Consider the following 121,896-nt stretch of genomic DNA (forward strand, 5'->3'; position numbering starts at 1 on the left):
AGCTCATGCCTCCAAAGCTTCCAGGGATTTGTATCCCAAAGCCCAGGGAGCAGCTCCTGCTTTTTGTACTGGCTCTTTTGGCCTAAATGCAAACTGAAGGTCCAGCAAGAACTGTGCTGTCTCTGACTGAACCAAAATGAAATCTCAGCCCAACTCAGAACCCACAAAGCAGAGGCAAAGGACCCTAATTGCTGAGTTACCTTCTCATCTTCTCTCTCCTCGTGCCCTGAACAGGATGGTCAAAAAGGAACATGGTGATTTATTAGTGTAGCTCTTGTTCTGAAAAGAGGCCCCGGGTGCAGAACTGCTGAGCTCAGCTGAAACTGGGCATCTCCCACAAGCAGCAGGACAGGGAAATTTGTGTCAGCTGAGGAGTGACCCTGCTTCACGGCATCCAGCTGTTTCCCTTCCCGCCCGAGACAGTGCAAGCCAGCCTACCCACTTCCCTCCCCCAAACCGACTGTCACATTTGTCACAGACTACATTGGCCTAAATAGTTAGGTGTCACGTAGCCAGCAACCCATACGGGAAGATCTTACATAACTCAGATAAATGGGACAAGGTCAACGCCAAGCCCAAGTTCCTCTTGCAGAAGACCCCATACCAAAGGTTCTCACAGCCCTCCTGCAGCATGGGGGTACGAGGGGAAGCAGGGGCTGCTGGAGAGCCCTGGCCACTGTCCACAGGCAGATCAAAGGGCACTGATGACATGTGCAGGAAGGGATTCCTGGTAGGATTTTCAGGACTGGAATCCTCAGTCACTAACCAGCAGTGCCAGATCAGGTGAGATGGTTTAGTGAAACCACAAGTGTGACCCTTTGTCTGTGCCCAGCGTCTGGCAACGTGGAGTTTTACCTGTGTTACCTCACATCCCCTGTGCCTGTTCATTCAGGTTCCTCTCTCTATTTTTAAACAAGGTGTTTAGTGTCACCCAGTCAGGAAAATTACTCTGTGCCTTCAGGAATAGAAGCTGTACTTTATATCTGCTTTGCTCCATCCCAGAGGAGTCCCTCAAGAGTGATACCATTTAGCAGCCATCAGTGCTGCTCCTTCGTGCACAAGCATTTCTGTTGCATCTGTTCTGAGTCTGCAAAACCTGCGTTTATGGGAAACTCACTGAAAGAAAGACAAAGGGAGCTGAGTTGTAGGAGAGGAAAGCACGGGAGAAGAGGGAGCAGGATTGTGTGGTTTACATTTTCATGGAAAAGGAGAGAGGATAAAAGACACAGTCTGGGGAGATGGGCCAGGGAGACTGGGTGCTGTGGGCAGCACTAGGCGAGGTCAACAGCCGGACAATGCTGGGCCAGGATTTGGGAGCACTGGCCTCTGGAGCAGGGACAGATACCAGCTGGGAAGGATAGATTTGAAGAGGGGCGTGCCCCATGCAGCAGGGAGAAGAGAGTGGTCAGGGGGCAGAGGCACACAGATTAGGATAGGTTTTGTGATAATGTGTGTTTTCCCTGCTTTTACTAAAGGAAGACAATTTTCAGGACTTGCCTAGAAAAGAAAGGCAGTCTTGGTGGTTTCAGAGAAAAGCTTAGAGTTGTGTCCCAAGAGGAATTTTAAGGGTAAGTGGTTGGAAGTGGGGAAGGAGAGGAAGGGCTGTTAAATACAAATAGTTTTTGATATTTTTGCTTAATCAATTTGTTGTGCACTTCAAGCTGGCAATTTTTAGAGCCAGTAGGCAGGGTGGCTACTCTCTGGTCACCTCCGCCTTGCTGGAAAATGCAGTGAGGCTGCAGCACTGCTCGAGCAGCTCTATGGCCCATGCTGCTTGGGAAGGGTCCAGCCCCACAACAAGCCTAGTACCTCCATCCCACTTCCCTCTCCTGCATCCCCAATGTCCCTCTCTGCTTCAGGGAGCATTGGCTGCTTTATGCAGACCCCTTTCACACCACCACACATTGTCATGTTGTGTTCTGAAGAGTCCAGAAAGCAAGTCTCCAGAGTGGTGATGACTTAGTGTCCCGGTGCCACTAACCCTGACCCACATGGGGACAGGAGGCCAGCTACAGGTGTCCATCACCTGGAGGAAGCAATCTGTGAGGAGTGTTTTTATCACGTGTGGAGAAGGAAAACCGCAGTATCAGCTGGAGGCCAAAAACAACAGCCGGTAGAGGAGGAATTCATTAAGAGAAAAGTCAAGAGAAGCAAAGTGTGTTTATGTAAAGGCAGAGCCAGCGGCAAGCCATCCTGCAACCCGCAGCCACAGAGGGTCAGAGCTGGAGCCATGCCCACCCAGCTGCTCCCACACCAGCCATCTCCTCAGCTGGGCAGTCCTGGCACTTGGTGACCCTCCTGCCCCTCTCAGTTGGTCTGCAGGGCTCCAGCAGAGGGGCTCCACCAATCTTGATGTTTTCACACCCCCCAGCATCATCATTTGTTGCTGGGTTTGGGGCGCTCAGGCAGCAGTGGACCCTGGAGCACGTGGGTGTTTTTCGGACCCCAAGCCTCCACAGGGGACACACACTCCTGGTCCTCATGGCTTCCTGGCTTAGCATCCCCTCTGGCATGCAGGCCAGCAAGTTCCCAGCAAAACAGCTGGAACAGACTTCAAAAGGATTTACAGTGAGCAACCTTTCTATCTCTTGATCCTCTCAGCTGTACGCTGGATTAGGGGCTGGCTGAAGCCTGGAGCCCCCAGTCTGAGGCTCATTCCCCTCGTTCTCTGGGGATGCACCAAGGACCTGTTTACCCCAGGTCCCAGATGCTCTATTTCCCATGCTGGCCTGAGGCAAGTTCTGTCCTGTGTCAATGGCCTTTTCTGGACTCTGGCTATTGGGGTACAGGGGACCCCACAAAGACATAGGATGGGTTTGCCCACTATGACACAACCTGGTAAGGCTCAGTAAAGCAACAGTATCTTCTCCACCTTGGGACTGCCATGAGGGCTGCCCCAGGCAGAAGCCTTTATGCAGGAGAAGGGAATTAGCCAAGACCTTGTATTCCTTGACTGTTTTTGCTGAGAGTTTTTCCAATAGGTGGGGATGGGATCCGAAGTGGAGTCATTTCATGAGGACAGGAAACTGCTCAAGCAAAGTTCACACTGCAAAAGTGGAGATATTTAGCAATCACAAAAAAAAAAAAAAAAAAAAAAAAAAAAAAAAAAAAAAGTAGCCAGCATAGAGCATAGTGGACAGGGTTACTGCAGGCCAGAACACTAGGGCTTCACTCCAAAGTGGAGGAGAAGGGCTGAGAGGCAGCGTAGAAGCAGCAGAGCAAGGGTCGAGGAAACAGGGTGTGGAAGCAACATTGCTGCACTTAAAGCCCACTTTTACCACTGCCTCTCTGCAGGGATTTCTGTAAACCTCCTTTGTGCCTCAGCCTGCTCCTCCAAAACACAGAGAGAAAAAAGGGCTGTGACTTCCAAGGGGAGGTGAAGGTTTCATGTGTTTAGAGAGCTGCTGAAAAAGGGAGAGGGCTCCAATCTGCCACTGCAAGTGATGGATCCATTAGGCTCTACTGAGACAAGCTTGTTTGCTGAGCCTTGGGCTCCTACCACACTCTCCCCACAGCTGGCCTACCCAGTGCTGTGGGGGGACTGCACTGGGAGGTGCCAGGTAATCACTGGACAGAGTCACCGCTGCTGCCAGTGTCGCTTGAGCCTGTTTGTTTTCCTTAATCCCAAGAGGCAGCATCTCTGACATGGCAGCAGCGTGATTAACAAGATCCAGCATTGCTGTCACAAGCATGTAATTATAGGTTTCCTGTGTCACTCCTGCTGGGAGGTCAGTGACTTGCCCTCCCTCACTCCGGCACAGTGAAGCCGCCAACTCCCATCTGCCTCTTAACCCCCTGCCCAGCTCCAGCCTCCAGAGCCCTGGCGAGGGAAGGGACAGCAGGCTGTGAGGCATCAGGGAAACCCAGAGCAGAGAGGAGGGAAACCAGGAAGAGTGGAGAAATGGGGGCTTAATAGAGGATCCTCTCCCTCGCAGGTACTGAGTACCCTTAAGTTTGCTCACAGGACTCTGTAGCACAGTGGCACATGTGGAGGCAGCTCAGCAGCTGCCAAGAAGGGGCCTGCCTTTCAAGAGAGTGTCTGGTGCATTTTGAGAGGCTGTCCTTTGTGTCCTTTGGACCCTACAGCAGTGGGAACTGCCTGTTCAAGGGAGACCTTGGTGCCAGGGAGATGGGAAACATTCTCCTCATGAGCACTGGGGCCTGCTGGAAGTCAATAAGGACTGCACTGCCCATGGATGCAGAAAAGTGGAAAATGTGGCCTGTTGCCCCTCCCACGATCCTTTTAAGACGTCACCATAAATCTGAGGCCATCCTGAGAGGCCTGGGCAATCTTTCCCATCCCCTACATTCTCTGCCTACAAGTATATAATGTATGGGAGCTTTGCCACAGTTTGCCCATGTTCTCCCAAAGGAACTGCAAAATTATTTAGGAGGCCCCAAAGGAATCATCCTGCTCTTCAACATGTATGTTTCCCTTACAACTAGCAGGCTTGTGAGGGAAGCAGAGAGGAGCTGCTCTCACCAGATCAGTTTCTGAAGCTGTTGTATATGGGATTATCTGCAAATCGCAGTGGAGAAGGACCTGCTGCTGGCCTGTCAGAACAAGAAGAGTTTTTGTGCTGCATTTGCTCCTGGAGAAGGCCAGGTTTCCTCAAGCTCTGTTCGTATAGTAACCCCTACAGAAGGGAATCTATCACATAGCCTCCTTTATTAATGTTGGCAATCATCTGCAACCAGCTGTTGCCCAGCTGTCAGAGCTGGTATTGTATGGGAATCCCTCCACAGAGAGCCACATCTCCTTATAGACCTGGGCTCCAAAAGAGACTTAAGGAAGAGCCTGGGAGGATATGGCAGCAGCCTGTTTATTGGGGTTACTGGTACAGGCAGATGCAGCCAACCTCAGCTCTTAGCCACACAACAAACTGCAGCTCAGCTGTACTCCAGGCTGGCTGTGTCCCCACAGCAGCCAGTGCTCACCCTTGACAGGAGCAAATCACTTCTGTCTGAGGAGCTGCTGCATGGTCACCCGTTCTGAGGCCGAGCAAAGAGTAGCTCTCTCCAAAGCACTGCATGCTGTTGTATTTAGAGGGAGGCCAAATCCCAGACTTGTGTGATCAGGCCAAAACAGATTGGCCTGATGTAGTGCTAGCTTTGAAACTGAATCTCAGTTCTTCCCTTACTGATCCCAAGTATTTGCATCTAGCGAGGCATCCCTTCCAGAAGGTCATCCAGTTTCAATCCAAAGACATCAAGAAACAAAGAAGCCGCTGTCACCTACAACAGAGTGCCCCAGCAAAGAGTTGAAGAATTCTTCCTTCGTCCTAGTTTGGATTTAGCTAGCATGAGCTAAGAAGCAGGCAAACCCTACGTAAGTTGTGTTTTCACCTAGCACAGTTACTAAGACCTTCAGTCTTGAAGTAACTGCTGTATAAACCTGCATGGAGCAGACAGTGGGGATTTTTTTGCATTAAAAGGTAAACAAGCCCCATCCATAAAATGTGCTGTGAGCAGGGGCACGATCTAGAACCTCACAGATAGACGGGGAGGGTTTTCTAATTCATACCAGCAGCCATCCCAGCCACAAGCCATTGCTCAAATAATCAAGGTTTCTGTGACACAGAAGGAGCACGAGGTCCTTCAAGTGAAGGATCCCAGAAGTGGCCTCACATCACAAAAACCTGCAACTAATGCACAAGCTTAGGGGTCCCTGGGTGACTTAGCTACAAAGATACTTCTTCAAGGGGCGGCACAAAGCTAGCAGTGGGGTGTAGAGACAAATTGAAGGAGGCATGAGGCAGCTGTGTGGATCCTGCCAACCATCCTTCCCACTTCCTCCACGAGGAGCAGAGGGGAATGCTGCAGCATGCTGGCCTGTGGTGAGGATTACTGCTGAAATCCTTAGTGCATGCCCCATGTAGCTGGTCCACTCACTGATACAGACCTCTACACAGACAAGGCCTCCATAAGTAGCTATCTTGCTCCTGACCACTTGCACAGCCAGTCCCTGAAACTACCCTGGTTTCTTTCTTGCATCCCTCAATTCACATGACACACCACCTTGGTGTTTCTGAGTGTGCTTGGGGTGATTCATAGGCACACGGACAATGGCTTGTTTTAGCGAGATGCCAGGGAGGAGCTCTGCCTGCCATGACAGAGACACTGCTGCTTTCTGAAACATTTCCCAGAAGGGAAACCCTTCACCTTGCAGAGGGCAACATCTGGCTGTGCTGCTGCAGGGTTAGCAGTGACTGACACGTGCAGAGTCCCTTCCCAGAATGTGGTAGCTAATCACTTCCCCTGACCTGTCACAGACCCAGGGGTGGGAACGTGTCCTGTAGTGGATGAGACACGAAGCCCAGAGGTGTTGCTTCTGGCGGGAACCGAGATGCTGCTCTATACTGAACTTCTATTATATTTGAATTTCTGTATAGTGGAGGGATCAATATCTTTGCACACAATGCAGATAACTTTGAAAGCAAAGCACAAGGCATCTTTTAAACACCAGACAGGGAAGAGGCAGGCAGTTATTTGTCATCTACAGTACTATTGGATTGGTTAGGACCACCACGGCCATCAGTCCCAGTTCAGGCAACTACAAGCTGATCCGGAGAGATCAAGGACATTCACCTCCATCTTCTCCATCACTCATATAATTAAATCTGTAATTTTTCTCTTCTGCAGTTCACAGGAACTTCTCATGCTGGCTAAGGGAAGCAGACTATGCCAAGCATTACAGAAGGTTAAAAAATTGTTCAGGACAAGTTAAAAAATTGTTCAGGACAATCTGATTTGGATGGAAATACTTTCCTGACCGCCAATCTTGCATTTCCTTAAAGCTTGAACACATTCATTAGACATGGCAGGCAGGCCTTGGAGGTGTTTCTGTGTGCCACTAAAACCATCATGATACCCCACACCATCTTACATCTAACAGAAGCCAGTAACTTGTGCATCACAGGGGAAAAAACCAAACAAAAACATTTTGAATGTCTTTTCAGCATTCTTTCTAAGTAAATCAAAAGGGGAAAAGAAGTTTGTTAGTGGGTTTATATGGGCAACTTGAGATAGGGATTAATTTAGCAGAATTGTGTATATTCCCTGGAATTAGTTAGTGTGCTGCATCAAACTGAAATGAGATCACTTTTCATGTCTCTTTTGGCAATATCACCAACTGGAACATCCAAAACTCAATATTGTGAGCTTAATCCCTCCAGTCCAGAACCTCGTTATTCTGATATCTGATCCCCTACATAAATTCAGCAATCCTGCCAATGAATTATGCAGCTGTCCTAAGTCTTAAGCATCAGCTGCCATCCCCATGTAAGATCAAGATCATGAAGAATGGGAAGAGGGACAAAAAGTAAGACAGTTTGCTTTTTCCATAGATAGAGAATGCCCTATAGCACATCCCAGAGAAAGGGCCAGATCTCCCCAAAGTGCCTGTGGTTTTCTGGTTAAGATGCAGAAGAGCCATGGAGAAGGGTGAGAGGTTCATGCATTTGATGTGTGCATTGTATTAAGGCTATTTGTTGAACTTGTATTATTTTAAGATCTTGATCCTTGAGAATTCTATGAGACTCCATTTTTCATTGCTTGCCTTTTTTTTTTCTTTCTATTTATCTAACCCACAGATGTAACTGGTGTGGGAAGTACCGACAGGACATGACTCAGAAATACATACAGGTGTATCACGGTACATTTATGCAAGTAAATTCCCATGGATTTGCTGGCAAGGATGGCTGCATTGCACTGGATGTAACAGGTACTTGTACCAAAGTCCTCAGGGCCTTCTGAGCTTGTGTCCTCCTTGGACACCCTGGGGCCTTCTCCCATGGGAGTGAACAGCTATGCTTACTCAGGTCCATGACCCACCACCACAAGTCACAGAATCACAGAACCACTCAGGCTGAAAAAGACTTTAAAGGTCACCAAGTCCAACCATTAACCCAGCACTGTCCTACTGTTTTCTTCTAACAAAAGCAAGGAAGCTGATGGAGAGTGGTGTGTTTTGGAGTGTGAGGTGAGATCATACACTAGCTGACCCTTCACCAGGAAGTCAAGCCCAGCCTCATCTGTGACGCCTCTGCTGATCTTTATCTGATAGAAGTGTGATTAATCTATCCACAACTGGGTCTGATAGGGAACTTGCAAAAGGTGAAAGCTCAGTGAGGTGAGAAGCAGATGAAGGATTGGTTGGCCCTGGTGGATAAAAGCTTTCCTTCAGGTCAGACCAATGGGAGCAAGACTGTGAGCTCTGCAGGAGGACAGGGGAAAACTGAAATTCAGCGAGAAAAAGCAAAGCTCCAGTATGCTCCTTTGGGATACTTTTTGAAGGTCATTACCATCATACTATGGCCAGCTGCTGAAAGAGACAGATCCCAAATTACAACAAAAGACAGAGGATCTGGGAGTTCTGAAACAATGACATAAAGCAGGACAAACGTTGCCACAAAGACATAGGAACAGCACTGGAGAAGCTGACCCTGCTACCAAGCTCTGCAGAGGAGCACCAAGTCATTAGGACTTTTCTATATGTCCTGCTTGAAAGACATATATAATCATTCCGTCTTGAATTCTGACTGCCAAGGTACTCCAAAGGAAAGCAAAACTTCAAAATAAACCAATACACAAGTATGGCAGAATAAGCATGAAGTAAATATTCAGCTGCAACACATAACACCTCCACTGGGAATTCCAGAGAACTCCAATGTCCTTCATGACAAGAACCAGTTATATGTTACATCCTTGCAAAAAAAGACATTTCTACTTTACCAATCAGGAAACTGAAGCACTGGGAGATTCCAACCAGTGTTTCTAAATATAGAAGCCTTAAATCAGATGTCTATGTTAAAAATGGTCTGTCTTTCAATGTTTTTTCATGTCTCCATGGTTGCTACCTGAATAATTGCCAGCTGATCTACTTCAGCATCCATAACCACAAATATTTCCATAAAGCTGACAATTATTATTTTTTATAAGAGGGCCCTATTCAACCACTCCATTTTTCTAATTAATTTCAAGGCTCCCAATACCATTTCCACCTGATAAAACAGAGAAGAAGGTCATCAAAAAATTTGCTTAAAATTTCTCTGAGTTTTCAGTTACCTCTTGCACAGATTTTTTTTTTCCCCCAATCTGAAGGCAGCAGACTCATGCATGACTATATGGGGCCATTTGATCCTATCATTTTTCAAACAAACACCCCCCCAGGAAATCAGGTGCTAGCAAGTCCCAGCAAGAAAAATCTGTGTTCCAAGACCATGGATGACTGTAGTTCAGATCTGTATTAACATGTTCTTTCCAGGCTGAAAGAGGATTCATATCTTTTTATTGTAAGTTCACTTTATCCAGACTTCTGGTTTGGATCACTGAATCGGATGTTTGAACAAATCTTTCCATTGCTCCTCTTATGGCAGGACAGCAAGGAGCTTATGTGACAGGGCTGATACTATTTTGCAAGATAAAAGCACACAACTTTTTGAACATCAAAAAAGTGACCCTTCATCACTTACAATGCAAGTAGGAATTCCTGTCCATGAAAATAGTAATCTTAACACTTTCCCAGTCTGTGTTAAATTAGTAGCATTCGTATGCAGCACTTCAGGCCATTTATGAGGCGCATTTCCTGCAATCAAAAACATATGTCCCATAAATGGCCCATTTCTAAGTTTGCTTTCCTGGAGCAGCTGGCCATTCCTGAGAATACAAAGGAGAATATATAAGCAAGTGTAGTGTTTGCTGATACCCGGAGTTGGCTGGGAAATAGAAATCTGTTCCAGCAAGAAAGAAAACAAGAGTAGATGAGTTTATTTTTAAGGAAAATACTGAACTGAAAAATCAAAAATCCTGTCTTCAACAGCATTCCACAAAAACTAAGCTTTGCAGAAGCAGAATGAAAACTTCTGGCCTCCTGGCTGTACAATTGGTAGGGATCTATTTGCTTTCTGGGGCAGGTGAGCAGTCAAAAACTTAGGGGGGTGACTTCCCATCTCCCAGCCTTCTTGAATCTCTGACTGCTCAGCTGCATCTCTGATTTCTGGACCTGAGGGGAAGGCTGAGTGTCTGAGAGCTGCACAGAAAAACAATTTCTGTTAGTCCACCTACAATGCTCCTGGCAATTTTATTTTCTTCTTGCAAAAAAAAGAGCCAAGGATACTTCAGTTTGATTTTCCCAATGGAAATTTGCAATTTTGTTACAGAAACAGCTGAGTTAGTGAAAACGGCATTTTCCATTGGAGAATTATTCTGATGGAAAATTTCCCAACTAGCTTTATTAATACCCTTGACATTGTTTTGCCATTCCTCCTATTTGTATATCAGTGTCTGGCCACTGAACCAAATTTCCAGCCAAGGCTTTCTTAGCTATCATTCCCAGAGGGCCATCATGTAATTCTTGGAGTACAGTAGACCTGAGATTTATTACAGTAAGTGCTCTGGTGCCACACGTTAGGCAACCTGGACGTGTATTTCAGTACTCTCTTTCCAGCCAAGAAGGCTCAAAGAGGCTGTGTGCTAAGCCCATCTCCTCATCCTTTCATCAGATATCTCCGTCAACTTGGCTTTTCTCTCTTTCACATTGCGTTAAGATACCTGTCACTCTCCAGGTACTTGTGGTACCAGTCACTAGGTATTCCTGCCACACCACCCAAGCAGGAAATACCCCAGAAAACTTTCCTCCTTCTTAACCAGGCTGCTCCTGCTAACACTGAAGCCAGTATGTGGCATTTGCAGAGTAAATTGTTTCCTCTTGAGATAAGCTGTGGTTAAACCGCTGACCTCCCAAGATGACCCGTGGGTCTTCTCTCTGGGTGTGAGCACAGCATTGCAGACAGATGCCAGCAAGCCCCAAGTGTGGCTCTTTTGAGTATTTTACCCTGATGTCTGGCTTTCAGCATCAGCGTTTCAGGCACATGGCGATGTGCTGCAAGCAAATTTTACAGGCGGTTTCATTTTCTGTTAATGCAAAGTTGTTTGCTTCATCTGGAGCCTTGGCACATCATGTGGATCAACATTACTTCTGTCCTTTGTGCACTGGTCTATTTAGGGAGTGTAATAGTGTTGATGTGTTGGGCAAGACCCATTGGTAATAACTGCCTGTCCCCAGAAAGGAAGATAATTGTGACATATCTTGTAGTTGAGGTGCCTTGAGGATAGTCTCATGCATTACTGTGATTTATGAACATCATCTATAAGACCCACAGAATATGGATGAGACTCTGGAAAAATCACTTTTCCCTCATTTGTTCTGCAGCCATTCTTGAAAGCCTCACCAGTACCTCTGCAGACACCCCTTGTCATTTCCAATAATCCCTGCCTGCATCGCTCTGAAAGTTAAAAATGTTCTGCAATAGCAGGGCCAAGACCCTCCATCAGAACATGGGTGTGGAAACTATCCTAGTGTTGGCCTAGTATGCTGGAATAAAACCTCGTGTGTATTATTCAGAGTTATTTTGCCATCAGCCAGCACTCTCATGGGTTTGATAAGTTTTGCTTAGTCGAACCTAGGCAAAGAATATCTATATTTGTTCACAGCAACTAGAACCACCACAAAATGGGAAACCCCATTTGTCCTCCTCACTGACATCCTCCCTCTGTAGAGGGAGAGGATCCCTGGTCCTGCCCATGTTGTCATTTTGCCTCTACACAGGTTGTCCTGTGGATGCATTCTCAGAAGCACAGTGGAATTATAATCATGTTTTTCTTTCAACAAAGCTTTCTCTCATTATTTTTTTTCAATATGGATACTCTCCTGAAGGACTTTCACCTCAAAGGGAAGACTGTCCCCCAAACAGGGAACAATAAAAGTTTTGTTTCAGGCTGTTTGATGCTGTTGCAACTCCCTGTCTTCTGGAGTAGCTGTATCCTTTGACACAGCAGTTCCTAGAGCACATTTTAAGGCCAAATCAGCCTCAGTTAATAACCGTTTTTGTATTGCTTCATTTTACATACCACACACTAACTGCTCCCTTGACACAGTATTTAAACTCTCTCCAAACTGGCAATACACTAGTAATTTCCTTAAACATCCCCCTTTCCCCCCGCCCCCATATTTAGAAATTGTTTAATTTTTATTTTTTTTTTTTTTATAATTGCATTTTTCAGGAGCTTAAACACAATGCCATCACAAGTGCCTTTATGGATAGAGGATTTGGGACAACTTCCATCATCTAGGCAACCATTTCACCCACTGGTTTAACAGAAGCCACTATTCTGTGGTTTCCTCTTTAGCTTTTTAGCAGCCACTGAATTCCTGGATTATAATCCCACTCTGGTCACCATTTCTTGTTTTTCTTTCCTTCTTAGACATAACACAAAGAGCCACACAGTCACGGATCAGCGCTTACTGAGTATACACAGCAGTCTCTCCCACTACAACTTGGCCATGAGTATGGAGTAAATGTTGCTTTCTCCTTTAGCATTTTGGCCTGTCTTCTTAACCCTTTATTTGCTTCCTGGAGGCTGTTTAGTTTAGGGATGTAAAGAACAGGTTTGATTACATATCCTCCCTGAATATCTGTGAACTGATCTTGGGCACCTGGTGATCTCCATGTCAGGTGCTGCACTCATACCAGTGAATCCTCATAGGGTGGAGTTCAAACACCCAGGTTGTTGTATGTACGTGGTCAGTGGTGTCAAGGCATCCACGCAGCACACAAATAGCTCACACCATTGCCAACACACGTCTCTGCTCACAGCTTCAGGCCTTTGACCTCTTTTCTTTTCTCTTCTCCTTAAGGGACAATGTTCTGCCTTTTTTTTCCAGTCCATGGTACCCACTTTGCTGTTAGGAAACCTGAGGCAAAGAGACCAGCACCATGCAGCAGTTGTGGGGACTCAGCCTTCCTGTAAGCCACTGCAAATGCAGCAGTTAGCACCAGGATGGCTATGAGTGAATGCCCTGTAATTCTTCCCTATGCCATGGGGGATCTCTTCTGGCACTACAGGTGCCAGGCAGAGGTGCCTCATGATGCTTGTTTATTCTGCAAGAACTCTCTGCTCATGGCCAGGCAAAAAAATGTCTGATGTGTATCAGCTGTGGAGGGCACAATTTGGAGCAGAGAAAGGGGGCCCATGTATCTTAGGGGAAAGAGAAAACTGGAGGGATAGTGCATCAGTACACCAGGCACTCGGGAGGGGAAAGGCATTTTTCACACCTTCCTTCTGGCACCACAGCATATTCTGGCAGGGCTGTGGCAATTCACCTATGGTGTTACATCATTGGGGCCTGGCAAAAAAACGCTGAAAAGAAAGAAGTTTCGCCAGGCACCCAAGCGAACAACTACTGGCTACAGGCATAACAGCATGGCTGGAAAGGTACTGAGATGTCAGTGAGTCACAGGTGCAGAGTCACATCAGAAAGGGGATACCAGCTTGTCCCCTCCCAGTCTGGTTTCAGAAGGAGTTGCTGGTCCTGCTAGTGGTATTTTCCATGTAAACTTGGCAGAGCTGGTGATGCCCAGGATTAACTTCCCTTGAGGGGGGGGAAGGGAAAGCTAGGTGATACTTGGAGTTGTGTTAGCCTGATCCCCACAGAAAAAGCCTGGGCTCTTCCTAGGTTCTGCTTCTTTCTCTTGCCTGCATGGGTACCACATCCCCCAGGGGGACTGGCTGGGAGGGCAGAGGGAGAGACAGAAAAAACCAAGGAAGCTAATGCAGTTATCCTACCTAGGCTGGTCTGATGCTACAGCAGTAAGGGGCATTCCAGGATTCCCATTTCAGAGAGGAAAGTAAATACCATGACTGCTTATTGGTGGGGCTTGTCCTTCCTCTCTGACATGTTCCCACTGCCCCTGCCTTGCTCACACACCATGCACACGACAGACCTCAGAACAGCTGCAAACTCTCATTGCTGTACAGAAAACAACAGGCCAGCAACTCCTCTCTGTTTTCTTTTTAGCTTAAATATGATAAATGTCAAAGAAAAGATGAGAAATTACTTTGGCCTGAAGCTCATTATGGACAATAGTAAAAGTCAGGTTTAAAGCAATTTTCTTTAAGGTAATTATCTTACATTATCTTACATGTCTTGTAGAGCATTGGTGTCCTGCCTCAGGAGAGAAATATTGCCACCTTTCTAAAAGCACTAGGCTCTGCATAGTCCAAGGCAGCCCGTCTAACACAGCATGGAGCTCAAAGCCGTGATTTCTTCAGGAACATCTGGGGGAGAGGGCCTGCAAAGGAGGACTGCACTATCACAGCCACTGGGAGGCTGCAGCATTCAGGCAGAGCTGGGGTCCAGGGCTGGACCAGCAAAGGCTGAAGGGCAGGAGTGTGGAAAGATGCTTTGGGCTGGATGAGTCACAGATAGGAATGGAGGGCACAAGCTGAGATCCATGGACGTTTCTACGGTTGCTGTCTGAAATAAATGTGGATCTTGCCTCTGCCCTTGGTCTAGTCATCCTCAATGGGCCATGGTTGGTTGGTTGGTTGGTTGGTAGGTTAAAGCAATTTCAAACCCAAGGGTAAGTAAAGCTGGAGCTGCCTGGAGCAGTGCTACTGTCCACACACTGGGTGATCTCATGCATGTATGCACCAGGGAGGTACATCCACCATACAGTAATGACACAGGACCTGCAGCTTTAAACTCCAGCTCTAAGTGTTGCGTCAGGTTATGCAAAGTTCAGTTGCATCATGCACTGTTGCACAATGTAGCCTGATGGCAGCATGCCATCTTCATTCATCGATCAGGTCTCATCAGCCACAGCACGCTGGTCAGGAGAGAGGTGTCTGCTCCTCAGGGTACCCCAGTGTGGGAAAGCCTCTCCCAGATCACCACACCCTCCCAAAATGTGCAGGGGGAGTTGCCACCCAGTTCTCCGTGGTATTTGGCACTACAGCAGTACAAGAGCCCAGTAGGTGAGCAAGGCATGACCTACCCAGGTGGCCTCCGCTTGACCAAAGCTGAGACCATGTCTTTTTGGTGACACCCTCTGCAGGCACTGCTCCACGGGAAGCTCTGCCAGGCAAAATCTGTCATTTCAGAGCTAGGACCCACCTCACCATGGTGTGTATCAGTGTGGCACCTCTTCAGGTGGTCTTGGTCAGCCCAGGCCACACTGAACCCAGCAAATGTAGCTGCTGCTCTAGGCATCACCGCCAGGGTCTGCAGAAAGCATCTGCAGATCAGTCAAGAATAGGGCACTGAACCAGCACTGCCCCGCTCTAGCAATTCAAGCCATGGACTAATGGGAAAGACAGTGAGTGGCTCTTCAAGAGCCAAAGGTGACAAGAAATCAGTTGGAAATCACAGACCACCAGGAGCATGCTTGAAGTTCAAAGGAAGTTTGCATTTATCTCCAGAGAGCCCCTGGTCAACACTCCTCCCTGGATGTGCTGGGCCACCCATGGTGGCAGGCTCGGCAGTGTTCAGTGGATTCACTGCTATTGTGTGAAATGCTGTCTTCTTGCCAAACGGCGCCCCTCCTCTGCTAAAAGCGCAATCCCGCGATGACCCACTCCAGGGCGCGGCATTGCAAGCAGTGGCCCATCCACCAGGATGAACTGGATGAAAGCCCTACAGCATGGGAGGATCTCTTCTGGGAGGGGTGTAGGGGCACCTACCTCTGCAGCGAGGTGCTCTGTCCCCCTCCAGTGGCAGAGACCTACAGGAATCAGCTACCAGGCTTCGCTTGCCCAGCTCACCCAGCCACAGCCATCTCACGCTTTCCATGGCAGAACGTGGGCATTTGTGACCATCGGGCAATGCCACACATCGTAGCCATGGTGGGTTCTGAAGCCACCAAGGCATTGTACCAAGAAAGTCTTTGGCAAGAAAAGTGCCCTGGCATGTGGTCCGGTAGCCTGTGGGAGACCTCAGCCAACGAGCCCCTGATCCTGTGCAGATCTTGACATCAGCAAATGCATACAGACCTTTATGGCTCCTATATTCACTTTTTAAAAAATAGGTTTTGACTTCTGCTTCTTCTCTGCCCAAGATACTGTTGCTAGAAATGGGGGAAGGAAATCCCCAGTGTCTCTGTATACAGAACTATACATTTGCATTTGCCATGCCTGCAATTTCCTTGTGGGGCTGTAATTGAGCAGAGACATGGACTGGTTGTCTGCAAACCTACCTGCCCCTCCAGCACATGTATCTCCAAGAGGATCATCCTGGCTCTTGTGGAAGACCACAGGAAAGCCCAGTGCAACAGGGATCCACCCAGATTGTGGCATGGAGATGCTCAGGAGATTTTCCTAAAGCAGTTGCTGGTACGGTGGTAAGACAGCACAAGAAGACATCCAACTTCCCTGCAGACCAGATCACCTTCATGCAGCTTGAACATCCTCCAGCCTGGGCATGAATTTGGCACAGGGAGGATGAAGGTGAGAGGTCTGAGAAGATAAAGGAGCCTGACGGGCTGGCACGTCTAGTGATTTTCCTCTGTGCAATGACAGGGGGAAAACACATCCACACCCTCATGACTTATTTTAACACCAAGATATTGTACACTAGCTGCAACAGGAGCACACGTTGGGGAAGAGAGTTACAACCAAGCCGCAGCCCAAGTCTCCAGCAGCTGTTTGCTCTTTCCAGGAAGGTACTCTGCAGCTGAAACCTGGCTTTGTCAAGTTTGCTCAGGCTGTTGAGTAGGACAAAGGTTTAATACCAGTCAGTCAATAGTGAACTCTGAGGGCAGACTGAGCTGGACGAGGGCATCGAGAATTTGTTGGACCTACTGTGACCTCTGCTGGCTTGGTCTGAAATTGGTGTGCTGGTTGGCCTTGTCTCACCAGTGTAGTGGGAGCTGGTCCCCCCTGTGGCAAGGCTCTCCAGAGCTTCCACACTGCAGACCCTGGGAATCGCTTCCTCCAGCGATGTCTTTGCTCTCGCTCCTGATGTAAACATAATGCAACACCCTTGACACCTCTGGATAGAAAAGTGGCCCCTAATCCTTATGACAACATCCTTCTGTGGTCCCTGGGCATGCCAAGTTTAAGCTGTGATCTCCCCAGAAAACGATGTGGGGTCAGGGAGGGCCACATTGAGACAGCAGGCTCTGTGAGGCTGTGGTGTCCTGCTCCAAGTGGACATGGGTTCCCACCGCAGGCCTCCCCCCCCCCACTACTAGTGTGGCCATCAGTAGGCTTGTGCTACGGAAGGGACCCTCTTGTGGAGGATGTAAATGATGCCCTGAGTGACTGTGACCATGAGAGGCCATGAAAAGTGCCTGCTTGGGTCTGCTAGAGATGACCCTTGGAAAGGACCTCCCAATGAGATGAGCAGAACAGCTCACTCTCTTAAGAGCTTCTATCTCAGGGTCTGGGTCTTGATCCATTTTTCTCCAAAACCAAAGCTGATTTAAAAGTTTATGGCCTTTCCTAAGCCTGGCTGCTTGTTCCTGAATCCATGCTGCAATGTTCTGCCTTCTCAGAAGCACATTGATGACAAATTCTCTTCAGCAGCAAAGCTGCTTAGGAAGCTCTTGTCCTAGCCTTGTGCTCCTGACCCTGCACAGCAACTTGTCCTTCCTCTTGTCCCTCACCCCTGTGGTGCCACTACACCAATGTACATGACCACAGAGACAGTTCATTCATTGAAATGGTTTGGGCTAAAAAAAAAAAAAAAAAAAGAAGCTTCTAAAATTAAAGCAAGTTTTGTACCCCTTTGTAACCCTCTCTGTGATCCAGCTTGCAGATGACAGCAGTAGCAAAGCTGAAGGCACAGTCAGCCTCAGCGCAGGAGACAGAAACCTCTGCACATTTCTGCTGCCAGGCAAACTGCAGCTCTAAACTGCACCCTTGGGGTTTGGGACCCCAGAAGGAGGTGTTGCTTTGCTTCTCTTTAAATCAGGGGTTTGATCTTGCCTATGCAGGCAGAGAGCAGGAAGCTTTCTGTTTTAAAGGAAATCTGAGCTTTCAATTTAATCCTGTCTTTTTAGGAATGCCTGGATCTTAATCCAAGCCTGCAGTTTGGACTGTTTTAAATGGAAGTTGTGTGACATTTCAGAGCTAGATGCATTTAATTGGTGACTTAGAGTCTGTTCCCACTGCTTTGTATGAAGTTTTAGACCACACTTTGATGAGAAATGCTGAAACACATTCACTCACAAACCTCTCTCCAACCTTTACATATAAAAATAAATATGGAGGGAGAGACAGAGGCAAAATCATTAACAAAACAGTAGGGTGCTGAAAGTCACTCTGGAAACAAAAACCAGAAACTTATTGGTAGTGACACATTAAAGTGTCACAAGTTATTCAAGTTAAAGTATATTAAGTATAAAAGATACTGCAGAGCTAGTTTGGTTTGTGCTTTTTCCTATGCAAGTTACCTTACCATAAACATACACAAATGTTTATTGTATCAGAACATTTTCAGTAATTAAACATTTCCAAATCAATTTCTCCTGCAGCACCAAACAAGATTTAATGGTCATACAGATTCAGAGTTTTGCAGTCATCTGACCTCTCTTGTAATCCAAATACTCTTCATCATAGCGAGCACACCTTCCTCTAGGCTGTTTGTTCCTGATAAACACAGGACAGATTCTTACCAATGCTGCAATATGTGCTGAACAAACATTGTATCGTGATCTAAAAATAAAGCCTGGTGAAATGAAAACTGAGACATTTGAAACCCCCATAAGACATTCCTGGGCTATGGGGATGTCTTTCGAAAAGCCAACACACGCAGACAAATGACACAACACATCCTTATCAGACAACCTTTGTCCCAACCCATCAGACTTCTTCTCTCCCATATGATGTATAGTATGGATTTGTGGACTTGACCTAATGGTGATGCTTTAGTAAGAGCCTAGCCTTTCTTTAGCAAAGGGGATTGTCCACATAGACAAGGGCAAGTGATTGGTACACCTCCAGATAACTAACAGTGTCAATGAAGAAAATATTGACAGCACTGAATAAATGATGGTGAAAACCACTAAGCAGAAGGTTTTGTTATTACCCTTACCCTTACTTATCGCATTTGGGTTGCACAACCACCTAGAAGATTCCAAATCCATCTTTAAGCCCAGTGTGCAAGGCTGACATACATTTGCCAAAAGCTAAGATCTGCTCCAAGCAATACATGAACTGAGACAGACAAACGAATGAAGAGCATAGAGAGGCACAAGGCAATGACAGAGGGAGTTCCCAAATATGTGCGGTGCCCCACCACATGGGGAGCTGAATTTTCCATGTCTGAAACAAAATTTGTACCACCAAGAGAGTTATGATGATTGTGACTGCAAGAAAAACTATCCTGCAATATCAGCTTTGACCTCACTGAAGCAAAACTCTCTTAGTCCCTGAGGCAGGGTGGAGTGAAGCAAGATAACTTAAGGAAAAAGAGACTCAAACACTCCCAAAACAAGAGGCTCAATAACAAGTGAAGAGCGACTGAGCAGGAAGGCAGTTGTGGGATCTGCCGTGGGCTGCAGGCTGAATCTCCAAAGCTGGAAAGTTCCTTTCAGTGTCCATATAAATATTTCTGTAAGTTATTTTTAAATGTGTGTGTGTGTGTTTTGAAACCGAAGTATATTTAGACTAGTTAAATGAAGATGTGGTTTAAAGGAAGCTGCTTCTTTAGACATTTCCCACACTGGGGAAGTCTTGCTCAGTCCATGCCAGGGCTGCCCAGTCCCTGTGCAATGTGGCAGCAGTGGCACTGCGGGGCAGAAGCAAGGCCACCTCTCTCACTGGGGACAAGACAGCTGTGCACCAGCCCCCTTGCTGGAACAGGAATGCTGGCAGCCCACACAACGTTTCCATACTGCTTTTTGATCCTGGCATGCCAGGAGTAGGGTAAGATGTGGTGCAGCACATGAGACAAAGGGGAAGGGGGAAGGAGGAAATCCTGGATCTAGAGAAAGCCAGCTTTCTCCTTCTTGTGAGCCATGGCTGAGTGACTTTCCCAGCATAGTCTCTTTGCCTGGTCACTGTTGTACCTCTCCGTTTCCCTGAGGGAGTTTTAATGGGCTGCAAATTTATTTTTCCTTGCACATCCCAAGCCATTCTGCAGTACACATGGACAGCTTTCTGTCCCACCCCAGAGAGACCTGCTCTGCAATGTGTGATAAAGTCCTCCTACCTGCGCTTAAGGCAGAAGGAGAAGCATATTTATGACTAGTTCACATTAAATTATGCTGGGAGTGACATCACGTAAAAAAATGCTTTTTCTTCCATTTTTTTGCTTGCATTATCTGTCATCTTATGAGCAGAATTCTCACAAGCTTTCCTGTGGATTTCAGCTGGCTGGGTTGATTTAGGAAAAACCTTTTGAAGCTTTTGCACTCCTGCCTGCACAGTTGGATGACTTTTAGGGGGAGTTCTGGGAAGTGCACATCCAAGAAAACCTTTCCAGGACTCTGATTTTCTTTTCCAGCTTTTATAGATAGTCCAGCTGGAACAGCAGCATCGTGATTGCTATAGTTTAGAAATCTGACCTAGTTCCTTTAATCTGCACTAGCCATGGGAGCTCTCAGAGGGCTCAGAAACTGCTCAGCCTCACCAGGTCACTTGCAACACAGGCTTTAAAGAAAAACTTTCATCCAAAAGTAAAAACATTCTTTGATGGATATGAAATTAACCTAAGATAGGGGGCAGGGGAGGCTTTAAGCTTAAGCAGCGGCAAAAGTATTATAAGTCTTGTTTCTTCTGCAGATAAATGAAAGTTAAACTCTGTGAGATGCAGGCTCCATCACCCATGAGAGCTTTCTCCAGGGGAATTCCAGAAAACAGAGCAAGAGGTGCATCTGCTAAATACAAATACAGGTTTAACAGCAATTGGCCCAATGGCAAGACCCCAGTCAAGCTACTGAAATGAAATATAAAGCTTGCAGTAAGTCCCAGGTTCCCTCTTTGCTGTGCTGTGTATCCCCAGTGCTGGAGAGGCAGGGATCCCCAGCTGATGGGCTGCTGTCTGCAGAAAGGCTGCTAGGGGTGGGGAGGGCGAGACCACCAAAGTGTTATTTAATCACAAATAAAAGCAATGTTGCTTCTTTCTGCCTCTCTCCCAGTGCTATCCTTAGAGGGCCAGAAGTCACCTCTCTGAACACCATTTCTCTTCCCAAAATCATCAGTCAAGCATTTTGATGTTCCTTTTATTTTTCCCTCACACACAAGGGCTTTTTTTTTCTCTTTTTCCCAAGTACGGGCTTACCCCTTTGCAATAGGAAAAGGCTGAGAAACCCATTTCTAGGTGCTCTTTTCTCCATAAGCAGAGGTTTTTATAAACAATATTCATGGTCTGTTTGGAGTCTATTTTCCTCTTACAATCATAGCTGCCACTTAAAAGGAGGAGCAGACCTGCTCTCCCTCTAGTCAAAGCCAACGACAATATTTCTTATCCTAAATCACCCTCATCTTTTCCTTCTCTCATAGAAGTGCTTTTCCCAGGCTCCCAGCCTTTCTCAGTAGCAGTGCCCCAACCCCCTCTGTTTCTTTTTTACCAGAGCTGGAGACTATATTCCCTTCCCATGAGAAAATGCCACTATAATATTTGCTGTTTTTTCTTTTTTTTTCCCTCTTCCACCCTTCTCCTGTTTTTGTTTCCTTTTGACCCCAGTGACACACTGGGAAGAGCTTTCCACCCTGCCATGCCCACTGATACTAAGCGTCCCAGCCAAGCAACTACAGCTGATTTAAAACAAAGTCCTCTGAATGAATGGTTTCACCAGTCCCTTGTCACACATCTTCCCCCAGATTGGTTTGCTTCTCTGGGCCTCAGGGTCCAGATGTTCCCACCGCCCTCCTCATGCCTCCTCCGGAGCAGAGATAACACTCCCAGAGAGGAAGCCTCTGAGCCTCATCAGCAATGTTGAAAATGCATTTTGAATGCAGTCTTCATCACAAAGTATCCCAACAGCAGTGACATACTCATCTCATTGCTTTGATCAGGCCACTCAAGAATATCAAGTATACAAACAAGACATTTGCTGAGATCAGCTATGAAAATTTAAGAGGTGGTCACTGCCTGCTCTGTAACAAAATTCCTATTCTTAATCTGCACAGGGAAACATTTACAGGATCACTGGAGTTTTGTTTTGCTTCTTTTTAGGCAATGGGAATTTTGGTTTTGTTTCTCAGGTTTCACATGTAGCCAAAGGACTTTTCTGAAACAAAACCATTACAACCTGCAAAAAGATGGACCCACAGGACATTCTGACTGCACAAAAGCAGAAATATTATACTAACAGTAATAATTTGAATCATGAGAGCATTCAGGGTGAGATGGCTGAACAGAAAGAAACAAAGGTGGGTTTTGGAAAGATGTATAGCTCCTGCTGCTGCTGCAGAGCTGATGCTTCTTTTGGATCCCTGGTGTCAGGAGAAAACCACCCTGGATACAGGTCACAGCATCACTGTAAGTGCTGGTGCACAGGTACCTGTGCAACGTCACCATTTGGCTGCAGTGAGGAGGAACCCCAATATTCCCATGGATGGCTGCACTCTGCAGAGGCGGCAAGCCTGTGGGGCCAGCCAGGCATGCATTTTCCCCCACCTCCCTCTTTTTCAAAGGGTCCTTTCTTATCATCCCCCCCTCCCCACTCAACCTCCCCATTTCCACATGTTACCGGCATTCAAGGCAAATATTTCTCCCAGACTCTTTGGTCTGGTGTGTCCCCCCCGGCTTTTAGGAGGCCCCTTTATCAGGCAAGATCACGGCGAGCCGGGCAAACATTACCTCAGGGGCACCGTGAATCGGGGCTGGGGGTGTGAATAGGCCCCACACATTCTCTCCAGCCTCTTCCCTTTCCTATAGCAACCAAGTTGGGAGCAGGCAGGTCACACAGCCCCTGCGTTGTGTGGAGAGCCCTGCCGGGGCCGGGGGGGCAGCCATGTGGTGGGAGCGGGTCACAGGGGGACGGGATTGGGAACAGGGGGCACGGGGGCAGCCCTCGGCCCTGTGCAAATATGGCAGGGGGTGTCCCGGCTTCCTGCTCGGGGCCTGGCCCATGGCTGTGCCTCACCCGCTGGTGCCCCGCTCTCTTCCCTCTTATCCCAGCCATCTTTTCTGCTGTGAAAGAGGAGCTGCTCGTCTCCATCCTGGCCTTTTCCGCCCTTCAGAGAGGAAGAAGGAAAACAGCATAACAAAAAATCCTCTGTGTCAGCCAGAGATCCCGAAGGACAGCACCAGGCAAAAGGGAGGGAAGGAGCAGGAGGAGCATGGCTTTCTCACAAGCAGAGGTTCCTCCAGGAGTCCTGGACAGGGAACCTCTGCCAGCAGACCCCACACAGCATGTGCAGGGCACGAGCCACTGCTCAGGAGCATCCCAGACCAAGGGATTGTGCCTGTCTCTCCACACCAAGCCCCACATCTCCCTGACAGTCTTCTCTGGGAAGCTCCTCAGCCTTGGCACATACAGCAGCAGCAAGGTAAGAGACAGCTTCCTGTGCTGCCTGGATTTTGCACGGCAGTGCCCAGGGGCTGGCATCAGCCATGCCTCTCACCAAATCTCAAAGCAGTGAGGACCTCACTTCAGCAGTGAGGTCCCTCACAAAGTGTGAGCACCAGCTCCCTCACAGCACCCCAAAGGTTTCCCATAGCCCAGTGTATGCACTCTCCCGCTCCTTTCCCTGCCGCAGAGTTCTGTGCAGTTTCTTCCCAGGGGAATTTGCGGGGCACAGATCATGCAGTGTTTAGCTAAAGATAAGCCAAAGGACCATCTGACCTCTCAGAGGTCACCCCTCTTGGCACACTTCCCACCGTGAGTGTGGAGATAGGGTCTAAACACAGTTGCATAAAAGGACGAGATCTCACTCAGCCCCATGAAACTCCATGTCTGGGTGCCCTCAGGGACAGCAGGCAAGGCACGTACCCTGGCATCAGTGACCAGAGACAGCACTGATCAACAGCCTGGGAATGTGAGGCAATAAGCTTTTTCACAGGGAAAAGGGAAGAGGGTGACATTTTGGCTCTGTAAAGCTTTCCCTTGCAAAATATTTATGATCTGATGTGACAGGGAGAGTCATGGGCAAAACTCTATGTGCAACAGCAGCTTCCCTGTGGCTCCACACATAAGGAACAAGCACAGCTGTGCTGAGTCAAAGCGAGCATCAATCTAGCCAAGTGCTCTGTCTCCAATGCTGACTGATAGATGCCTGAGGGAGAAGAAGAGAAGAGCAGGCCAACAGTGATATTGCCTCTGCATGCTCTTCCAGGCTGATTGTAGCTAAGGACTTCTTGAGACAGAGACTGCTTTCATAACTAAGAATCCTTGATAGACTGTTATTCCTTGTGTCTGATTAATCATCGTCACAGGAATCACAGATTTTAGCACTTACTACATCCTGATGCTTACCCAGGGGTTCTATGAAGGACTAACCCTCTTTGCTTTTGTACTGTACATGATACTGCCTTCCCCTGGCATCTTAAATTAACAAAAAAACCAACAAACATTAAGTAGGTAATTTTTCTTTTGGAAGAATGGTGGTGTCTGGGATGCCAGAACAGATTCTTTGACCCCTGACTCCTGGTAAGATGTTGGATACACCCACCCAAGTAATGGGATGCACAGGCATGTGAGCTCAGTCCAGTGTCTTTTCCATCATAACCAGGTGTAATGGGGCTTGTTGCCTTTCCATGCCAGAGACATGGCTCCTGGGGTTGATATTGTCCTTAGCTACTTGGGACAGCTCCTGCCTCTGCCAGGGAGCTCTTTCAAGAACTCCTGGAGCATCCAATGGCACCACAAATTCAGCAATATTTTTCTCACTTTTACCTTGCTCTGCTATTTTACATTCTGCAGCCCTCCTCCAGGAGCCCTTTCAGTCACTGACATGGTACACCTCTCACAGGGGATGGGTAGATGCAATCCCTTCCTCAGATTCTGCTTAACCCATCAGAGAGCTCCAAAGCCACCACAGAGCTCCCAAGTCTAAAACCAGAGATGCTGAACAGGACTTTGTCTTCCAGGAGAGAAAGGGGGATAGATTGTAGAGATGTAGGCATGAAAGGAACCCTGCTCAGATATCACTAGCACTATCTGAGAGATACTAGTCTAAGTCCCTCTGAAAACATCACAGGAAGGATCTCCTATTGTACCCTTAGATTGTTTGTCCCTTCGTTAACCAGCCTGACAGTAGGAAAGTTTTTCCCTGTATCATACCTCAAATATTCCTGGACACTTCTGCGTGCTAAGCCTCATCCCAGCTGGAGCTTTTCCAGGACTTGTGGTTTTACTCCTAAGTATAGAGGGAAACTGTCAATTTGAATTCTCGTATGTTTCCAAAATGAGTGTGTTGTGGTTATTTTACTAACATTTTTTTATGTCACGGTAGCAGCCATGAGGCACTATGAATTGTACAGATGGTGAGGAAAGAACGGTCTTCCCAAAATCCTACATGATTCATGGAGAATTAGGATGCTAACAAAAGGTGGGTAGCAGGGAGCAGTAGGCCAGGAAAGTGATAGTGATGGTGACTAACATCCTGAAATCCAGGAGCCATTTAGGCTCTCCTACGCACGCCTGAGACCCTCCGACACTCTTGTGGTTTCACAGTCATATATTCCACTTTCTAAAAAAGCTTTTGCTCTCCCCCAAAGCTTGTGCAAGGCCCACCCAAACAACGGAAGAAACTCACTGACCAAAGGAAAACTGATTGCACCCAAAGTGCTGACACACACCACACAACCCAGGCAGGAGCAAGGGTAAGCGTTTTCCTCCACTCTTGGGAACTTCACAGCTCAACAAGGGGATGGAAATAACGATGTGAGAGAAGTGCTTTTTTAAGTGGATAGTGGCCCTTCAACAAGTTGCTATGTCCTCTGCTGAGAGACTGGGTCTGTCTCAGGGTGTTTTGGGTCGTAGGTAAAACATCTGACACCTTCTATTACAACAAGGGTAGGGAAATTCCTCCTTGCAGGGCTGTTCTCTTGATCTGCGGAAAGAAGTCCACCTCCATCTCGATATCCATAACCATTCCCACCATGTGGCAAGGATTGCCCTTTCAGGCAATGGAGAAAACCAGGCTTCTGATCATGCACTGAAGACGCTGCTAGTCATATCACAAGGAAAAGGCTTGGGGATAGCAAAGAGCAGGAACAGTTTACAGAGTCCATGACCTGCTCCTCAAAGGCCTCTGAGGGCTTTAGGATAGAGGGGATATAAGAAGGAGCAGGTCCTGTGCCAGACTTTGGGCTGTGGCCTAAAATCCCAGCTCCACAGGGTGACACGATGGGGCAAGGCAGCACCATGCGTATGGTGAGCTGCCAGATGTTATACCAAGTATGAGACACAAAAAGGCATAGTAATACCCGCCAACATCACCCTGACCCACTCCAGAGCTGGACACTGCCTCCATGTAGGATTATTGCCCCGTGCATCCAAGCTCAAGCCACAGGGGACCATGGAAAAGGCTTCCTGCTGGTTCCAAACCTCCAGGGAGGCTGGAAATCAATTGAGAAGGGCTAACCATGGCATAGATAGCCTCAGCATGCAGAGCCACCCACATTCCTTCTCCCTTACTCCAGGGCAGAAAACCAGGCATTGCCTGGAAATCAACTGTGTTATCTGGGTTTAGGATATTGGCCAAGTTGGTGGATTTGGTGCACTGGCCATGCTGCAAGCAGGGCTGGCTGTTCACAGTGCAGCAGGGAGAATGCACTGCTAAAAGGGCACCAGCCTCAGCCACACTCTTTCCACCAAAAAACCCTTGAAAAAGGATCCTGGTGGAGAAGGCAACTCCCAGCACTGGCCAAGAAGATCCGCTGGCAGCTCTTTGTCTCCGCAAAGCTCAAAGACTCAGCAAGGGAAAATATCAGGAGACCTGAATTGTCAGATGATGCTCCTCCTAACACAAAGGTAGTACCAATCACAACTTTTGCCCTGAGCCGCACAGAATCTTTGCACATCCCTGTTGTTCTCAGCTTTTGTCTCTTTACCAGGTATTTACACAGAAGAGAAAACATGAATCTGGGATTAAAGGACTGGGCTCAGGTCTCCGTCCTCTGCATGCAGCAGGCAAATCCCTCCTTGCCTCAGTCTCCCCTCCAGGACCCAAGGCTCATAGGTGCCTGCCCCCTTTTCCTGGAATGATGGGAAAAAAAATCCCATCTGCTGAGGACTGTGTAGGCATCAGCCCCCATGCTTCCTGGTGGGGAGCAGGTTAACACGTAGCTTGTGCGTCATGTTTGCAGTTTATTTAAAATCAAAGACAGATAGGAGAATTGCAGGGATGCGTTGGCTAAGGGCACTTATCCTGCCACCCCCATGTGCGTAAAGTCTCCATTTGAGGCATCTGTGCCTCCCCAAGGACACATCCTCTGCTCCCGGACTGTGGGCAGAGCATCTCTTTCCAGCTGCCTCCTGCCCCCCAGCCCTGCAATTGCCTGTGAATGAAACAGAGCTATTATTGCTACTTCCTTAAAAAACAAAACAAAACAAAAAAAAAACCCGTGTTAACAGGAGCCTTCGACAAGGCACCCACCTTTGTCTTCCTGCCTCACTGCCACCCACCCAAATCAGCAAGAGCAGTGGGTGGCATTTACAGAATATCTCCCTGCTGAGAAGCAAAAGCACTAGGAAGGTGGCCCAGCTACCAGAATGGGAAATGCAGTGGTCTGAGAGCACTTGGCCCCAAATTGAAGTGGTTTATTTCTGGTAACTCAGCCACAGCAGCTTCCAGTAATGCTCATAAAGTTCCTTTCCGCTCTGGAGACAGTGACTTCCAAGGGCCATCTCAGCTACTGCTCTAGTCTGGCTTCCCTTAAAGCATGCTGGTGGTAGGCTGAACTCCATAAGGGAGCTGAAGTTGACCAAGATTCCACGTGGGGGACACGAGAGGTCTCTTAACAGAGCCCACAAGGCACTTTTACACCATGAGTATTGACGAGCCAACCTCATATGGTCTGGCTAGCATCTATGTGTTAGAGAAAAGGGGAGCACAATGACTTATGAAGATTGCCAGTTCCTGTCATTCCCAAGATCTGCCTTATCCAGGTAGGAACTCCCAAAGACCTGCTCTGGACAGGTTGCTCACATCACCTAACTCCCACCAAGCCCACGACAGGGCAGTGTTAGCTGGGAGCAGCTGTGGCTTCTCCTTACATCTACTCTAGTCCTAATGATGTCTGGCATTTGCACTGTCCCATGGGGAAGCTGGGATGTTGCCTGAAAGACGTCTCTTGAGGAAGCTGCAAGAACAAAGCCACAGCACATCAAAGCCCTGCCTTGCCCAGAGCTGTTGTGCATCCAGATCCAATGACTACATGCCATAAGAATGCCACCAGAGCTGCACCAAGTGAAGTGAAGCTGAAGAAGGCATGATCCAGCCAGCACAAACCACTCTTTTGCCATGCCAGACGCCGTCACTGATTGTCGTCCTGCTTGTTGCCAAACAGAAACAGGAGCTCTCATCTATCATGGTGTCCTGCCTCCTGGCCCAAGTGGAAAACAGTAGCAGGGTGATAGAGCATCAGCTTCAGCAAAACATTACCTCTGCTCCCCACAGCATCCCTTGCTCTCTCTGGGGTTTCTCCTGACTGCATGTGTCCAGATACCTACCATTGCCACAGCTGGGCACTCAACCCTAAGAACCTGACCCTGGCCAAAACCTCTCCAGATCAAGGCTCCAGTGGCTAAACAGCACCACCTGGGGCACTTTATAAAGCAATTGGCTAATGCTCTTCTTGGTCATTAAAAATATTTCTTGTGTTCTGCACTTAATTATTCGCTGTTTTCAAGGGTTGCACAATCACCCCTTTTATCTGCCTGGAGTTTGGCCCCTTTGAATTCCAGCCTGTGCTCCATTCACCTGAAACTGAAAGCTGTTACACACCAGAGCCTCTCTACTTCTCCCCTCAATATTTATTCCACTATTGCACTGCCCTTATTTCCTTTTCAAGCTACTAGGAAGGCCACAGTGCTCCCTTGTTTGAGGCCATGCACTTGCTACAGCCAATTGCTCCCTGGTTTGCCTCCTGTCCTGTCATTTTGGAGGTCAGAGGTGGCCATGCAGCAAAGAGATGGAGAATGATGGAGCAGTAAGGAAAGACAAAACCTCTGTGCATGGAAAGCACACCCGATGAGTACACACAGTTTGGCTCAGCAGCATCCCACTGTGTGAACAGGCACGCACAAACACAGCAGCAATGCACACACAGACCCAAGCACCGCCGTCAACACCAGTGCTGGCTCCAGAGCACAGCTCAAGGGATCTGCCCCTGAACTCCCAGATGTGAATTCCTTTTTATCCCCTCTCCCAGACACTGCCCAAAGCACTTGTTCATCTTCCAACCCTAAAGTCAGGGCAAGAAGCATCAAGGAAGTTGTCCCAACAGATTCCACTTCCCACTCAGGTAGGCGAGCATTGCCAGTTCCCTGGGGTCAGCCAGGGGCTGTTGCTAGCACAGGGAGAAGGGAGCTCATTCCCAGCTGATGTGGAAATGCTGAGGATCAGCTAAGAGCCCATTTCCACTCCCTCTGCTGCTTCAGGCTGTGATCTGGCCTTTCTTTAGTCACTTTAATGACCGAGCATATCTGAATTTCCTGCCAAGTTTCAATCACAGGGATGGAGAAAGAGAGAAACACACGTAGTAAAGGGGAAAGGCGAGTGAGGCTGTCCTGGCAAAGGGAAGGAGGGAGGGAGGGAGGGAGAGATATATTATCTTTAGCACGTCAGCTTGGGAGAGAAGGTCCTGAGGAAATGAAAGCAAGCAAAGCAGTATATGCTAGCAATGGATGGCCTTACCATCAGGCCAGCTAAAGACCAAAGCTGAGCAGGGAGGTGAGGTGCTGCAGTAAGGGAGAAACACAGCCAAAGAGCAAAGGGTCCCAGTAGGGAAGGAAGAGGAAGAGAAGCAAAAGGTGAATGAAGATGCAAGCATCTCCATCCTTCACACAGACTCCCAATAATCAGGAGTATGTTTGAGCCTTCAGGCTCTAGACAAGTGAACTAGTAATAATTAACAACCGTAGAGAACAGGTGGCCAGAGCAGCTTGGATGCAGTGCAGGCTTGCAAAGAGCTTGCTGATCACTAAAGTTCATAAACACAAGAGCCCCCTGGTGCCTCCAAGTACCAGTGGCCTTCTCTCTGGGAAACCCAGTCACTACAGCACTCGACCCTAACCCTTTCTGTCTGTGCCTCTGCCTCACCACTCTGCAAAGAAAAATGCCAGCAGGGATGTTAGCCATGCTCTACTTGCCCCAAAAGGGCAATGAGTCCAGGGGCATGCCTGTCCTTTTGGTTCCTTGTCTGTTGCTCACCCTAAACCAGGATGTCCTCTCTGTCTACCAGTGGCTATGGGTGAGGTTGGCTCAGACTTCTCAGTAAGGAACCCAAAATTTCTCCTCATGCCTCTCCACTTCTCTGATCCATTCACATCACTGCTTCCACTGCACTCAGTTTGCACTCTGGGGAAATGAGCCTTGAACTTGTCCTGTCCTTCTGCAGTGACCAAATTGTCCCAGGGATATGCTGGAAGTGCTCTCCAGGTCAGCTTTGTTTGTCACTGTGGTGTTTGCCAAGTCAGGACTCAAGTGCAACACAGCCTGGGCTTCCACAATCCATCTGCCTTCCCTGTGGGGCCCCACACCTCTGGCCTTCTGCAGCCCCACTATCTAAAGGAGAGCAGGAAAAGCTTTTGCTTGGCTTTGGAGAGGGGAAAAAGACAGAGAAGGTGGTAAAAAGAGAAAAGTTGATGGTACTTGCAGTGTCTTCTCTCTATGCAGACTTGGTTCCTTCTGTCCTCAGTTCTGCAAATAGCAACAAACACTGTGCATTGGTATTACTGCTGATGTTTTAATTATTGTTACTAAGAACACAGTTGATATTAATAAACAGTGCTTTCTGAGGAGTGGAGAAAAGCCCTACAGCAGATGCAGAAGAGAATGAAGTCAAGGAGATGAACTTGGGTGGATATCCCACACCAGTACTCCCCACACCACACTCCACTCCTGCGCTGTGGCTCTCCCTCACCCCATGGCCCCTCTGGTACCTCCCAAAGAGCCCTGTGGCATCAGAATAGAGTCAGTGTCCCAGGCTTTCTCTCAGCCTGCTGGGAGTCACCAGTGAGCTTAGTCTCACTTCTCAGCAGTGCTGAGCTGGCTTGGAAACCACTGTGAGTAGCCAAGGAGAGGAAATTAATTCTGAGGCCACTTTACCACGAAGCCTCAGAAGCTAATCAGAGAACTTTATTAAAAAATAATAATGGCGATAAAGAGAGAAAAAAGCAAGCCGCTTGGAAGCCGTTCAACTGTGAGCTGCTGGGAGCATGGGAGGCCTTTCCAAATGCAAACACAAGCGAGCCTCCTCAGGGCCAAGCTGTGCTCAGGACAGCAGGTTGTGGTTATCAGTCGTGCCGAGGTCCAGCGCCAGATCATTCCTGATCAAAACCAGCCCCTGCTGGGAATGAAACACATCCCCTCGCCACTTTTTGCCAGGATCAATTCCCGCCTGGACAGTAATGAATGAAAGCATTTCACAGAAGCTGGTGGTGCTTCTTCCCAGAAATTTTCCCCTCTGAAGCCAGGGAATCCCCAATGGCATGCCTGAGGCTTACCCAAGTCCTGCTCTGTGGGCAGCCAGAGCTCTTCCACCACCTGGTGATGTGGCAAGACCAAGATAATCTCAAAAGTCTTTCATTTTCAAATGGTTTTTTTTAAAGAAGTGTTTACAAACAAAGTATTGCTCAGAGGTTCAGTCTGCACATCTGGGGTGCACTCCCCTTGATATCACAGAAATCAGAGGGGACAGGGATGGCTGTCCTCAGAGGTATTTGCACCTTGTAATTGTATTTCCTAAATTCCCTCTTTGGTACTCCTTCACCACCACTGCTAATAAGAGTGAGAAGACGGGAAAGTACCACTGATTTCCCTCTAGTGTATTCTCCAGCTGGGAGCCAAAGCATGACTGAAACCCATTCAAACAGGGAGCAGCAAGGCCCTTCCTGGGTAGAAGGTTCCATGGACTCAGAATCTACTGTCCCAACTATCTCTGGATAGGATCAATAGGAAACCAAACATCCTGTACACACACAGCATATGGTACAGCAGTGACATGAGCTTATTGCCCATTTCCTCTTGAGCATGTCTGCACCTGCCCTCAGTCCCGCTCCCTGCATGTAACAAGAGATGCAAACAAACTGCCAGCTCATGCCAACCTCTTTGTTCCCCAGGCAGCCTCCAGGGAGCAGATCCCCTCCCTTTTCCGTCCTTGGGGCACAGTGGAAGCAGGAGAGGATTAAGCAGGAACAGTGCTGCTTCTCTGCTCCAGAGAGAAAGGAAAACCTGCAGCCCATACTGCTGCAAATCCAGGTGCCTTTCCAGGAGCTTTCCCCCCCTCCAGGCAGCATCCACCAGGCTCAACCCCCAGCACCTTGCCACTGTGGCAAGGAATTGCTCCAGCAACTGGGTTCACCCTTCTCCCCTGGCCCAGGGTCCTGGAGAAACTCACGGAGTACACAAGAAGGAGAGAGCAAGGCACTTAGGGCAAGGGAATTAAAATGCACTGAAAACCTGAGACAAACCCCTCAGCTAAGGGAAACAGGTACTAGGGTCCCTTCAGTATGCCTTGACCACTATCTATGAGGCTTTCCCCTGCAGTCTCTGTTTTCCTTTGGGCTGACCCCAGCAGGAGTCCCTTTCTACGTCTGTTATTTCCACCGTGTGGTCCATTACGCAGCTGGATGTCTTGGACATAAAAAGCAGCTCTCGTGGCTAAATTGACTGTACTGCCTAATCCTTCATCACGGCTGGGAGTTTTCATCTTGAGGGAGAAGTAACAGAGATCACTTCACTGCCTCTCTTAGGTTAAATGAGAATCTCTCTGGGGCTCTCCTTGAAAATCAGTCATCTGGGAGCTGTGAAGTGCCCCCAGGGAGGCAAGGAAGGGGAGAGCTGAGAAGGGAGCAGAAAGCTCACCCACAGACCTGGAGTGCATCTCAAGCACTGATACTGAATAAACCCCAGGAGCAAATTCTCCCTTTGCCCAAGGACACCCTCACAAGGGAAAACACATGCATATAAGTCCTGGAGGAGATGCTGCACCAAAAGCCACAGGCTATTCCTTTACCTGCAGCCAGAGGAGATATTTACACCTTCACTGAAAGCCCACCAGGATTTTCCTTTCCTCTGCAGCCCACTGCCTGGCAGAAGGGGCCAAAGTAGGGAGACTGAAGTGGCTGTCACAGCCCCTCAGGCTCTTTGTGCCCTCCACCCAAGCCCCAGGCTTCAGGAGATCATTATCAGTCGCAGGTGACTCCCGGATTATCTCTCACCACCCTTCAGGCTCCTGACACAGTGCATTCATTACAAGCCTCCTCCCTTCTTAGGGGCAACCTGGCTTTCCGGACCCCCCTGCAAGTTTGTCAGGGATGTCGGGACACAGAAGGGGTGGTGGAAGACATAACCAATAGCCCATGACGTGCTAATCCTGGGATTAGCCAGAGTTCAGAGGTTAATTGCAAAGGTGTGGAGAGGAAGAGGGGAGAACAGGGACCACGGGTAGACCCAAAATGACTCCTCTTCCTAAGCAGCAAGCCTGGCCCCAGGTGGGCTGCAGTTTCTGAAAGACAGTATGAGGGAGGCAGTATTCTAGGAGGACGTGATCTCCCACCTGTGGTTAGAAGGGTTCGTCCCCCACAGTTCCTGACCCATCTCCAAGCCACTGAGCATCTCCTAAGCCCCAGGCCATCAAAGTAGCACTGTCTCCCCCACAGGGGGATGAGGAAACTAAACCCACTGGAGACTGTGCACAGCTCTAATATAATCCAGGCTGTGCATGAATAAAATGGGAATGTGCAGGGCAGCTATTTCAGAGGGAGGCAGCAGGATTTACAAATCTTCCCACCCAGACTGATTTCTCAGACATCTCTGTGGCAGGCAGAGGCATCCCGCAGGGAGATCTGAATGGGCTCGCAAGCAGGAAGAAGCATAAACGCTTCAACCTCAATTCATTATCAGAAAACATCGCTAATTTGCTCCAGCACAACCCTACCGAGTGTGGGTTTTTTTTGCTTCCAGGCCATAAAGTGGCTATCTCTGCTGGATACAGCTCTTGGGTTATGTGGATTTACCCACCTGTGGAGAGCTGCCTGGGTGCTCAAGCACGGCAGAGGCAGCCCTGCGCTACCCATTGAGCCCTGCGGATCTCAAGGGGAAGAGGGGGAGAGCAGAGGGCCCCTCCCCAGGGTTTCCAGGCAGCAGCTCCTGGGGAGTCAGTACTGCTGGCCCACCAACAGGTTCCTGGCATGCCCCTCACCCGCCCCATTGCTACAGCATCCCCAGGGCTTTCCTCTGGGATGTCATTAGTCGGAAACTGCAGCATATGACACACATCTGGAAGAAATTAGATTACAAGAACCTCGGCCAGCTGTCTTCATTTAGGTTTGTTCATACTTGGAAGAGCTCTGCAGCGTGATCTGTAAAATAAAAAGTTGTGCTGATTGACACGAGCCAAGGGTTTCCTCTGAGGCGCCCTGCCCCCATTGCCTCTGCCCAGGACGACATTAGTACTTATTACATCCTGGAGGCTGGCTGCGTACTACGGAGGAGGTTGTGTAAGAATAATGATGGCACAGCTGTTAACCATTGCCTTTCTCCATGTCAGAGCATGGCCAATTCCAGCATGGACAGGGAGCCCATGGGAATGTCAACCCTAGCTGACAGTTGGACAGACCCAATGGCACCGCCAAGCATCACCACCTAAGGGGTATCCAATGGATCTTTGAGACAGTCCTGCTGGGAAGCCAGGGCCTGTCCCTCAAGACTTCACCCAATGCTGAGTGCTGCAGTATGGCCATCCCATGGGCTATGGGGCAGCTGGTTCCTTCCCTATCCCTATTTCAGTATGTTGGGCTTCTCCAGTCTCCTTTCCAGACCCCAGTGACCCCTGAGCTCATGTGTTTTGTTCTGATGTGAGAGGGAGGAGAGCCCCCTGCTGCAGTAGTCTAGGGGGCTGGCTTCCCTCCAGCAGTTCTCACAGATATCCATATGCCAAACTGGGACAGCTGGGCAGGTTGTGCTGCCTCTGCTGTAAAGAAGGCCATGGAGAGGACACCAGTGCTGTGGGACACATGAAGGACTGGGTAACACCATCCTGGCAGTGGTCTATCAGTAGGGTTGGGCATGTGCCCATGACCACAGTGCAGGCATTCCTCATCTGTGAGTTCAGTCTAAATATCCCAGATACCTGCTACACCACTGAGCTCAGGAATGGCTGCAGAGCTCACTGGAGAAGCAGATGAGAAGCTTGGAAATCTCCCTTTTTCATTCCACACACCGATTTCCCATTTAGAATCTTTTTGCAGGCTTGCCTTTGGGAGATTAACAAGGTTTGAGGTCAACCAAAGGAGGCTATCAGGAGAGTAGTGTCTAAGCTTCACTGACTCTTCATGGATTTGTCAACAGACTTTGGATCAGCTGTTCCCAATCTAAAAATCCAAGTCCCACACACGAAGCGAGGGGCTGCTGGGAAAACAGCTGATCTTTTTTTAGGATCTCCCAGGGCTGGATCCTTCCCTCAAATGATGAAGCAAAACAGGAGCAGCTAGCCCCTGACATTGAGTCCTTCCCAAGAAACAGGATGCTGCTGTGGGGAGGGCAATGAGGAGGCGTGATGCTGGCAGAGTATGTACTCCTGCAAGAGAGCCATGTGTTCACACAGCCAGGTACAGCTTCTCTCAGCTTCTATAGGGTGCCCAAAAGCAGCACAAGAGGCTCACAACAGAGCCAGAGTGATTGTCTTGGCTGTGTGACATGTGATCTCCCAGTGGGGCTGCCATTGCTGGGCCCCTGCCAAGGGATTGCATTCCTAAGGACATGGCTTCAATTAATGTATTTTCTTCCCCATTTTGTTTAAAATTGGGGTTGAGCTGCTTCTAAACAGATGTGTTGGGGTAGCCAAATATTTGTGCTTTTGCTGGCTGCTTGTTTGGCATCCATGCCTGGCTAATGCTAAAATATTCTTTCCTCCCCCAGGCAGTGAGTGAGAAGCAGTTCAGGGGATGTGGTGGGCACCTTCCACTCAAATGAGAGAATCACATCCAGATTCTCAAGTCCCCACTGCCACGATGTCTTATCTCCAACCCAGTATCTCCCATGTCATCTACATGCTATGGAAGCACAGGAAATTTGAAAGCAGTTTCTCCCCTGGGAAACTCAGGAAAAGAGTGCCTAGCACTGGAAGGAGTGGACAGGAGGCCGGGGAAGGATCATCCTTGTGCAGGAACAGCAAGCAAAGCTGTCCTGCAATCACTCTGTTACCCTGCAGCCCATTTTGAGAGCAACCAGACAAGCAAACGCTCATCAGAAGGGTTCCACTGGCCCCTGTCAGAGTGTCACAGCCCCACACAGCCCCAGTAAGCCAGGGCTTTTTCATGCCCCCACTGAGCCAGGTAACTTTGTCAGGACTTGCCCGTTCTGTGGAGGGAGTTGGCTTTGGAAATACCCTGAACTGCAGGAAATGTAAGGATGCACTGGAGAAAAAGACACCACATCACGGGGTGCAGCAAGGCCATTGCCTTCTGTCCCTGCGCTCGCTGCAGGGACAGAACCGACAAAACACAGCAAAATCCTCAGGGAGTTCCACCCACTCAGCGACATTCTCCACCCTGGCTTGTCCAGGAATGTGTCTTTGGAGACGATTTCCAGCTGCCTGGAAGGAGGCTTCTCCGCACGCAAACCCAGAGCCGGGCGCTGGGAACTCCCCCTGCTCTCTCTCCCTCTCTCTCGGGGCAGGAACCGAGCGCTGTGATTCAGAGGCAGGTGGCCGCAGGGACAGCTGACGTGGAGCGCTGATGGAGGCTGAGTGTACTGCGTGCCTCGGGAGCAGCGTGCAGACACCCCGCGACCCGGAGCAGCCTCGCCAGCCCGGCGTCAGCCCCGGGCTGCGGAACGAGCCAGCGTCACAGACGCGAGGGAAACCTCTGCCTGTCTCGTCCTTCACTTAGGAAGCAAAAGGAATAGCATCGCGCAGCTCCCTCCTCCTTCCTCCTCGTGCAGACACAGACCTATTCGTGCTGGCAGAAAACCGCAGTCAATTTCGGAGTTGGAAATGGGGCTGTCTCCACAGACTTCAGCCTCCTAGCACGCTTGGCCACGTGCAGGGTTAAACACAGCCCCCTGCCCTCGCAAGTGGTCTCACCAAAGCTGCCAGAGCCCGACACGCCACCTTGACTCTGCAATGACCAGTGGAGAGAGCATTAAACCAACTGCTCTGGCACAGCAACCTGATCCAACCCTACCCAGTCACGCACCTGGACACTCATCCATGATGCAGGCAACCGAGCTAGAAACAGTCCTAGCACATCCTCTGTCTCTGAGCCTGAGGCACCATGGTGGGAGGAAGATATTTCAGCATTGCAAGCTTCTGTTGCCTTTCTCTAAGGGATAACCTTTCTCTAAGGTTCACCCCAATGCCAGGCTAACTAAGCCCTCCCTGTCTCCTGCCACCTTTTTCCCCCTCTCCCCCATTTCCCAGGTTCCTCTTTTTTCACGACTGTCAGAGTCCAGGTGCTCAGGACACACCTGGACATCAAAGGACAAAGCACACCAGTCACGTCGGTCCCTGGATACCCATCAGCAGCTATTTGGGCTTCACTCAGGAGCTTATTCTTGCTGGTGGCTTACACAGCCACCAAACTCTCAAATCTGTGACTGTAGCCCCACAAGATGTGGTGTCATGATCTTGGGGAAGAGAGATATTTTACACCAGTCACTTGACAAATTATTTGAGACTACTGTAAAATTCACCACTGAGCCAGTGCTCAGCACCTCAGCAGCATGTCAAGCCGTAGAAAGCCCTTACCCAAAACTGCGGGGTCAGGAGCTGACCCTGGAGCATGTCTCTTGCTATGCCTTCATGTAGGGTTTTTGAGTTTGATGCAAACTCTTTGGACCCAGGTCCTTCTAAGCATCCTCTGATCTCTGTGTCAGCTTCAGTGTCTTTCCTATATTATTTTATTTTCCATCATTTCCCTGAAACAGGACCCAGTCTTGTCCTTCAGCAGCAGACCTGAGCAGATGAGATACCACAGAGCTTCACCTCAGAGACAAGTGAGTTATTTTTAACAACAGTTTAGATGCCAAACTGACTGTGTGGGTCTGGCTTGCCGTGCTTTGCAGCTGGAGGTCTGCCCTAGACCTAATATTGAGGTGCTCACTCACATTGGATTTTAATGCTGCTCACACAGATTCAGCATCCTATCCCTGGAAGTGTCCAAGGCCAGGTCGGATGGAGCTCTGAGCAAGGTGTCCATGCCCCCATGGCAGGGGGGCTGGAACCAGATGATCTTTATGGTTCCTTCCAACTCGAACCATTTCATTAATCTATAATGTTATTATTCCATGACCTGCTTTTGGCAGTGGATGGATCTAAATAATAAGAGATGGGAATCAGTGGTAAGGAAAAAGCAGTGGCTGGTAGGATATGCTGATTGAAGGCAAACAGTTGGCACTTGTCGTCAAGCTGGTCAGAGGGTTAGAATGGTCCATCTCAATGGCACACAGAGCAGCACCAAACTCCTCCTTGCTGCTCCAACTGCATGGCAGCTCAGTGCCACCAAGGGTTTGTCAGTATGTCCACCTAGCTCCCTTCCCTTTCTGTTCACTAAAGTCTTATCTTGTCTCATCTGCCTGGGAAGACCAAGGGGAGAGAACACTGACAGCACTATACCCCAGCAACACCCTGCAGTCTCCTAACTACTCCATACACATGCCACAGACTATAGAATGGGTTCCCACCCACTGATCATGGCTGGGATCCATCCCTTCATCACGTAGAGGCTCTGCCTCTCTAGCCCTCCAAGTTCAACATGTCAGGAGACCAGACCATCTTCCCCTTGCTGTCCAACTCTTAAGCCCTTAAATATGCAAGTGCAAAGGAGTGACATGTAAAGTCTTAAAGAACACTCCTGCTGATCCCACATCTGGGTCAGCACTGGCTCCTGCCACAGATGGGCCTTTGAAGGAAAGGTCACAGAGCCCAGGAATATTCAGTTTCTTGCCTGCACTTCAGATCACTGTGGGCTCTCTCCCAATCCCGCCAGAAAAGACATGGGCATATTGTGGGTGTGCCCCACAGCAGCACATCTGTAACCCAGCTGTGCACAACTGGCAGCACTGGCAGCATCCAGGGCCACTTGAAGGGAGAGGAATCACTAGCCTATGTGTGCTGTATGGGCTGTTCCTCCAACTCTGAGCAAGGAGCTGGTGACCCCTCTCAGCCTGTGAGACAGGAGCTGGCTGGTCCTCTGTGGAGAATCCCACTTCCATGGCAGGACTTTGTGTCTGTATGCCACTACATAGGAGAATCCAGTGAGGAGGGGGGACGATGGAGGGACATTGCGTTTTCCCTGATCACCAGCTCATTCATGAGCTCATCATGGTGCCCCAGACAGGTCAAACTCCAGAAAGTGCTTTTCCCCAAACACGCACCAGGATGAATTCCTTCCCTCTTAGCAGAAATGTCTCATGATAAAACAGGACTTCCCTTGTTTCCTCAATACCTGTGATTTAGGGCTTTGATTGCCCAACGCTTGTGTGATCGGCTTGAAGGGAAGGGGAGGGAGGTCAAGCCAGTATCCTCAGAACTTGATGACCATCATCCCCAAAAAGCCTCAAGCATGTCTTGGAGGTCTGCCCTGAGTCATTCCCTGTTGAACTCAACAGAGCTGTAGAGTAAACATCCCACTCTTCAAACCAGCAACGTCAGATGCTGACTGTCCTGACTGGCTGCTCACATACACTACTCACATATTACTAGAGAGCACTCACAGATCTGTCACAGCATCAGAGTGGGATTGTATTTTTCCAGTCTGTCGTGACTCACTGGTGAGCAACTGGGGACGTGCAGATTGTGTCTGGTGAAGTTGTGACATGCGTACACACATCTGGGGGAGTAATTAGATCTGTGGCCAAACTCTAACCTCAGCCTTCCTCTGTGGTCCCACACTCAACCTGGAAGCCAGAGATTGAGGGCATAATATGGCCTTGCTGACCCCAGGCTGGGGAGACCTCCAGTTCAAGGACAAAAGATAATACTCTGATGCTCATTTTAGCCCTTACCAACTAGTGCCTTAGAGGCAGCGTGAATGTTGGTGAGATGATGAGAGAGGGGAGGATGCCGGTGAGGCTCAGCTCCTAAGGCCCAGCAGCACACCCAGTGGTGGGTGTCTCCAGGTTGCATCATTCCCAGCCCCAAATGCCCCCATCGTTCTCCCCAGATCCTCAGCTCAGTGGTATGTCACGCAGGGCATTTTCCAGTGGGTGCAGCCAGCTCATGCTCAGCTACAGGAAATGAGGCCTCATTCCTCAGAAGTTCTATGCTGGACAGGCAGAGATGAAATCCTCCAAAATTTGCTCATAAAAGACATTTTCTCTTTCCTCTGCCTTTCCATACCCTCCGTCTCTCTCTCCCCACCTCTGACAGCCCTCCTGTACTCCCAAGGAGGAGGCAATGATAATAGCAGAGCTGGATAATATCACCTTTCTGATGCCCAGAAAGCCTTTGGTATGTTTGCTAAGTGCTGTCTCAGGGTAGCTGCAGTCCATGTTCAGGCAGGCTGACACATGGGGGAGGGTTTCTGCTGCCCAGAGCTCTGGTGGGGAGGATTGGGATTCTCCAGATTGGGCAAGGTGTGAGCAGACTGGGCCCCTGCAGATAAATTCCAGGGGTGAGATGGGGTGCAGCTGCTAAGGAGCAGGGAGGGGGTGACCGCCCAGCTTGGCGGGGGAACCCTTCTAGATGAAGAATGGCTGTAGTTTAAAAAATGCAAAGTTTTCCCATATTTCCCTACCAGTGCCTCGTCTACTCCACCTCAGTTAATGTCAGACCTTGGGGAGCACACAAGGCACAGGACAGGCAGCAGCAGGCAAACCCACACACCTTGTAGCAGTATCACCATCACCCACCAGCTTGCACCATGAGATGATCCTCCCTGGCTGCCAAAACACCACGGTTTTTTGGGTGGGGAGGGCTCCTGCAGAGCCATGGGATAGATGCTGCCTCCTCCCACTTTTGCCAACAGTAAGGTCAGAGGAACTCAAATCTGTAAATAGACCACATCCTTTTTGAAAAATCCTTTTATCCTTCCTAACAGGATATATTGAGGATATCTGTGCTCCTGTACTGAGCATCAAAGCTAAAACAAGGCAAAATCAGGCTGGGCTGGCAAAACTTGCCCTGGCTATTATGGCTTGGCACAGCTAGGGCCCTTTGGTTTGAAGGTTTCACATGATTGTCTTTCAGCAGCTCTTGAATACACAAAACATGAAAGTAGAGAGCTGCTCAACCTCTGCTCTCCACAGAGGAAGCAGAAGTGAGCGTTTGCAGGCTGCCTTTAGAGAAGTGAAGCCCACCCCAGCCCCCCCCAGCCCAGCCTTCCCCAGCCCAGCCCTCAGCCTTCCCCTTCACTCCTCCCAGCGAAAGGGCTCCCAGCTGTCTCTCCACCCCAGCTACCTCGCCAGATGTTGGTAATTAAAACAGGGACCAGTGTGAAGCAGGGCTGGCCTGCGGGAGCAGCCTCCCTGTGCTGTTAGTGGTAGTGTGTGTGAGCGAGAGCACACGTGCTCAAGCCAGCTTGTGTGTGTGTACAAGCGTGTCTCCAAGGGCTGCAGTGACCGCTCCTTTGGCCTGCTGCCAGAGGTGAAACGTCTTCCTTGCACACTCATGCTCCTGCCTTTTTGCTCACCCTTGCCCCCTCGCTGTTTTGTAAAGCCCCAGACTCATCTGACTCAACAGCTGAACTATCCGGAGGCCAGGAGCTGGAAGTGTCCCTCCTCCTCCTCAGCTGTGTTCACATCCAGCATACAGTGCTTTCCCAGTGCACAGAGGTGCCACCTTCTGATGCCATTTCTGCCTTACCCATTTGGTTCTTGTTCTTGTCAGCCCACTCAGACACACACACGAAAAGCCCAGCCTTCTGATTCATCTGCCGTGGGTCCTGAGGAAAATAAATCTTCAGCTTTTGTTTTCAGAGGATGGAGTGGGAACTGTTTATTCAGTGAGATGATTGAGTCATTTTTTTCTCCTTTACACCAGTAAAGGAAAACCATTTCAAAGGAAAAGGAGTGGGACCGGATCTGGCATCAGACAAAAGTTGAATGAACCCAGACAAGAATCAAAGGCAAACAAAGCTTTTGGGTGGCTTGTCCATGATACTGATCAGTCCCGACCCAAGTTCTCTTCCACCACAATCAGAAAAAATCTCCATTAAGGATAAATCTACAACCTCAGAATCCTGGCTCCTCATCCCCTCTCCTGGCCACCTAACCTCAACCCCTCCCACTGCTAGGACATGATTTCAGCAGTCCTGCCTTCCAGGGGCCTGTTTCATCTATTAGGTCAATTTATCTCCTAATTCTGGAAGGGAAGCTCTGGAGTCCTGCTCTGGTTGTTTGACATTATTATTTGGAAGAGCTTTTGTTCCACCCACTGAATGCAGCAGGGGCTGTGGAGTTACCTAGGGATAAAGCAAAAGGTGGCACTAACTTTGTCCATACACATGATCCCTTCAAAACATGGACACAGGGTCCTCAGCTCATGCCCAGCGTCATGCCAGCAGGATTTGAGGTCGAGCACCTCCATCCTAGAAGGATGAAGAGTCTTTGACTCAAACTGAAAGTACAGTAACATTGCTTCTAACATGAAGGTTTTTCTCCTCAAATATTTGTCTGATCTTAAAGTCTCTTTCATTTGGCATTTACACACTGCAGCAGATGCAGCCAGAGTGCAGCAGACACTGGGTGGCTGCTCAGGAAGATGAGCAGAGACTTGTTATCCTTCTTACTGCAGGACCCATGGCAATCACTACTGTTCAGTCATGAGGAGCAGCACCTGGGAGATGGCTGCTAGTGCTCAGTGGCTGACAGATTTAGCATTTCCAAAACTTTCTTGGCCACAGTGGGTCAGTGTTCCTAGGGGTGGCCTCAGCTCCCACATGGGCTTCTTCTTGCAGCAAAAAAACAAGCAGAGGTTGCAAAGCTACGGACAATGTATTTACAAAAACCTGTGTTGCTAAGCAGAGATGCAGCTGGGATTGACACCAGTTGAAGTCTCCCTCATTCCTCCTTGGCTCTGTTCCCAGATGTTAACGAGTTGTATTCAAGGAGCTGAGGGGTCCTGCTGCCAGATCTGCATCCAACAGAACAGGCACAGGGGCAACCCATGGTCGTGTAACCCTCAGGACTGGAAATGTCATCATTGACTTCACTGGGTGCATTTCACTGCTCTCCAGAACCCCACAGAGCGACTCACTGACATCATTGCTATGGGCGGGCTTGGCAGAGGCAATGGGGATGAGGCCCAGACCAGCCAGCAGCCTGGGGATGGTCAGCATGATTTCCACGTGTTATTTCTTCCTCAGGAGTCCCTCTTTGCTGCTCAAAAGCCTCAAGTGCCCTCTTTAGCTCACCAGTGCAACAACCGTGACTGCTGCTACGTATGAAATTTCAACACACTTACAGCAAGACACCTTGGCTAAAGGAGAAACCAACTGGAAATTCTTCAGCTGATTCTGCTATAGGCAAAGGGAAATGAAATGAGTTATCCATGCAGAGCTCATCCTTTTTGTTGAGTTGGCTATGAAATATAAGGTTTTCACCAGTCCTGGAATACTACCAACAACTCACAGTGGGATTTTGGATGTACACACATCTGTGCTTCCCCAAAGGTACATGGACAGTGGGCAAGTGGGATGGGCAGAGAAGAAAAGGAAAGGAGGAGAAGGAGAAAGAGACAAGAGGAGAGACAGCTGGATAAGCACAGTAGCAGAGCACTGCTCAAAAAATGAACAGCAGAGAAAGAATAAGGGTTGCCATTATAAATTAACATTGTCACATCTCACATTGGTCCACAGAATCCACTAAGCAGACAAGAGGCCACAAACATCTTTCTCCCAGTAATGTTGCTTTCTAAAAGCAAGTTAAAATGAGTGCAGATTTGACATTATCTGGAGCAAAATGCACACACCAAACAATGGTGTTTCATACAAATAGCTAATGAGAGTGGCTCTGCATCTCAACACTCCAAAACCAGAGAAAAATGAAAGTTCTAAGTAACAAAATAAAGAGGATAAACATAATTTGTCCTAATGATGCAAAATAGCAAAATAAGTAGCTCCTCCAATAAACTAAAAAATTGATTTATGTGCACATTATCACAGAGCAAGATATGCTTGAAATGAGGAGAGTTTTCATGACATTTTGGAAAGTAAGATGATGAAGATTTACACACACAATCTCAGTCAGGATACGATGAGCATTTTTCTTATGAAAAATACCACTGGACTCATTATTGATTAAGAGGAAGATTACAGGTCTGTTATCTCAGCCAAAGATTACACTTCCTACACCCTAGTTTTTCCTAGTACTAGGATGTGCCATTCGGTTCAGCAAGAGAAAGTGCCAAATCTTGAATCACAGAACTTTCTGTTCACTCTGCAGTGACTCAGAAGAAGAAGACATATTTCTAAATTCTACGCACTTCTTGTTTCCCTTTTCATGATGCTATTCATATTAGATAAGGGTAGTCAGGCAGAAAATATTACACAGCCTGATTTCTGTTACCTGGTGTGTCAAAATAAAGATCCATCTTGTTGGGTTTTTTATTTCACTTGCATGTACTAGTAGGCAAAAGGCTTACTAAGTAACTTTGCAGTGCATTTTTTCCTCTATGAGATTCATCTGGTGCAAGATGATTTCTGGTACAGATTCTTTTCTGTGTGGGAGACCGACATGTCTGGACTGGATCTTACCTGATATTTCTCAGCAAGTTTTCTTGCCAGTTTTTTAATTGAAAAAAATCTCAATTTATTGGAAATTAACAGCTTTGTGGAAATGCATCAAGGCTGACAGATCACATGGGTCAAGGTTAGGTCTGCAAGAAGGATGCAGGAGATCCAGATTCACAGTCTGCATCAAATGGACCAGAGACTGATTCATTACACTGCTGTGGTTCCTCTGCCAGGATGAGGCCTGAACTCAAATTCCTCACCTAATGAATAGTGAATCCCTTACATAACATGAAACAGCTCCTTTGGAAAAGAGAGACCACTTCCACACAGAAATTTGCAGGTGGGGAAAATGTCTGTGACACTAAAGACTGAGATCTCAGTCCCTGTTTCAATCCAAGCAAATATTTAAGCAGCACTCACACAGCATCTTCAAAATACTTTGTGCCACGTTGCCCTCAGTGCTCTATGTGGCCACTGCAGTGACCCGTGCCTGGCAGGTCTGACCTGAAGCCCAGCTCATGCATCTTTTCACTCAGGGGACTAGTAAGGACAGCTGAGCTGCTCCCAAAGCACATAACCAGTCGTTAAAGAGTTGAAGAAAGTGCTGAACCCCTACAGGATAGCGAATGGTGACCACAGATACTAAAAACTGTTGGGAAGCCAGTTTATGAGCCACTTCATTGCTGAGAAAACCATAGGGCCTAAATCTTCTAAAAGGCTTCCACTGGCACCCCAAAAAGCAGATGGGATTTCAGGTGCTTCAGGCTTCCCACTGGAGGCCCTTCTCCTCACAGGCCATGGACAGTCCGTGTAGGCAGCACTCAGTGGCCCCAAGCAACTCTTTTACTTCATCATCCACCAGACCCCATTGCCTAAGCAGGTTCCTAAGCTGGTAGTCAGCTCTCATCTCCACAAAAAGTGAAGAACAAGATAAACTGGAGCAAATAAAAGCCACACTGCACACCCACTCCTCTCCATCAGAAAGCACATGGTTCACAAGCCACATTCCGGTTGTTCAGCCCTTGGTGTCTCAACACGAGTGCAGTGAGTGCAGTCCCAGCACCAACCGTGCCCTGACACCACCAACAGACAATTACCCTGACTCCCATAGCCACCACAGCCCCACGGGCCAAGACATGAACAATAATCCCCCAGCATCTACCAAACCACCAGCAGGATGCACTGACTACAAAGCTCAGACCTCATGTCCTTTTTCTCTACAAACCTATACCTGGTGGTTTAAGTGGCCACTTCTGGAGCTGGACATCAGCTGGAGGTTTATTTTTCGTGAAGGGACCTCTCTGCTCACTGCAGGGCCACAGAGCCTCGGCCTGCCTGCAGGAGCCCTGTGGTTGGGCACGTGTTTGCCATCGTGTGGGAAGCTTGGCTACCAGGAGAGCTTCAAAAGCTGCTCCCAGCTGCACCTTGGCAAAGCTGCTTTCTGGCAGAAGGAATTCCTCATTGCTAGCTGCTTGCCATGGGCTAATGAGGGTTGTTCCTCCTGCTCTTCCTCCCCACTTCTGGGTGCTAGTCCTTGCCTGCTGCTTTGCTTCAGGGGCAGTAGCTCCTGGGCTGCAGAACCAGCCCTCCTGTGTGCAGTACAGCTCTGTGCAAGGCAGGTACCCCTGGCTCTGCCCTCCCCAGCCAGCCCCATGCCGTTCCAAAAGCCCTATTGGCAGAGTGCCTCTTGGCTCCTAGGAAAACATCCCCTCGGGAGCTGTTCCTAATTGGTGGTTTCCTCCTCTTTCTCTTACAGCACTGAGTTTTGCTTCCTAGCTCATATTTTATAAGGCTGGTTTTTAATAGGCTGTGCAGGCTGCCAGACCTGAGTCTACCTTCAAACTACTGGGAAAAAAACATCCTGTCTGCAAACCAGAGGATAGATGTGGCTTTGTGTCTGGATGTGGGCTGGGCCAGTGAGCCCATCCAGAAGCCAGTAAGAGCTCTAAACTTTGAGGTTTCAGGCCTTCAACAATTTGAGTAGTGCCCAAGTATCATTGCAGCCCAAAGAACACAACCCAGGGTGGTTTCCAGTGTGCATTCCTGAGATTGGCTAACCCATGGCATAGTGTACGTGATGGATGTGAAGGGCGGGAAAGATCTTCATAGACTGTAAACAGTCTGAATATTTATTACCCTCCCGTCATTACTATATTCTTCTTCTCCAGGGATCACCAGCTGGGACAGGGAACAGATGAACCTGAAAACAGCACTGTCTGAAACGCAGACAGATTTTATTGCTGTGCACCCCAGCTGCTAAGGAAGGAGTGACTACACACAGGGAATTTGCCAGGATATAGCATACACACAAGAGGAGCTTTCTACTGCCTTCAGTAGGCCAGGCATAGAAGACAGTGGCTGGCAGAAACAGCACAGTCCCCTTTGGCTGCCTTGGACATTTTTGTCTCTGTCCTACCCCTACAAACCATCCCAGTCTCCCTTAAGAACCAGGACACTGATGTCTCCAAGGCTACTTTGGTCCTTTCCTCCTGCATGGGGACTTATGGAGTTGTCTGGGCAGCAGAGTTGATATACTGAAGCTGAACACCCATTGCACATGAGAGGAAATTGGGCTGGCCAACATGTTTCTCTTTGCCCTGAGAGCAAGTGCTGGCTCTGGCAGGGCTGTCACAGCAGCAGGGCCCATGTCCCTCTCCAGCCAAGCTGCTGCTTGTCTGAACAGCTGAATTCCACACTCAGGGAGCAGGGAGGGATGGAGGTACATGGCTATGGTTGATCAAAGCCACAAGATTTTCTCCAAGAAGAAGCCCAGGCTGAAATCTGTGGTGGCAGTTGCAGTTCCAGATCCTGGAGGCAGGCTGCAGTGAAAGGGAAGACAAAAAAGCCCACATAAGCACAGACAAAATCTTCACTCCTCCTTCCATCAGATTGTCTCCTTTGTTTGCTGCTCAGCTCCTCACTTCCAAAGCCTCACCAGCTCCTGGGCCTGAGTAAATCTGAAAGTTATCAGCCCTCACCTGCCTTTTTGCTCAGATACAAACTGGGGAGTCATCACCCCTCTCACCTATCATCTCATCACAGTCCACTGGTGCTTGGAAAGGTTTCTCCTCTCTGAGGAGCCCACACACTGTTTCACTGCTGAATTTCACACGTGGCTGGCAAGTCATGAGGGGATGTTTGTGCTCCCAGTCCAATTTGCAGAACCAACCAACATACCATGAATTACAAGTATCAGATATCACAGGCACATCTCCAGCTGGATTTTCCATTCACAGGGGAGGTATTGGTTCCAGAAACGGCAGCAAGTGCCTCCCAAGTGTAAGAAAGAAGGGTGACTGTCAGAGAAGGGTCATGGATTGATCCCCTGCCTCCATCCTTCCTCTTCACTCACTTGAATATTCAGTCTGGATCACGTCTCTGAGCCTTTGACCCTATTTGCATACAAATCTCGGAGATAAGGGGCAAAGAAGGGAGACCAGAGGAAGGATAGTTTCTAGAGAGAATAGCATGCCTTCTGTTTTCCCAAGAAGAATCAGGAGCATCCTGCATCCCTTCCAAGACACTGGCCTCCTTGTACTCCATCCCACCACCAAGCCTGGACACCAGGTAATGAAGAAGGAACTCCCAGCTTAACGCTGTGAACAACAGAGCAGGGTTTATTCAGGTGTGAATTGTTACTAATTGCTGTTGCACTGCAGCAGAACAGAGGGGCTCCTCTCTGCCAGAGGAGTGGAAAGCATGGTTTGCAGGCAGTGACATACACAGAAGCTCATCCCTGCCTCAGCTTACAGACTAAGGAGGAGCAGATGTTGATGCAAAAGGTGACAGCAGGAAACATCAGAGGCTGTCTCACTCCAACGTGAGTGCTCAGCTACAGGGTAATACATGTAGGGAGAGAAAAACACTGAAGGGAAGCAGGATCTGTAATAGAAAGCAGGAAAAATACATGGGAGACTTGAGCAAAGAGATTCTCTGTCACAAATCCCTAGCACCATTTATTCTTGCAACCAGAAGGCATCCTGATGAAAGTGTACAATATACTCACAGAGAGAAAGGCAACTGGGTGTTGCTGCTGTCCTTGGACACACAAGGGCAAACAGATATTCAATTAGATGAAGAAGTGGCCAGTCCAAACTTCATCAAAGTAACTAATTTCCTTCACTCATTGGATTAAGTTATCCTGAACACAAGAAGACACGGAAGACAAGAATTTAGCAAAACTTACAAAAAGATTGGACAATGATGTGAACGAGAAGAAACAAAAAAAGCACACTAATGATAGCTAACAACACTTTTGTAAAATGTGATAAAATTTATCCTCCTGGTCCAAACCCATTTCTAACAGAGAGTAACCAGAAAGTGATGTTAAGTGTTGAACAGATTATGTTGCCTACTGCAATGTTCTTGCACTTTCCCCTGAAGCATCTGGAAAAGGCATCAGAGAAAGCATCAGATAATCAGTGACAGGATCTGGGAATAAATGGATTTTGGGGCTCACTCAGTTCCACCATCTCAAGGTTCCAGTGTTTCCAGAGTCAAGATTGCAATCTCCGTATTTGTGTATACAAAGTCCTTGCAGACACCAGGGAAGTGAAGCCATTTGAAGTAGCATTGCCAGTGTTTGTGATGGATTGTGGATGTCATTATACTGTTCCGGTTTTTCCTTAAAGCTCCAGAACCTGATGATAGATGATTAGGTGAGAAACACATTATCTGCATAATCTGCAAGTTTCTAGTCTGCTTGTGTATGAGGAAAACCAAAAATTGTGATACTAATACAACATGTTTTCTACACAAGAGAAGTTTCTCATAGTCTTCACTGTGGGTAAAAAGAAAAAAATCTTATTTAAAGGCAACTCTAAGGCTCAGGAACTGAGGCAAAGAGATAACATGTTGCATTTATTCTTTTATGAAAGCTCATGATTTTACAGCTATCACAAATTTTTGTGGTGCAGCTTAAAACATCTCCCTTGGGGCTTAGAATACTGAACTTAAGGCAATGTAAACTGCTGTAAGCTCCTTCATATCCTCATTCTTTCTTAGCTTTTCTCAGTTGCAGGGCAGCTCAGCAGCTCTTCAGAAGCCCTCCTCTGCAGGGTCTGCCTCCCCCCATGCTGCTGACTTTCTAGATTTCATCAGACATCTCGTTGAAGTCACTGTTTTTCTTAAAGCTCCAGCTCTCAGATTCGCTCAATTATATGAAAACTTACATTATATAAGGAAAAGTTCCTACTCCTCATAGCTGCCAGGAAAAGCTAGCAACGGATCCCTACTGTAACTCAAAAGCCCAGTACTGAAGGCCTGAGAAAAACACCGGTATCTCCTTACACTACTGAGACATTTATGATATGAGAGATTCAGGTCTTGGATCGTGTATCTGAACTTCTGCTGGCAACATTGTTCTCCCCAGCCCTAGATTTTGAATGGGTCTCTCTTGCCTCCAGCCTGCTGCTATGCTGTTTGCCATTCTAAATTTACACTGCTGCTTCCTAAAAAGGCTAAAAAGTGCTCCACAGCAGTATGGATTCTGGATGAAAGAAGGAGACTGATGTTCCCTTGAACACCAACACTCAGTCCAGCTCAGGCACTAGTAGTATGTCCTTATTATGGCCCTGGGCTTTGTTCCAGCAAAAGTCACTGTTGCTTCTGCCTCCAACTGAGCTCTGTGTCCCTCTCCCTCGTCTCAGGGCACAGCATCCCCTGGCCAGGCAGCAAAAGCAGCTCTCCTGTTCCTCCTCCCCTCCATTGCTGGCTCCCCTGTGAGGTTAGCAGTGGTAGCCACGAGCTGGTAAAGGTTATGACCAGTTCTCCACTGCTGTTGTAATTTGGCTCTTGTTTCTACAGCACAGCACACTTTTGGGGATAGGCTTTTGCAACCCCAAAAGTTTTCTGACTGAAGATGGAGTTAGACCTGAGGGTTAGGTCATTCACAATTTCCATAGGAAGCAAGTTAATGCTCAAGCTCAGGCTCTGACCCAGATTTGGCATACAGTGTGAACACGCCCACATGTCTGGTCCTGGGGCCAACATCTTACAGTAGCATCTTGAAGATGAATATACACATCTCCTAACTTTGTGTAACCTGCTCAGCAAGGGGTTTCCAGTGCCTCCCTCACCCCAGCGTGCAGGTGTGTGAGATTTGCATCTGTGGCTGCTGCACACAGGCACAGCTTTCTAGGAAAGGTGTGTTTTCCAGCTCTTTTCTGTGCCAGTATTGCCGCCACCTGGAGATGAGAGGAATGAAGGGCTCCCAGCCATTTCCTTACCTTCATCCCTCTCCCTTTTCTCAGCCACAAAGCATCCTCCTCTATTTCAGCTGGAGGGAGAGCTGGCAGCCTCCCAGCTTCTGTGGTTATGATATCCCATGAGTGCAGCCTGTTGTGAGCTTGCTCTGAGAAGGACGGGGCCCTTACGCTCTTGGTAAAAACACAGGTCCTGGGCACTGGGGGAGGCTTTGGCAAAAGGAAGCAACCCCCACTCAGCTTACTTGCAGTCCTTCACCTTTGGGAGGAGGCAACTTGCCCTGGGCTTTCCTGTCCTTGTTAGTTTAGAATTTAAGCTGCAGATCTGCATGAATGAATCCAGGCTTGTGTGTTCGGCAGAGCTGTGCACATAAAGGAGAAGGGGTTCTGTCCATGTATTTTATAGCACTGCCCGTGTAGGGAGATGGGAGGGAGCTTCTATGCTGCATGTGCACGTGCACATTTTCATGTTGTCTGCACATGTGTGCATGTGTATGTGCATTTCCATATTGTGTCTAATAGGCTCTTTGTTTCTCCAGAGAAGAAGGAAAAGGAAATCCGCATGTAATGAATCCATTTATTTTATGGAGCTCCCCTGGAGAGGGGCCGGGGAGCATGATTTATGCAAAAAACCAGGCAGCTGCTGTTGGGAGGAGGGCATCAATCTGGTTTTGATTTTAATTCATAAGTGGAGGTGGCCACACAAGCCAAGGCCTCGTAAACTCCCCATAGAAGAGAGTGGCTCATTGGTGTGAGGCTGTCAGAGTCTATTTGGCCATTAGTACCGAGCCGCTCTCCACAGCATCTGACTAATTCCTGCTCTGTTGTTCTGCTTTCTTAGGATGTGTTTCCCCGTGTTGAGGCCTCCCATTAAAAGAGAGAGGCAGTGCTGTGCTGAAGCACAGACTGAAATCTTTGTATTGAAGGGCAAAAAAGCCCTTTACAGAGCATTTGCAGTTTATGTCAGAATTCAGTGTACAATATATACTAATTAAAAAAACAACAAAAAGTAACATGACTTGTATGCTACAGTTCAGTTCCTCCCTGCCATTTATAAAAATATAGGGAGTGAGGTGGGATGGAAAGACTTCTGGTTTGGGATAAATGGCCTGGAAACAAGATACAACTCATCAGTCTTTTTTCCATCCCTGCCATTCTGCATAACTCAATGCATATTTACACTCTGAGTGTAAAGGGACAATGAAGAGATGCTTTAACAGGGAAGAAGTCTTCACAGATTCTGTTTTACTACATGATTCTTCATCAGAATAAGAGTCCATGGAGTTTAACCACCGGTAGTATAAGAGAGAACTGCCCATAGCATACTCACTCACTGTGATTGTCCCATATGACAAGAAAGCTGCATTTGGCTTCCTGATCTCCCCCAGCTGTCTGTGCATGGCATAGATGATATGCAAAGAATCTAACTCAGGTCTATTTTCTTCACCATAATCTCATGCATGTCCAGCAGAGGTAGGCAGGTAAGCAGACAGATAGTTCCACTGTATCATTTAAGGAAACCAAGAATGAAAACTGGTCCTTCCTGAAAACTGTCCTCACATGCTACCAGCAATTAATTATTGGGCCAAATTAATAATTTTTTGTATTTCACTTGCTCTGTGTAACTTGGGTCCCTATAAAGAACACAGATTTTCTTGTTCTCAACACTGAATGATATTTTTAGATCACTCAGATACATGTTGTCCCTACAGAGAACAGACAAGGCTTGTCTGTTGACATTGAACTTTAAAAGACTTTTGCTTGGCAGGATTAAGACCTAATAGTGGGTCAGTGAGAAGAATTTGGAAGAAAAGGTGTGGTTCACTTACCACTCTCTAAAATGCCCAAACCACCTTGCAGAAGAAGGATTTGTTTTCAGAGCTACAAAAAGGAAGGTGGCTCATTTGCATGTTACACTTTCCTTGATTTTCCAGATAGTCTTTATGTGGCTTTCTAAGAAATTAATTTGGCAGCAGCTTATACATCAAAGATGTTTATGCTGACAGCAATACAGCCTGGCATCATCCTGTTCTTGCCTCACCAAACGTTCTGAACCTCATGTTCTCAAGTATCTGGTGGGAAAAAAAAAGAAAAAAAAAATTGAAAATATAAAGGCCAAGTATGCACTGATGTGAAATGCTGACTTTAGGAAGTAGCCACAAGGAATGGTTGTTTTTTCTAAAACCAGTGGGATCAGGGCCTTTCCCTGAAGCCGAAAGTGGTAGGCCAATTGGACCATCAGTTTTCAGGCCAAGAGAAAGAGCTGCTTTTACAGGCCATGCTGGAAAAAGCTCCTATAACAGAGTCTAGTCCGTGGAGGGATGGATCAGGTCACAGAACTTCCCCCAGCAGTAGCTTTCAAGCATAAAGCTGGATCCATTTCACAATTTTATTTTGGAAGAAACTTACTTGCTTACTAAGTCTCAGAACTACTAGCCCTGCAGCAGAGACTAAGAAAGATTAGATGAAATGCCTCAAATTTGCAGTAAAATGGCATAATCCACACTTGCCCCTTGATAATCCCCAATTCAATGATTTTACTGTTTGAGAGACAAGATTAAGCACCAACAACACTGTGTAAGCTAGATGAGTAGCTAGAAATAAACAGATCACCTTCATGCTCCTCTGTTTTACATTTTCCTTTCTTGTATATAAACAGAAATGTCTTAGTAGCATTGCAAAGGATATTTATAATTAGGGAAATGTTTGAACTGATCTACCTTTCTACCTTCTGCCTGTTTTCACTTCCACTTATCATGTTTCATCTTATGAATTGTACATTTTAGGAAGTATTGGTTGAATGATACTACACCTATCAGGTTTTCAATGGTCCCTTCAGCTTCAGCTTGTGCAACTCTTAATTTTAATGTGTTCATCTCCATACAGACCCACAGGAGAGAGAGGCACAATTACATCCCAATTATGGTTAAGTCCCCGAGGAGCTCAAAAGATTAAGGCTTGTCCCACACTGCAAAGCTCATTTGCCAAAGAGGGCTGCTGAAGTAACTGTGCCAGCAAAACCTCTCATGTAGATTTCTTCAAACTGATGCAACCCTATACTGTCCTCATTTTTGTCATTGAATAAACAAGGAAATGGCCCAAGGCTGGGAAAAGAAGGCAGTAAATAATGCCCAGTCCAGCTTCTAGACATGCAGACAATATTCCCCCTAGGTGGCTCCGCCAATGTTGTTATGCTCCTGATCACAGAGTAATTAACTTATTATTCCTCCACTAAAAACACACTTCTGAAGATACTCTCTATTTTATGAATGGCCAGCATGCAAAAATTTATTCTTGCTATTCTGTTGGAGTTTGACTTGGGCTTCTAAAAATGTGTCCCTTAATTAAGGGACACAAGAAAAACATGTTGGAAAAATCACCTCTTGACTTTTCAAGGTCACACAGAAAGTCTGTAGCAAAGCAGAGAACTGAGGCCAGGTGGTCTGTATCTCCAGCTAGTCACCAAAGAACATGGACCAGATGAGGCATGAGAAGCAGACAGCCTAGAAGCACCCAGAGAAAATTTGTGTCATCATCAGAATGTAACAACCCAGAAAACAGAACACAAACTAATCCTGGGAGAAAGGATGAGCTACCTCCACCAACAGAGCTTAGGGCATGCTCACACATGGTGCTGCAAGGCTAGAGACATGGCTTGCTGAATATTCCCCAGGATAGCACTAGCTACATTGGCAGGTCACGCTAGGCTATGACACCTCCTCTCCAAATGGACAGCTCTGAGGACAGTGAGAGCAAATAGTTTCCTGCAGTATCTCTGAAGATAAGAGAAACCTCCACATAACGGGAGTGAGGACCACACAGTGGGATTTAGACAACAGCTGGGAGCAGAGAAGGTTCCAGCATTGCCTCTGGGCACCCACAAAGGGCATAGTAATTTCTGATGCTCTTTACACAACAGTTGTAGTGCCATTGCCACGTGTTTGGAAAGGGTCTTAGTATACAGTGAGGAAAGATGAAAAAAAAACTTGAAGAGACTAGTCTAGCTCAGCTGGTCGAGAACAAAGACCCTCTTAGCAGCAAATAACTCAGCATGGCCCCGACTCCTTCATCTAGGAGGTGATTTTCATCCAAGAGCTCCTCATCAGGAATTACACCTTTTCAGCCAGCTCTCTGCAATTCCTACTGATTTGGTCTAATGAAAGTGACTCCTAACCAATACTGGTTTAGTAAAGTTCCCACCAGATCAAAACTGACCTCAGTTGGCTCCTGTCATTTCCAAAAAGCTCCTGCTGATTTGGCTAACTGACTGAGCTCCAGGAAAACTGTGTGTAAGCCTTGCATTTGAAGAGGGTAAATTCTCCCTTTCTGGAACACAGAGGAGACAGGAACAAAGCCAACAGGAACAAACAGAATCAATTTGTCTGGATGAAAATGTTTGCAGCAACCCCTGCTTTAAGGCTACTGCCTCTGAGCTGGACACCAAGACATGCTGGGCAGGCCAGCATCCCATGCCACAGAGACACAAACCTTCCTGCCCCTGGCCACTTTCTTTCTAGCTTTATTTGATTGCCCCAGGCCTGGACGCCAGCACAACTGCATGCTGAAGCCACTTGCAGCAAAAACTATCACTACTAAGAGTTCTTTCATCTAGTAAGGGGCCAAAAGATTAGGCCCGAAACAGACCCTCAAAAGCACCCTGTACTTTGGAGATGAGCCCAACAGGACTTCCAGGCACTTTCCTCACCCCTCTCAAACTCTTGGCAGAACCGCGATTCAAAATTATTGCTTTAATTAGAGGCTACAGCTACTTAAGCATCTGACTTCCATGCATGGCCCACCTGGCAAAGCAGGCACACCTCCCCCAAACCCACGTTGGGCCCATAATGTTTGCAGGCTGTGTGGGCTGCTCTGTTTCAGGGCTGTGGAGCCTGTCGCGTTCCCCTCCAGCTGCAGTGTCGGCAGCGTCACGCTGACAGGTTCAAGCCATGCAGAGACGGTTGTTTTTATAACCCACTCTCTTCTAACAAAACTTTCTCAAGCTTATTCCTCTACATTATAGTTAAGATCACCTGCTGCTCAAGGGGAGATTCTTAAAGGAAAATTGAAAAAAAGAAAAAAAGAAAAAAAGAAAAAGAAACTGAAAAAACTAACACTTAATGGCATCCAAGGAAGAAGAAAGCACCTCAGCACTAACCCGTTAGTCCAAATACTGAGCTCTGTTAACATCTCTCATTCCTGACTGGCAACTCCCCTCCTATTTCTGTTGTTCCTTGGTATCACCACAAGAAGCTCTGCTGACCTGCAGCTCTCCTTACTGTTCCAGCCCTGGGACCATGACATATTTCCCAGTAGTTGTCTTTGAGACTTGATCAACAGCCAATGTGACAGTGACATGGTGGTCTACTCAGAAATTAATCACAGCTCAGCTCTGGGATCCCACAACCCATCTCTGTTGCATGCCTTGGCCTTCGCTCATGACATCCCAACTGTTCTCGTCCCTCATTCACAGTACAGCTCCTTCCATGCTCTTCAGTCCCAATCCACCACCTTCTTTAGCCCATACAGATGGAAATCAGCAGATGTGGAACATGTGAGTTGCTCCGCAGTATGTTCCAAGTTCTCCATAGTTCAGTATTTTACCTCCTGAAAAAGCTACCAGACTAGAGAGGGGAGGGTTTAAAATCCACTTAGTAGCCTGTCTGCCATCTAAATTTGAACTGACATTAGCTTAAAAGCCTAAAACATTATGTTTATTCTGGCTTTCAATTATATTGTTAATAACTACAGTGATTCTCCACATACTTGCCATTCACACACTGCCCAAACAAGTAAACAGTAGTACTATAAGTGCACTGAGTAGTGCTACTCAGGTCTTTTCCTAAACTAATAGAATTAAATTAGAGCAATTCAAGATGTTTGAACAAATGAGTTTTCTCTCAAATCATGCGCTGTCTCCTGGCATTCTACAGGGAACTTCATTTGCCATGGAGCCTCCTCTTCAGTAAATTTAGCTGGGTCTCTCTGAACTCCCCTCTAGTCTTGATCAACCTAAATTTGGCTAGTGCTCACATAGTAATATTTAAAGCTCACGCAGTGCAAATGAAAAAAACATGCTATAAAAGGATTCAAAACAATACCATTTGTTTTTTGTTTTAAAATTTTGGTATTGAATTTCATGCTATTGAATCCACAGCCCTGGAGACCAAAGTCCCTTTCTTAACTCAAAAGGAGCTGCACAGGCAGACAAGATTCTTCACAGTGTGCTGGAGAATTGACTCTATCCTCCCTAGTGAGTTGGGACTCTGAGTAACATTTAGTCCACAACTTTTTCAATTAAACAGTCAATGAGTGCAATGAAAGTCCAAGGCCTTTTAGAGGAAGGGATATTCTTGCTCACTAGGACTTTGGACTACAAAAACCCAACTTATTTCACACATGTACTGCCAAAGAGCTGTCAAATGAAAACAGCTTATTGTGAAATGTTTTTGTCATGAGAATGAATATTCAGTCAAGAACAAAACAAAACCTACCAACCTCTCTGACTTTAAAAACAAAAATCCCTCTGGCCAAGAGTTTCAAAGCTGTTCACCACCCTCAGCTGGCCTGAGGTCCAGGATCCAACAAAGTTCAAGAGCTGCTGCCCAGTAGGACAGAGAATGAGATCCCAAACAGGTGTTGACCAGGTGTGAAAAAGTAGAAGGTTAACACACTCCATCCATCACTGGACAGCACATCTGTAAAAACGGAAATAAATACTAACTCAAATCACTATCTTGTCTGGAGATGAGCAGAATTTCCCCCAGTGGAAGCTACAGAATATCACGTGGTAAGGACTGCAGCTGAGCTGATTTACGGCTAAACTGTGCCTGTATGTTTGCAGGAGGCTCTTGTTCCCTTGCTGCTGAACTACTTCTTGAGACAAAAAGTCCTAGTGCTCTTCTGAATATCTCTCTGGTTCATTTTTCCAGTTGCAAAGCAAATGGTTTGAAGTTTGATTGTCTTGCCAGACCCATAAAAAGAAACTATCAAGCGCTAGCCAAATTGTGAAGAACAGCATGTTTCATGAAAACCCAATTAAACTATGGCAATCAGTGTCTCACTTTCATCTTTGCCGAGTACTGCCTCAGCCTTCTTCTTGCATGCCAAACTCATATTCCTCTCTGATGCACTCAGTGAGATTACAGTTAATAGTTTTATTTTGTTGTTTGGGGAATACACACACACACACACACACACACACAAGCACACACACAAACAGAGCCCTTGTTTATATACCAGATCTGTAGAGTACCAGAAACAAGTATCTTTGGGGCCAGAAGGAGATTTTATTTCCATGTATTGGATGTCAAAATGGGAATTGGTTGTCATTATCACTTACACAAACAGGCACAGAACATCCTTCCCAAAAACAAACTGACAGACATTAAATGAAAAGCACCACACTGCAATACACTTTGGGAATCCTCATCAGTGGAACAGCTCTTTGAGCTGCACAACACGATCCATGTAGGTCCTACAGTCCAATGTACCAGGAGATTTGGAAAGTGTCATAGAAGTACTCTTTTGGAAATTCTCTTTTCACTTGTCTGTCTGTAAACAAGTCAGGCATCCAGTCATCCACCCTGGAGGACAAAGGGAAATGCAAGATCATATCGTGTTTTCATCTGGTGGCAAGGAGGACATCACTACAGTTTTCCAGCAGCCTCCAGGTCTCTTCCAGGTTCATGAATAATAAAAGCAAAGAATTCACTAAAAATTCAACGCAATAGATTGCAAAGCAGAAAGCACATACAGTTAGGGATGAGGTAAAACTGATTTTAATGGACCATTAATAATCAGCTCATCTAACCCTTTTTCCAATGTGCTAGTCCAGGAAGTAAGCTTGATGATGACTGAAACAAAACAGAGATGTCCTACTGTCTTGCACTGTTATCACTCTTCCATTGTCTTTTCTTTAGAAGACTGTCTAATAAGATGGTCTCCTATTGTTTACTACTCAGTGCAATTTTGATGATAAGTGATAAAAGTGCATTGAGAAGAGCATTCCCTGCTTTTATTTGTTGAGGCTTTTCATGCTGAACAAACAAACAAAAAACAACAACAACAACAACAAAAAAAAAAACCACAAAAAACAAAACAAAACAACAACAACAACAACAACAAAAAAAAAAAAAACCAACAAAAAAAACCCCAACCAACCAACCAAAACAAAACAAACAAAAACCCCCCCAAAAATTAAAAAAAAAACCTAGAAAGCAAATGCATTCTTTTTCGATTTGCAGAATGCAAAGATAAATCAATATTCAGATAACAATTCTCTGTGGATTAGACAAATCTGCTGAGACTCAGAGTGATAGCACATCTAGGTGTGTACAAGAAGTACCATGTTTTAAAATTTCTATTCAGCCAGAACGCAGCAGCATCAGAAAGAAATACCACTCTGAGAACTATATCAACAGCACAGTTGGCTAAGTGAGCACGCTTCTCATAAATACTTGGAGGAGTTAGATGACTGAAAGTCTCCAAAAGTAAAGGACTTTGAGGCGAATCCAGCTGATATATTTGTAATATGGTGCCAGCATAATTTCCCCGAATGGCTAAAGAAAAAGGGAAGCATGAAAGGGGTCAGTTGGGAATATATGTGCATGTGGGGGAGGGGGGCAAAGAAAAGGCAAAACTAGCTGAGAACAGGCTCCATTTAAATTGCATACAGACCTCACACAAAGCACAGAGAATTGGTCAGTAGATTGAAGCCATCTGGCTGGAGGAGCCATAAGAGTAAAACCCTGCTGGAGATCTCCCCATCACGTCCCATCATGGTCCAACATCAGAGCACAGCACGGGCTTCCCCCACTCCAATCTCATGGAGTGAAATATGGGAAGATGAGCAAAAAGAGGATTGAAAAGTTCATCCTTATGACATAGCCCCTACTCTTTTCACAAAGTATGCTGTCCCAAGGCCTCTCCAATAAATCTCAAGCTTTGGTGGCAACAAGGGAGAAACTGAGTCAAGGCTCTACGTGCTGCAGCCAACAGCACAGCACACTGATACCAACAGCTGGCTTCAAGCTTCCATGACTCCCCAGTGAAAGACCACCCCAGGGCTCTCCTAATGTGAATGAACCAGAGGACTCCAGTCTCTTCCTGCTCACCCTGGCCATTTACAAGCATGTCTGTTGTAGAAGGCAGATGCAGCATTTGTTACAGTGCACCCTGGAAACATCTGAAGAAGCAATATTTTTATTATAAAAACATACAAATGTATTTTAAAACTTATAAAACATATCTTGATTAATGTCTCAGATAAAGCCTGTGATTTCATTTAATGCAAATTAAGACCGCTCACGTTTCAGAACACTGTATCTGAACACTCAGCAATGCTGTGGTCTTTATGCCAGCCAACCCTTACAAATTTAATGGTTTTTTATTGCCTATTTTTCTGAAGTCCCTCCTTCACCTGGGTTGGAAAATCAAGGAACTTAACATCTGGAAAAATTAAAGCTTTGGAAGTTTGCCGGTCTGATTGCCATGGTGTTGTTACTGAGTTTTTGTTCCTTACGATTCTCCCATGCAGCCCAAATATTAACTGCCAGAGATCAAATCCAGTGCAAGTGGTTCAGTTGTTTTCCATCATTTTGACTTGCCCATATGGAACATTTCCAAAGCATCAAAAGTCATCACTATTTTTTAAACACTGAGAAGCTCAAAACTTGTAATTTCTCTATCAGAAGTGATTTTGAGTGATCCTAAAGACTTCTCCCTCTAATAAATGCCATCACGGAGGTATGTCCGTGACAGAAATGTCACAGATACTGGGTACAAGAACAGTAGCAGCAAAAATGTATAAGGAGTATTGTAGGGGGAGAAACAGAACTGAAAGGCTCTCACAAAAGGAAGTTGGATTAATTTTCCCACTGGATTTTTCTTGTTTACACTTAGCATAACATCTTGGATGGAAACGTAATGAAATTATTCCTTGGTTATTTTACTTTGAAAAATAGCCATATCCACTGGGAAAATAAGAAAACCTTAAAAATATAAACAAGTTATATTCAAGTGAGTCACTCGTTCTTCTATCCCAGTGCCATCTCTCTCTGCTCTCTTTGCAGCATTTTCCTTCTTACCATCTCCAGCCACCTTTTAATCTCCCTTCACACTTCCAGCTATTAATTTTTGTCCCAGTGTCATTCTCCTCCACCTTCCAAAGTCAGTTTGAGAAGCTAGCTGTCACTTCTTCATGAACACTGGCATTTGGGGTACACTATTATGGTGTGGAATGGGCTGGCCTTTCCTACTGAGGAGATGTGGCCACTCTTGACCAAACAGCTGATGCACATGTGATGAACCCTGCAGGAACCTCCATGCCCTACAGGACTCATCACACTGGATAATCTTCAAGGACATTTCTGTATCTCAGTGGTTGTGTAAGATGAACTGTATTGTGGTGCAGGATGATTATTATTCTCTTCCCTTTTGAAGACTTATGGAAGTTTTTCTTACATTTGTCTTTTACAATCAGAATTTTGAATTATCCAGATTTTTTTGTTTATGCAACTATAAAATATTATAGTAATATGTGCTAAGTATGGATGACCCAACAGGGTAAACCTGTAAATCTGTGTCCCTGTCATTACAGCCAAGCACCCCCAGAACAGTTCTTAGGGTCCATAACATCTAATGTATGTACATATCTAACAAGTAATTTTGAAGAGTTTACTAAGTTTCCTCATTTAAAATCATGGATGATCAACAGTTGGATTTGAACACATTCCTTCTGCTTCTGATCACCCAACATCAAATTACAGAGTTTAATACAAATTCTAGACGTTTTGCAACCTACTTGTAACCAGATTCAGGTTTCCTAATTTTTCTAGAAAGGGGAAGGGCTGTTGGATGCAAAGTGAGCGCTGACCTGCACTGACCCCTTCTGGAAAGCACCAAGAATGTACCATTGGAAACAAACCTGCACTGGTCCTGGGGGTGCGTGTGGGAACTACTTGACCTAATAGCTTTTTCCATCTTGATTCCTGTGACTTTTAATCATGTTTGGTTGGAACAGCCTCAGCGTTCAGAAGCTATTTGCATGGGTAAAGCTCTGGAGCAAATATACAATTCATCCATTAACATCCAGCAGACCAGAAAAGGCTCAGAGGACCAGAAAAGTTTCTTTATAGATGGAAGCAGATACACTAATACATTACAAGAAAAATAACAAAACATAGTCCATTTTCAAATGAGAACGTAACACAAATTAGTATGTAAAGAAAAATTGAGCCTTGCAGAACATCTACAATGTGTAATCCCAAAGCAGTTCAAACAAGAGAATACAATTTCTTTGAGAACAGTCCCATAAAACCTCTGGAGGCCATGAGCAGTTAGGCCATACGTTTTTCAACTAAAATACAGTACTTCCTTGGTCCTGACCAGACCCAGATTTGGGAGCACAGGTTTAATTTTTACTAAAATGAAAAGTACTAATTCTTCAATGGCCAGTGACATCCTGTTCTGCTCCTTGGAGACGTCCAGTTCTATTTAAACTGGATGACCCACCACAGTGCTGACAAATCACAGACCATGGCTTACAGAAAGAAAATCACTTTCTTTTCTCTCATGTACAGGGACATAGTATTCAGGGCTATATTTCTTCTTCCCTGAACACAAGGGCTTGATGAAATAAACACATTCAAAAATTATCTGCAAGAAATCAGAAATATGTCAAATTTCCAAATTTGGAAATAGATTATGGGCTTCAACTCAAATTGGCACATGCTTTGTTTTTCTCCTTGGGACTTGATGGTCTGCACTGCTAACAGTTGTAGAAATATTCACAAGACAAAAAAAAATCTCAGGAGAAGAGACAGATCGCTTAACCCAAGCATTTAAGAATGTAACGATCTTTATTCTTTGCATTAAATTATTTGTCACTTAAACTCCTTTAGAGACAGCATTTGTTTGATGGTGAGGCAAGCAAGTGGAGTACTTACTGCATTTGAACTATCACCGTGTTGCTGGTCTCTGTCTGACCAAAAGCCACACCACTGTTTAAGTATCTGCTTCAAAAGTCCCATGACATGGAGAAATTTTTGAAGAGCCACTAATCCTCTGTCTATACAACTTTACCATGGTGAGCGAGCACCACACTTATCAACTATTGATTTCCATCCCATAAAGAGAGCCATCCCTTAAGTTTTCCCAATCACAAGAGGCAACAAAGCCAGCAGAAGAAATTGCATTTATTTTAAGCCATTGAATAAACTCTTCTGTTAGGTTGTTTCTTCCCCTAGGATAGAACTCACTTTATAAAGAAAAAAAAAACAACAACCAACTCATAAAATTGTGACTTCACCACTGTGCCCAGCAATGTTCCTTCTCCTCATAAGGAAATAATTCCCAGACTGGATGGCAGTAAATATTTTGTTTGGCTCTTATGTTTAAGCTTTTGGACAAGTTGAAAATCACCCTGCTTCTAGAAATCATTCTATAGCATAAAGCAGCAAGAGAGGAAGAGGTCTCTTCCGGCAAGCATTCTTAGTCAATTTGTTCTCTGAATAAATGGGATGGCCCTGCTTTCACTGCTTGGCATAAAGCACAAGAGTCTGGACAGAAGCCCTGCCTTCATTCCCACTTCTTTGGAAAGTCCCAGAGTTGAGAGCTTAGACCTGCAACAGAAAGAGATTTGCAAAGTAGACTGCAACAAGAACACAAGAGGAACCATCAAATTATATTTTACAATAAGTTTTACATTTATTGCAGTTTACATTTTGCACCACATTTTAGATACAAACTCAGAAAAACATACAGAATATCTTGGATGAGCACTGTTGACCACTGATGAAACAGAACGGCACGAATGCCCATCAGTGTGCATGACTCACAAGTGATTTTAATTTACTCTGTTAGTTTTCACTTTCTGAATTTTTTTAAGAGTTGAAATGACAGAAAACAAACAAGCACTTGGAGAAACTCCATGGATGACCTTTGCTCTCAAGTACAGTTCAACTCAAGTACGCTCTTCACAAAGATGCAGCATTACCATCTAAGACAAATTGTTGGTATCTGAAATCCCAGTGGGCTATGTAGGTCTGAGCAAGCACCTCAAGGCTACCTTCCACTAAAGGCAGGTGTAAGAAGTCAAGCAATGAGATATGCTAAGAAAGATGATGGGAAAAGTGATCTCTCAGCAGCCTTCGAACTGTCAAAGGCAAGTGATATTAAAAGAAAAATGGAAAGTGTTTAAACTAGACCGACTGTGTACAAGAGTTACAGCCTGGCAACACACTGCTTCAAATTGTCACCTGCTGAAAGGCACAAAGCACTGCAGGAACCTCAGGATCCCTGGAACATACAGATGTGATAATGGTGATTGGAAACAAACCCCTTCCCCAAATTCCATAGCTGGCCTGAAACCTTCCTTGATGTGGGAGGCACTCCAGAGCCCATCGAAACAGAGGAGCCACATAGTTGAAGTAAAAGCACATCTCAGCTTTTGCTCACTGGAGACCTAGGAGATTCAGGAGCTGTGGCAGAAGTGTAGCTCAGGCTTCCACAACACCAAGGCATCACTAGATTTACCTCCATCCTCCTAAAAAAGAGCCAGCACGTGCCCAGGTGGCCAAGGAGGCTGATGGCATCCTGGCCTGTATCAGCAACACTGTGGCCAGCAGGATCAGGGCAGGGATTGTCCCCCTGTACTCAGCGCTGGTGAGGCCACAGCTCGAGTGCTGTGTCAATGTCCCCTCACTGCAAGGAGACCATTGAGGAGCTGGAGAGTGTCTGGAGAAGGCACATGGAGCTGGGGAAGGGTCCGGAGCACAAGTCCTACAAGGCATGGCTGAGGGAGCTGGCAGTGTTTAGGCTGGAGAACAGGAGGCTCCGGGGTGACCTTACCGCTCTCCACAACTCCCGAAAGGAGCAGGCCAGGATCAGCCTCTTCTCCACCGCAGCCAGTGCCAGGACAAGGGGACACAGCCTCAGGCTGTGGTTCAGGTTGGACAGCTGGAGGAATTCCTCTACAAAAGGGGTGATTCGACATTGGAATGTGCTACCCGGGGAGTGGTGGAGTCACCATCCCTGGAGGTGTTCAAGGAAAGACTGGACGTGGCACTCGGTGCCATTGTCTTGTTCCCATGGTGGTATTCAGTCACGAGATGGACTCTATGACCTGTGAGGTCTTTTCCAGCAGAGCTGAATCTGTGATGCTGTGATCCCAAGCTGATACAACCGCCAAAAACCCCAAGCCCCCAAACAAACCAACCAACAAAAAAACCCTAGGAAAACCCAAGCCCAGTACCAACCACAATAAACTTAAAACAAACAAACGAAAACAATGAGGAGGAGCACCCCGCGGTGAAAAGACACATCCCCCCCACTCCCCGCTCTGCCCCTCGGGCGCCAGCCGGGGGGGGACGCTCCCCGAAATGGCGGCGGCAGCACCGCCCCCCCTCCCTCCCCGCCGGCGGAAGCGGCGTGACGGCAGCGCCGGCCCCGGCAAGATGGCGGCGCCCAGCCTGCTGCGCGGGGGGCTGCGGCGGATCTTCTCCGGCCTCCTGGGGAACAGCTGGGCCGCGCCGCCGGCCCGAGCCCTCCGCCAGGGTGAGTCCAGAGGGGGCTCCGCACGGCCCCGCGCCCCGTGGCCTCGCCGCTGTCTCGGGGAGATGGTTGCGGTCACTGTAATTCGCCCTCTCCCCCCCACCCCCCCCCAAGGCTACTTCTTTCGGGCTGCTTTGGTCTCATTCTGGCTTCCCGTCTCTTTTTCTTTTGCAGTCGTGGAGGTGACTGAAGGCAACACGACCACAGTAAGTCCTTGCACCCCTTTTCCTTGGTAGTTGCCTTTGCCGTGGCTTGTCCCTCTTTCAGCCATGTGTCTGTGCCCTACCCCACAACAAGTAAAGGGAAAAAGGGGACGCTTTTCTACATGAAAGGCCCTCAGTGTGTGAAGGCAGAGCCAAGGTAGGAGTTTGTTTCGAGTGCAGGTAACAATGGAGGGTTTGGCTGGTGAAGGACAGGATCGTCACCTGTTGCTGGTGACAGGTGCCTCCAGTCAGAGCCACTCGGGAGCACCAAACCTCTCGCTGCAGCCCCGGCGAAGTCGGAATCCCTGACCAGAGGCATTCAGGATCTAAAACACCAGAGGCCATTCTTCAGACGCGTTCTTTTCCTAAACTGGTGCCATTTGGCATCGTCTTGAGTGTGGACAGGCTCAAGGGGGGGTTGCCAGTGGCTTTGTCACTGGCAGTGCCACGCAGCCTTGCAGGACGTGTCCGTACACACACATCCGCTGCCTTTGATCTGTGTTGTGTTTGTTAACCGCAGTGTGTGTCCTACTGACTTCAGGTGATACAAAGCTTCCATCTTACAACACACGTGGTTAAAAACAATTTTAAGTGAAAGGGGTGCTTTCAAAGGAAGACCATAGATACTAAAGTGAAACTGCTCCTGAAAAAGAAACAGAAGGTCTGAAGTAACTGATAAAGAAGAGCATCTTCTTAGTTTAAGACAGGAAGAAAAGACTAAAGCAGTGGAATTAGAATTTTGCCTAATTAGCACCATCTAATCTGTTATACTTTTATCAAGACAATTGTCATTTTTTAGAAGCACTGAAATTACTGAAGGAGAAAAGAGATTGCATTATTCTGCTCACGTTGCATATGGAAATAGCACTATATGCCTTGGCTGGAGAGAGATAACACAAATATTTTGATGTACAGAAGATGAGAAGAGTGAAGAGGAATTTGGGAATAGCTAGAAGAGAGTGCACTTTAATGTTAATCTGTATAGACATAAATAATAAGAAGGGGATGGACTATTTTGCTTTCTAATGAAACAGAAAAAAAACTTGCTTGCTCATACCTTTGAAATTCTTAAGTATTTTTGTCAGAAATATATTTTGTTGAAAGTTTTGTTGTATTTGTGTTAGTGGACATTGTGATGTCTGAAACCTGCATGGAACAGATAACTTACTCTATTTGATATTACCTATCTAAAATATATGACAGTTAGCAAGATGTCATAGGACTGACAACAAAAAATAAGTTTAAGATGTGACAGTAGGTATGATGGAAAATATCTATTTCTTGCCTTCAAGTGCCAAACTACTAATCTTTGTTCAAAAACCTGAAGAGAAGAGCTTTTGCAAGTATGACCTGAAGTTGTTTTAACCAAGACAAGAGGGGAAAGTGCACACCAACAAAACACACTCAGTGGATTGCACTCAGTTTCAAAGGGGATGTAAATTATATTCTCAAAAGTCCAAAACATTAACCGAGGCTTGAAGTAGAAAAAGTAAGCATTGTATTAGCAGAGCCCTTTATGAAAATAACTCTTCCTGGACATCTGGATATATTTGCTGTGTAATATCTTAGCATCAGTCTGGAATCCATCAGTGCCCCTAGAAGAGGAAAATGTTGTGAAAAATGGTGTAAATTGACAAACCAAATGGCTGATATGTTACTCAGTGTATCCATTGGTCACTGTGTTTATCCTGTCAATTCTGCAAAAGTCTTCTCTGAATCCATCTTTCCCTGCTCATCTTTCTGTGTCCTCATTTTTAATCTGTATTGAAGGACGTGTATAATATGAACCAGTTAATAAATCCCAGAGAAATACAGATTTCGTCAGCATACTGAGAATGTAGAGCCCCTACACTCCCTCGTAGTTGTTCAACAGAAAAATAGCAACCGAGTGGATTTACAGTAGAGAAGTCTTCAGCAGTTGGGAAATAATTGCCTAAACTTGTGCACCGAAATGTATCTTAAGAAAAATTGATGTTGACGTAGCATTCTGAATCTGTGCTTGTTTCCAAGATGGAATTACAGTCATAGTACAATTTGAAGCCAGACTGGCAAGAATCAAAACTAAATATACCAGCTTCCCTGAAAATTGCTTTACTGATTAATAGAGAATGTACTGACCTACATCTTATATTCAAAGTTAAGTATTTGTTTTTGTTGAACTGGCAGTTGTACCTGTGGGGGGAGGAATCTTACTTAAAAATTGACAATTCTGTCTGAGATACTGAGATGCTTAAACTGCAAGAAACTGTTTCCATTTTATCATCAGAAAGGCAGAAATCTGGCATTTGAAATTGTTCTGTGAGTTCAACTGGATGCCAGCTTCCCGTGCATGCTTACAGGAAAGGTCATGCTTTTCTCTATCCAGGTTTTCAGGCACAGAACCTAATGGTTTCTTAAAAGTAACCTTTCATTCCACCTAGGTTTTCTTTTCAAACTCTGGTGTTTGCACTCTTTGAGACTGACAGTTGGTGTTCAGAATCTGCTTTTAATTTTAATTTGAGCAAAGGAAACTCCCAAAATGTCTTGGAGGAAAAAATAGCTTAGTTTTATTGTCTCTTCTGTTCATTTGGGTACAATTTGAGATAGCTCTTGCTTCCATTAGTAAGTCCTCAAAAAAAAAAAAAAAGACAAGTGCACATGTAGATAGACTTTGTATTTCTGACACCTCTATGATTGGGAAACAAATTTGTCAGGTTCTTCCTTTACACACCTCATACATTTCTTTTCATGTTACTTGTGAGAAAATTTTAGTATTAGATGCCACCATTTTACAGTGGTATAGAAAAAATAATTTTATAATCATAAAATAATTGTTCAGATAATTAAACTGTATAAAATATCACTATTATAAAATAAATCCCACAGGCATTTCCTAACTATCCTTTCTTAAATTTAAATTTTGCTCAGAGTTTTCCCTGCTGATGATTTGTAATCCAGCAAGTCCCTGCATGTTTTTCACTACAACATGCATCTGCTATTCTGTGACATTCTCATATTCCCAGGAAAAAAAAGTTATTTTAAAGCTTTTGGCTAAAGGGCCTCTACACTTTCAAGGTGTGTTGTTTCAAAGGAGTACTGCAATAAACGGAATTCAGGTGAATATAAGAACGTAATTCTGACCGTCAACAAGTTTACATTTAGAAAAATATATACAATAATTTGCCAAAGGGTTTTCTATGCCTTTTGAATTTGTTCTTCTCCCCATAGTCTGTGGCATAAGCACACCAAAGGGCTTGTATCTATATAAAAGGGAGTTGAATGATGCAGATACTGTTCCCTTTACATCCACACAGAACTGGTCAATGTACTGTGGATGTAAGTTGTTCCTGATCATTACCTGCTTTGAACTGTTTCCTAGATTGAAGGGAGAATTATAGAGGATGCTGAAGCACCACCTCCTCCAAACCCCTCTGGCCAGTGTCCCATCTGTCGCTGGAACCTGAAGCATAAGTATGATTATGTGGTAAGTTTAATGAAGGAGTTCCCCCAGTCCTCATCCCTAGACAAGAATTGCTTTCAGATCTACATACCCCACAACCTGCCCCCCTCGTCTTTTCCTGGGTGTAGTAAAGATACTTAACTCCAGCTCTGCTTCTGTTGGGTGCAGCAAGAGCCTCCTACACAGTAATTGTTTGCCTTGGCTGATGGTGTTCCTGGGAAAAAGGACGAGCTTGTATCAAATGGGAGATTTGGAATTACTCACGTGGCCACCTGGTCTGGAAAGGCCGTATAGCTCTTCTGTGCCCAACTGCCTTTCACCATTGTGCTTCCCAGAGAATCAAACTGGAATGTAGCATTTAGTCAGTTGATACAGGCCTAACTCCAGAGAGTCCAGAAGACTTGACTAGGTCAATTATATGACTTCAAACACTATGATTTCTCATTTGTCATTGTCCACTAAGTTAATAACTGTTTCATACAGCTTTTGAAACTCTTTATGAGTATGAAGGAGAGCATACATTTTTACTTACTTTGCAAGAGAAAAAACAGGTTTTATTCATGCATTTTGCAGGAAATGCTAATGAGACATTTATTAACTAATGAGGGGATAACTAACATTAAACCTAGAGTATGGGAAGGAAATCCTGTAGTGCTTTAAAACAAAAGCACGACAGTCACGAACACTTCAGAATAAGCATGATATAACAGATGCAGAATGTAACTTTACAAGAGGTCATTCAAACACAGAGTTTACAAAAGGCTGAGTTCCCCCCTTGCATGCTCAAAACCCAGCCCTGGAATTAGAAAAGAAGAAAACCAGACAGGAACATGCTGTTACTAAGATAAGGCAACAGAAAACTCAGAATAAGCTAATGTCAATAGGATTAGAGAGGGGGATACAAATACATTGGAGAAAAAGAAATGTTTGTGAGAAAGTCCATTAATGAGAGGAGAAGGGGACTGGAAGCCACATTGGTTGCAAAATGACCGAGCTGCTTGTGTGTAGTCCTAGTGCACACATTCCAAGGAAAAATTATGTTTTGTTATCTGTATATTGATGGCAATCTGCAAACGTAAAACAAGAGGAAAAAAAATATAGAAATAACTTAAGCATTGAATTAGGTACAGACTAGCAGGCCTGGATTGCATGTTGTCTCAAGGTCTTGAAGGAATTAACTAACAAATACATTACTTCACTCACAGGATTTTTTTAAAGCATGAAAAAACATCCTAGGAAATCACCAAATGGTTTGAAAACTGCAAGTGACATACTAAGTAGATAAGACAAGAATAATGCTGGTGATTACCAACTGGTAAATCAGTAATTGGTAAAAAACCTTGCAAATTCCAAATAAAAGGTGTCAGCTAGGAGTAAAAGCAAATAACCTGTTGGATAGGAGTAATTAAGACTCATAAATTATGGAGAATATGAATATGGCTATAGTATCAGACAAAATACTTGCAACTACTCCAGACAGGTGAAACAACGGATGTGAGGTGTAAATGAAATAACATTTAGTGTCTTTCAAAGCCTGTATTGTAGAAATGGAGGCATTTAGAATCTAGTCTTGTCAGTGACTTACTCAGGCTGGGTGCAATATTAAGCAATGAAATAAGTTGGGAGCAGGGGAGTATTTAGTGTTTTCTGGCCTGGTTTCTCAACAACATTGGAAACCTGGAAATACAATGAATTTGAAGATTATAATAAATTAGGTGAAATGACACTTACCATTAAGGTTTGTAAAGCACTACAAACGCAGATCATGTCTGTTTTGTGTTGCCTCTGTGCAATTCTTTTTCATGATTGCTGAATTGTGTAGTGATCAAAACCAGCTAGTTACTTGATCTGGAAAATGGTTTTTTAAGGTTCATATCATTTTATGTGACTTCTAAATGCAAGAAGTAAACAGCATCATTAAACTCAGTCATTCTAGAGATTTACAGAAAGCATTCCATGAGTCACACATTAACAACCCTTGAGAAACTATAAACGGATGTTCAGGGATGAAATAAGTTATGGCAGTGGATTGCATCTTGGAAATTTATATAGAGACTTACATAGACACAGTTCCTGCTGCTGTGTGTGGCACAAGGCTCCACTGGGTATCTGTAGAGATAATCCATCAAGAACCAAAAAAGTTTTAGTGTGATTTGTAGAGTCTTAGTTCTAGGATTAGAAACTGGTCACAACAGACAGTGTGAAACATGAGAGTAGAATGAACTGTTACGAGTTTTCATCTACACTTTACTTTGATTCTTAAATCCTGATTTCTGCTGTTCAGTAAGGAGGCAAGAGAAAACGAAATGTGAAGAGAGATTCTGAAGCCAGTCTTGAGAATCATTGCTGAGATCATTTCTAAGAAATTGTGGTGCTGAGAGACAATCTAGGAACATGTCCATCTCAGCTGTCCCGTAGATTTTGAATGCACATGCATCTGATGTGGGTATATCCAATACTCCTTCTGGACAAAAAGCTAAAGAGAGCAGTGTGAACTGGTATTTTGGAATTTAGAAGTTTCTTACCTCATATTAAGAAGCTTTCCTCTATGGGGCCAGTGAGAACTAGGAGAAGTTCAAGTTCTGGAGTAGACCACTTCTCTGGTTGTGTAAGTCCCTTTTGTTTTTGAATGCTTTGTACCAGCTACAAATTTGCAGGATTTTAAACGTTAAGGTGAATAAAAATCTCCCTTTTCTACACTAAAGTGCTCTCTGCTATTTAATTCTTTGCTGTAGCCATGATGAGCAGCAGAATCTTGAGATGCTTAAGTACCAAAGTGCAGCCATTTAACTCTGTGGGCAATTACACAGTGGGACAGTTTTCTTACTGATTGTTAATTGTCCTAAATTCTGAAAATTGGGAGCACCTATTTTTGTTAAAGATATAGCCTAGTTCATACAGCATAACCTATAAGCTGAGCTTGGTGAGTGATTGGAATAGATGGTGGTTCCTTTGAGATTGATAAGCTGAGATCAGTCGGTTGCACAGAAGGGAAAGTGTGAGCTTTTTTGCTTGGGACGCTTGTAATTGGGCTGAATGAGGCACTATGAAAAGGGAAGTGTTGAATTAGCCCCTGAGGGAGTTGAGTAATATGACCTCACAGGACTTTCCTTTTGTCATGTGCAACTAGCACAGTCTAAAGTAGTGGCATAATGAGTTACTCTGGCTGTCAGAGAACTGGGGGACCAGTGTCTCCAAAGTCATTAATCAACTGAACAGGCATTGTGAGCACTAGCAGGTCATGATTCCAACCTGCCTCAGCTGTGGTATAGAGGGCTGCAGTTGTCTTTGCCAGTTCAATCCTGATCCTCTGCTTTGGCTTAGGATAACAGAGCTTAAGATGTAAATTCCCACAGTTTGTGGTCTCTGTGTGTCTGTCTGTCCAGTGAAACTGAGATCTCATTTGGTTTTTTTCATATCCATTGAAAATAAAAAAATTATTTTGGTCATTGTACGGATGCAACTGGATTGAAACCTGCAATTATGTTACAAGATGCGTGGAGAATGGTGTACAGCTCCCAGGAGTAAGGGAGAAAAGAAAAACTAGACTCTTGTATAACTGGAAATAATGACTGGCAGACTTGTCTGATACAGCCCAGTAGTAATTTGGCTGCACAGAGAGAACTGTTCCTGCAGTAAATGGAAGTTTTAATGAATCACGTGTCAGTCAAGAATCCTGCTTTTCAAAGTGTCTGCAGACATTAAAATGCAGGTGCCTCTGCATTTTGGTTACCATCTATTCACAGGAATGTGTGGTATATAGTGCTCCATCTAGCAAGTTTGTCCAGCCCTTTTAGAAGTGGAGGCTAAACTTGTTTTTCGTTTCCCCCCCTTATCCACTTCAAACATCATTAGTTTGAGTAGGCAGTAAATATGTCATCTTGCTTTGGCAACAGTTAGGGGAAACCGAGCTGCAAGCTTTGCCTATTAGCCCTAGATTAATTCAGTCCAAGTTGTTTTCATGAAATGCTGCGGATTACAGGGGTGGGAATCTGGGTTCAGCCTCATGGGAGCTGTCCAGTGATTAAAGTAAATCTGCAGTTACAGGCTTGGCTGTCCACTAGCACAAAATGTGAATTTCATGGAACATGACGGCACCATAAGAACTTGCCAGACATATTTTGTAATTTGACCGCTCCACGTACTTGTTCACTTGCCTCCACAGCTGCCCCATGAAGTTGGCTGTACCTGTCTGCTTTCTCCCAGTGGTAAGACACATCTGTGTGAATACTCTGGGAGAGGCACCTGACCTGTTAACTGTGGGGAATCTTCAGAAATGGACAAATCTTTGGTCAAATGCAGCATTTTAAGCCAAGCAGCGTAATTTGGAGCTGTAGCAGCTGGGACATGACTGATGATTTCAGTCAAAAAATGACTGCCACACCAGGGTGTTGGTCAGTTGGTGACATTGTTGGTCAGAGATGATAACAGAGGACAGATTTTGTTGATTTTTTTTTTCCCACTGGGAGAAAGAAAAAGATTGTCTCCATTTGCTTCCCACCACCCCCCTTTGCATGGAAACACTTGATAACAAGCCTGTAACTCCATGAGGTGTGGTGGTAATATGAGAAATCGCTTGGACCACACACACACCCTTCACAAGAGTGTGTGGCCTACTTAGGCTTTCATGGCTGCAAAGACTGAAACTGCCTCAAACTTGCCATCAGCTCTCTTTGTCCTCCACAGAGTAATGCAACAGGCTTGCACGTTTTTCTCTTTCTAGTCACTTGGAACTGAACAGCCCTTTTTCACTTAGGGAAGTGGTATGTGCTAAATGGCAAATTGAGCTGTTGGTTATTTGAAGATCCAGGAAACTAAAGAAGAGGAAAAAGAGGGATGGAGCCTTACTCTAGTTTCCTGAATCCAATCCAGTGTATTTCAGGAGTGGTCAAAAGTCGGTGCCCTTGGACCGTTTGGCTGGCCTCCATCCAGTTTCTACCCAGTGCAGCTGGCACCATCTGGTGCCCTGGTTACTATTCTCCTTGGCAGGGCCATGTTTTAGTTGGGCTGAGGGACACTGATTCCCTTTTAACCATCGATGGCCTCCCAGGAATGTGCTGCTAGTTGCTCAGCTGGCATTTCCTCCTTCTTTGGATACAGCATAATTCTGTAGGGTGCCTGATAAGTCATTTTGTATCAGTGAGACTTTAAAGTCAGTGTCTAAATGTCAGTGGGCCTACATGACACGTCATGTTTTCGAAGGAGCTGGATCTGAAAATCAGTCTAAATGTGTTCACTACAGACAAATGTATGTAGAAAGAAAGCCAGTTATGGGAAGAGGGAAATTTCATGTCGTGATGATATTAGTGAGGATGGTATTGATTGAGGGTGGGGTTGGGGAGTGGGAAGGACAGAAACAAGCCACAAAACCCCCCAAAAAATAAAAACCCTCAACATTTTGTCAACAAGTGTCTATAACACTTGTAACCAAAAGTTTTTAAAATTGAATCCATTTTTAAAAAGGGTAGAAAGGAGGAACCTGAGAACTGCTGACCTATCAGCAGGAACACTTAGGAAGATCACAGAACATCCTACTAGAAGCTGTGCTAAGGCACATGGATGTCAGGAGAAGATTTGATACAGTCAACAAGGCTTCACCAAGGGCAAGTCCTGCCTGACCAACCCAGTGGCCTTTGGTGATGGAGTGATTCCATAAGTGGACAAGGGAAGGGCTTCAGGTGTCATTTATCTGGAATTCTGTAAAGCCTTTGACAAGGTTCCCACAATATCTTTCTTTCTAAATTGGAGAGAGATAGACTTAATGACTGGACTGCTAGATGCATGAGGAGTTGATTGAATAGTCACATCCAGAGAATAGTGGTCAACTGCTCAGAGTTTGATAGACATCAGTGATAAGTTGTGTACCTCAGGGGTCCTTATTGGGCACCAGTTCTATTTAGTACCTTCGTTAATGACATAGGCAAAGGGATTTAGTGCACCTTCATCAGGTTTGCAGATGACACATCTTAAGGGCGGGATGCCATCCAGAGGAACCTGAACAAATTCAAGAAGTAGGGCTGTGGGAATTCCATGCAGTTTAACAAGAACAAGTGCAAGGCGTTGCACCTGGGTCAGTGCAGGCCCCGTTATCAAGACAGGCTGGGGATGGACAGATGGAAAGCAGCCCTGGGGAGAAGGACTTGGGGTTGCTGGTGGATGAGAGGCTGGACATGACCCAGCCATGGGCACTCCCAGGCCAGGAACCCAATTCTATCCTGAGCTACATCAAACGGAGGGTGGCCAGCAGGGCAAGGGAAGGGATGAACTTAATGATCTTTAAGGTCCCTTCCAACCCAAACCATTCTACAGTTCTATGATAACATCTGTCAGAATCCATCATTACCAGAAGGGCATCCTAAATTCTAGCAGCTCCCTTGACAGCTGAACTGGTCTTGTGCAGTGGGGGTGGGTGAATAATTCCTAGTTAGCTAGATTTCTGAATACTCACTTTATATTCACTCATGATTATTTGCTTTTGCAAGGCCAGTAAATGAAGGTAGGAATTCTCCAGGGAGTGTTTTGTAAAATAGCAAGGTTGGGAGGTAGGAGCAGGTCTGTGAATCTGTGAACAGGCAGTCAGGGTCACCCAACATGAAAAGCAACAAATACTCTTTGTTCTTGCTGTTTCCCTGGCCGGGGGTTGCAAAGTTCTGCATGCCTCGTTTGAACTCGCTCTGTCCGGATGCTCGTGGCAGGTCCCTGCAGCCTGCAGGCAGCCTCTGCGTGGTCCTGCTGCCTCAACGAGGAACATACTTACAAGAGCCATGGAGAAGTAAACTCTCAACCAGCAACAAGTCTTTCAACAGAAAGGGAAAAGACAAGTGCAAAGTCTCTAGAGGCCCTTTGGGCCAACTTATGCTGATGTCAGGATGTCAAGGATGCCTGCTTATATTGGTCTGAGGGGTATCTTTGCACTGGTGTCATGTATGGAAATGGAGAGCATGGATCTGAGTCCTGGGCTGTTGTACTGTGTACAGTTAATGGGACACTTGTGCAACAGCTGTTGTTGCTGTGTTTAAAAATTTGTCATTCCAGCCCTGTGATACTATCTGATCTTAGAGATCCCTTTAATTTTGTTTTTGTTAAGAGAGCTGCTTTACATTTCTAGAGTTTTTAATAGTAAAGGTCAACAGCAGTGTAGTCTAAATGGTTCTTGAATCACAGACAAGTCCCCAGCATGCTTCAAGTGCTCCTTTCATCCACCATGACTGTCACAGCCCTATCTAATGCACACACGGTTGAAGGACTGAATGCAGCAATTTATCCTATTAGTCCTTACTCATCAGCACATATTCTTTTCTTACATAAAGCTTCCTCATGCAAGATCTTGGACCATTTCCCTGCTCTCCACCCTTCCAGAGAGACCTGAGGGAAGCTCCACCATGGGAAACCAGATAAAAGTTTGAGGAGTAGAGAGCAGAGAATAGTCCTCCTCTGAGGGGACAAGGAGGGGATCAGAGGTGATCTAACATATCTGTGAACTTTAGGATAGCAGCTGTGATGGCATTTCAAGTTGTGTAAACAATATCCATCTGTAAGTCTTGTGTAACTCTGCCTGAGTACCTAGGACACATTATCTTAGCAAGAATCTTGGAGCAAGTAGTGAAACAGGGAAGGAGCAGGGATTGCAGCTGACATCATGTATTTACACTAGTGAAGTCAGGGGAAGACTCAAACCATTTGAGTGACCTTACTAAGCTAAACTGGCAGGCACTGACAGCAAGCAAAAGCCACTTGTTGTCAAGCTGCAGACAAAATGCGTAGGAAGGAGTCATTGTTTTGTTTTATGTTGTTTTGAGGTCTGTACACAAAGCAAGACAGCACAATACCTGCAGTTACAGCAGTGAAGGTAGCTGGGGCACTGATGGTTTTGCCCTTCTCTCTTCCTCAGGATGTCTTGCTGCTGAGCCAGTTTATCCGTTCAGATGGAGGGATGCTGCCACGAAGGGTCACAGGCCTCTGCTTGGAGGAGCACAAGAAGGTTGCTGTCTGTGTACAGATGGCTCACCGTGCAGGTACATAGCTCTGCTGAGCAACCTCTGACCTATAGGGTACCTATTGAGCCCCTTGAGAGGGGTCTCCTGCCCAGTTGGTGTAGCTCAGCGAGGTGGCATTGTCCAGTCACCCAGCAAATTCATTACCGTCCAAGTGCTGGGACAGAGTGATGGAACAGAGACTACTTGTTCTGCTTTCTCTGTGTCCTGACTCCTGCCTTGACAGCAGACATTTATTCCCGTAGATGAGACTAGCGTTGCAGAAAGATCTGGGAAGTGGCTTAGTCTCCAGTAAATAATGATTAAACACCTGCTTCTGAAATTACATGGTTTATCTAAGCTTGACCTAACTCATTAGTAACATGCAACTCTACCATCTGCCATGTGACGACTTTTTTACTTTTCACTGGGAATGGGACCCAGGTTGACGCAGTCAAGAATATTGTGCTGATCTTTATGCCTGGTACCTGAGTTGTATCCCAAGTTAAATGGACTGAGAATTTTAATAAGCAGATTTTCCATCCTGGAAATGGAATCTGATTGGACACCAGTGCCCTGTGTCCTCTGTAAAAGTCTCTGCGATGAGCCCAAGTGACAGTGTCATTGGTGTATATTTCCTCCCTATATCCAGCACAACTTCCTAGCTTCTCTGGCTGGGGTGCAGATGCAGCAGTGACTGAAGATAAAATACCCTTTCTATTGTACTTGAGCTTTTGTTGTGCTGTCCCAGTAATGACCTGTTTGCCTGTTTGGCTTATGAGGTATAATGTGACTTGTGAATGCAATAGAAGCAAAGAGACACTGCAAAATACCTCACATCTTTTTCTGTTTCAGGTTTGTTGCCAAACCACAGGCCTCCACTTCCTGAAGGGCATATTCCCAAGAAACCCAAGCTGAACAGGTGAATAGACTTGTCTTTCAACATTTCTCTTTTTCAGGAATAAATTGGAAAGTGAAAAGCAGCTAAGTACAACTGGTGAGAAATGCCTTAGGCAGCAGGATTCATAAAGAGTACTCAGCGTTTCGGAGAAGATCTGTCACGATATTCTCTTGGCAGTCTTTAAGGACAAGTCGTATCTCATATAAACCGTTTATTCACACAAGATTAAAACTGCCACACATGTTAGAGTCTGCCTGCCCTTCCTCAGATATGCTCACTTCCTCACCACTTACAATCAGTAAGGCAGTCACAGGAGAATGCCACAGATGGAGTCACAGCACCACAGAGTAACTGAGGTCGGAAGAGGCCTCTGAAGATTATCTAGTCCAAGCTCCCCACTTAAGCAGAGTCACCTAGAGCAGCTTATTCAGAACTATGTCCAGCCAGGTTTGGGTGTATCCAAGGATAGACCTTCCCCAGATTCTTCTGAGGGCAGCTTGTTCCAGAGAACCAGCCTTATAGAAGACAGCGTTCTCTTACATTCAGACAGAATTTCTTTTTTAATTTGAGCCCATTGCCTCTTGTCCTGTCACTGGGCACCAGTGATGGGGGAGAGCCCACCCCTCTCTGACCTTCAGGTATTTAGGCACATTGGTAAGACCTCAGTGAGCCTTCTTTTCTCTAGGCTGAGCAGTCCCTTCTCTCTTAGCCTTTTTAGCCCCCAACAGCAGGAGGGTGCCAAGGCAGTGATACCAGCAGTGAGGGTGGGGTACTGAGCAGCCAGCAGGGGCCCATCACAGGCCTGCTGCCTTCTGCCCCATCCCAGTTTCCTCCAGTCGGCAATTTGCCCTCTGCCTGCCCTTCCTATCCAGCTGAGTCTCTTCCCCCTCCCCAACCTTTGGTGGGCGAAGGGAAAGCCTGCAGCTGCCTCCTGCTCTGTGCTGGGCACTTGGAGGTGCTAATCCCCTGTTTATAACCTCACACTTTGTTTCCATGGGGATGTCAGAGCGTGTGCGAACCTCGCATTAGCAAACCATGGGGTTACCAGAGGCCATGGGGCTGTCGCTGGGAGAGCTTAGGCTGCAAGGCTGAGGATGGCTGGAGACTCCTGCATTTCAGTCTGACTCTACAGTCACATTTGAAACTCGATTTGGAGATTTGAGAGAGGCTCTTGGAAATGATGGCAGGCTGCATAATGGGTATCAGTGAGGGCCAAATTAGACGACTCTACGTTTCATGCAGCCCTGTAGCCATCAGATACTTCAACTGTAATAACTTCTTCCTTGTGTCTTACAAGTCTTGGGGATTCTTTAGTATCTGTATCTTATCTGGCAGCTGTGGGGTGGAGCACTTTATCTTGTTAGCATTCACATTGCAGCCCTGAGTAGCAGGTTGAGACTGGAAATGGTAAATGCAGTATCTTGCTGGAGTCACACCAGGACTCCAGATCTGATGCCCTGACTCTTACAAATTGTTCTATAGACCTTTAGTAAGAACAAAGAATGACTACCTCCGGATACATTCTACATGCAAGTATGGTGTGCTACACCTCTAAATTAATTAAATTGAAGGTTACTGCATTGCTTGCCCCTCCCTACACTACCCTTGTTTTTCTCTTCCCAAAGAGGGAATGTAGCAGGCCCAGTGGAAGCAATTTAGAAAAAGAGAGCAGAGCTGTTTGCTGAGGATATGGAGTAGCACTGAAGTAGGCAGGCTTTGGGTTCTGGGTGTAGACAAGAGAATAGGATCAAGAAAGGGATTTCAAGTTTTGGTGGTGGGACTGACACTATACAAATGAGTCCCAAGAGCTAGGATAAAGTGTAGGAGTAGTTCAGGAGTGTTCTCCTGGTCCCTCATGATACTGTCTTCTCAGCCTGCTGGAAAGGGCAAAGTCTGTGTGTTGGAATGTTGCAAAATATTGGCCATTCCATATGAATTTTGACTGTGTGACCCCCCCCACCTGTACTTCCCTCATTGCTCTCTAGAGCAGTAGCTGGCATGGCATAAGGCAGGAGTTACAAATTGCTTCCTTCCTGTAGCCTGAAGTGCACCTACATGCTGAATGACTGGAGTCATTTAGCTGGTACTTATTTTGGGAATGAAGCCAGAGCTCTTATCAGAAGTTTCTCACATAAATGACTTTTCCAAGCTTGCCTTGACTTCGCCTCTGTACTTGTTTTCCAAAGCTTCCTGTAAGTCTGCAGTAACTTGGGAAGCACTCAACCTTTGGTGCTGCCAAATGCAAGTGAACTGACAGGGGAGAAAAGGGGCAGAAGTGGGCTTGAACGTAGGAGTGGAACAAAATGCCTTGTTCAGTGCCATCAGAATATGTCTGGGTCATCCTCTAAACTTGTAATATCAGGGCTATTCACCTGACTTAGCTTGCTCCTTCACTGTGCTTATGTCTACTGGATTTTTAAGTGCCAGTTCAAGAAGGGATCAACAGGATCTAAAGAGAGCCTATTATAGCAGGCAGTACATTACACAGTTAAGTGATGTATTTTCCAAATCTTCGAGTTTCATCTCTTTTTGAGATCACTGTAATGGCTGTTCTAGCCATGTTTACCACTCTTCTTAGATGAGAGGTAGCTGTGCCTTTCTTCACTGCTGTTATATCCCTGGCAATGTCAACAGGGAGAAACTGAGATGCCTCATAATATGCTTGGGCCCCTTGTTAAAGCTTTTCCAAGACAAACACAGTTAAGGTAAGCAATCTGTTGTATGTCTCTATACTCTGAATGGAGAAAGTTTTCAGTTTTGTAAAGGAAGGGCTTCTGAGAAGTCACTGTCTACTCCAGATGTTACCTCACACACGTCTGTGGGAATTTGTAGTGTCTGGGAACTGCCTGCCATCTTACACTGAGCTGACGAATGTTTTGCTCATGGTAGAGCTCTTGACATACTGCACCATCAGCTGTAGAATGACAGAACAAAAGCCTAAGATAGCCTTAGGGACTGATTCCAGTCCCACCACCTGAGACTGAAGGGGACACATCACCTCGTTGTGAAGTGGGAGTCAGAGCCCAGTGCCTCTGCTATGATACCGACCTGAGCATTGAATTACTACATGTAGACTCAGAGCAGCAACCCTGACCTGGCTGAAATCTGGCAGATAACTTCATTTGGATGAGCAATCCCTTTCATTTTTTTCCTGTCTGACAGAGTTCTGGTTGGTGCTCCCTGTGGCCAGGCTTCCTCCAAGGCTGTGAAAATATTTTTGAGAGCAGCTTCATTTGTTGCCGAAAGAGGGACAAATGAGCCTGATGAAAAACTGATTGTCCCTTAGACAATGTACAGGCAGCTGCATGGGAGGAACACTACGGTTCCTGGGCAAAGGTACTAAGGAAGTATATAAAGGAGCTGCATTAATGTATACTTTTGAAAGCACTAAAAAAAAGCTGTTTGTCAGATATTTTTTTACTGCAGTTGTGGCTGTCTTGGCCAGAATGTTTGGCCCATGTCAGTGTCACCCTGATTAAAGTGAGCCTGCTTCAAATCCAAGGAGTCTGGCATGCACTGGCTAGCACCTAGCTGGGATTAAAAGGTATCATGCTACCATATGGAACTATCAGCAAACTGCCTTGTTTTAACAAGGGTCAGGGGTGCTGACATGCCATTGATTTAGTGTTATGAAGTGTGGATTTATCATGCAGAACCCCTCTGCCTCTCAAGAAGGTGCTCTTCTGGTACTTATTCAATGATGTTTTCCAAAAAGCAGAATTCCTGCTCTGTTTTCTGAACTGGTCGTACTATCTCAATTGTATGAACTTTGGACATTCCCTTCTATGTGCCCCAGATTTCTCTGCAGAGAGATAAGGATTTCTCTGCTTTGCACTGGGTCATTTGGCAGCTGGCCTTCCTCTACCTACTGCATCTCCTTATCCTGTTTCCAGTACTGGATTTCAAGAAGAGCAGAATGCTTCAAGAACATCTGACCTGCAAATCCTGCCTCGTACATGATGATACAGCTCTCTAGCATAGTGTGGAACATTCATCTGTGATGTAATGTAACACAGAGGAGGAGATTGGGAACTGCAGAAGAAGGCATAACATGGAAGTGAAATGCTAAGCTTTGTGGTTCTGAGGATGGTAGGAGATGTATAAGAACACATTGTGGTCAGAATTCAACTGGGGAGCATTCCACATCTCCCTCTGCTATCCCCTGCAGTTGGGACACTCTCCAGGTGACACTTCCATGGTATTTCTCATTACTTGGACTAGAGTTCTTTGCCTTTTTGCTTTGTCTTGATTTATTTTGACAGTGATGGCTCATTAATGTTACCACTTAACTACTTTACTAGCTATGGTTCTTTTGAAGAAATGGCCATGGGAAAAACCCACATAATTCATGAACTCTTGAGTCTCATGTCCTCACCTTCTCTTACATATCATTTGTCTGCAGAAGCTGGACATTGAAAACAAATGAAATTTGCCCTGTCAATGCAGAATTACTCCCTACAGTTAATTTTCCTCGTGTTTGGCCCAGTCTGGGGCTTTCACTCTTTACAGGGGATCATTTCACAAGCAAATTTGTCTTGCAGCCAAGGATTGTTCCCTCATCCTTAGCCTGTATTCTTCCTTTCAAAACTTCCTGCTGTTATTTCTGCATTTGTTCATGCTCAAGCCTGGCATGTTCCAGTTAAGTGCTGCAGCAACAAAATGTTTTCACTAGCCTGTGAGGCTGAGGAAGTTCTAAGGGATTTCACCAGCATTGTGTAGGGTGACATACTGTTCCCATACTCCAGAGTCATGTGTGTGCAGGCCACCACACACCAGAACCATTTGGGAAACAGTCAAGCTCAGCTGTAGGTCAAACTTCTTCTTTTCAGTAATGGAAACCTGAATAGCTCAGCAGTTTTCTTTTCAGCATGGAGGTTTTTGCATGGAAAATGTGGACTAACAGTCTATCCAGAACAGTTGCTGAATTCAAGCCAGCATCTAGATGCTCTTTTAATATGAATATAGCACTCATGTTCTTCTGGCAGGTCCAAAGTATTGGTTAAAACGCAACACTGTGAAGTTGTTCCTTATCCAAAAGGACTAGGGGATATCAGAGCTTCCCTGACTCTGGGGTCTGTCAGCAAGAGGTGCTGTAAGATTATGGAGTACTTGATTTTGAGTCCTCAGCTGCCACTCCATTTCCAGCTTCCTACTGGAAGGGCGTAACTTGGAACAGATAGTACCGAAGTCAGTCCCTCCTCCATCACCTGAACTGGAGGAGTTGCTCTGTGTTAAGCAAGAGGCAGGCTCCCTACAAATTCCTCATGAATTAAAAAGTTCTCAGGCTCTGTGGACACCTCTTGTCCCTGGGAGCAGAATTTGGTTTCCCTGCTATCAACGTTTCTCTCCAGCAGCATGTGGTTCTTCTCATCTGCGTGGAAACTGTGTTGTGCATAGCATGTGTATTCAAAAGTCAAGAGCCAGAGCGGCTGCAGGTGAGCAAAGCCAAGAGGTGTCATGGGAAGGGATGTGGCAGGGAGGAGGCAGCCTTGCCAGCACTTTGATCGAGTGCTTCCTGCAGTCTGTAGTCCTCTGCCTTCTGCTCTTAATCCAAACAAAAGCCATATTGAAAAAATTCAGTGAGGGTTCAGAAGTTCAGGCTTGGACTGTACCAACATGGTCTTTGCTTGAGCTGTGTATGTGGCTTTCCCATTTCCCTTACCCTGCACATGGAAACCTTGTGCCTACTCCTAGGTCTAAAGTGGCAACCTCCAAGTGGGAAGGCCTGCCCACTGAATAGAATCTATGAAAACCGACTTCCACATGCTACAGACATTTTAGGCTATGACAATGGCTGCAGGTATATTCACAGTTGTTTCCATCCTGATTTTATCTTGCCTTTTCCCATCAGGGAAATCCCACCAGGGTTCCCATCGCATTTTATCCAAACTAGTCATTTGTGCACTTGGAGTCTAGGAATTCTTGTTCTTGCTCAGGACCCTACCATATTGAAGGGGGCAAGCAGAACCCTGAGGTGAGTCACAGTTCCCAAGACTGGCAGTTCTGCCCCCCTTGCCAAGAGTGGGAGCTCTGAAGTGTCAGGTTAGGACACTGAGGACCAGCTGCATTTGGCATCCACCTGAAGACTCTGTCTTGACAACCTTCAGCTACTTGAGAAAATTCAAACACTCTGTTTGTAGGTGATTATAAAAACTCTCCAAGACAAACCTTGTTGGATACAATGAAAAGTAGGGAGACTTGGCTAGAAAAGAGTGTACCCTACCTTACATGGATAGCAGAGTTTGCAGGAAAGTCCTGTATTTTGAAGCTCTCCTGTGTGTGTTTTGTGGATTGCTTTTTGCTCACAGAAAAAAAACCCAGACCTGTGAAATCTGTAGGAAAATGAGTTAGTCAGAGAGGAGAAGGAACTTTGTAGACTGACTGCTCCCAGGCATCAGGCTTTTGCACTGCTGAATCAAGGTAAAAAAAAAAAAGAGGAGGCAGCAAACAAAATAGGACAAGTTTGAGTTTGGGACAAAGCAAGTATTAAAAGCCCTAAATGTGCTCCAGGAAGGGAAAGCGTCCAAATGTCTGTTTCAGCTAACAATGAAAAGCCCCAGCCTGCAGTCCCCAAAGGAAGCCAAAAGCCTGGACCAGAGGGCTGGATTAGACCTGCTCAAAAGAGAAATAACAAAAGCTTTAAAATCAGGCCATTACTAAATCCTCCTTCCTATGCAGAATTGGGGTGTGCACTTCCAGCCCCCACACAGAAACAGAGGGATTTCTTAAAAAGCCACTGTCTGTCTAAACCTGCATACAGCATTGATGTGTATCTCACATTCACACATTCACTTCTCTCCCAGTGAGATCATTTATTATCACAGGAGCACTTTCCCGTAATCGTGTGGACACGTGATCAGAATTGCACTTGGCACATTGATGCATTAAAACAATTTGGGATTTTTTTTTCCCTTCCTTTTCTGTAAGTGTAGTCTTGCAATACCAAACTTTTTGCTATGGCACCCCCCTTGCAGCAAGGGGAATATGAAAAGGAGGACCTAGCTCCATGTGCTCATCTAATACCCTTACAGCTTCTCCCAGAGGTGCTGCCTTGCAATGGTCCTTTGCCACATTCCAAACTGGGGACCTGCATTTGGTCTCTCTGAACTCCCCTTGCATGTGAAATTAGAGACAGGAAAATCTCTCCTACTTCCTATCCCGCTGCTATTATGTAAGGGATTCCACTAATGCACTAGCATAGCATTACAGGTCACGAGGGATGAGTTTAATGCACGTATAGGAAAACAAGTGGCTGAATCTTGCTATGTTGCCACCCAGACCCCTCCTTCTGGTGCTTCTAGGTGTTTTAACTGTCATAAACTCCTCAGTGCAAAGCATTTTGAAAGTGGCTTGGTTTCAGAGGCAGAAAGCTCCACATGTGATTCATTTTTCAGTTTGTGCTATTAGGGTGTACTGAGGAAGAAAAGTGCTAAACAGGCTGCTGTTATGCAGTCTGTAGCTTCATGGCATAGCAGGCTTTCTTTGTAGTTCTCAGGAATGTGCCAAATGCCTTCAAACAAATGTATTACATGGTCTCTGTCCAAAGTTCTTAATATCTCAAATTTGCACGATGCAAATAAAAGGTAACAAAGCTTTTTGTGGGGAGGATGAGTGATTGAGGTTACATTAAGATCATGGGATTACTCAACAGAGGCATGCAAACATCGTTGGACAAAGTTTATCAGTCTGTTCCAAATTCTAATTTGTTGGAGCATTGTTTGTGCAGATTATGCTAAGGTTTTACTTTGGATCTTTATTGTCTGAAAAGACTCCTCTTTCTCTAAGGACCTCTATTCCCCTCTCTACTGGTAGCAAAAGATTTAAAGCCTAACAAAACTCCAGGCCACCCAGCCACAGGGTAAGATTTCCAGTAACTGATTCTGGATCTGAAATCCCCTGCCTGTTTGCAAAGCCAAGTCTAAAACTTCAAATGGTAAAAAGCAGAGGATATTTGCCAGACACTACTCTTCACAGAGATTTGTAGTTGTGATGATAATTCCGTTTTAATACCTCTTACACTGTAGGTGCTGACTTCCTGCACTAGCAAGCTGCAATAATATTGTACAGAGAACACTAGAGCAAATTTGGACATATAGAACAACAAGACTAGGTCAGAAACCCATTGCATGCAGAAGTAATAATTAATTATCCCCCCAAAAGTAAATGTATTCGTTTTTAGAAGCTTTCTCACAGAATTTAGCCTTTGTAATTAGTTCACCTTATTGAGACCAGCTGTTGAAATAACACTTCCCCTAGAGGCTGGATGCATTCATTCTTGGACTTAGTTGCAATGAAGGGATTTGGCACTCCAGTTTAGCTGCAGGTGGACAACTTGCCAGCAGCCTGGAGACTACACCTGATTTGTTTTGTGAAACTGGAAGTCAAGCAGGTGCCAGTGGGTTCAGCAGAAAGATGAGCTTAGAAATTCCAAAATAAACAAAAATTCCTTTCCAGTGGTCTCTTCTGAATTGAGGGAGCTCTGCTCATGGTTATTCCTTTTACAAAGAGGCGTGTTAGGGAGGCAAAGGCTATAGTGCCTTGCTTCTGCTTCAGTTGGAACATTTTCTCAGTGATCAGTCTCAAACTGAAATGTGTTTGTGTTTTTTTGACAGGTACCTGACCCGCTGGCCCATCAGATCTGCAAAGCCCATTTGGAAGAGGGGCCCTAAGTGGTGCAAAAAGCCCTATGCAGTAGGACACCCTTTGCTGAAGGATAATGTCAAATATACACAAAAGCCTCTCTGTTTAAACCACTAGTGGCTAGAACTAGCATAGTCAGTAAGCATCTGTTTTCCACTGTTCTGCTGGGGGTTTTTTCAAGTTTGTCAATATCTCCAATTTTCTTACTCCAAGATTGTCTTTAGTACTCTACATTGTGTCCAGCTGTGATCTTTTCCTCTAGGAAAATACAAGAGCCATCAAAGCAAAGTTCAGTGTGCTGGATGATATGACAAAAGCAAGGGGCAATGACTTCTACCTCAAAGCCAGAAAGGATTTATAGGCTTTTATTTCTTTATGTTCCACAAATGGGTTTGGAAAAGGATGTTTCCTTCTTTTCCCAGCAGTGAGTGGTGTTTCCCCATTAACATGTTTCAACTCAGATTTGCTTCATTTGGGCTTTTGTACCTGTGACACAGATGGAAGAAAAATTTCTCTGCAGCACTGTATTTTCTCAGCAGTAACAGAAATTGTTAATGAATACTGAAATTATTTTTTTTTATTATCGTCTGTACTACCCATATTTTCAGCAGAACACCTGTGGCAGTGGCAAACAAGTGTGTGTCTTACATGTCCCCTTAAGAATTCCTGGCTTATGCTTCACTCCTGAGTCTGGCAAATACACAGTGTTGACATCCTTGATGACCGCCTGGTTTTTTTTTCCCCTAGCAAGTAAATTTTTCATAAATCTTCCATGTCAGTGACATGGTTGCTTACTGGGATAGTTTGGAACTGATTATCTATCTTGTAACTAAAGATCTCACCCTTTCTCTCCCTGTGTAGTACACTTACAGATCTTCCACCTACTGACCATTGCTAATTATGGGCCTGGTATGAAAGGCTCAGTAAATTTATCATGGTCATTATTGTTTTGGCTTCATTTCTTTGGTATTTATCTGGGGGCTGCAATCAATACAGAATTTTTAGGTAATACCATGCCACTTAACCTTGTATTGCTTTTATTGGAATCATCTGCTAATACCATCAGCATGGTCAGGAACAAAAGGTAAGGATAAACCTGTATTATCCAGGAAATCAAATTAGATTTAAATGGTTTTTTTTAGCGTTATATTGTGAAATGAAAGCCCTAGATTCAGCCCCTTGAGCTGGCCAAGACCTTTTGCTTTGGGAGACAGAGCCAAGACTTCATTACCATACTGAGATAAAATCTCTGGCTGACTGTTTTATAAAGCTTTGAAAGCTACAGCCCTTCAGAAAGGAAAATATTTTTCTTTATTCTTATACTTACAGAAGTTACTCTGTCTTCTAGCCCAGGTAGCTCTGCTCAGTGAGCTTTGTTAATGGGAAAGTCACTGGATTAAACCATTGTCTTGAGATGAGCCTAAATAAGCACACTTTTCAAGACCAGGTGATGCCCACAGCTATTTTTTTCTTACAGTTTAGTGACATGAGCTGGAAAGACCCCTCTAATTTCGGTGAAATCTTAACATCTGAAAAGCAAAATACTCTCTTCAATATGCCTTTCTAGAGTTCAGGGTTTAGTACAGATCTCTTACAGTACACATCAGCGTTTTACTCTGACTCCCTCTGTTTTTGTCATTCATAGGTGACAGCAGGTATTCATTCATGTTTCCGAATTAGTTCTTGTGTAAGCAAGGTGCTTTTGTAATCAGACAGATGGCTTAGGTTTGATTTCTGACCTAGAGCTTGCCTGTCAGGGAAGAAAATGCCATTTATTACTATCTGAAGGATCCACAGTGACACATTACAGAGAGAACTTGGTGCTAATAACGCCAAGGTTGTGTTCAATCCCAAATCACTTAAGAGCTGAACTCAACAAGCCTTGTGGGTCCCTTCCAACTCAGAATATTCTGTGATTCTCTGAATTCAGTCTGGAGCTGGGGAGGATTGCATACAATGAAGTCCTAGGAGAAGAATCAAGGCCAGCATCCAGACACAAAAGAATCCTGCTCAAAGTGCAGAGGTTTCACATTTTTATTAGAACAAGCAGTAAACAAAATTTCCTAAGTATAAAATCTAGATCTTTTCTAGTTCTTGAAAAGAACAGACAGAAGAGTCACAGCATGAAGGGCAGATCAAGATTCTTCTCACCAGTGCCAAAGTAGACGTAGCCAAATTGCTTGGTCATTGGGACATGGTAGAATGTCAGTCCCAGCCACAGCAGGCTCCGCAGCACCACCACAGTGCCTCCCTTCTCCAGCTGGATACTCCAGGAGCCTGTGTGAAAAGATGTGCAAGTGAATCACTGGAAAAGAGAAAGAGCAAGCAAGTTCCTGCACCAAGTTATCCTAAGCTGAGAGAAGGGCTGCCATGGGTTCTGCGTGACCGGTTAACAGGGTGCAAGGCTGCACTGGAGTTTGTGACCCCTGAAAGGAGGGAAGTCGGGGAGAACATAAACCTCGATGTTTTCCTTTTGTCAGTTCAGCACTGCAGGCTGCCCTCATTTCCAGATGTCTGTCTGGGTTCACATAGTAGCATATTCCCATGGCTATGGTGGTAATGTCATATGCGTCACAGGAAGGGACCCTCAAGCTCCAGACTGGTATAGCTGATCCCCAGGAGAGACTGCAGCTATTCTTGGCTGTTTCTGAGTGGGCAGTAGTTACTCCAACAAGCTCTGCCACCTACTTGATGTAGCTAATAGCTACAGGGAGCCAAGATGAGCTACAGCAATTCTGCATAGGTATGAAATTTGTCCTTAAAATAAACTGGCATTAGTAGTGGGAATAGAAAGAAGGTGCTTTCCTCCTTCAGGGAAGACTGGTTTCTCTGATGCAGCAACTGGAAAAAAAAAAGAGAAAATTAAAAGTAGGGTATTTCCTAGCTGAGAAATTTATGGAAAAGGTTAATTCTCTTCAGTCTTTCTTGGCTCCACTGTTGAAGAGGATATGCGTGGTAGGGGCAAAGGGATTAGTTTCCACATTAATTTTGTTTTGGCTCCACAGAAGAGGTTCAGAGCCAGTGTGAAAATGCAGTTTCTTCTGGATGCAAGGAGCTCAGAGCCTCTGAGTATTTATTTTGCATCTGACATGACAGCTTGGGAATTGTGCCAGAGGGAGGGGGCTGAAGCATCAGCTTGGATTCAGTGCTGGAGGGCAAGGAGCTGCCAGAAGAAGAAAATACCAGCTTCAGCACCAAATCAGTAATGCCTAGAAGCTACAATGTAGGGAAGAAGGTTCCTGCTGAATCTCCATCTACAAAAAAAAGTAGCAGGCCCAAATTAAAAAAATTTTGTTGGAACTGTCAGGCTACCACTGGCCTAGAGTCAAGCAGTCAGCCTATCTGTATCCAAAGCCAAAATCTGCCAATTCCAGAATAAGCAGAAAGCACATAATGTGTTGGACCATTTAGGCAGTATTCATCTTTGTAGATAATTTTAGGCTCATTAATTTTAAGCTCATCAATTTATGCTATGATTCATGCTTACTCATGTCACGGTTAGACTGGGGAAGGGCTTCTGTGATTGCTGTCAGCTGCCTGTCCTCCTGCTCCCACTCACTTGTGACTCTTGGCCAATTTTAGTCACATCCGACAAAGGGCTGAAGGGCTTTAACACCCCAGGTTCCTACAGCAGGTCTCCCTGGGATGTGGCCCAAGGGCTGACTTCAGCTCCTGGAGCTTTGGTCTGCCAGCAGCTGCAAGGAAGCACAGGCTGTCAGGCCTGCCTGGCAGCCACGAGGCAGCAGCTAGCTGGGCAATCCGTGTTTCTGCAGCCTTGAGCTCTTGTGTGCTCCCTCACAGTATATGTTCTCTCATTGTGCAGTTCATGGCAAACTACAGTAGCTGAGGAAAGGAGGGAAATTGAGGGGAAATGTGGTGGCTGCAGAATCAGAAAGGAACAATACAATTCAAAACCCTGTAAAACCAGATGTTCTGAGTTGTGCTGCTCACCTGTTACCTAACTCTTCACTTTGTATTTCTGTACTTTTCAAAAGTTTCTTGGACACCACTGTTTCCTGTGTCTCCTTCAGTAGCAAGTTCCACGTTTGTTATACTATAATATGCAAGTCTTGTGTCATCTCTGATCTGTTATCTTTCAAAGTACCCTCTTCAGTCATGTGCAAATGTGGAACTCAGTGAAGAGCAAGAATACCTACCTCCTTTCTGACAGGCTGACGAGCTGCTGGACAGAAGTACAAAACAGATATGCACAGTCTTTTTGGGGAGATTTCTGCTTTGGAGAACTTCCTTCTGACTCACTCTCCTCCACATTTCCACTAAAAACAAGCAACTGGGGTTGCAGTAAAGCAGAGCACTACTTAACATTGGACGGTCAGTACAGGTATGTGCCATCTTTTCCCCTTCCTTGCACTGTGACATTTTTTACACAAGTCCTAGGTACAACATGAGCTAGTATCTTCACAAGCAGTAGTTTTACATACAAACAACTCCAGTCTCCCATCCAGTCTGTCCAGTGCCACTCATGGATACAAACTGGAATGGATCTTTTTCATAACTGAAGTAAAAATGCCTAAATTATGGTTCAGCCACTGGGACTACAAATCATGACTGAGGGGATCTGCGTGTTCTTAAGAAATTTCATCACTTGGATAGCATGGAAACCCAGATGAGGAATACTTCACTACAAGGCAGATCATCCTCTGACTGAAGCACTACAGCCATTTGCTGTCAAAGAACAAGCTTTCGGTTTCTTGAACTTTGTCTCTAAAAGTTTTCAGCATTTGCTAGTGACAGTAGCATGACCATGCATAGGAGTGTTGATCAACAAGTATCAGGCAAATAGATCTGAATGTAACAGTGACAAGTAACTCTCAATTTCTCCTTTGAATGACTGCTCCCAGCACATGGTTCTTCAGCTTGAATTTGTAGAAATGATCTACAAGTCTTTCCTCCAAATACTGGTGATACTTGCTGCAGCTTTACACACTGGTTTGTGGGGAAGGGGATGGCTACACGCCATAAACTTTTTGAAAAGTTTCTCTGACAGATAATGAGGACCTCTCATTGTCTTTGATTTAGGACCAGTCCTCTGAGAATCAAATCTGTCAAGAATAAGACTATGCCTTGCCTTGCTGGGTGGGATTATCTAATTAGTTAATGCCTCCCAACATACTGGAAGCATCTAACAATCTGGGTACATGTGATAGCTTGTTTATATATGTTTACCTACACAGATGAACCCTCTGCCTCAAACCATTTACACAGAACAAAAAGAAATGCCTGGAGCATGACAACTGGGAAAGGTAAGAGGGAAAACAGGGTTTTTAATGCTCTTAGGAACTATATCTGGATTTAGACATCTATTTGTTGGATAAATTCACAGAGGAGGTAGAGTAAATCAAGTTCAACATAATTAAATCCCCATATCTGTGCTCTGGGGCAATAGAGTACATGGATCCCTGATCTCCTCAGAACATTTTCCCAGCGACACACAGGCTTATCAATATCAGCAGAGTATTCACCAGCAGTTAACTCCACTGATCAAAAGAACTTCCCATGCACCTTCACACCTGGCAGAAGTGGACAGATACAACTGAAGATGGCTCCAATCACTTTCACATTACATCACTGAAGGCTGTGATGTGCAGTTTCTACATTTCCCTATCATCTGTCCAAGCTGCCAACTCTCAAAGGGCTTGAATTTGTCATTTCATAAATGTGAGACCTTTGGTGAATATTAATGATTGTTATAATTTCCAGCTCTTCTCTGGCCCTTCATTTTGCATGTAGTTCTAGACAAATATGAACAGTAAAGTTTTGCTGATGCTGCATAAGCCTTCGTGTGAAATGAGGGCCTGAACAAAAACAAGCAGGTTATGTAAGGGCAAACACATCTGGACCAGCACAACATAGGTTGAGAACAGGAAAAAATTACAAGAAGCTGTCTGGAACTGTAATGTCATTTTCACTGGCATCCTGTTTTCAGCCAGAATGATGATTAATCCTAGAGTTGCTCTTTATTTTGCAGAGCCAAAGAGTAGCAGCACTGCCACCTTCCACCTTCTACTAAATGTATCACTAGAGACATTTTTCTAACCTAATTATCAAAGGTGATTTTTTCAATATACTTTTCCAGACTGGACTTTTGCAACACACAAAGCCCATTCAGAAACTGCATTTGATACACAATGCTGGTGTCTCTCTTCGAAGAAGAGATTACATTAAAGTTCTGGAACCTCTCTGGGTTCTCTGGACTTTTTCATAAAGGGAAAAATTAGAACCCATTATCGCATTTTTTTTTTTCCATACCTCACCACATCAGTAGTATTTGAGGAAATGGTACATAAAACAAAATTTGAACTTGTGAGACGTGGAGAAAGTTATTCTCTCTGAAAGATACAGGACACTTGTGTTCTATCACAGATCAAATCTCACAATATTCAAACAAGATGCTTTTTTTTGGGGGGGAAGCCCACCTTTCTTGTAGGAGTTTGAAATACTGATGTCGTAAATCACACTAGAAGTACCTTAAACAGTAACTAATGAACAGTATGCAGTAATAGCTTAAAATGAATATGCCACCTTTTCTTTCTTAAGAGAAAGTCTTAGAAATGCATTTAATAATGCAATATAAAAAGAAATGAGAACTATGAAAATGAAATGCTACTTTCATTTTTTTTCTTTTTCTCTCTTTTGTTTTTTAAACTTCTGTGCTATTACAGATGGTTTTTGCGGTAAAACCGTTGCATAGATAGCTTCAGGTCTGTATTACTATCAAAATGCAGAAGTGGGCTACTGGGTCCAAATCCTTTCCATCACTGGCTGAGACTATTCCGTGGCAGTCCCTGTGTCAGACAGTATGTCTCTTTACTAAGAGACTGGGAAGCTCAAAGCATCAGTCTGTAAGGTACACCAAGATTCCTAGATAAAAGTTGTCAAGAACACAATATTTTAAAATACTATTATTTGCATTGGAGGGAATACAACTAGAACCAGGAGACAGCAAGTTAAGATTGGATTTCCTACCCTTAAGTACTGATTTTAACGTGCATCTTTGTGTGTGCTGTCTCTACATCAGGCAGCAGAGTTAACTTCACTCATCACACAAAGCTCACTGAGGTGCTGGTCATTGCTCTCACACAAGAGATTCCTACCAGTAACACTGTTCTGATGAGGTTCCCAAAGTTCAAAATACATTTCTTAAAAGACCAAGTTAATATTTAAGCTGCACCCAGCAAACTTAAGAAAGCCAAGCACTGTCTGTGCTGAAACTATTGCCTGTTTCTGCTCCAGAAGGGAAGGGAGGGAGCTGCTGTGTGGGAGGAAAGAGCATGGGAAAAGTATCCGCTGGATGAAGATCTGGAGCTTCCTATTCCCTCTTTGGATCAGGCTGCAGCCTCCACCCCTCCAAACACAGGCAGGAATTCTGAGGAGTTCCTTACATCTTTCCCAAACAAGAAAGTGCTTTGAAGATCCTGATGCTCACTCAGTGTTAAACCACTGCCTTTTTTATGGCCCTTCAACAGCTGCCAGAACACCAGGGCTGAATTTCAAAAGTCAACCTCCTTCTCAGCTTCTTCTTCCTTTGCAGTCGCCAATAGAAATCCCTGTCTCATCCCCCATGTCTGCCTCAGCTATGGGCTGAATCTGGTAATCCACAGAACCAATAGGGTGCGTGAGACATGAGCTTTTAAACAAAACCCTTTTAAGAGGGCTGTTTGCAGAAGAACTTTCCTGCTGTAACTGGTCCACTTGCAGTATGACCTCTCATAACACTGCTGCTTTGGAGGTGATTCAGCAATGCCTCATTTCAGTGCAAGCTTGAGAAGAAACAGCTTTAAGAGCTAGACAGCCTGATAGAGAGGCTCCACGTTGCAAAAGCTCACAGAGGGTCATAAAAGTGACATTATCAATTCCTCTTCAAAGGAGAAAACGTCTCAAGGGAAAAGCAGCCACAGTGTGGTTGCACTTACCATTAACACATTATGCTGCCACAAGAGCAGGTTATAGCATCTATTGCTGCAGTTAGTCTTGAGTGAGAGTCAAGTATGGAGTTACAGGACAAATATTAACACCCAGAGAGGGGCAACATAACCATTTTCCTCTGCAAAAGCAGCCGCTGCTTGGCTGCATGACCCCAAGCACTTAGAGCTGACAAAGCTTCACTACACCCATGGGATTTGGCTTCCATTTCCCTCCAGCAGAAAATCCTACACTGGGAAGAGCTTCCTACTTCTAATTTGTTGTCTGTAGGGAGCAAAGACAAATTACAAACCAGAGCAGCTGTAAGGAAAGGTCACTGTGCTTTGGCTCTCAATAAATTGTGCCACACGGACATTTCACACACAGCCTACCAGCCATAAGGACACATCCAAACAGTCCTATGTGGGGCCCAAACTCCTTCATGCCACTTACTGGCTGCAAACTAAATCTCTTCCATTTGCTTGACACACCACCTGCACCCCATATGTTAACACTGCTGTCAATATTTCCAATTCCCCATATAACTATTTAATAATAATTAAATAAAAACACAGACTGGTTGCAGGTTGAGTACTATTTTTAAAAGTCTCCAGAGCCAGGAAAGCACAGCTTACAGTCAGATGCTGCCAAGCAGCTCTTGCATGGTCCTAATGCCTGCCATGTCCTTGATGCACAAATACCACCCAAATGCCCAAACCCCAAAGTAAAATGGTCATACTTCAGAGGCTTTCCATTATCCTCTCCCACTGGGGATGCCTCTGCTGTAGAAATGATTTTGACAGGCCCAGCTCTTTTATTTACATGTGAAGAACCTGTTCCTGCTGACAAGGAAGACTCAGGGATTGCAGTGCTGTCCCAGATACACGGTATTCAGGTACCTCCAAGTTAAAATGAAATTTAGGTCATACTTAGACATCCGACAACAGTACTGCTTAATCCAACTGAAGCAGCCTCTGCCCTCAAACCCTTATTCCCGCCCTCATCGTTCTTCCATCATAGAGACCACAAAAGTGTTTATTTACTGCTTAGTGAGTCAGGTTGGGTTTGAACTGAAAAATATGCTAGACAGAAATAACATTATTTTTCCAGCTGGAATCTGCACAGCCAGCAGTGCCAACACAAAAGAAGGGACAATACACAGAAATAAATGAGCACCAGAAGATGGGAAGAACTGAAAAAGCTAGCACTGAAGTAATACACATCAAATTAGAGCCTCCCTTATAGCTCTGTTAGTTTGCCCTTTAGTCCTAAATCCACCTGATAAAACAAAACAAAACAAAAATATCCTAATTAAGAGAAAGATGCAGACTGCACAAAAAGCATTGGAATAAAGACTTGGAATAGGGCTGTGCTCTGGAGGAAACAGCAAGACCATATGCAATCAAAACTTAAAAGGAGTAGGAAAAACTGATTAAAATCCATGCTATTTGTATTCTGACAACTACAGTACAGATCACTGGATGTTGGGTTTTCTGTAGTAAATTCAGAAATCTCTCAGAGTGGCAAATCACCTCCTTCCAAAGCACAAGTTTATGCTGGATCTCATCACACTCCATATTTCTTGTTCAGCTGGTCGCTGTGGAAACGTTTTTGGAGCGTGCCAGGAGTCACGTAGCATCTACCTGGGGAGCCCCTGCATTAATCCGTCACCTTCGTGGGTTTCTCTGAGCCCATTGGTTGGTAGGAAGAAAAAGGAGTCTCTCGCCCCTCCCTGCTCTGAATGAAAGACGCTTCCTCTAAATCTTGCTACAGGATTTCAGGCTCAATTCAGCTTCTTTGAGGCTTTTGTCACCAAACAAATGTGATGTCTTTGAAAGAAAGATTAACAGTTTGATGAAAGGATGCAATGGGCAGCTTTGTTCTAGCCTGCTTCCCCTAGAGCTTTTGGTCACTGTCATTTTCTTACCCACGGGAGAATATCTGTCTGACTCTCAGAGGAGATTATGGCCACCTTGTAAGATTTTTCCTCTCCTGGTAACAAAGCACTGGCCACTTTTAGGAGGTGATAATGATGAACAGGGGCTGGATTAGGGGCAAAGAACCTCACATTGATCTCTGAATTCTGAGAAAACACAAAGGAGTCGATGCTGGGATTCAAAACCCACCAAATGCTTAGAGCACATCCAGTTCGCTCTCCTGCAGGACAGGCAAGTCCACAAGCCCTGTCAGTCCCCCAGCTGTAGTTCTTACCTCATCATCAAATTAGCAAGGCTAGTTAAAAGAGCTTGGGATAAGGAACAGATGGCACAGATTATAAACTGTTGATGTTTTTGTACTAAACTAGATACGAATTCTGGACCAAATTACCCAAAGAGTTTACCAGTTCCTGAGAATAGTGTCACACTGAGCATTTCCACACAGCACAGTGCAATGCTAATTCTGAACACTAAAGGCTAAGCGTCTTTTAATGCCTGTGATAGCCTAGCTACTTCTGCTCAGCGTAACTGCTGTACCAATATACCCGAAGATTAACTGTCCCTTGTCCTTTTCCCTTTACACACTGCCACGCACCCCTTCAGCGTGCAGAATTTCAATCCATACAATATTTGTGTACAGTAAAACAAGATAATGTCATTCGCTTCCTCCTTTCAAAAGCTCTGTGGCCAAATGGGCAGCAAACAGCAAAGCAAAGCTATATGCAGAGCCGGCACCAATGTCTATGACCGCACAGGCAGGAGCTGCCACTCCTTGGAGCCCCTTCAGAAATAGATCACTCCTAGCAAAAGCTGACCTCATTCTGACTTCAGTGACATAGAAACTGTCTTAGGATTTCCCCCACAAGTAATTTTTCATCATTCCCTAGAGAAAAAGTTGGGCCAAGGCTGACTGATGCAGTGATAAACCTGCAGCTTCTGGTTCTATAAGGCTTTACCAGCATTTCCCATTATTTTAGCAAGAAGTCCATCTCCTTTTTATGTCTAAGGAACCAGGAGTTTAAATGGAGACCGGGTGGGTCATGATTTCTTTCACTGTGGAGAAAAAAACCCTTTAAATTAAAACCCTTTTCAACCCTGGAAAGTTGCTATGAAGACTCTGTTTCTGTCCTCATTCTTTCCCTACAGCAGTCTGGAGGATGAAGGACTCCACCACAGCTCTCAGTTGATGAGCAGCCCTGTTCCAGTACAAACTCATCCAAGGTCTGACTAAACAATACCCTGAGGTGATGTAGACCCAGGACCCCAAAGCACTGAATACGCTGCTTTATTACCCATAGACACAAAGCCCAAGGAAAACAGGCTCCTTTCCAGTAATCAGACTATGATCAGCCAGTCAGAAGGCCTAACACTAGCTGGCTCAGGAGTCCTACCGTGCTGCCACATGAGAGGTTCCGGTCTGATCTTGAACTCCTGAGCTGGCAGCACCCCATCTTGTAGGAGAGACAGCATATTGTATTGCTCCCAAGCAAGACTTTCTTGGAATGTGCAGGAATGCCTCTCAGTGAGAATTCCTCTCACTGAAGGAATGGCCTTAACAGCCTCTACACATCACTGGCAAAAATTAGGAGTGACCCTTCTTTTGAAGAATGTAGGGGACATGCTTATATATCGTGTATGTCCATTTGCATGCATGTGATCTCTATGGATGCTGAGAAAGCCATTGAAAAGCCTAGTGACCATTCCAGAACCTGGCTAAGCTTGAAAGGGAGAGAATATCTTCTCTATACCTACAGTTCAGGAGGCCGGTTCCAGACACAGTCTGGAAACTCAGGACATACCTTTTCCTTGACTTGATGCTGTTCTTGGGATTTTCTTTCTTATTTTACTTTTCCATGGTTTCTTTTTCTGTGCTCAGCACTGACAATGCTGGCACCATAGTGCACCCTGCTGGAAGACGGCAGCTAAAGTAATCCTGGGATTATTTCTGGGTATTGCTGACTTGAGTTTGAACAGAGAAATTCAGGTACCAGTGTTTTACTAACAACCCACTAAGCCAGCTACTGGGTTCGATTTTCAGGTCAGAAATCCTACCGTTCTGAAGCACACTCATCTGGTTTTCTCATTTGCTAACACTGTATTCTAAAACTTGTTTGTCAAAACTACTTGTATTAATGTCAGGTAACTCCATGGGATTCTGTAGCTCAGTTTCATGCATTCACCAAGCCTAGAGATCAATCTCCTAACGAGGAATGAGGATAGCTGTGAGCCATGCTAGGTATTTCAGTCCACATTTTCGCTACCTCTTTTTATCCTTGCGAACATGAAGTACTGCCCTCTCATTTATTATGAGTCTTTTAGTTTGGATTTCAGTGAGACAGCTTGAAAAGCCTTGTCCCCGTGTGGCTCTTGGCAGGCTAAGGAGTAAAGTGCTCTTGCTCTCAATTTCACAGAGCTGGGGAGGTGCTGCTTATTGTTAAGCAATGAAAGGGGAGGGCTCAGGTCACATCTGTGAAATGTTAGTGGAGAAGGGAGGCTGGGTGAAAGTAGGTGGCCAGCACAGCATAGCACTTCGCTGGATTTTGCGAGGCCACTAGGGAGATAGGCAGCCATTTGTCTTAGAGCCCTGATAAAGGGCCCTCGCCTCTGGTGGCTGGCTGGGGGCTGTAAATACCTCTGCAGACACAGACTCTTCAAATGGCTGGAGACCGAGGCTGATAGGGGATTAATCGCCTTGAAGGGAGGAGGGAGGGGGGAGGGAGATGGAAAGCAAGTTAATTAGCTGTGTTAATGTATGGAGATAAAGCAGGGTCGTGCCTCCTGGACTTCTTCCTTCCTGCACCCTGACTTTTGGGACAGCCATGATGGGGCTACCAAAATGGCCCTTGAGAGCAACCACGGAAACTATCTCCCACTTAGAAATGCGGCCCCTCCATCTTCAAGGACCCATTAGGCAACAGCTTTTGCTAAACCGATAAAGACCGTGCTAATGAACCTCAGATGACAGGAGGTTAGTGTTCTAACCGAGGCTACTGTTCAGCAAGCTTACAGAAAAGCTCGTGCTCAAAGTTTTCAGCCAAAGAAATGGCAACAAATCCCTTTATCTGTAATGCTGTGTAAGGAGTGCTCCAAAACCACTGCACTTTCCGGTGAAGAAATAGAGCTACAATCCAAGTGGCTGTCACTTCCTCCACAGTCAAATGGTAAAGGAGCTGGAATGATCTTCTGTCTAGGCACTTTTCCTATCCTACCTTCATCTTGAAACAGCAAGTAGACAAGACTCACTGATTCACCCTGCCACTGTATAGCCATTTGGACTGATGCTGTAAAATGTCTCCCAGCAATAATGATCCACAATGGCAGTAAAACAGGAATCTCCTCGGTCCTCTTTTGAGCCCTCATATATCATTCAGAAAGCAACGCCAGCTGAAATGAGCTGACTTGCACTTGGAACCCATTGTCACCTTTGTGTTACTGTCACTGACAATGAAGAAGTCCAAGCTGAACATCACCCTCCATGGCTGTCATCAAGTTTATGGCCAGGCATACCAGAATCTGGGCTCCTACGTACCACTGCCCATTAAACTGAAGTCACTCACACATGTCTGGGACTATCAACTTGTATTTGCATGTGACTGAAACACAATTCCCAGGAAGACATCCAGCATGATGTTAAGATACCAAGAGACATAGGTTCATCCATTATCCTTGCTAACTGGAAATTTTTTCACTCTTAGAAGTTGTACCTCATTGTCCATTTTAGTTCTGGTATAAGTTTTAGCTGCTGATTCCTGTTATGACTTTCTCTGCTATAATAAATAGATCTTCAGTACCTAATACTTAAACTCCACCAAGTATTTACACAGTGCAATACAGCCATTCTCACGGGCTTTTCCTCAAGATAAACAGATCAAACTGTTTATGTCTCTCACCAGCCCTTGAATCATTTTGTGACTTTTTTCCCTGCAATTCTCCAGTTTTGCAATGTGCAGTAATCCAGTTATGATTCCACTAACAGTACAAAATTAAAGTCTCCCCTCTGTTCCTAGTTGTTACACCCTTGTTTATGTATCTGCAGATCAAGTTACCTTTTTAAGTCTCAGTATCAGCCTGAGAGCTGATGTTCAGTGGGTTGTGCCTGGATTTCCTTTCAGAGCCACAGTTTCTAAAATACAATTCTCAAAGTCTGACTTAGAGTCCTTACTTTCCTCATGTGACTTTTCAGGTAGGTACATCAAAATATACTGTATTTAAGTAAGCCCAGTTTTCCAGATCTATGTATCCATCCTGCCCTTGTCATTATTTGTCTCTCCACTAACCCTTTACTTTCAGATCATTTATAAATAAGTTGAAGAATATCAAAGCACTGGTCCCTTTCTGACCTCTCCCAGAAACACACCCATTCAGTGAATTCTGAATCACAACTGCTAGGGAAGATAAAAATTAGGGGAATCATTCTGCAATGCTGGGATTTATTAAAGATTATTATGCCACAAGTCTCCTGAGATAATGATTTCAGAAGTAACTTATCTTACTCTGCCATTTTAATGTTTTTGATCCACAGTAAATGTTCTTTAACTCTACCCTCCCTTAGCAAACAATCTGAAAACTGTCTGAAACAATATTTTATTGTCTTTGTTTGATGTAAGTCCATATTCTTTCCAAAAAGAAACCAGAAAAAAAATTGAGCTCTTCTGCCCTTCCACACGCTTACCAGCCTTTTTACCATCACCATTTAGTGACAATTTACAGTACCTTTACTATGCTTTCTTTTCTTCTCAATATAGTTTAAAAAAAATCTGCTTCACCGTTGTCACGGACTACTCCATGACATCCAGTTATTCTGGCTCCCTTTGTCATTCTCTACTCATTATAAATTCCAATTTATATCACTCATTAATCATTCCAAACCTTCTGCATTTCCTTTTATATGTCTTTTTTTATTCTAATTTCTACTCTTAATCTACAAGTGAACTGTGGTAGGTTTTAAGCCAAAGGCAGCTATTTACTGATTGGGGGTCATGACTTTTGAAGAAAGTCTTCTCATATAAATCCTATTTCCACTCATATCTTTTCCTATCTAGACATACCTTCCTGCCTACATCAGTTTTTAGCAGTCTTCTGTTGGTCTCCCTTATCTCCATATCAAAGTGATCTGAGCCAGTAATCTCTAACAAACCCTCAGAGTCAAGTTATTGCTTTTCTGAATTGCAGTTTGAAAGTGCCAAAGAACTGAATTCTTCATCCCTTGTTTCACCTCCTTCCAAGCTTTCCATTCTACACTAGTATCTCAGGCTTTCACTCATCCCCTTTCTTTATCCTTGCAGAATGGGGCATAGTCTCATCTGATACCAGGGTCACAGTAAAATCAACCTTCCCCCTCCGTTTTTGCTTCCCCCATCATTATCAATGCCTGAAAAGTGTCTATTATTTCATATCTTCACAACATTAAGTCATCAACTGAAAATGCTGAAGGCATGCTAGGAATTATTGCTATTTGCCTTGCCATTCCATTATCTACAAGCAGATGTAAAATTGCCACAGCCCTAGTTCCTGAAATACTATGTCCAGGGTTCCAAACTCCATGCAGCAGAAAGGACAACACTGGCAATGTGCCAGCAGCTGAAAGGCCACATCTAATTGTGCATAAAGTTGAGCAGATTGTCTGCTTAGACTAGAGCAAACAAGCTTATCTTTAATGCAGACATATGGCCAGCAAAACCTACAGATCCCAGCATGCAACGTTCTGGCCAGCTGGCCATTTGGATCAGGATGAAGCATTGCATGATCTGATACTGTGGTGACAGAAGATCTGTATCACAGCCCCTCCACGTTCATGCTGTCAAGACAAGGTTTTCATTTCCCACTTTTCTGTAGAATCATTTTTTTAAATGCATTTTTTAAAAAAAAAGCTAAGTCAGCCATTTGTCTGTGGGAGCTGAGACACCAAGAAAAAACAGACAGAATGATTAAAGGAGGAGCAGCAACATATTCTGAACTTTTAAAGTGCACAGATAACCTGATAGATAGACACACTGACAGAATCTGGAACCTGCAAACACCACAGATATCACTGGTAGAGATAAGAATGGCAGACAGTTTTGTTACAAAACTCCAGGTTTTCCAATTTTGCACTAAACTCTGCTTTTACCATTGTTGCCTTTATTCAACCCAGTTTTAACTTCCTTTCTTCCCACCTCTCAGCTGTCATATAAAATGTTCTCTCTGCCTCCAACTTTCCATTCTGTAAGACACCTCTGCTCTCCTATAATGACACACCATATATCTTATGACAGTTACCCCCTTGACAGCCATCACAGATGCTAAGTCTCCAATTAATAGAGAAAACTATTCCAACAGAGTTGTTACTTTTAGACAGGTTAAAATCAGCCCTTAATCTCTCAGCTCTGTTCTTTAGGTCTTTTAAGATGCTAGGGGAATTTAGCCAATGCAGGCTGGGAGCTTCACTCCAATGTCACTTACCCCCAGATCACGTCTTATGTATTTATTGAGAAAAGAGACAATTCTAGCTTCAGTCACAATTATAGATGCAATAAATTTGAGAATTCCTACTTCTGCTCTGACAATAACTGTTCAAGACAGGATCTAACCAGGAAAGGCAAGAAAAGCTTTGGGTCAAAATGAAGGGATTTGCCAGAGCTATGAACAACATGTCAGTAAATATAAAAAGCACTGTCTACTTTTTCTGCTCTGTCAGGACCAACATGCACTGTCAGAGCTCCAGGAAAGTAATCTGAGAACCAGAGTTTGAGTATCTCACAACCAGGAGTGACTCTGGCAAAGCCATGCTGATAAAATCAGCAGAAAGCCTGAGTCTGTCCTGGCTTTTTTTCCATCACATTTTCACAAGCAACCAGTACTTTTAGGCAACCTGAATGCTTGTTAAAGGAGCTGGGTTGATCTTTCTTTAATGTTAGAGCTTCTATCTGCATGTGATAGAATGCAATTAGAGAGGCTACATGCCTTGCTGGTCCTGTAACCAGTTACTGTCTTACTTCTTTCACCTCATCCCCAAATTCAGGACAGAGCAGGCAGAGCTGCACAGGGCACCATGATGAATCTTCTCTTCCACTAAGAAGCGTCCAGCTGCATTTTAGTTCAGGTAGTCTTTCAGAGGAAACTTTTTTAAGAATACAGAAATCTACACTAACAGCAACATCCACCTGGGAAGGGGGTAAAGGTTCATGCTTACACAGACATCAGGCTTCCATAGGAACACAATCATGACAATGGCACAACTGAGCCCTATCTTCTATCTGCCACCAGGTAAAATACAGCTACAAGTCAAATTTGGTTTGAAGACTTCAACAAAACCACCATCTTCATGTCTAACACATGGTGTGTCTCCCTACCATGAGGGAGGGAGGAATAAAGGGGGGGAGCAGCATGAAGACAAGCAGTAGCAAAACTCAAACTACCATACAAAACTGCAGCTAAAATTTTCTTAGGAGATATCTAGGATCTAATCCCTCTTGCAATTCTGCTTTGAGTCAAAAGGGCCACCTCAATGAGGGTGTATGTAAAAATGCGCAGTCTCTCCAGACTACACCTCTGAAAAACGACTGCATAAAAGCACTCCCAGTAAGTTGAAGAGTCGTTTAGATTTTAGCAGTTTATGCTCTGTCAGAAATGTTCAGAATTCAGGCAGGAACTCACATTCTCAGTTCTTTTCTTGCCAGAGGGAAGACTGGGAGGAGGGGGTAAGAAGAGAGAGGAAAGGAGAGAGAGAGAATCTTTAAGGCTATTTCCAACACTGGCAATTCACTGTCCATCCACTCAATTCCATCTGGCACAGGTCATCTAGTATCTTATCCTATTACTCCTGGACTGGAATAAAATAACAAATCTAAGTTTGAATTGTTTCCCGAGAGTCTCCCTAGACAGAGGACATGAAAACACTTGGTCCAATAAAAAAATTGCAGCAAATCAGCTAAAACCAGATAGAAACAAATAACAAGTCACTCCCATCTCTTTAGAGAAATATCCTGCCAGAGGGATCCCTGGAAGAGACTTTAAATATATTTGCAGTTGTCCAGCAGAACAGTAGAGATGTTAACTGAAGATACAATCTGGTATGCCTGTATTTTTTTCTCCTTTCACGGTGTATAATCCTGCCAGAGTACAGACTATTCCAACACAGTTTATCAAAGGAACATTTGAATTCAGCCTCTCTGAGATATCAGCTTGGTGTTAATGAGAGCCCATTTAGATAAAGAAGATAAATACTGGGTGGAACAAGAGGTGTGAAATACTTCAAACCACATAAATTCCCTCTATCACTGGTGGAGTTATCTCTCCCAATAGGGTCACCAGTTGTCACAGGCTTTACAGAAGTCAGGAGAGAATATGGCACTGAAGCAGTGTGGTCAGACCTGTAGTGAGGATGTGACAGCCCTGGTACACTTACATCTTTCTGTTGTAAGCATCAATTTAGAATTGCATAAAGCAGGAAGTAACTAGAATATTTAGTAAAGGATAAAGTTCCTTTATAGATTCACAGAAATTTCTCATACCACCTCTACAGTAACCCACACCAGTCCCCTCAGTGTTTCCAAGGCTACTCAAATTTCCCTATTGCCTTTCCTTTCATTGCATCTGTTGATTCTGCTACCTTTACCTCGTGGGATATCATGCTCCAGAGAATCTAGAAAGTCGATGGATGGGTCCAGGTTGGCCTTTTCCAGCAGGGTTTTATTCTTCAGGTTAACAGGCTCAGTGAAATGGAAATAGGAACTTAACTTTTTTGCCTCCACCAAAGACAGACCTGCAAATGGCAAACAGCCATTGGTGAACATTAATACATACAAAATAAACTAGGGTAACATTTGAGTTATACTCTCAAGTATAACCTTGTTTCTCTAATGCCCACAGCCTAGAATTACAATCTAGGACAGAATCACAATCTTTCTCCAGTAGACTCCACAGAAGGCTTGTCAGAAACAGGTGTCAGCACTCCCTGATGCTGTGCATTGCAGACCATTCTGACTGCAGTCCCACATAACCAATGGGTACCGACTTTAAGGACAACTTTCTGTGCCCATTTGGTCATATCCTATATCTAAATGGACAAATCACTACATCTGTGATTGCTAAACTACAGTTTATACAGACAAATGATTCATCTTATGAGTCAGACCTATTACTGACTCCTTTCCCACTTTTGAGAGTTGAATCATGCACCTGAACATTAGTGGCACTGGATTCTCTCCTCCCTATTCATCTTATCCAGGGGAAAAAAAAACAACTGAAACCAAAACATCAGTTAGAGAAAGTCATCTTAATTTGCAGCCTTTATGATCAAAGTACAGTTGATCCTGATAAAAGACAATCAGAATTTACCTTCAAAGTGTCTGTTTTCATGCACAGACCCAAGAGGAGTCTTCACAAATGCCCCCCGGGGGACGATACCAACTTCTCTGTCTATCTGTTCTATCGTAGCTATGAGGCGGGCCTCCTCCTTCATCACAGGCTTTAAAGAAAAATAGGGACATTTTAAATATTGGGCTTTCCTTGCTTTCATTTCTGAAAATAAACTTGAGGTGACAAGGGACTCATCATCTTGGAGTCTAATGGCACTAAGAGGACCTCAAAAGACATTTCTCTCCTAACAGATGACAGAAAACATGGCTAGGAGCAGACAGTTTAGAACCACCAGAGATCTAACTATCCATCCCTTCATCTGTTCTTTCCTTCCTCTCAATTCCCCTACTTATGTCTTGTCTTCATTTACAAAGAATGCTACCTGCAGTTACTATTAAAGCTTCAGAAACCACAGTGAGGATCTGTACCAGTTGTGCATAATAAAGCAGAAGGGATATTTACTATTTCTGAGGCCTGTCAACAAAAACTGCAGTAAGAGTCCAATCAAGAAGCTGTTGCTACACAATGACAGCAATGATTACAGAGTTACAGAATATTCTGAGTTGGAAGGGACCCATAAGGATCATCAAATCCAACTCTTAAGCGAACATCCCATAGAGTGATTGAAACAGCAACTTTGGTGTTCTAAGCACCGTGCTCTAACCAAGAGGAAACTGTGTATCTTTTGCCTGACCACATGCTCATGCTGCTCATTACAAACGAGGAGTAGCCACCACCTGTCCAGTGCGAGGGGCGCAAATGTAGTGACCAGAGTTCGAAAGCGTTTTGCTGTATTTACCTCCTTCCCACTTTCCATCAGTCTTGCAGCAGCTTCTGCGTTTATCTCAGACAAGTTGTACTCAAAAGAAGGATCGCCCTGAAAGCGGCCCTTCACCTGCTCAGCCAGTGCAAGCATCTCCTTGGTGGCCGGCGTCAGGAGGCTCCAGTCCAAGCAGTTCAAGCTGCCAACGACAAGCACGACTCAGGGCCGAGCCCATTAGAGACCAGGGCTCGGAGCAGCTCCGCCAGGCCCCTGAGGGCACAGCGAGGCTCCCCCCGAGAGCCGGGCAGCACCCCCCGATCCCACAGCCCCAGCCCCGGCCCCGCACCTGTACAGGCGGCAGCGGGGCGCGGCGCGGTCGGGGCCCAGCCCCTCGGCGATGTAGTAGGCGCCGCGCAGGCCCTGGATGCAGCCCCAGAACCAGACCCGCTCGAAGCGGTAGTCGCGCTGCACCAGCGGCAGCGAGGCGCCCAAAGCCGCCCGCCGCTCCGGGCTGAGCCCCACGCCGCCGCCGGCCACCAGCGCCAGCGCCGTGGGCAGCGACTGCGCCTCCATGGCGCTCCGCGTCCCCGCGCTGTTGCCGGGACACCGCGGCCCGCCCGGGGCCCGCCCGCCCGGGGTCCCTCCGCGCTTCCGCCGCCGCAGCGAGGGACGGGGCGGGCAGCGCCGGCGGTGCCGGGCTGGGCTCGCCCTTCCCCGACACTGAGACATTGAGGAGCAGCAGCCCAGTGAGGATGTGTTTGTGGGTGTCTGCCTGCGCTGTGCTCCTCGGTTTCGAGAGGCCTAAATCCAAAACCAAGTCCAAAACGCAGGCGGGCGTACAAATGCCTTGCTCCGGGATACCACAAACGGCTCCGTTTGCTTTATTTCTTACATGGACAGCAGGGAAAAAAAACCCTTCTGCTTACTGTCGTAATCTCACTGCTGACAATGTCACTCTTACAGATCCTGAGGAGGACTTGGAATTGATTAGAGGACTGAAGCACCTCCCCGATGAAGAAAGGGGGACTTCTGAGAAAGTGAGGCTCACAGGCTGAGAAAGCTGGGACTCTCCAGCTTGGAGAAGGTTTTATGGAGACCTCATAGCAACGTTCCATTACCAACAGGGAAGCCAGAGAGGAACTCCTCCTCCGGAATCTAGTGATAGGACAAGGAGTGATGGGTACAAACTGAAAGAGAAGAAATTTAAGTTAGATACTAGGAAGGAAATCTTTACCATGAGCATAGTGGGGCTGTGGAAGCTGCAACCCTGGCAGTGCTCGAAGCCAGGTTGGGTAAGGCCTTGAGCAATGTGATCTCGTGGGAGGTGTTGGGATTAGATGATCTTTAAAGTCCATCCCAATCCCTTAGCATTCCATAATACTGTGATCTTATCTAGCTTGTGTACCTCTATAAATAAATGGCTTATTTATAAATTACAGCATTTGGATTGCTCTTTGGCAGCTCATTTTGCTGAATCACAGACATTCAGGAAACAGCTCCTACCCTAAAAATCTTGCCGTCTGTGTTAACACAAAATACAATAAATAAGTAATGAGATTGTGCAGCTGCTTAGACAAATAGAATTTCTATTTGACGTCTTCAGGAAATTTAAGCTTTTATATGTGTGCATTATATAAATAAATACATGCATGCACTTACATTTAAATCCATTGTAAAGTCATAAATTCTTTCTTTTTCATTTGTTTCCTGTTCACTTCTAAGAAAAACACTGATCCTGGCACGGTTGTCACCTGATTTTTTGTCAAGTGAGTTGTTTAATGGGCTGTACAGCACACAAGCTGACCCATTAGCTTTACTTACCCTGTACAAAAGGCAACTCAGATTCCTGAAGATTAACCACCTTCTCTTTGGCACGAGTTAGGCAGGACACACAGGAGTGACCTCAGACCGCTGCCACCTACCTGTGCCTGATTTGCTCAATGGAATAGGAATTTTCAGGCTTTGTAGACTCATTTAATCACTGATTTCTCTAGAAGTGTGTGTTAGCATTTTATGCTGGGGCTACGATTGACCAGTAAACAGCAGAAATGCAAGCCAAACTCATTTCACATGAGTCAGAGAGGCAACCCAGGATCATAATGAATTTCTGCCACTGTCAACCACAGCTGGATTCAAACCAGATGCCAACAGCAGAGAGGCTCTTTAGCCTGTTATGGATCTTCTAAGCCACCTAGTCTCTAGTCTTTGCCTGCCCTGACTGAAGATTATCAAAAAGAATATCTATAGCTTTAGGAAATTCTTCCTGGTTCAGTAAAGTCTGGTGGATAACTCTGCTCCCCTTTGTCTTGACCCCAATTACTAAACACTGATAAGGATCGGGAAGTAAGTGGTTGCATTATTTAACAAATGAAAGGTCAAAAGCGCTGCTATTCAGTAAGGTCAAAGGTTACCATCGCTATTATTAAACAGTTCGAAAGCAGTTTCTCCCATTCCTTGCCATCCCAGGCTCAAAGAAGGAGCTGCTCAGCAGTGGACAGACAGGAGGGAAGAGAAGCACCAGGCATCATTCAGCTGACAGCTGGCTAGGTGGCACTTCTGAGACACTTGCTTCAGCAAGGGAAGGTGCCTCAGTCCAGCAGCTCCCATCAGAGGACTGAGTTCTCCTACCTTTGCACAGAACACTCACATACCTGTGTGCCAAACAGCTTCAGCTTCTCCCAGCTCCACCCTTTAGAGCTGGCATCCTTTTTGGGGAGCTGTCAGTCTCAGGTTCCCTTCCACTCATCTCAGGCAAGGTAGCAAAGCTTACAGAACTGAGCGTCTTGAAATACATGTGAGTTGCTGCTGTGTGCACAGTGGCTCCTGGATGCTTGTACATCTTCATAAAACATTTGAAAACACTTTTAGTGATGTAGTGAAGTGAGCTCTTCTTCCTATATGTTCTTTAGTATACTTCATCTCCAAAGAAAGAAAAACAGCTATCATTCCATGTCACTTCCGTTTCTGCTGGTACAAATTAATAAGGATGTCCTCAAAATAGTCTTGCAAAACAATTATTGCACTGTCCTGGGCATCCATTGAGCTGACACTGATCACAGGTTATAGTGCTATGCATCACTTGCTTTTTTGTGTGGTGGTGACAAAGCTGCAGTTGGTTCTGATGCAGCAAAAAATGGATAAGGGTTATTTCTCCTAGGTGTATTGAATATAAAATCTGATTTTCCTTCAAGTAATCTCAAAAGTTTAGACTGTTTCTGACTTCATAAACATTGCAGCCTTGAATCATTTTCCTGCTTGTAAGTCATTACTGCTAAGGATAGTGAAAGATAGTAAGCAAGAGAGGAAAGTACAGGGGTTTTCTCAATAAGGAAGTAAAGATAGATCGCTTCTTGTCAGAAGGGGAGGAGACTGTGGATGACAAACAGCTGAACAACTGAAGCTGAACAAACTTCAAGAACTGCAAAGTGAAGCCTTGAGTTATGCTGAGCTTAAAAAGTACGGAACTAGAGCCAAGTGATGGTTTAACGGCACAGAAGGGATCAGGAGTGTCCCTACCTGATATAGTACAGACACTTTCCTCTGTCTTGGAGATTGTACTAAATATGGCAAAACACTGGATATACCTTGACTGCACACTGTTCAAAGGAAAAGGGTGTGGGTCTTTTGGCTTGTCCAGGACCAATGGCATTTTCTCCATTAGCAAGACCTGAGCTAGCTGTGTGCAGTCATGGGGAGACACAGAGAGGAAGGGGTGAAAGTGCAGCGTTTGCCATGGGCTGGACTCCTCCACTTCTGGAATGCCTGCAGTAGCACTCTCGGTAACAACTCACCAAGAAATTGGGCTAGTAGGTCAGGATGGGAACAGCTGTGCTGACATACAGAGAAAATCTGCAGGATGACTGTCACAAGCCTTCCCTGGAGATTCTCTTTGGCATAATCCTGGGCAGGCAATATGCCCAAAAAAAGTGGTTATCCTGCCTTACTCAGGAAAAGACAAGCACGAGAGCCAAGGAGCTTTGTCATTTTGTGACAGGAAATTCTCTATGTCTTTAAGGTTTGTTTCATGCTTTTCATCACTCTCCTAATAGCATCTATCATACTGACTGCTCTTGGCACAGGGGGCAGGTAGAGTTTACTGGGGTAAGAAATACCAATGTGCTGATTACGTCATCCTGCCTGGGCATCACTCGAGTTGCTGTGATACTTCTAGCTGACAGCTGAACACAAATGTCTGGATTGGTTTTTTTTCAGGTACCCAGAGGGGTGAGATGTAGCACTGTGACTTTGTACACACCATGCTGCCAGTCGAACTGCTGACAGCCTGAGGAAGAAGATGCTGTTGAGGAATCCCGGAAAAGACAAAACAGCACAGGGAGAAATTGCTATGTCAGTGTAGTTCTGACTGTGGTTAGGCTCGAGGAGGATTTAATGCATTGGTATGGGTGTTATCCACATTGGTATGGGTGTTATCTAGCCCATCATTTTAGTGTCTTGGCACTAGGATTTAATATATTCACAAATAACTAATACACAGTTTTTCAAACATCCTACAAGGATGGGCAGTGCATGAAAGATTGCTAAATTGTTTTGGCAATTCCCTGGAAGCAACTTACTGACAACAGTCCCTGGTCTTTATAAGTTCAATTTTTAGGACTGACACTCATCTGTACAAGCTGCAGTTGCTACAGCAAAATGGTAGAAGAATATGCCTTATAACGCAGGGACCTGTGACCAAGACTACACATCACAGAGTGGAATGAATCAGCAGCCAGCAGTAATCATAGTCTGGTGTAACAAGGTTTAATCAACTTGTCCTTGGAAGAGAGCTCAACAAGTCTGAAGCTTTCAGGTGGCTCCAGGCAGAATCCCTCTAAAGTGTTTAAGCAAAAAAGCAATGAAGACTGGGGTGATGCCTGATGCATGTGGCAAGCTGATGATGGAATGGGAGCTCCTGGCCTGAGAGCCCAGAGCAAAAGTAAGGCAGTGCATGCAGGGAGCTCTGAGACCAGAACAATTGACGGGGCAGATCTCATTGATTAAATATAAGGTTTCCAGAAAATATTCTTCTTGTAATAAACTTTATTTTTATCCAGGCAGAGCTTATTCCTGTAGGAGACATCTGCATGTCTCTCTTTGACAGATAGTCAGAGACCACTGGTCTTTTCTCAGTGTCACTTTCTATAGTGATTTCCATTTTCAACAGTTTCTTTTTTCCCCTAGGAAAATACCTCTCAATATGAAATTTCTATTCAGTCTAAGGCACCTGCTTAGGTCTTTTAACCTTTAAAAATCTGCAGGAGCCAGAGAGCAGCTCAGGTGGGGTGTGCAGCTGCAGATAACTGTCTGTGCCCTCTAAACATCAAACATCCAGAGAGGTGTTTGCATTCTCATCTTCAGGGCACTGGCTCTTGCCAGCAAAGCTTAGCCATCTCTTCAGCAGGCCTTTTGCCTTTGTGTGGATTCACTCTTCCACCTGCTGCTGAGTTACTTTGTTTTAAAAACCCAGCTGTATTATGCTGCCATTTGTATGTGGTTTCTATTCCCAGTAATAGAGATGAACCAGGTAAACTATATCAAAAAATGGGAGGAAAAGAGAGTTCTTTGCACAGCATCTGCTGCAGAGTCTGTTCCTCCACATGCAGTGTGTGGCCCTCGCTCAGGCAGCTGCACTAACAAAGGAGGAGTTTCCTCCTTTTTACTGTGAGACTAAAAAATATATTCTCTCTAATTCAGGAGAAAATGCTACTCCTCTGAAATTTCCAGCTTTTCTTTCCTGCCTCTACTCAGCTCTGGACAGAGATTGAGGAAATCTGAGATGACCCAGGAGAGAGAGCAGCAGAGACCTCTGCCTAAAATGTTTGAATAGATAATACCCTTTCCAAATGCTGGCACCTGGGAATCCTTTAATGACTTGGATGGTGCTTTGGGTAGACTGAATATCTCCTTTCAGAAACAGAGGCTTATTATTATTGATTTTTCTGTCTTAAATCCTGCAAGCAGTTAGAAAGGAACCCTTTCTTGTGTTACATTCCTACCACTGTGCTGAATATCATGAGGCTGAAGTTTATTCTCATTTACTCTGATTTAAATACAAGTGTAAATCTATATTAGGGCAGATACTTTACATCAAATTTTCAAAGGGTAGAATTTGTCTCTATTCATTTAGTAATCTTAAACACACATTTCCCATTCATAAGGGAATTATATGTGAAGAATTCAAAATATTAAATGGATATGTGCCTCCAACATAGCTATTATTGAAAAGCTAAGTAGTAATTTGTAACTGAGAGGATAGGGTTGTCACTGAAAGAAGTAATAGACCACCCTGTAAAAAGTATTTTGTCCTCTGCATTGGGAAATTGTTTTAACAACTGAACCTTTATTGACATTTCTTTACTGACAGAGCTCTGGTAGGAGTAATTTTTCCTTCTTGTCTGTATAGAGGCTTCTATTTGGTCTAAAGAGAAAATGCAATCGTTGGTTTCATGGGTATGCATGAAGACTCTTCTTAATAAACTGATCCAGGGTCCTAATCCCCTAACATTTTTTTCCTACCTCTCTCCTTCTTGTCTTGATTTGTTTGTCATTGTCTCCATCACTGCCAAAATCTGATTTACTCTGTAAAATCATAATTTGTAGGCCTGAGCCACATTCTTTTCAGACTTCTGTCTTTCTTGGGTTTCATCTATTTTCCAGTTCTTTAATCTTTAAACGATTCATAGCAAAAACCAAAAAGTGAACAAGTAAATGCTGCAGCTTTGGAGGTTTTTCTTTACCTGAGCCCAGCTAATAACTGCAAGGGTGGAGGATCACTCTGGGTTTGTAAGGCACCTTGCAGAATGAATCCTCCTCCCCCTCTGGCCTTTAGTCTGTATGGGATTACAAGTGGTGTCACAATAATAATAAGTACCAGCTTGCTTTTCTGCACTGTTACATCTGCCTTTGCTCCTACCAGCTTCTACTTCAGAATTTCCTGCAGCAGAGTGACCTTGTCCAGCAAGGTCTGGAGGTCATTGCAGATCTGAGCCAAGGAAAGTTGCCTTATGACAGTAAGAGAAACCACATGCCCGAGTCCCCCTTGTGAGTTTGTCAATGCAGCAGCACAGCAGTATGCCCATGAAGGATGGTGTGGGTCTCTCACAGCCAGTTATTTGGGCTTCAAAGCCAGCCACAGGGCAATTTCCTGCTTAAAATAACTTGTGAGGTGTAGAGGTGCATCTGAACTGTGAGGCCTGGGGCTGTTTTCCAGCTTGGAGGCCCAGATGTGCACTGCAGTCACATGCTGCTTGTTTGTCAGGATGCAGCCTGGGTGTGTAATTGTCTGTCCTCTCTTCTGTCTCCTCCCTATCATGCTTCCAGCTTTCCATTGGAAAGAAAACTGATTGAGAGCAGGAGGGTGGGTGATGTGATGTGATGTACTCCTGGTTCAGACTGCTTCAGAATTTCATACAGTTCACCTCAGAGTAATAACAACACGTTGCAAAGCTTGAGCTGGCACAGGAGAATCACTGTGGGATGGGCTGTTGCCAGCTTCTGAGCACCTAAGACATGCAGACTGGGACTGCAGTAGTGCTTTTGAGCCAAATTTCCTTTTCCAGACAATCACCACGAGTTGTCCTCAAGCATTCTTTGTTTTACAGCTACCATTACCAGCAGGGATGAGCTGAGGTACAAGTTTTGTTTTGGAAGAGGGCTGTTAGGGTCAGTACTGACCGATCTGCCTTGTTCTAGGTCTTCAGTGGGTCTCTGTGTCTAAAGGCTTAACCAATTTTAAAATACAAAACCGCCTAAAATTTCCTTTTCACTTGACCACAGCTTTATTTTTGTCCCTGTTAACTCAGAATCACACCCTTTCATCTTGAGATCATTTGTCTTAGAAATTATGGGCCAGAGCTCTATGAAGTTGGCTGAAGGAAGGTGAATGCTGCAGCCATTTTCTAAACGTATCTACTTGAGGTAAAGAGAAATAGGAACTCAGGTATTCTGTTAGACATGTGCATTGCTGAGTGGTTGGAAGAACAGTGCTGTAAAAAAAGCCTGAAATCAGGAATAGGTTAAAATACAGGTTTAACAATAGCCAGAGGCTATTGGTTGAAGCCTAGGTCCAGCAGAAGTCAGTGTCAAAGCTTTCATTGATTTTGCTGGATCAGGATCTCATCTGGAGAGTGCAAATGCAGAGTCAATGGATCTGCAGTTGAAGAAACTGCAATAAAGCAGCTGCGGTCAATGTTCATATGGAGAAATAAAGTTACAAACCTACAGTATGAACTTGATGAGAAAGTTAAAAGTAGTTTTGAGGTGTCTACCTGTTCTGAAGAGAAGCTGTAAGATAGTATCATGGCAGATGATTAGAGCACAGCCTGGGCTCTGGCCACTGGGAGTTCCTCTCTCCCAAAGAAAACTCACAGCTGTCTCACATTACTGACTAAAGCAGACTCCTAAGGGAAGAGATTCCTCACAAATTACTTGTGAGAGCACAACAGCATGGTTCAAGCTCTCAGAGGACTTATGGTTACAATTATTTAACAATACTAAAGTCCATTGAACTGATTGCTTAAGCCAGAAGTAACCTTGCCTGATGATGAGCTCCCTTGTATGTTGTAGAAATCCTACCTGGTTCACAGGCTTTGCACCCACCAGAGCAGCTCCCCTGCTCCCTCAGTAGTAGGAACATCAAACAGTCATTCCTACCCCATAGGAAGTGGTTTGGGAGAAGGCAGAATGAAAGAAATCTCTTTTTGTTTAGTTTAAAAAACACCTCCTTGGGTACTTGGAACAACTCATGAATAGTAAGTAATATTATTATTTCTCTTCCTCTCCACTGTTTTTAAGCAGAAAATGTAATGCTAATACAAGGTGAAGGTAGCAAGGGAAACTTTTGTTTGTTTGTTTGTTTGTTTAGGAAGTGCTTTTCAAAGTTCCTCTTAAAATCATATTTTATAAGGGTCTTTTCTTTGCAAGATTATAACTAGAAAAGACCTGGAGTGGATGCAAAATTATCTCTCTCTCAGGTACTGTGTTCAGAAACAGATGTGAATTGTGTTCTATGGGCAAGTCGTTGACGTCTTTTATTGTTGCAGTTGTTGGATCAAAAAAATAGTGGAGGTAGTGAAGACAGCAGGCCTTTTGAGCAGCCTAAAAGCAGGCAAACAGCAAATGGGAATTTCACTGAACTGATTTTGTACAGCAAAAGCTGGGTACACAGTGCCCTCTTTGTTCCATAGAGGAGAGTGCATCCCTCTGACCCTTGTTACAAGAAATAAGCAAAATTCTAGCTAAGAAGTATGTTGAAGGGATGCCAGCCGTTCAGCCTGGTCTCCTCCTTAATCTTTGTGTGTTTGGAAATGCTGTGCAAGTCAGGGCTCCTCCAGGCCAAAGCAGAGACTGCAACAAATATCTGAGTTTAGACATTTGTGTCCCTGCAAGGAGATCTATCAGACATGGACACACAAGCCTTTGCCAGCAGAAGAGGGGCTCTGACCCACTGTAGGAGCACCAAAACTGTGTTTGCTTCAAATGCTCTTTCTGTTGAAAGGCTCTTGGAGTTTGGAGCATTTGAGGGACCCAAATACAAGGATCCAATGAGATCCTCGCTTGTTATATTCTCTGTGCCTCTAGCAGAGTTCAGCCAGGCTCGTCACAAGCTGGAAATGTCTCTCCTCTCCTAATTTTGGTGGTAACAAGAGGATGTGTCTTTTCGGGGAGCCCTCCACCCTGAAAGAAACACAAAATGCAGACATACCAGGAGCTATGAGTTCTCACACTCCAGGAAAACACGAAGTTTCTGAGCTAGAAACAAATCTGTATGGGAAAAATCTGAGAGTAGCCTGTTGCCCAGTGGTGTGGAAATGCGTGTGGTGGACAGACTGCAGTGGATGCAGCAGCTGCTGTGCCTGGCGCACACACAGGTGTTACTGAGGCCTCAGCTGCTCACAGTTCCAGGAACTGGAGGAAGAGGCAGCCAGAAGGAGCAAAGAAAACACAGATTGAATAATCAGGAAAAGAAGATAAACTGTGCTGAGTGGCAGCTGGTCTTTAGAAAACAGGCTGTGTAAATACCCCAAGGGCCTTGTGCATCATCCCTGGAAAGCTAGTCCCCAGAGGGGGACTCAGCTGGATCACCACACCACTCCACACTGGAGGTATGTTTACTTCTGCACAGTCTTCAGTGTTTCCTGTGAGAACATTCCCCTGCTCATAATCAGTATCTGCTGACCTTTCAACAAGCAGCATTTTCCTTCTGTGTCTATACACATCTGTCTGTGCCAGAAAAAAACTCCAAATAAATTATTTACTGCTCATCTTCTGAAGGCAAAGGTGCAGTCCAGTCTCACTTTTTACAGTGTTGAGGGGAGAGACCAGTGACCAAATAACAGGACTGTGTATTTTGCCTTCAATGCATAGGTGACATACAGTGTAGTTTCTCTACCTGTGTATAATGGAAGGAGTTAGTAGGGAAAACTTGCCTGGAATAATTTTCTGCATCATATGTACTGGCAGCTTTACTGATACTTTTGCAGTGGTAGGGATGGGTGGCTTTTAGAAGAGGAATACAGCTTGCCAGCAGTGTTTCAGTGCTGGCTGTTAATGTTGCCTCTGGCTGTAATTGTGTAAACTATCCGTCAATGAATATTTGACAAAAGCTATCACCAGTTTGTGCTTCTATTAACCCGTAGGTCCATTTCGAGTCTGCTACATCACTTTCTTTTTCTGTTCATCCTTTGCTGTGTTTCTCTCTTCTCTCTCCGTGCTTTGTAACGTTTGCTCCTTGCAATTCATTTGTACTGGTGGACTTGCCAGACCTGGAGGCACACAGAAGTTTTGGCATTGGCTTTGGTGGCGTACCTTGAGTGTTGTATCCAGTTCTGGGCCCCTTAGTTTAGGAAGGACGTTGAGATGCTTGAGCACATCTAGAGGAGGGCAACAAGGCTGGTGAATGACTGAGGAAGCTGGGGTTGTTTAGCCTGGAGAAAAGGAGACTCAGAGGTGACCTTATCGCTCTCTACAACTTCCTGAGAGGTGGTTGTAGTCAAGTGGGGGTTGGTCTCTTTCACCAGGCAGCAACTGACAGAACCAGAGGACACAGTCTCAAGCTGCGCCAAGGGAAATATAGGTTGGATATTAGGAAAAAGTTATTAATGGAAAGAATAATAAAGTATTGGAGTGCTTTGCCTGGGGAGGTGATAGAGTCACCATCCCTGGATGTGTTTAAAAAAAGACTGGTTGTGACACTTGGTGCCACAGTTGAGGTATTAGGGTGCGGGTTGGACTTGATGATCTTGGGGGTCTCTTCTAACCCAGTTATTCTGTGATTCTGTGATGTGATCTTCAGTGATCTTGGTGGAAGAACTGACCCCAGCCTGAAGCTATGGGTTTCTTATAGATAGCTCTGCAGAGGCACCACAGAGCAGGGATGACCAAAGTGGAGGGAGAGCTGAAATGCTCTGCTATCAAACAGTTTCATTTTGCCTAAGCTGAGGTTTGGACCAGAAGAGCAGTGCTGTCAAAACAGCACTTAAGTGGCCTCTGGCCCTGCTTGGTGCTTGGGCTGTAGCTGTTGTAGCAGTGAGACATTCAGTTCTGCACCATCCAAGCCCTTTGTCTCCCTTCCACTGTCCCTAGGCTGTGGTTTCTACCCACCTCCACCATGCTTTTGGTACTTGTCATCACTCAACGCCTGGCTCAGCAGAGGAGCTATCTGGCTTTCTGTGACTGACTTATTCTAGGTATTCTAGGTAATTAATAAATGAGAAACTCTGCCTAGTGCAGTCCACACCAATGGCCTATCAAACGTATGGCAGTGCTATAGACATGCTGTGCTACAGACAACATCCCTGCTCTAAAAAATTGTCAGCTTGATTTAGAAGTGAAAAATGGGAGGGAGAAGAGAAGAGATGTGCTCCATGGCAGAGATGTGCCCTCTTCCCAGAGCACACATGTTACCTGAAGTGTTTATTTCATACAGGGGAAAGGAGCTGGGGATTAGCAGTTGTCTTTACCCTGCGGGCAAGCAGCAGGTAGTAGGAACAAACCAGAGTGGAAAAGTAGTGTAAAGAATTAACTTGCACATTCATAAAAGGTGAAAGGAATTAAACACATGGTGACTCCTGGAATCTACTTCTGAACTTACTGTTCCAGTCCTTAGTCCTCTATCTAAGATCCATACAGCGTCAGTTAAGGATCTGCGTCATCCCTTTGTTTATTGGCTGTTCATGGTGCCCACAGACTCCAAATGAGAACAGATAATTATTTGCATTTACTGCTGTACTAGGGAACTTGTGCTGTGTATCAGAATCTAATTGTTCTAGGAATACAAACAAACAGAAAACGCAGAAGCACAGAAAAGCAAGCAAAATTTCTTTCAGTCTAAGAAGATTAAAAAAAAAAAGAGCTGGAGAGAAGAAAGCATCATCACTTCCTTTTCATGTAAGGGAACTAGAGCATTAAGAGATCAAATAACTTGCTCAAAGTCATAGAGAGGGTGGGCCAGGAAATGAAGCCAATCCATCACTAGCCTTTGCTTGCAATCCCATCTCTTCTTTAAATAACGACTCTGCTCCACCTGCACAGGGAATGTGGTCATAGCTACCAGGCAATAGTCTGAATGGGAGTATAAAACTCCCAGTTTAGGATGTAGGTTAAATTGTAGCTTTTATAAGGGGTAAGAAGTAATGCTGCTAATGACTAGCTACTCAATTCCATAGATCCGTGAGAAGGACTCATATTATACTCACTTGCACCTGTGACTTGCCTTAATCTGACAACTTATAGAATGTGCAATAACCTAAATACTAACGTCAGTGTTTTAGGACAGAAAAACGGGGGAACTAATGACTTGAAACAAAAATCTGTTTTGAGCTACCTATTTTTTAATGAAGACTGTCTTGAATATCCTCTTGAAGAAAGCCTGTCTGGAAGTTGCTGAGGGATGGAAAAGACAGCTTGTTTTTCCAGAAGCTGAAGTGGTTGCAGCCACTTGTTGTGTTGCAGGTGGGCAGTGGGCACGCGGCTGGTGGCTCCTGTGAGTCCATCAATTTACCACTGTCATCACAGCTGCTGGGGATCCATTCCTGTATCCTGCCCTCTGTAAACAGCAGCTCATAACCACAAAGCATCAGGCGTCTCTGGTCCAGCATCAGCTCAGGGAGCCAGAGAGCTGCTTGCTGAAAGCTGCTTTCTGTTTGCTTGCAGACATGTCAATATTTACTGAGTGAGGCTCCACTTTTGCCCAGCTGGAGCATGACAGCTTTGCCACTCTTGCACTCAGTGGCCCTATCTTCCAGCATTAACATCAGGAGGTGATGAGTGACCAGGCTGGCCTGATAAATGGGAAGAGATCTGCAAACAGAGAAGAGCAAACATTTCCTGGGGGGCTCAGGACACCTGCTGAGAAATATGTTCTTTTTTTCAAGGATCAGGTAGCTTCTGATGCTGTATCAGGAGAGACACGGGAAAGGCAGTGTTGGGTGCTGGGGAAGGCCCAGCTGTGAGCAGGGGTACACGATGAGCTGTTAGGGTGCTCTCTTGGGGAAGGCACGGTGCCACCTCAGAGCTGTAGCTGTCTCCCTGGGCTTTCAGCAAAGCCCTGTGAGTGCAATACTGGGGGGGAAATGACAGCCCAAGAGGTGCACCAGCAAGGTGCACCCATCTCCTATTTCTGATGGGAATGGGGAAGGCAGGATGTAGGACACACAGAGGGGAAGATGCTGTCAGGGGCTGGAAGGTGCTGAGCTCTGCTGCACTTACAGCTGCAGTTCATCAGTTATCAGATGTGTTTGGGTGAGCCATTATATGCAAACAAAAAATCAAGAGGCCAGTTTCTGAAGTTTAGTTTTCAAGCTTAATTCTCTGGGATTTCACAGCTATTTGCAGATACTTTAGTGGTAGACACATTACAACTAATGGTTTGAATTTGGCCAGAGCTTACTGGCATGGTCTGCTCTGCATTAGGTGGACAATAGCTCGCAGTGGTGGGGACTGGCAGAAGGGAGAGATTAGTAAACAGTAGAAAAGGCTTAGAGACGCTGAGGGAGAATATTCTGAAAAGGATAAGCTGTTCAGTTTGGGATTCTTCTAGTTTTTTCCTCCTTCTCCATCAGGACCATAGGGAAAGAAATTTAAATTACTGAAAACTGGGCCTTTTTGTACAGTTTAAGTGACAGAATGGCACAATTGGCTGAGACACCTTCAAAAATCTCTCAGACATGTCAGTGTTGGTGGCAATCCTTGAGGATTTAGGAAATTAGAGGGTCAGCAAGGAGGATATGAGGACAAGGAGCCCAGACATTATATAAAATCATAGAATCATTTATGTTGGAAAAGACCTCTAAGATCGCTGAGACCAACTGTTAACCCAGCACTGCCAAGTTCACCACTGAATGGAAACAGCAGAGTGCAGAACAAGGGAGACAGCATTAGATCAAGTATTGAAAGAAAAGCTATAAACAATCAAAGGAAGACCAAAAAAAGATTAAAAAATTGAGTATAATATAGTTTATGCACTAAGTGAGAAATAGGAGTTTTGGCAGCTGAACAGTGTATAGAGCCAAGCAATGTCAGTAGCATTTTCTGGCTCTTCTAATACCATGCTTTGCATCATGGCTGGTTTAACGTGGTATGGGACTAATGACCCAGAGGTTCAGATTTCCTTTCCCATTATGGATTTGACATTTCACCTCAGTGGGGCCCAGCATCCCACAGTGATCATGGGGGATCATTTAAATGAATTTTCACAAAAAGGATATGAAACAAGCTGCCACACCAGAAAAGGGTACCAGCAGGACCACACTCAGTACTCTCATTCAAGGAGCAGTGCAAGGCTGCAAGGATCCCAGCCCTGCTACCCTGATCTAGCAGAGCCTGAGGCAAGCAGCAGCTGCACTGGGCTGACTCCCAGGAGCAGAGTGGACAAGATGATCCAACATCTGTTTCCCCTTTAATCTCTTGTTCCTTTATGTTCTGGTGCAGTGCTTTTGTGCATAATAAGTTGCATGTTCTGGCACATCCCCAGCCACTGTCCTGGATGGCTCCTCAGGCAGGCAGTGCTGCAGGAACTCCAAGGCTGGGATGTGTTAGGAGGTGGTGCAAGCTACAGACTTCAGAGTTTTTCTGATGGCCCAGCTCCTCCTGCCCTACTGGACTTGGCAGGATTCCTGGGGCTCACCAGACCCCGTCGGGAAGAGGCTGAACCATGAAAGTTGGTTTCCCTTCATGTCATTGCTTTCAGTTGTTTTGATTGCAAGGGGTCCAAGTCAGGGCAGTGTCCAGGGCTTCCTTTCACCCACACCCTGTTATGCGGTGTCTGCAAGGAGAGCACCTGCAAGGTCCACTCACCTGGAGCCACCAATGCTTTTCACCTCATGTGGATCCCACTGAACACACTCAGTTGCTTTAGGAGAAATGGAAATGGGAATAATGTACTAACAGTCTTCCACAAAGGGCTTGTGCTTTCTTGGCTTCCACCATTGCTTCAGGAAGTTTACTGGGAC

General features: G+C 45.4%; 2 protein-coding genes across 2 annotated transcripts; one reads left to right on the top strand and one right to left on the bottom strand.

The window, feature by feature from the left end:
• The first annotated feature begins 65,185 nt into the window (after positions 1-65,185).
• MRPS18A (mitochondrial ribosomal protein S18A) lies at positions 65,186-87,205 on the top strand. Its single transcript, XM_014878119.2, has 6 exons — positions 65,186-65,332; positions 65,504-65,535; positions 68,891-68,995; positions 76,863-76,986; positions 77,800-77,866; positions 86,458-87,205. Exons 1-6 carry the CDS (start codon positions 65,233-65,235, stop codon positions 86,600-86,602), a joined length of 573 nt encoding a protein of 190 aa, XP_014733605.1. The 5' UTR covers positions 65,186-65,232; the 3' UTR covers positions 86,603-87,205.
• Positions 87,206-88,505: 1,300 nt separating this feature from the next.
• RSPH9 (radial spoke head component 9) lies at positions 88,506-107,056 on the bottom strand. The gene is made up of 5 exons (XM_014878128.2): positions 106,794-107,056; positions 106,484-106,646; positions 105,664-105,793; positions 104,942-105,088; positions 88,506-88,762 (listed from the first exon to the last, which is right to left on the bottom strand). Exons 1-5 carry the CDS (start codon positions 107,018-107,020, stop codon positions 88,602-88,604), a joined length of 828 nt encoding a protein of 275 aa, XP_014733614.2. The 5' UTR covers positions 107,021-107,056; the 3' UTR covers positions 88,506-88,601.
• Between the last annotated feature and the right edge of the window lie 14,840 nt (positions 107,057-121,896).

This window comes from Sturnus vulgaris, chromosome 3 (assembly GCF_052056855.1).
Source record: "Sturnus vulgaris isolate bStuVul1 chromosome 3, bStuVul1.hap1, whole genome shotgun sequence".
Taxonomy (NCBI): Eukaryota; Metazoa; Chordata; class Aves; order Passeriformes; family Sturnidae; genus Sturnus; species Sturnus vulgaris.

Bases quoted from the DNA above. Each gene is read 5' to 3' on its own strand.
- MRPS18A (XM_014878119.2), top strand. From the start codon at position 65,233: ATGGCGGCGCCCAGCCTGCTGCGCGGGGGGCTGCGGCGGATCTTCTCC. The intron at 65,333-65,503 runs GTGAGTCCAGAG...TTTCTTTTGCAG, and splicing joins GGCCCGAGCCCTCCGCCAGG to TCGTGGAGGTGACTGAAGGC. The intron at 77,867-86,457 runs GTGAATAGACTT...TTTTTTTGACAG, and splicing joins AAGAAACCCAAGCTGAACAG to GTACCTGACCCGCTGGCCCA.
- RSPH9 (XM_014878128.2), bottom strand. From the start codon at position 107,020: ATGGAGGCGCAGTCGCTGCCCACGGCGCTGGCGCTGGTGGCCGGCGGC. The intron at 106,647-106,793 runs GTGCGGGGCCGG...TGTCGTTGGCAG, and splicing joins CCCCGCTGCCGCCTGTACAG to CTTGAACTGCTTGGACTGGA. The intron at 105,089-105,663 runs GTAAATTCTGAT...TGCCATTTGCAG, and splicing joins TGAAAACAGACACTTTGAAG to GTCTGTCTTTGGTGGAGGCA.